The sequence below is a fragment of the Mchenga conophoros genome, linkage group LG11 (assembly GCF_057382185.1).
Source record: "Mchenga conophoros isolate Kocher_MC1m ecotype Shallow Benthic linkage group LG11, M_conophoros_male_GT1.1, whole genome shotgun sequence".
In the NCBI taxonomy this organism is placed as follows: Eukaryota; Metazoa; Chordata; class Actinopteri; order Cichliformes; family Cichlidae; genus Mchenga; species Mchenga conophoros.
Window position 1 is genome coordinate 15,837,719 of NC_140536.1, and position 143,962 is coordinate 15,981,680.

At 37.6% G+C, this 143,962-nt stretch overlaps 5 protein-coding genes across 9 annotated transcripts in view; 3 read left to right on the plus strand and 2 right to left on the minus strand.

Moving 5' to 3' along the window:
* The window catches only part of LOC146563805 (uncharacterized), a 6,701-nt gene extending 6,322 nt beyond the window's left edge, over positions 1-379 (minus strand). The window contains exon 1 of the mRNA XM_085291114.1: positions 80-379. Coding sequence (XP_085147240.1) covers positions 80-181 — 102 coding nt within the window. The 5' untranslated portion in view covers positions 182-379. The remainder of the gene's footprint in view (positions 1-79) is intronic.
* A 22,450-nt stretch (positions 380-22,829) lies between these two features.
* On the plus strand, positions 22,830-42,766 carry LOC146563806 (lysophosphatidylcholine acyltransferase 1). Its single transcript, XM_085291117.1, has 14 exons — positions 22,830-23,282; positions 27,868-28,007; positions 29,103-29,317; positions 34,372-34,484; positions 34,612-34,672; positions 34,829-34,887; positions 36,242-36,276; positions 36,686-36,740; positions 36,857-36,939; positions 37,473-37,598; positions 37,936-38,089; positions 38,501-38,599; positions 38,958-39,099; positions 39,304-42,766. Exons 1-14 carry the CDS (start codon positions 23,160-23,162, stop codon positions 39,528-39,530), a joined length of 1,632 nt encoding a protein of 543 aa, XP_085147243.1. The 5' UTR covers positions 22,830-23,159; the 3' UTR covers positions 39,531-42,766.
* A 3,593-nt stretch (positions 42,767-46,359) lies between these two features.
* Positions 46,360-60,133, plus strand: slc6a3 (solute carrier family 6 member 3). Of its 4 annotated transcripts, none has more exons than XM_085291119.1 (16): positions 46,360-46,626; positions 47,270-47,377; positions 47,687-47,897; positions 48,781-48,912; positions 50,361-50,577; positions 51,966-52,104; positions 52,314-52,448; positions 53,759-53,862; positions 54,494-54,618; positions 54,869-54,981; positions 55,188-55,316; positions 55,514-55,613; positions 57,163-57,263; positions 57,920-58,087; positions 58,235-58,306; positions 58,404-60,133. In XM_085291119.1, the coding sequence occupies exons 2-16, from the start codon at positions 47,321-47,323 to the stop codon at positions 58,425-58,427; spliced, it is 1,827 nt and encodes a 608-aa protein (XP_085147245.1). In that variant the 5' UTR covers positions 46,360-46,626; positions 47,270-47,320; the 3' UTR covers positions 58,428-60,133. The 4 variants fall into 4 exon arrangements, with proteins under 4 accessions (XP_085147245.1, XP_085147246.1, XP_085147247.1 ...); XM_085291120.1 differs by having other exon boundaries at positions 51,969-52,104; XM_085291121.1 differs by lacking the exon at positions 57,920-58,087.
* A 6,202-nt stretch (positions 60,134-66,335) lies between these two features.
* Positions 66,336-88,807, plus strand: LOC146563808 (doublecortin domain-containing protein 2-like). 2 transcript variants are annotated; one of them, XM_085291123.1, is made up of 9 exons: positions 66,336-67,291; positions 68,156-68,210; positions 71,974-72,050; positions 72,298-72,432; positions 73,063-73,212; positions 74,205-74,259; positions 74,682-74,859; positions 84,634-84,704; positions 86,053-88,807. In XM_085291123.1, exons 1-9 carry the CDS (start codon positions 67,005-67,007, stop codon positions 86,755-86,757), a joined length of 1,713 nt encoding a protein of 570 aa, XP_085147249.1. In that variant the 5' UTR covers positions 66,336-67,004; the 3' UTR covers positions 86,758-88,807. The 2 variants fall into 2 exon arrangements, with proteins under 2 accessions (XP_085147249.1, XP_085147250.1); XM_085291124.1 differs by having other exon boundaries at positions 66,336-66,950.
* Positions 88,808-89,991: 1,184 nt separating this feature from the next.
* Positions 89,992-97,511, minus strand: nrsn1 (neurensin 1). Its single transcript, XM_085291125.1, has 6 exons — positions 97,359-97,511; positions 93,662-93,777; positions 93,406-93,498; positions 93,150-93,268; positions 92,693-92,880; positions 89,992-92,554 (listed from the first exon to the last, which is right to left on the minus strand). The coding sequence occupies exons 2-6, from the start codon at positions 93,758-93,760 to the stop codon at positions 92,451-92,453; spliced, it is 603 nt and encodes a 200-aa protein (XP_085147251.1). The 5' UTR covers positions 93,761-93,777; positions 97,359-97,511; the 3' UTR covers positions 89,992-92,450.
* Positions 97,512-143,962: the final 46,451 nt, after the last annotated feature.

Here is a 143,962-nt window from a genome sequence, read left to right on the forward strand (position 1 = left end):
GACTAGCTAAGTAATTTAGCTTTGCTAGTTTTGCTAACACTGCTATCAACCCGTCCAAAATGCTATACAATAAACTTACCAAGTGCTGCGGCGTTTGTGAGGTCGAGGGTGCATTACCGCTGAATCGTTGGATGGCCGACAAAACGGCTCTTCCAATGTTTTCAGCTAAATCGCTGGACATGCTGGTAGGGAATAGTCGAAGCAGCTCATGGCAGTCAAAAGTGACCGTAAGAGGAGCGCAAACACAGAACCTGACCGCGACCGGCACACTTTAGCGCGGGAGGTTTTCTTGAAGCTTTTATTTTGGTATTTCCGTTGACCCGTACAATAAATTTGCATATTAGCTAAATATTTAGTTTCCCGTAACATTTAGATTTAACATTTAACATTTAGATTTATATATAATATTTAGATTTAACATTTAACATTTAGATTTATATATAACATTTAGATTTAACATTTAACATTTAGATTTATATATAATATTTAGATTTAACATTTAACATTTAGATTTATATATAACATTTAGATTTAACATTTAACATTTAGATTTATATATAACATTTAGATTTAACATTTAACATTTAGATTTATATATAATATTTACATTTAACATTTAACATTTACATTTAAATATAATATTTACATTTAACATTTAACATTTACATTTAAATATAATATTTACATTTAACATTTAGCATTTAGATTTAACATTTAAAATCCTGTTTTAAATATGAAAAGTTACAAATATTATACTAAATGTTGTAAAAAATGACTCGAAAAAACATGTTTTTGTAAGATTTAGAGCTAAATGTGGAAAAATGTTGCTGTTAATTTCGGCATGTTTCAGTTTACAAACGGCGCCCCATAGTTGCGCTGGGGAGAAAAAAGTTGTTGTAGATGAAAAGCAAAAACATTTGTGTCAAGCTCACATGTGTAGTAAAAAGGAAAAAAAACCTTAGTTGCCTTGATTTTTAAATGTCATAGATAAGATATCCTGTCAGTTAGAAAATATGTTTTAAAATACATGTATTCCACAGAAAATTGAATTTTCTTTTAATAATTTCAAAGGCAAGGCAAAAATCCACTCTGAGGAGCACTGAGGTGATGCCTATTAATCCCCGTCTATTCGACAGCAGCGTTGGAAAAGGTAGAATTGTGAAATGACAAGCCTTAAAAAACGCGAATGAGCACACTTGAACGATTTCAACTACAGCTCCCCTCAACCATGCCTGTGGTTTTGAAAAGGAGGCGAGTATGGTGAATTCTGTCTGCAGAGTGATGCAAAGTCAAGTGGACAGGCAGGTAATAGGAGGGAGAGGTGGGGAAAAGGAGACAGGCATGGAGCAATCATGAAAATGAATGCAAATGGAGGCAAAGGCAGCCATGGGAGGTCCAGGAGCATGGAGAAGGATGTAGTTTAAAAAGATCTGTTCAAAGAGCAAAGAGGCCTAACCTTTACTTGAATCGAATGAATAATTGGAATAAGCATACCAACTTACTCTGTCATTTTCATGAACATCAAATTTCTAAATACAAGGCGTGGTCACATCTTAATATGTTCTCCTTTATTTAAGCAGATAATACACATCAAATTTCCAGCAGAAGCTGAGTGCTACAATTAATTTACCCTGGAATTTATCACACAGATCAGATGATGCAGTGGAATCACTTCTGCAGTGAGTGGGCACATACATTTTCAATGCTCTATTAACAGTAGAGGCCTTTGAGAGATGAATCCAAAGTAATATCATATTATTATCATTATTATTAGCCATTATGTTTTTACCAAGCATGCAGTCTTTTTAAAACTTTTTCTTCACTTCCGTGGAAAAACGTGCTCCACCCTTCACTCCATCTTTGCTCCCTTCACATTGCTTTCTGTAGCCCACTTCTCCTCCTGCTCTCAATCCATGCCCACAGTTTCTTCCAATTTCTTTCCTCTCTATCATCCCACTGACGTTTCCCCTTGGCTTTCTCACTTGTATGCCTGCCCATTCCCCTCCCTACACTCCCTCTTCCACACAGTGTGGATGTAGGGTAGCAGCTTTTCTGCTCAGTCGTCCCAGACTGACAAGTACCTTAAAAAACACTGTCAGTTTAAAAACATGACGTCCCGTGACCTTCCCGGCATCCCACACCCCTGCCCGATAAATTAATGGAAATATACATCAAAGCTGTGAGTGTGTCTATATACGTGCATGGATGGGTTGTTTTCATTCCTCAACGTGTGGGTGTGAAAAATGACGCTGATGAATATATATTACTCTTGGGCCATTCAATTGTGAAGAGTCTAAAACAGCACAAGGTGTGTCATTTGCATTAGATGTGCGTGTTATGCATGTACCTAAAGTATGTGTTACCTTTTATAGATCTTTCATTTACTACATTTTTAAATTTAAAAAATATGATTATTATTATATCTGATGCACAACTTTAAGTATTTTACTGTTTATGAACATTTCCAGTCCAGGTTGTATGTATTGTATACACTTCTTTAGAGTTTGATGACTTTCCTAATAACTTTGAAGACTACGATGGTAGGAGCCAATGTGCTGGCAAACATCATTTCTCTCCCTCTCTCTTATTTGCCCTCTTCCTCTGAACCACAGGTCCTGGATTTCCTGCAGCTTTGAACATCTCAGCTTGTGGTTTCAGATTAATAAAACAGGGAATTAATTAATTTTGGATGAAACCTTCACAGTTGGGGACAGGTTGTGCCTCATCAAGGCCTGTATTATTGACAAGACTAAAAAGCTGCAGTTCCCCAGGAACCAAACTGTTATAGCCAGACACCCTGAACATTTCTTCCATAAAGAATGATAACTGTACAAAGTCAAGAATTGATAGTTAACTGAACATACTTTCAGTGGCTTAACATGAAAGGAAATATCTTTAATATCAGTAGGGCCTGTCATACACTGTTAGCCTTGTACTGTGGACGAGGTCAAGAAAGTTGTGATGAAATACTTATAAGATATGAAGATTCACCTGGGAGGAAGTATACACTCACTAACTATTTTCAGAATATATTCTTTTAAAAATAAAATTAAGGTTTTTTTCATGAACTACTTGAATTCTTATCTACAGAATTTTCCACAATATGGCTTCCATAAGTAGCAGTCAGCAGTAATGGAAAAAAGATGACAGCAGCAGTTTTTCATAAAAGTTCCCAAGGAGAGAAATCTTAAATTTACTCTCCCCAAAGCTACTATATATTTCCTGTTTTAGTCTAATACAGAACATGAATGAATAGAAATTGTGCCAAAGCACTGAATTCTTTCACGTTACTACCAGTACAGTTGTCCTCCTCGATGTGTGACATCTGTATGTAGAAGCATCATGTGGTTCCATTTAGTTGTTTTCTCTTTGGTGACTATATTTTGTCCTTCCAAGCAGCTTGCCATGAAACATTAAATGGATGCTAAGTGACTAATGGACTTTTTCAGTTGTGTGTTGAGACAATAAAAAATTAACAACAGAAATAATTAATTTTGATTGGTGCCAACAGTACTGAGAAACTTATGTTGTGCCCTGATAAGTAATTTATACCTCATGCAAATTCTCCTCTTCACTTACATCCAAAGTAATGTCACTTCTATGTTATATAAATTCTGAAAGACTTTTAACTTATGTTCCACCATGTTGTGATTACAATATGCCCCTGTGCACCTCAGCGTGGCTTTGAAATTTTATTTGCTTTTATTTTAAAGTTCTACCCAGTCATCTAATATGCATTTAACCAGAGGTAAACATGCATCCTAAGCAGGATTTCATTTTGTTGCTATTAATTCTTACCTTTCTCCCCGGCATGGCTCATTGTCACACCACTGTAAACATCTCTCCTTTTGTTTTGCTGTCTGCTCCGTAGCATATCGCTACCAGCACTGCATGCCTTAAATTTAACTGTCATTTAGCCTAATGCGGCATCCAGTTCCTCTTGTTTACATGATGTTTGCCTACAACTACCACTGTTTGTCTGTTTCCTAAAGTGATTCAACAAATAGAGCCAATGTTACAACAGTACCTACAGTACTTCTGTGTCTTTACAAGAAGAACAACACTGTATCCCATCTAACTGTGGCTTTTGTTTTTAAAGGTTAATATGATCATGATTTCAGGCTATACACAAACTTTTTGCTGTGTTTCCCACAAGTTGCTTCACTTGTGTGCTGCAGTCTACAAAGCTTTCACATAAGATTACAATAAATAAATGAAATGCTAAAGACACATCAAAATGATATCCAGTTTGGATTTTAGGTATTAACTTTCATACTTTCCAGCAGCATGGTGGCACGGTGGTTACCACTGCAAGAAGGTCCAAAGACATGCACTTAGGTTAATTGGAAACTCTAAATCGCCCATAGGTGTGAATTTAAGTTCAATTGGTTCTCTTTGTCTATGTGTAAGCCCTGCGACAGACTGGCAACCTGTCCAGGATGTACCCTGCCTCTCGCCCTAAGATAGCTGGGATAGGCTCCAGCGCCCCCCGCAATCTTGAAAAGGGTCCTGCAAATGGATGGACGTTCATGCTTTCCACTGCTTTTCACTACTGGGCAAAAAGATACAAAGTAAATACAAAGTAAATAGAATGAAAAAAAGAAGCAAACAATGTTATTGCAACACAGTAACTTATATTTCAGTTTAGTCTCCAACAAACACATTCACTCACACATTCAAATATAAAAACTAAGTCAACCCATTTGAATTACTGAGTGTACTCATGCACACACAAACAGCCACAGATTCTTCTCTGCCCCTCGTGATCCTCTTGTTATCCCCGTATGGCATCTCGCTCAGTGAGTGAATCCATCCTGACAATAAATGGGATATGAGACAAAGAATATGTTTCCCTTCACTACACCCATATTACTAATAGATAGACTGTTGGGTTGCATAGCATAAATACTTTAACCACGTCGCCTCCATTTGTAACACTGTGGCCCAAACAGATTCAAACAGGAACATATTAAATATAAATTGGCATTTTATAATGGCCTTTTGTGTGTGTGTGTGTGTGTGTGTGTGTGTGTGTGTGTGTGTGTTGTTTGGACTCTGGTTATGTTCTGCAGGGACACTCCAGTCCTTGCAGACTAACTAAATTGAGAAGGTAGACAGACAATGTTTTTCTGTGGGGGTTTAAGTTGTGATGACAATAAGCTGAATCGGGTCAGTACAAGAGAGATGTCTGTTATCCAGACACATTTCTCCCTAGTAAAACACTACTCATCCACATAAAGGCATCCATCCACCCACATATGCACAAATGTGGTAATTTTATGGGGAAGTAGACATCAAAAAGTGCCACATCAGTTTAAATTAAAGGTCAATTAAAAGGCTTCATAATGAGAAGATTTCAAATCTTTATGAGATTATATTAGCACTGCACCAAGTCAGCGAAGACAGATTGTGATAGAAGCAAAAACAAATAGTTGCATGTCTTTTAAAATAAAACAAATCAATGAAGAGTAAGCACCAAAGAAAAACTTAGGAAGCATGCTAGGGAAATAAACAAAACCTGCATAATGGTAGGAAGTAATGCTTACCACGAGAGAAGCACTAGTTAGCTTTGCAAATGCACAGAGCATGTAGACCAGAAGCAACGTGGTTTGTTGGAGCTTGTACTACACTCCTGTTGGACATCATGTCAACCCAGAGCTGATCCATCACGCTCAGACATGCACACACTCTAGCTGTGAAGCTCTGACCACAGATCTGTCATTGTAAAGGCTGTAGAACATCTTGTCTGTCTAACACACACACTACAGCTAAACTGCTGTACGACATCTTAAATCACAGGTCCATCATTGTACTGGGGGAAGAACATCTAGTCTGTCTTGTTACAAACCTAAGACAGCAAATTGAGGCAATTATGGCTTTGTGGATTACAACACGCAAGTATAGAGGCTTAGGAATTTTTTCTTTGGCTTGATTATATTGGCTTAATTTGTGTCACACACCGATGCTTAGTGACCTAATTACACAGATAAAAGTATGAAAGATGAAAGTATGTATATTGTAACACGGCTCCCCACTCTTATTTTCAGAAAACAGGTTTTTATACAGTACAGAAATACACATTCACTGATAGCACAATAATAGATGCATAAAAACTAACAAAGAAGCTGCTAGTGGGTTTTTTTTTTTAAATCGATGTGTACTCTTAGACATTTACTATTAATGCAGTTACTGTTCGATTGTTAAGATATAAAAAAAAAAAAAGAGGAAAAGAACACTGATTGATTTTCTAAAGACACAAACCTTTGCTTACAGTGTCAACATCAAACAAATTTTGCTCACACCTTCCTGTGTTGGCACTGAATCATATACTGTTGAAAACTTGTAAATCTTGATAAGTTCTGTTTAACCCTATTGTTTAACCTAGGTTGCCTTTTTTAGTTATTTTTGAGTAGATACGTTTATCATCAGAAAAACATCATACCACACAGTCATAAAGTCCTAATCTCAACATTTCACTAAGTCCCACATTGAGCAAGCATTAACTTGATCCATTAAAACAAAGTTTCAGCTCATCATGAAGAATTCATATTTCTGAACATGATTATTATTTTAAAAACATCAAAACACTCGGAGGGAAAGAGACAAAAGTCAGGATGAGTGAAGAGACCAACAACAGACCTTAGGAGCATTAAAAATAAAAAGACTGACAGAAGGAAAAGCTGCCAGTCCATCTCACTTCACCAGTTCAGATACTGTCAGCCTTTGATTTTCAGATAATCTTCTTATCCTCTTCTTTGTGATAAGTGGACATTGACTTGCTGTTGCTCTCTATTTGTGAGGTGCCTTGTGTGACACACACACACACACTCACTCACTCACACTTGCACACACACTCATTTAGTGGGGTACACAAAGTTTGACCAAAAGCATATGTACATATGCGCATACATAGCTGTCAAGATCTCAAATTCATCTTTGGGTTTTCACCATCGATGGACAATGTTCTACTTTCTCTTGCTTACAGACACAAACATTCTAACATGCATGTACACACATATATTCTGGAGGATAGCTGAGCACCCAGGGGATGGATAGCATCACATGTGAACAATTTACACACCAACTGACTGTTGTAATGTATCTCAGATGCTTTCTCTCCATCCTAGAGCAGCTGTGAGAGATAGAAAGATATTCAAGACGGTTCTGCTAATGGATCAAGAGACAAATGGGGCTTTAAGGGGGATAGTGCGCAGGAGTGTGCACAGAGGAGATAATTATATGACATATTCTTTGTCTAGCGATATTTATCCATTGCCTTTTTTATTAGCTCCTTTGAAAATTTATTCTGAAACTGTAGGAGTGCAATGTATCACAGTGTATAGCACATGTTTTATGACATTTTCTTTACCGAGTGATTTTGTCATAGTTGGCTGTCATCGTAAACAGCCATAAAAAGAGTGCATCCACTCTGTAACTTATGTTAGCAATGCACATTCATTATTATACTTTAGTGACTTGCTAAATTTGAAAACTCTTCTTTCTCTCGGTAGGAAAACCATAAACCTGAAACTACAGTGACTCTCTCCCACATCACAGTCACAGAGTCTGAAAACATTATTTTATAAACATTAAAGTTTGGAATTGTCAGAGTCCAAAAATCTTGGATTCTGAAAATTGGTTCAAATTCAGTCCATTACCATTTATATAGGTTGTGTGTCACACATCACATGAACAAAAAACAAAAAACAAATGAAAAAAACTCTTACATCTACATAATATACATGTCAGAAAAAGGCTATTTTGTCTATTTGTATAGCAATTGAATGTATATTCATTCAATATAATACAGACATTGTGAGCTTATTTGTCTTTAAGATGTGTCTATGAGAGAGTGAAAAAGAATGGGCGAGAGAATTAAACCATTAATCAAATGTTATTAATGACTCACCCATATGCATGTGCTGGACAATTAACCATTCACAGGTGAATGCAGCTGATAGGCGCTTTGCTTTCTGTGGGACAAATTGAAAGAACTTTGATAACATCAGTGGCATCCCTCTTTTTTCTATACTCATTCATTCTCATCGGTTTTTGTTTTTTTGTTTTTGTTTTTTTCCCTGTTGTCCACTGGGTGCTCTTGTTGCTTTGGTTATCAAACTATCACCAAAATTTGCTTCCCCATCTACCAAAGCAGAAAACGGGAAAGCGGGCAGACCAGAAAGAGAGAGGGAAGAGCCTAATTACTTTAGACTCTTCCAGTGTCAGGTCATTAATAAATCCTAGTTATCTTCCCATGATGTCCAGCCAGGAGCCTCCCCAAGCCATATCTTCTTCTTATCTAGCATAAAATATTTGGGAATTTTTCCTCTAAAAATAATTCAAGATTTTTGTCTTGGCTGGATAATAAGAAAAGGGAAAAAAATCCCAAATTCCATGTGCATGTCTACATGCACGTGTGTGTTCCAGGTGGATAAATGTGCTAGAATTACACTTGCCTTAGCTTCATAAACATTGATGGATCTGGGCAACCTGCAAATGCAGATAAGGACTGTGGAAAAATCACTGGGGCAGTATTTTTCGTTCTTGGCCAATGTATATTTAAAAAAGTGTATATATGTGTGGGTTACATATGCATTACTTACTCTTTTGCCAACATACATCAATGACAACCAAAGAAAAATGAATAGTCAATAATAGCATGGTGGGGTTGTCCCACGGAGTCCAGCCATGCATATTTTACACCTGCCTCTATCAAATAGAAATAGTAACGTGATATGCAGTTCATTTCCTGTAGTGTAACCTCTCTGGCCTGTTTGCTTGGGAGTCTGGTAGATGGAAAACAGAGCGGAGAATTTGTAAATCAGGTTGGGTACATGGAGCAACAATGTTTTTTACCAGCTATCATCTGTCTAGCTACAAGGCTGAAACTACGTTTACATTTTTATCCATGGCCAACTATATCAGTGCCGACAACTGCTCTCTGTTCTTGCAAGGGTAAGAGAGGGCAGTTGCTTCATAGTGGTTATTCATGGCTGTCATGCAGAGTTAACATGATTATTGTATTTTTTGGTTTGTCTTAATGAAGTAATATTATACCAGTTCAGCCATCTGGCTCGTTTCCAAGCCATGGTCTTCAAGTATCACGGTTAAGCACACAGAATGTGCATGTGTTGAGCGTGTATGATGTCCCTAAGCTTTCAGATACATCCCATAATACCCAGTTATTATCTTCATCTCTCCCTTCTGATGACAGATCATTTCCAGCTGCTTTGAAACAGTAGCACCCTCTGCTGTGTACAGACCTCTGATCACACAAGAGCTGTATTCAGTGGGAAAAAAACTGAAATACTGGATCACGAAAGACACAGTTCACTCAAAATGTCTCATGTCTGATCAAATACATACCATTAATGCACTTAGCAGAGGAAGTATTTTTTCAGGTTTTTACAAGTAACCTGTTTTATTGTGAAGAGCTGATTGTAAGAGGAAGTGAATGTGGTTGTGTTCAATAGCAGGATTAAAAAGGTTGTGGAAGTCTGTATCTTCTGGGCTATCTACTCGGCAGTCTTTGTTGGTGCGCACATTTTGCAAGCTACCTGTGAGAAACTGGGGACATTTCTGCTCGAAATCCACCGTGCAGCTGCTCATTTTTGTTTTAGCGTCAAGAGCCTGCGCCATCTTGGAGATGTCCACTGATCACCCTGCATTCCTTCATGTTTTCTGTACATAAAACATGCCCTCCACCCTCTGGAGACATGGGACTACAGAGCCTATTGAAGCAGTATAAAAATGATGTCTAAAATTAGTCGTTTGTTTGACGTTGAAAAGCCACCCACAACGACCATTTGGATCTGCATTTGGACTATAAAGACCCTGTACACGGAGGTCCTACAGACGACAACATGTCAGCAGAAAAAAAGACCAAGACCTATTAATTTATCACTATTGATCATGTTTGACTAGGTCAGTAGTGTCTCTTTGACATCATAAAAGGGATTTGTTTGACAGTACTTGCTGGATTATACATTACTCCAAAGAATTTGGAGAGTCCAAGAAATTCAGTGAAGATCTAAGAAGGAGATTTAGATTTACACAATTTGGGTCTCTTGGATGTGTCATCAATTTCCCAAAGTCAGGAAGAAGACCCAAACTATCACCCTCAAATGAGAGGAAAATGATTAGAAAGTTTAGGAACAGTGTCACTGTCCTGCGAAGCAAGTTTTACATGGCCATGGACTGAGAGGGTGCCAGACAAGAAAGAAGCCCCTGCCCCAAAATCCAAAACATTAAAAACTCTACTGAAATTTGTAGTTCCCCATATGAACAAGCCAAATCCTATACATAGTTAGATGAGACACAGAATGAAGAATTTAGCCATAATTACAAGAGGTATGTTTGGAATAAAGGTTAGGATTTCAAACCTAACAACATTGTTTCAGCTGTCAATTATGGTGGCGGTAGCATCATGCTCTAGGACTGTTTTGCTGCCACTTGTATTGGTACATTGCACAAAGTTGATGGAATAACGTAAAAAGATGGCTAGCTCCGAATTCTTAAACTTTATCATAATAGCTGGAGACTTGAAACACAGTTGGGTGTTCCAACAGGACAGTGATCCCAAACACACATCAAAATTGGTTTTGGAATGGATAAAGCAGGATAGCATTAAACTTCGGGAAAGCCCCAACTCCAACAATATCGAAAATTTGTGAACCACACTTAAAAGCTGGTTCAGAAACCAATCATTTTAAATGAACTCTACCAATTCTGCCAAGAAGAGTTTGCTTACCATGACAATCCACCCTCACCTCCTCCTCCTCCTTATGGGTACTTTGTGGCTCTGTAACTTCACTTTACTGCCTCATTTGTTCAAGGAAAGCTATAATCATTAGACAATAATGATAATGGTCTCGAATGACATTAAACATAATAAACTCAATAAACAAGTGGTAATAATTTAGTCTCCATCTTTTGCAGGTTGTTAAATAAAATTTGCAATTTGCTAAACAAAGGTTTACTGAATTTTACTGAATTTTAGCACAAATGTTTGAATTCTCACTGTGTAAAGAGCAATTTGCAGTTTATCCTAAACAAAGCCAGAGACAAAACTCCATCCTCACCCATCCCTACTCCATATGTGTTCGTACAAGAGGAAAGAAACATTTTTATTAATAACAATTGGGTATCCTTTTTGTTTCTTTTAAATGGCTATGTAGATGAAGTCAATATCGCATCTAAAATGCTACATCCAGATGAAGAGAATCAACTTTTGGCGAATATCACAGCTACTCACTAAGTTTGTTTCAACAAGACTGCTTTTATCTAATATCCCCTACTACACACAAGGAATTGTAACCCAACCCATGGCTTAGGGTCTGCCATGGCCATCTAATTTGCTCTGCATTTAGGACTCATGAATAAGTAATGACATCTCTCAGTACTGACAGTAAGGCCAAGAGCTTTCACCTGCTCCAGCCCATGTTCAGCGTTGATGTTTTCCTTCCTTCTTGATCATGTGACAGACAAGCAGCTGACCTGAAACCATCATAAACAGTGGCATCCTGTAAGTGCAAGACAGTGAGGAAATAGGAAGCTAGAATATTTGATTTGGATCCAAAATCATTATCTAGGTAGAGTCAGTGCACAAGTTATCAAACTTAAGTGTAAAATCTAATAATATCATCATCAGTATAAAAAGTATGATAGGTTTTCCGACTTTTACCAGGAGAAAAGGACCCAACTACTTTGCAAGAAGAAGTGTGTTTCCTTTTTATTCATACAGTAGAGGTGAACACCGGCACCACAACCTGGCGATAATATGCCGCTCCCCTCCTCTTATAGTTTTAGTCACTTTTTAAATTATGTTCCAGTGGTCATTTTTATCAGTACGCTAGATTTATTGATATGTTTAACAATACATTGTGCTTTTGGCTCTAGTACCTCTCCCTTGCTGATGGATTTGCTATGAAGATGAAAATATGGGTTCTAAAGGTGATAATAATACCAGAAAATTTCAATCCTTTATCCCCTTGCTCTCTTTCGCTCCCTTTCTCTCTGTCTCTCCTCTTCTTTTGTTATTGTTGAAAAGGTTGCCTAATGTCCCCACATCCTTACTTGGGCATATTCATTTCATGTTAAATTGATGAATTAAGTTATCCCTGGCTCAAAATCAATTGCAGCTTGCTTTTTTACACTGGCGAGAGAGAGAGAGAATGCATAGAGACACTGATAAGGCTCAGTCCCGTTATATGTCATTTTAAACAAAGAAGCAAAGCAGCCTGTGGAGACTCCCTATCAGCTATTAAACAGAGACGTAGCACGCAGCCTGAGATTGATGATTAGCATTTTCTACTGGTAGAATAAAGATGCTGGCCTGGACCAGCGATAACAAGAGTGACTACAAAGAAAGGCATCCCTTTTCTCGCCTTTTTTTTCCTCCTTTTTTTTTTAAGTATTTTTTTTTTATTGTATATTTGACTTTATTAACACCCATAATCATAAATAATCATTTCTTCCTGTTTGTGTTCCACTCTTTTCCATTTTCTGTCTCTTTTTCTCTCTCCGTCCCATCACTCTTTGAATTTCTGTCCTTCTTTCCGTCTCACTTTACAGAGGCAAATAAATGTGCAGGCCACTTTGCTGTCCTTTTGTCTTGCATCTTTGTGTAATCGGTTAGGACTGGACGACGCAGAATCCCTTATGTCACAGTCAGAGACTTGTAAGTCTAGGCCAGCTACAAGGCAGAATGACACAGAATGAAAGCGGGTTAAAAGAGGGGATTTAAGTAAGAATTTGATAGGACCATGTAGGGGCATTGTTTTCTTTGCTGCAAGGCCAATATCAACCACTGTGCTGAGACCGTTTCAACAGCATGTAAGAGCTACAAGACAGCTGAGCTTTAGATGTACAAAGAGACATATTTCTCTTGCAAAATACTAACTGAGAGATTTGGTAGTGATAATCTGTTTTTGTAATCTTAAATACACGCTGACTGTCAGATGTACCCTTTCCTTCATTTAAACACTAATACCATTTTTTAAATGTATTTCATGTAATACTTTATAAAACTTAGCTTTCATTACATTTATGCCTGGCACACTTTTTTTCACCCAAAAAATTAATTAAGTAAAACAAAATTAAAAATGTAAAAAAAAATGCATAAAAGTAAGTGTCAGTTCAGTCATGGTTTTATTCAGTCTCCTGGATTAAATTGCCTCACAGGCTGTTGTATTCTACTGTATGTTGTTTGTTTTGGAGGTCAATTCTGATGTAAAAAAAAATGTTAGTGGCAGGTCATTGAGGTTCCTGCAGCATTCAGTTTTTGGCATATGCTTTTGATTGTGCAGCATCTTCAATTTATAGCTTTGTATTTTGTGTACATTATTAGTTTTTAGAACATGTTATTTTTTGTTCTTGTTATCAAGAAAGACACTTTCTTTTCTTTTTCCGTTTCTGATTCTGTTTTTTTTTTCTGTTTCAAAGATAATTTACATGAAATTTATGTTTAATGTGAATCACTTTTTTGTCTTTTTACTCTGGTTTAAGTTCTGTAACACAACTGATATTATCCAGGTTTAATATGTGTTTACTTCAAATTTGATATCTGAGAATTTTATAGGACCTTTTTTTTTAATTATCATATTTATTTACTTAGAATAGACTTGTTAGATGTCAGGTCAGGGTCACTGTGACCTCACATCATTTCTATTATCACATCTATCATTTCTAGAATACAATACATGACACACAAAGGAAATTGAATTCAATATGGCATAAAAGTTCACTTAACTGAAGTATGAGCTGATGAACCGATGCTCAAAGGTTACGATCATATGACCTCACAAAAAACAAACTTTTTCCATAACTTAAGAATTTTTTTTATCACATTTACAACAACATTTAATAAGTGTAGCTATGCAAATTGGTTAAAGTGGTTAAACTAGACGAGTTAAGAAAATAGTCAATAAAGCAAATGGAGTCAAAGTTCACTTATAATCAAAGCACAAATAAGTGTTGTTTATTTTCATTGCTGTACTTGAATTTACACACGTTTGTTACCCATATGACACACATGGCTCTGTGTATACAAAAAATATGTATAAGGCTGTGCACATTGAACACATGCACTAACATAACTTTAATCCACAAATGCATGCATTGTCAGCACAGCAGCAGAAGTAACAAACATACAAAAATAGGTACACAGTCAAGGTTTGCATGCACATGTATACAGATGCAGATTTGGTCCTTCCAGTGGTCTTTCCGAGTGATCAAAACAATATCACTAGAGCTCCTCCAATTGCTCACAGTTAGTACTGCAGCAAAAGAAAAAAAGTCCACATTGTACATACTGTCTATGCACGATAAGTGCATAGACATATGGATATAAATAACCTTGAAACAAGTTGCTTATTTTATCCAAATAAATTAAGTATTTCAACCTCTAGCATAGTTTAGATTTGCAAGTCTTAGGATAAAATACTAAACTTTAAGCAGAAACTCTAACCTTTATATCTTTGCCACCTACATAAAGATCTTAACTGGATGGTTTGAAAAAGATGAGGAACTGACAAAATGAAAAAGCAGGCATGTCTCAAAAGGAAAAATCAAAATCACTTTGCTTTGATACCTTTGTCATCACCATAGTTGGTCAATTAGACTAAACACTATCCCTCTTGCAGAAGAGAACATAGAAAGTAATCAGAGAGAGGACGAGAGAGAGAAAATGGGGTACATTTGTTGAAGTGTTGGCAGATTTGGAGACAGGGAAGAACCAAGAAAAAAAAAGAAGGAAAAAAAAACCTAACAAGGACATTTGACACATGAAATGTGACATCTGCCTTTCATCAGCAAGCCACCCACACTTCCATTCCCACTTTGCCTGGACACTTGTACCAATCCAAGTAGAGTAATTTTGTTTCTGTCTAATCTTTCCAACCTGCTTGTCAAGAGAAGAATTAACCCTCTGTTTCTTCCACTCTCCTCTCCCAAGCATTATCTTTTTGAATCTGTCTCAACTGTTTTAATTTTGTTTGTGGTGCCCTCTAATGTAATACATTTTAAGAGTCTGGGTTTGTGTTGTTGCTTTTGAATGAGTGGTGATGAACTTTAAATTACTGAAGATTTAATGTTAAACTGTCAGCCACAGCATTAAAATGATCTGGCTAACATTTTCTTGTTCAACCTCATCAACCCTTTGGAAGAAAGTAATATTAGCATATTTAATTCAAACAAACATAATGCTCAAGCTTATTCTACCTGATAATGTAAGTGATTTACAGTAAACTGTCCTTGAAACCACAAACCTGTCTTCCACAGATAAAACGACATGTTAGGCTATAGAACAAAACCATCATCTGTCCCCACTCAACATGTAGACTGAATATTAATTTAATATTCAGGAATTTTTTGGAATTTAATTCCACGAGTTTCGACTTCCCTTTGTTATCAGTGGTCAGTGTGAAACAAAATCATATTTGGCACACACACACCAAATGCAGGGTAAATTGGGTTGATACAAAGCAAGGACTGTCTTATGGGCTTCATCTGAAAGTAACGTGTATGTATCAAGAAATGTGCACCACTGCACAGATAGACGTGTCTTTTAGCAAGTGTCACTTCAACCATATCATATACATAATCAATTATGCCATAATTTAGCAGGTATCCAAAACCATAAAGCTGTATAGTTCAGAAAGCAGAGATACACTTGTTGATCTTGTTCTTGAAAATAATTGTAACAATCTGAAGACCCTGCTTTGGCTAATAAAGTAAAGACTAATTTTAGAAGTACATTTCTTTCTCATTCCTATTCAGAGACACAAATGCACACACACACACACTCGTGGTTTTACCACTGAGGTTGATCCGTGTTTTCTGTCACCTGACACTTCCCCTCTGATGATAGCACCACAAGATATGTGTATTGTGTGTGTATGTGTCTGTGCGAAAGAGCAGCATTCAGGTTTTATCTGTTTCCCCTTCCTGCTTAGTATGATGCAGTCACATTCCAAATCACTGACACCCATTTGATTTCCATACTGGCTTGTGTCTCTATTTTTTCTTCTTTCTTTGATTATTCAAGTGTATGGGGGTTTTTTTTCTTATTTTAGTGGGTTTTTTTTTTATCTCTTTGTTCCTTTGACTTCATTCTACACGGCTTGAGAAAATTATTTAATATGAAGATTACAACAAAAAGATCAAAGCATAACCAAAGTCCAAAAAATGATCAGTGATTCAGTCACGCCATGGTCACACTCGTTGTGCCTTTCAAGGTCAAATACTGTCTCTGAAATATCCCAGCAACATTTTTTTGAGTGTTAAAAATATACTCTCACTTCCTGAGAGATCCTTTTGAGACAAAGGGAGGTTGTTTCCCCATCAAACAGGAGTGGGCACTCAGCACCATTTAGTGATATATTACAAAGTAAACACACGCACAAGCACTGTCTGTATAATCTCCCCTTATAACTCCCCACTCTCCCTTTTGTTTTTGCATGTGTAATATTACAGTTGTACAGGTGTCCAGTCGGCAAAGCAACGCTGACAGACAGGCATGCCAGAGGACAGCCAAGCACTTGTGTTCACCACAAAGATCTTTCTTGTCCTACAACTGGCTGTCTTGCCCAACATGTGGCTTTGGTTACAAAACCCGCTCTTCTCTCAGGAACTCCCTTCATCTCAGCGAGGAACACAGAGGACGATGGAAGGTGCTTTCCAAGATGAGCGGCAAAGTGGCTTCCTTTTTCAAAGGGCCGTCGATGTACACGGCTCATGGATTCCTGTGTTAGCTCTGAGATAGCACAGCACCTGGAGAGGCCAGACAGGAAGAAAGGACACGAGATGAGAGGAAAGAGATGAGGAAAAAAAAAAAGAAAACAGCGAGAAGCCGCTTAGATGCAATGCCAGAGAAGGCACCGGCAGCTTTCTCAGATTTCAAACATTCGTTGTGTGAAATTGCGGTTTCAAACTGTAGCGATCAGACCGCCTTCCCCTCCCTACCCGCTTCATCCTGCACTCATCATCAGCATATCATGCAATGTGTAGATTAGTGGTTTCACAAAAGCCTGCTGCACAGAAATGGACGGTTGTGAATTCCTCTCTTACCTGTAGGTTCTGATAAAATCCTCTCTCTGGGATAAACCTACAGCATTACACTTTTGTTTGAGGTTCTTTTCTTTACCACTTTTTGTCTTGGAACCAAATGTAAAACAAACCAACAACAAACAAAGAAAAGTCATATGAATGCGTATTACTCATGCAAAGACGAATGAAAGTAAAAAGACAGGTCTTTGTCATAGAAGCAATAGAAGAGGGATAAAACAAAGGGCCTTTGGTGATTGACACTTGCAGAGTCCCCTGCCAATCTCGGGCACAATCCATTTCCTCAAGCCAAAGTGTTCTCTTTGTGTGTTGAGTATGTTTTGGAACATGCCGGCCATTGATTGACATGGGCGCAAGGGCTGGTAAAACATTTCTGTGGTGTGAAGCAAACAACGGTCCATCTGTCACTCTGCCTCAGATGTTTGGCCTGGGGGGTGGGGGGGATACTATATAACAGTGCTATAGAAATCTGGATTTTCTTCTTTTGTTCTTATTCTTATTCCCTCTATTTAATTTCCACCTCATTCATTCATCATAGCTGTTCATTTGTATTTTTGTTCTCTAAATTTTCTGCTAACTGGTATTCGAACTTATCCACCGTTGGACTTCATCAGCACAGACTCAACCTTCTTTCATTTCACATTTGACAGAGTTTGCCTTCAGAAACTGATAGTCAGCTTTACTGCACTTTAATTCACAAATGCATGAAGCTGCCTCCGTTTTGAATCTGGGTTGAAATGTGATGGTGGTGATGACAACTAAAGCCACTGAAACGCCTGTTTAGAAATGGAAGAATTTAAGATCCCATCAGAATCCTGTTGGAGACAAAAAAAAATAGTAAACTTAACTGGTTCCAAATTATGTTGATTGTTCACAAAACAGCAGAAACAGAGTGATAATTGTCCTGTTACAGGTTTCACTGTGCATACCTTACACGTGGCTTTTGAGTAAACACCATATGCAATTATAGTGACATATTTATACTTGTTTAAGATGTTGAAACTTCATTTTTTCTCTCCCCTTCAAACAGTTGCAAGGCAGAGTTCTGACACCCAGTGCAAGTCACCACCTTGCACCTTTCTGTTTCCAAATGAAAACAATAGAAAAAATGCTGTATATATAAAATGTCCTGATAGCTGTGTATTTTTAAAATGTCATATGGATTGATTCAACACCGGCATTACAATTTTAATCAGTGGTGTAGAACCAGTTGTTAAAACGCATGCGGCAGCCCTCCAGGCCATAAGAAATTGGACAAGGCACCGGGAAATTGTCTCTCTTCTAGAAACAAGTGTTTTGTGATTGTTTACCCCATGTCTTTAAATTGGATTTCTTCCTTTTTAATTTAAGCACCTCAGCTATGGGATTGAAGGATGGAAAGAGAGGGAATGAGCTGTCGCAGAAATGGGGGAAACCTTTTCCCCTATTTCTTTCCCCCTTCTTCTATCTCTCCATCCTATCCAGTATTAACCCTGTCTTATATGATTCCTGTCAAATGCAAATGTCACGACCTGATACGGTCAGCCCACAGGGCACTTTGGCTACATGCTAGTCCATACCCAAATTACAATATGAAGTTTAATGGTGTGTGCTAGTCTGTCTGTGCCTGCAAAATGAGCGTTGTGTGTATGTGTTTGTGTATACGTGTTTGACTGGTTGTCCTTGACATATCTGCAATTGGAAAAGCCATAAGCAAAAAAAAAGGAAAAAAAAGAAAACAGAGAAACATGACTGCTATGAGAATGAGGAGAAATCAAGTGTCACAATAAAAGTAAAGCCTCCAACATGCATCATCATTTTTCACACTATGCTTGAGTACCTATACAAGCATGTACTTGAATCAATAGGCTTGCAAAAGGGAAACTTTAAAAACTGCTGTGCACACACAATGCAATGCAGTTCAACACTCTGGCAAATATAAATGCGATTACTTTGAGTTTTCTGCACAGCGTAGTCTATTTGTGTCGCGTCTTTTATTATGAAAAATAAATAACTAAATAAAAGGTATTTCTAAATAAAAGTTATTTCCAAATAAATGTGTCTTAAACGTGTCAACTGCCCTGTTCACACCTTTTATCTGAAATGAATGTGTTGAAATGAAATGAACATATTTTCATGTAGGTACTTAAGACATACATATACACACCCTCTCACATTCTGCTCTCACTAGCGGCCTTTTACATCATTTGACATGGGATGGAAAGGAGTTAGTGAAGCAACTGGTGTTATAACTCAAACTTTTATTCATTTTTAACCAATAAAGCAAGCAATAAAAACTGAATTAAATAACATGTATTTATATTTTTTCTTCTTTTTTTCTGCTGACTGATTTCAGTTTAATGGTTTAATGTCATTTGTCAAATCTTTGTCTAAAATATCTTTGGCAATTAATCAGGAGAGCATGATGACTGTTGAGAATCAAAGGAAATATAATCTTCCACTAAAATTAGCTCTTTATGTTGAAAGTGACGTGTATTATGAACTACATGGGCATCAACAGCTGTGTGTATACGTAAGCATCTTTACACATATCATTGAGTGTAAGTCAGAATTACTGTACTTCTGATGGCACTGTGAGGTTTTCACCACTAGAGGGAAGCATATAATCGGTTATAAACTGGCATTAAGGCAAGCCATTAAATAGGGTAAACAGTGTAAATATATATCACCATAAAAGTACTCCAGATGATACAAACATTAGGACCAATAATTCCTATATTATAACGTTTCTCAAACTTGATATTTACATATGCACATGAAAGAATATGCATCTAAACATGTCTGATTTAGATACTTTCTGGAACAGAACTCTTTAAAGCCATAACAAAAAGCAGCTCAGTAGATAACGTTTTCTGCACATCTCTTTTTATTCTGACAAAAATGAGAAGGGAAATAATAAATAAATAGGAATTAATTCATTAATGACAATTCTGTGAAACTTCCCCTGTGGGATTCTTAAATTAGCCATTTAAACACAAAATACAAAAAGAAACATAAATAGCAAAACACCTCAATGCAGATTTTGGACAAGTTATGGAAACAAACAAATGAATCTCCAAATGAACTAAAGCCTAAAAAAATGGATGGAAAATACTTATTTTGTTTGTTTATTTGAGAATAGTCACAATGCAAACCATTAGTCCTAGATTTCGTTGTTTCATACTTGGTTAGTTGACTAACAAAGAGCCACTGTGTGATGAACTACGTTTGGGACAAATGAAATGTGTGTTTGTTTGGGGTTTTTTTTGTTGGGTTGTTTTTTTTGTTTTTGTTTTTTGCCTGTTATTGATTACTGATTGCTTATTGAACTGATAGGATATGTTGTCTGTATGTTCAGGCCTATGTCACCTTATTCATTTAAATTCAAATCTGTTTAAGCTACATATTTACAGTTCTGCAATTGGTTTCTTTGCAAAGCAGAAAAGACTGCTATCTCATACTTTAGAGTTTATCGTTTAGTTAAGTTAAGTTAAGTTAAGCTCTGTTCAAATTCACTCTCTTATTCTTCTTCTGGCTCCTCCTTTTAGGGTTTGCCACAACGCACCATCTGCCACAATCTCACCCTATCCCTAGCATCTTCCTCTGTCACGCAAACCCTTTGCATGTCCTATTTTACTACTGTAATGTTGGCCCCAAGAAACATAAGCCGGAGCGAATATTACGACAGCAGAACTTTTATTTAATACTGTGGTTTTGTACTGGGACACAGACACTCCCGCTCTCTCTCACTGCTGTCACGTCCGCTCTCCTCCTCCGACTGTCACTGCCAACATATAAAGAGAGACAATTACTGACAGATCCCCAGCACACCTGTTCACCCCGCCCCTGCGCCGCCCCGGGAGCTCACTGAGTCACCCCTCCTCTGCAGCTGGCCAGAGACCACACCCACGCCACAACTACATCCATGAATCTTCATTGTATACTGTCCTCGCCATTGTCTGACTCTCTTTATACATACCCTGCACCACCCCTTACGTACTTTTGACTTCCTTATGCAGTACCACAGTTCTTCTCTTGGTACTTTGTCATATGCTTTCTCTAGATCCACAAAGACACAGTGCAACTCCTCCTGACCTTTACAACAATTCTTCTCGGTCCTCAGGCATTTTTAGACAGGTCCACACCGACACAGGTCTGTCATTCACCCTTCATATTCACCCTACATAATTTCCCCTAGGGATCAATAAAGTATTCTGATTCTGATATTCTTCATAGCTGGCCTCCCTCACTCTTAGTAATCTTCTGCATTTAATGATTCAATAGCTGTCCTTCATCCATCCTCCCTCTTCATTCATCAGCTCCTGAAAGTACTCCTTCCAAATTCTCAACACGCTCTTCAGTACTCTGTCCTTAATCACCCTGACCTGTTGCACATCCTTTCCAGATCGATCTTTCTGCCTAGCCAATTGATACAAGACCCTTTATCCTTCCTTAGAGTCAAGCCCTTTTCCCTTGCCACATCCCTCTTTGCTGTACACCTACATTCCCAGTATTCGTGTCTATTTCCTTCATCTCCCCACTTTTTCTTTGTTGACCTCTTGCTTTGAATACTTTCCTGTACTTCCTCGTTCCGCCACCAAGTGTCCCTTTTCCTCTGCCCAGAGGATACATCGAATTCCTTCTTGGTAGTTTCCCTTTCCACTTCTGCTGTACTTTTGCAGTCACGGGAAACTCTACATGCACGCTACTCTACCATTCTACAGAACACTGAGGACGTTTCGAAAACATTCACATCATGAACAGTGTTGGGATTATATATATATATATATATATATATATATATATATTCTGAAGCTGGCAGCCTGGTGTTCAGAAAACAACCTGGCACTGAACACTAAGAAAACCAAAGAGCTCATTGTTGACTTCAGGAGACACAGCACTGACTTGGCCCCCCTTTACATCAACGGGGAGTGTGTGGAGAGGGTCCACACCTTCCGGTTCCTTGGTGTCCTCATCTCTGCTGACATCTCCTGGACAGACAACATCTCAGCAGTCGTCAAGAAGGCCCAACAGTGGCTGCACTTCCTGAGAGTCCTCAAGAAGTATAAGCTGAACTCCAACCTGCTGCTGACCTTCTACCGCTCATCCATTGAGAGCCTGCTAACCTACTGCATCACGGTATGGTACGGCAGCTGCACCATGGCGGATAGAGTGAGGCTTCAGAGTGTGGTCAAGACAGCACAAAAGATCATCGGCTGCCCTCTCCCCTCCCTGATGGACATTTATTCCTCCCGCTGCCTCAGCAGAGCAGCAAACATTATCAAGGACAGCTCCCACCCTGGGGTTTCAACATGTTCAGCCTGCTACAGGTGCATCAACACAAAAACCCACAGACTCAAAAACAGTTTCTTCCCCAAAGCCATAACCACCCTGAACTCACACATGCACCGATAACACAGCCGCCCCCCACAGCCGCTGCAGAACTGTGCCCCCCCCAGCATGTTTGCACTGAGTAGGAGATGCTCTGTATCTCATAGTACAACTGTATAGTGACAATAAAGGTATTCTATTCTATTCTATTCTATAAATTTTAACCCACAAGCACACCGTATTTATGTGTGCTTGTGTTATAAATATTCATTTTTTAAAAAGTGAAACTAAATTAATAAATATCCTCCCAAATACAAATATACAAACAAAACGTAGAGCAAATTGATCAAATTATTAAAATTACGACATTTTTGTTAAATGTGAACGCAGCATCACACCATGCTGGGCACAGGGGATCGACATGGGTAAGAAAGATTGTCTTGCGCATGCGTGATGCATGACGAGTGGAACAGCGGCTCCGTTAGCATCCAAAGCTAGCGGACTGGTTTGATTGGGGAGCACGGTGTGGAGGAAGGACTCCTGCGATATCGGCGACTTCAGACATCCCCAGCTAATCCTCGAGCCAGTCATCATCCCTCCATGCTGTCCAAGAAAGGGAGATAGCGTTAATAGCCCTGCACTGCCAGCTCAATTAGCCACTGTCCAAGACAGATAAGGGACGCTACGTTTTGCGTGAAGAGCCTTCCTTTCAAGCAGAATCAGTTTTCTGACTGAAGTATTAAGAAATACAGCTGCAGCCACGACTAATATTACCTCTATAAAAAATGAGGTTGCCGAGTAACAGACAATGTGTGATGGAAGGAGATGGAAAGAAAATGGATCAAGCTCCACCGGTCAGAAACCCTTTTGTGCACGTCTTGAAATTCACCCCACTGGAAAAAGCAAAGGTAATTTTGTGTATGTGTTTGCACGCATTTTTTAACCTATTCATGCAGTTTTAGCTGCCCGTGGAACACTATCACTTTAGTGCGACACAGAGTCATACTGGCAGTTATTTAACTGATTCCCTTGATTGCATGCATTCAGTTGAGCTAGTATTAGCTAGTCAGCTAACATTAGCTACATACATGTTGCTTTTTCTCCGCTATCTTGTCGGTTCTACTGCCTTACTTGAATCCCCATTGAAAGCGCGGGGGGTCTTTAAAACAATCGCCTTAACTGTAGAAAGAATGTCCCATTTTACACACGACTACCTGATGTAAAGCTTGTAAATCACCCTGTCTCTATAATAGGAGAACGAAAGTCAGTTATTTGAGCATGGCTGCCTGTCCAAGAGGGGCCTAGCTTGTTGCTGTTTAATTGTTACTCCGGCTATTAGAAAGGTTTTTTGGTGGGTTTCACTATATTGGATGACAACATTTGTGTACGTCGTTTATTTAAACATGCTTCTCTTCTTTTTTGCTCTGGCTTCGTTGGTTATCGCGGTTCAATTAACACGTGAGGATTTGGAGAAGGGGGGTTGTAAACCGGCAGACACGTTTTTTCCAACCCTCCTCCTGTCTACAAATAAAATGGATTTCCCCACAGCTCTTAATGTTCAAACAATTTGCCTTTCTCGTTGAAGATGGAGCAAAACTTTATAGCAGCTATTCGTCACTGCTGCTGCACGTAATCAGATTTTGGGGCTTTCGGGCTTCTCTGCAAAAGGAGTTAATTGGAGAGCAAGTCAGGTTTGCAGCCACTAGGCTTACACTGATCAGTTTCACTTTAAAGTCATGACACTGTTTAAGTGAGAAGTACAGACATCGTTCAGCGGAAATTTGAACCCTGCACAGATTTACCTCCTTCAGTATTGTCTTGTCCACTTTTGCTACGTGTTGCATTAGGCACAGATAATGAGAACCTGCAGTCATCATCTGTAAGCTTGAGTATTAGACTGTCATGTTCTTGAAAACTGGGACTGCATGCGAATTAAAGGCACACATGGCCCATGTGTAGTTAACCTCATATGATCTCTCGAAATAGCTGACACAGAGATGTGTGTGCACCTGTGCGTTCATTCTAAACAATTACTTGCAATTGACTGCTTATTCTTAACATAGATAATGTAATATGTGCTGTGTTAGTAAACGATGTGGAATTGCAGCACAGCTATGTGTTAGGTATTTTCAGTAACACAGCACAGTAGAATGGGAAGGCCAGAGTTTATGAATGAGGCAGCTCTGCCATTCTGTAATAGAGTATGGTGTTACAGATACACATAGTGACTAGGTGAAGGTCAAGCACATCTCTTTATTTGTTGCTTTTTTCCCCATAGAGACTGGAGGGAGAATTGAGAATGTGTGGTAGATAGGTGGATCAAAGCCAAGAGAATAGGCTTACATTTATTAGCCGTTCCTCAAGACTAAAACAAAAGTGTGGTTTCTCCAGCAAGTTTAATATATAAACAAAAGGGGAAGAAATAAAAACTTGTTCATGAGACTTTGAGTCTAACAACTGGACAACTGATAAGTGACACTCAAAGAGGCTACAGAGAGCATCGTGCTCAGGTCTTGCTTTCACATCCAAATGATCAACCCACAGAGTCTGTTTTCACTTCAGAGAGAAAGAGAACTGCAGTATGTTCTGTTTATTGTAAAACCGGACATTGTCACAGTCTTTCTAGTGAAACGCACAAACTGAAGAAGTTTGTGTTGCATTGGTGTTTCACAAATGCGAAAGACTGCCTCAGTTGTGTGGTGATAATTTAATTAAGTAATGGACAATAATAGCAGGATCAGAGGAGTTGCTGTCAAACCATAAAGCTTTAACTTTATATAGTTTTGCAGGCTAACGGCTTGGGAACTGATAGGCTGTTAATGAATTGAGAATTATTCTGCTTTTGCATATTTTTAAAAGGAATAAATTCTTTTCACTGCTTTGCTGATGCTCAAAGTGGATTTCTATAAAAAGAGGCAATCGTAATAAGGTAGATAATTCTTACTAATGGGGCAAATGACTAATGTGGCTAAATCTTGGATCAACTTTAGAGGCTTTGTAATTCAATACTTACCCATTCAATCCACATAAAGTTGCTCATGCAATGTCTGTAAACTTTAGTCAAGTTAATTGACTGAGAGCTGATCAGTAGGGTGACTTTATGGCAATATTTTGTGATGTTCTTGATTAGATTGTGGTCAGCCAATATTCTATTTCAAAGAACTGTTCCTGAGAAGCTTCAAAAGCTGGTGAGGTGTCACAATGCATTCTGCTAATCTTAGGAGTCTGATTTTGACAAGCCTAACCTAAAGGCCCAAATCTGTCTTTGTGTAGTGAAAGTGGAAACATTTACAACTTCTCATAATTGCACAAAACCGTACCATTAAATAATATTTCCTACATGAATGCCAGAACACAGGGTTCGCTAGCAAAATGCTGTCCTGTATATGATAATCGCTGTGATTCACTACTCGATGAGCGATGATATTGTGGTAACTTTTTAGTATAATTAGAAGTTTTATGTGGTCTGACATCAAGAGTGGGCACATCAGTTGTGTATAGTGCTTTGGAAAACAATACCTCCTGCCCCTTCATAACTAAATGGCCTTCAGCATTTGCTCTATAGTATCCAGCATCTACATCCACACTGAATAATAGTATGAGGGGTATGATCCTGCTCATGTAAAAGTTGTAGTTTATAAATGTTGAACATGAAATGACACAGAAAAGATTGCAGACTGCAGGTCTGATAGAGCATAGATTGATTGGCAGACCACTGCGTACTGTATTACTGTTGGCATTAGCATTGCGAAGAACCATCACTGTTCTCTAAACTAAATCTGAGCTTCATTTTTTTTTTTTTTTTTTTTTTTTTCGTTTGAAAGTCCACTCCCAGAAGCACTGTCTTTTTCTTATACTTTTGCACGTTAATATTTCCAAATCAAGTGAACATTAAGGGTTTTCTTTCTTTTCTAACTCATCAGCGCTAAAACGAGAGGGAGTGGTTAAACAAAAACCCTCTGGGCATATGCAATTCGCTTGGATTTTTATTTGTCAATGCTGCTAATTCAGAGAAGTGTTTTACTATTAATTTGTTGGCATCTCCTTAAACACAGGCTAAAATCACTCTATTGTTTTTGTATTTTTGCTGATATTTAAAAATGGAAGGAAAAAAAACCCCCAAATGCACAAAAAAATCATCTTTGAGGTTAGTGTGGAACTGCGTGTATAGCTGATGTTTAACACAGAGCTCACTTTCTAACTTAGCCTTCTGTTACATATGTATGATTATGTGGTTTAACAGTGCACATTGTTTTCAGCCTCTTGGGACTTTAATTAGGACAGAAAAAAGATTTATACAGTCTGTTAGATAACATTTTTATATTTGATTACATTATAAGCCCTAAAATAAAGTTTTTTTTAGCATATTGCTATACCTCTTAAATTCCAAAGAGTCCCTTTACTAGCATTGCCTGTTGACATTCATGTATTCCTGTGCTTTGAATTGATCTTTCAACATTGCACAGGTTAAGACAGCGGTCCCCAACCCTGGGCCTCGGACCGGTACCGGTGAGTCGTTTGGTACCGGGCCGCGAGAGTTGAGGCTCAGGTGTGAAATGTATAGTTTTCAGGGTTTTTATCGGTTTTCAGCGTTCTTTTGTTATTGTTTTTATCGTTAACTCTGTTTTCCTGGGTCTTTTCACGTTTGTTATGAATAAATCTTCTTTTTTTCGGTACCGGTACTAGTTTTATTTTGTTGTATTTATCCGCGACACCTTAAAGGCCGGTACGTGAAAATATTGTCGGGCATAAACCAGTCCGTGGCGCAAAACAGGTTGGGGACCGCTGGGTTAAGACATTCTTAACAACAGGAACCCCCAGCCCCCTTTTTTGAGAATGTGTTTGGCATTTTAAAATGCAGTTTAAACTGAATTTGCTGTTAGATAAGAACTCTCTCCTGATAAGGTAGGCCACTTAGACTTGATGTTTAACAGCAGTGCTTGCTATCAGGACAAATATTGACAAAAGATAAGGTGTGCTATCAGGGTCATGAATAGCTTTTAAATAAACAGTCATAACTGAATCTTTAGAGTGAGGTGCAAGGATTATCAGAGCCTCTAAGAATGCACAACTTGGTATATAACATGTCAGCTTTAAAGGATATTGCTTGTGAGTATAGGAAGTAAACCCATAAGACAAATTTGTATTGCGTAGTCTTAAATTATAGGAGCTATGTTTAGAGGCCATGCTGCAAACTCGCTGCCATTTATACTGTGTAGGACACACATATTAGGCACTTGTTTGTGTGTGTTGCTTATTTTACAAACACACAGTCATTTTACTTGTTTGAACTGCAGCCTGAGACCATTGTTGTTCGACCATTAAAGCTCCAGTTTGGCAACCTGAACAGCTATGAAGTTGCTGACATACCCATCCTGTAAGAGATCACTTCAGTCATGGATTCATTCTGTAGGCTGAAGTCATCCTTTTACAAATAAGAACTGTAGCAGTATAGAAAATAACTGATCTTTTTGCTTTTTCTCTATTTCACAGATTGCGTTAATGACAGTCACGCTATTCCCCATCCGTCTACTCATAGCTGCATTCATGATGTTGCTGGCCTGGCCTTTTGCCTTCATTGCCTCAGTGGGGCGCTCCGAGACCACCGTTGAACCCCAGTGCCTCTGGAGAAGGTGGGTGTTTTTTTAATGTATAGCTTTCGATAATTAAAAAAAAAAAAAACAACTGGTAGAACTGGCTCAAAGTTCAGTAATTAAGCTCGAGTGGCTCCATAGTGTAATGATTTGCACATCGGCCTAAGAAATGAAAGATCCCTGGTTTCCCTTTGGAGTTGTGGGCATTCAAACATGGAGCTATGGCGACCCCTCTTGAATGAGGGAGTTTAGAATGCAGAGTCTAGTACTGTTAAACTAATGTGCATTGTTATGGTAGATTTGTGATGTGCTTCCCTTGCATTACTCATTTTATGTTTTCGAAGGAACTGCACAATGAAATTTGTCAAAGTATGTGACTTCCTATGTTTGTTGAGTTTGTACGATAGCATCCATGTTCAAACATGTTTTTGCCAATCCAGCACAGTCTTTCTATAATTTAGTTGTGGAGGTGGTGCCTACTTCCTCCTGACAGTAGCCAGTATAAATTGAGGAATTTATTGATTTTTAAGACAAGAAACAATTGCATAATCATGAGCATCGTTAATATCAAGTTTAGTTTGGCTGTTGACAGCAGGCCCTGTAGGGTTAAAGCACACAGTTCTCCAGCTAGTCTTTGCTGTCTTACTCACTTTATGATGATACCAACCAAGCACTTTTTGTTGAATTTAAAGCTCTGATGTACTTAAAGTGCTGTGTGTCAAATAGAAATTTTGTGATACTTCTGGTAAAAGGTGTTTTTTAGTGAAACTTAAATTATAGCTAGTTTCTTGATTGGCCTTGACTGGAAAGATGACGGATATAATTCTGTCTTAAGTTGTGAGATCTCACCGGTAATGTTAGTGAAGAAACAGCGTGAGAAGTAATACATTTGAAGAACTAGACCCCACACTGTGCATTACAGGTGGTTATGGTGTCAGTTCGCTTCTGGTCACCAATTATTGACGCAGTTTATTTTCCATAGCAACTTACAACACTAATCCTGTGTCCCTTATGACTCTATTGTGAATATTGGTACTGCTGTTTTAATAAATTATGCTATATCATTTAAAGTGTTTTCTTTTATTTGCAAGAAGTGAAAAGTGCTTCTCACACATGGATGATCTTGTTTTCCAGACTGGTGGACATCATTCTGAGAATAATCATGCGAGTCATGTGGTTTGCGGGAGGGTTCCATTGGATGACTGTGAAAGGGCGAAGGGCATTGCCTACAGAAGCACCTATCCTTACCCTGGCACCCCACTCTTCTTACTTTGATGCCATCCCAGTCACCATGACAATGTCCTCAATTGTCATGAAGGCTGAGAGCAAGGATATACCTCTCTGGGGAAGTAAGTAACCCCACCACCACACACACGAACACACAGGCACACACAAAAACAAAATCTCATTGCTCATGACAGTGAGTTACTAGATGCATTTCAGCAGCACGTGAGGGAAAGATGATATTTGTGGTATGTGGCTTGTACAAAGGGGAAGATTATCAGTACAGCATCAGTAAGACAGTTTCCATGACTTTGCTGCCGTTACAGTCAACAGGGGATTGCCCACTCTGATTTGCATTTAATTTTGATAAGTTAAAAGCAAGTGTAGCTTGGTTTTTGTTCAGCCTTGTGTAGCTTGGTATAGCAGTGCTATACCTCAAAAAAAAAAAAGACAAAGAAAATACAGATGCTATGCTGTAATGAAAGCAGATATTATACTCCAGAACAACACGTTTGAGTTTTCAACTGTGACTAAACAAGGTAATTTTGTTAAAAAGAAAAAAAAGTCAAACTTGAATGCTCAGTGTTACACTGTACTCACAACATTCTTTAACCCACAAACATGTCAAAAGGAGCCAAGTCAAAATACAAAATATAAGTGTCTGGATAAAAGACACTCAGACTAATGATTTTTTTTAAATTTTATTCATAGCCAGACATAGATCCCACAAAGCCAAATGCTTATTTAGCTAGCTGTGTGGCCTTGTCTTTGCACAACTCAGAGTAACATCCAGAGGACCGGCAGGACTTGCTTAGACGCACTCAGTACAATAATATAAGTCAAATCCTATCAACTAGGCTGCAAGTTCAACAGTCTTCTCAATTGCCAGTTCAGTCACCGGTTCTTATGTCCCCGTAAGCAGAACATGCTGTGAAGGTGTTTATGTGTTATTTTTGCCTTCCTTTCTCCTCCTGCTCTGCCTGCTGAGTCAGTAATTAGCCACATTGTTAGTTCCAGGCTGAGTGAAGCTCGGCCAAGTTAAAGCAGCTTTACTTGTGTTGCAGGATTACGACCATATTTCAGCATATTTGTTTATTGGCAAATTGTCTGTTTAAACAATATGCAGTCAGCTATTATGATTTGGATTAGCTGGGCTAAAGTGTAAAAAATGCAAATGAATGCATTTGAAATTGTAAAAATATATTGAATTTTATGCTGCTGTTCTATTGTTTCTACTATCTCAATATTGGCTTTCCCTAAAATGTTAAAGGGCCTCTAATGTTCTTTAGGGTGACAAGTCCTTTTGGACTTGCAGTAGGAACCAAGCACAAGGGCATGGCCACGTGGAATCCAGAATAAGCATTAAGACCTGATCAGCCAGAATGACGTGTGCAGAGCGACTTGTAGGGTTCTTGCGAGAGATGTAATCCCTTCCTGTCAGCAGACAGCTCACAGTTGAAATCATTTCTTCTTCTTCTTGTCATGGTCTCACCTTCTTTTTTCTTCATTTTGTTCCCTTACTACTCTCAAACTTCTCTCTTTCTGTTGACTTTCTGTATGAGCAAAGAGAGGCTTTTTTTTTTTTTTTTGGTCTCGGTAAAACGAAAGATGCTTCTGCTCTACAAAGTCTTTAACCCTAGTCTTTGCCTACTCAGTTTCCTGTTTGTCATTGCACATGTCCCTTTGCACGTCTACTAGTGCACAGATTGCACATATATTGGACTGTTCAAAGTCAGAGAGAGTCAGTATGACTTAAGGGGAACAGATTTCTTTAAAAAAAAAACAAGATGAGGACAAATATAAAGCAGAGATGTGTTTCTGTTAGAGGAGTTAACCTGTGGAATAGTTATGACAGTGATTTAAAAAGGTGTAGTTCATTTTCCTTGTTTAAAAATAGAGTATTAGAAAAATATATAAATCAAGAATGAAAAGAGCAAAAAAAAAAAAAAAAACCCCAAAAAAAACAAAACCTCTTGATTCTTTTGCTTTGATGTAGTTACTTATCTAAGGTGGAAAGTTTTTTTTGGTTTTTTTTCTTGTTTGTTTGTTTGGTTTTTGCTTTGTTTTATTATTTGCTTCGAGCTGCATGCAAAAAGATATTTTGTGAAAAGGGTTGGCGTAATAAGCAAATGCTTCAGCCAATACCTTTTGATTAGCCTTGTCTCATGCTTTCTTGCTTTGTGGTAGATCTTTGTTCTGTTTTCACTGAGATATTTGAATGCTAATCAGTAAAAATCAAATCAAAATCAAAATATTTGAATTTGTTCTTTCAGTTATTATGCACCAACAATAATTTCACTGCATTACTCAAGAGTACTTTTTTGGCTGTGAAATGAGCAGTTTTGTTGTTACGGCACAAAGAGCGCTGTAGATGCAGTAGAGAAGGTCAGAAGGAGCTGCATTGTGTCTTTGTGGAACTGGAGAAAGCATATAAGGTGCCAAGAGAGGAACTGTAGTAGTATATGAGGATGGTGCAGAAAGTGTATGAGGACAGCAAAACAGTGGTGAAGTGTGTAGTAGACGTGGCAGACGGGTTCAAAGTGGGGGGGTGGGATTACATCGGGGATCGGCTCTGAGCCCCTTTTTGTTTGCAGTTATGATGGACAGGTTGACAGATGTCATCAGATAGGAGTCTCCATGGACTATGGTGTTCACAGGTGACATTGTGATCTATAGTGAGTTGAGGAGAGCAGGTGGTAAAGAGCCTGGAGAGAAGAGGAATGAAATTCAGTGAATGAGAGGGAGATGGGTGTAACAGTGAAGCTATGAGGGTAGATAAATTTACACTCCAGGGGTTAACCAGCCAAAGCAATAGACAGTGCTCTATAGATGTGAAGAAGAGAGTGCAGGCAAGGTGGAGTGGGTGGCAACAAGTGTTAATGTTCTCATTACACCTTACATTTTAGTGATAGGGCTTAGAAAAACAAACAAATAAATAAATAAATGGTCTAGCATTACATTGGGCAGTTGCTCTGTACCTGATAATATGCACACAGTTAACTGGTTCAGCACTGTTGTTGTAGATTGTGTCAGTATGTAAAGGTTAAAGTTTGTTTCAAATGCAGGTGATTATCATCAACCAAGCCAGCAGCAGTGGACTGACAAAAGCTCCAGCGTGTAACTACTGCCAGCACAAAAACTGTATCACTGTCAACAAAATAAAAAGAATCATATCATATAGACGGACATAACAAATAGTCATACAGCCACCATTACCCCTGTTGTCCCTGGTTGTTTTTCACAGATCGATAGTTGCACTGACCATTACTGTTGTTTTGTTGTGCTCTGAATTGAAATCGCAGCCGGAGGTGTTTCAAATCAGTTATCCCATCATCTGACGATGGTCTCATGGTCATGAAAACAATGATGATTAGAGGGCTGTATGTTATGTCCTGTGTGTTTTAGGCTACGTTCACACTGCAGGCGAAAGCGCATCAAATCCGATTTTTTTGACCCTATGCGACTCATATCCGATCATGCTATGACAGTGTGAACGGCGCAAATCCGATATTTTCAAATCCGATCTGGGTCACTTTCGTATGTGGTACTGAATCCGATACATATCCGATGTTTTAGAAAGCGACTGCTGTTTGAACGGTCAGGTCGCATTAAATCCGTCTTTTACGTCACTGACACAAGACAGACGCCAATTATCAGTGCCAGAGAAGCGCCAGAGAAGACATCGCGAACGCTTCTCTGGCCATCCCGTGTAGATATCAGTGAAACTGTTGGGAAGACAACGTTGGAGAAACGTGAACATTTTATTTGTACTGTGTAATCTGCAGATTCTGACAGAAATCTGCAGCTATCCTTTGAAGCACCGCTCCTCTCTAAAACAGCAATAAGGATCATTATTAGGTTATTTACATTATTATGTAAACAACAAAATAACTTAAAGCAAAAATTGGGAAACATAAAGTCCGAAGTCTTTATATTAAGGGCCATCTATCAAACAATACTGTTTGCTCTGGGTCTAAACAGAGCGCGTTGTGTGTGAAGTCTTCTTTTGCGCATGCGGGCCGCTTTGAGCGTTCACACTAGAGCGCGTTTGCTGTCGCATTTTATTTGTAGTGTGAACGAGCAGACAAAAAAATCGGATTTGATCAAAAAATCGGAATTGAGCATTAAGACCTGCAGTGTGAACGTAGCCTTAGTGCCACCTTCTGCCTGCTCAGAGTTCCTACAATGGAAACATGGCTTATATTTAAACATTAGATGAATCAGAATCAGAATACTTTATTAATCCCAGGGGAAACAGTTGCTCAAGGCAGTAAGAAAATTAACTAGTTAAAAAACAATATACTACAAAATGGTTCTTATAAATACAAATAGCTCTAATATATAGATATCCCAATATATCAAACAAAATTGAATATGGATAAAGTTTTAATTGAGGTCCCTCTCTTATCATACTTATTTTGTTATTGTCTCTGTACAGTATGTGCAGATCTTAAAGGTGTGCAACTACTGCATTGTGTATGTGTGCTTTAGATGGAGGAACTGTACATAAAGATGACCACAGGCAGCAATGATTTCTTGTGTCATTCAGTGGTGGATTTGGGTAATCTCAGTCTGTCACCGACTGTGCTCCCGTGACTGGCCAGCATGTCACTGAGTGGGTGGGGGTTATTGTACAGAATTGGTTTCCTAATCTGTCATCAAAAGAGGAAGTTGACATCAAATGTGTGACAGTTTTTGTTCCTTAATAGCTGTGTTCCTTGTATTTGTGTATCTCCTTCTGTATATTTATGAGTTATACTCACTGAATAAAGTACACCATTAATTTTTTTTTTTTTTTACAGCAAAAGGAAATGCAAGTACAATGTAAGATATATTTAACAATGATTTAATCCTGCAAACTTTTTGTGGATCTTACAGATTTTCATAAAATTATGCGTTTTTGCTTGAAATGTATCTAATCCCAGTCATTATTGGATACGGTTTTTCCTTTGTGTTAAAAACTTTAGACTTTTGATTGAGTTTTGTGCCTGCAAAAGATTAGATCTCTGCCCAATTAAATTATTCTGTGTAGTGAAGCGTTTGTGCTTTTGATGTTTGACAGTTCTACATTTACGATTGGGATATTTATTGCAGAAATAGAAGTATTTGTTGTTTGCAGCAATGGCTTCTCAAGTAATTTCTATCTGAATTTCCTCCACTGTCTTCCTTCTGCTTCAAGCTTTGATTAAGTACATCAGGCCGGTGTTCGTTTCCCGGTCAGACCAGGACTCCAGGAAGAAGACTGTGGAGGAGATCAAACGCAGAGCCCGCTCTGGAGGAGAATGGCCTCAGGTAAGTTGGTGAAGTTATGCAAGAGTCACCATGTTGCACCAATTAAATGCATGAATGCCATGATCTGTTTTTACCAGACATTGCAGTAAACATCAACCACTAACTAGTTTCCCTCTCATACATACAGATCATGATTTTTCCAGAGGGAACGTGCACCAATAGATCCTGCCTAATCACCTTTAAGCCAGGTAAGTACCCATGTTTTTTTTTGTTTTCTTTTTTCTTTTTTAACTGTGTAATTGCTATTCTAATTTTTTCTTAGACCAGCATGTTTCCTTTACAAATATAACAGATGAAAACTAGTCTCCTGTCTTGTTTTTGTTGTTGTTTTTAAATCCTCGTAGGGGCCTTCATCCCAGCTGTACCAGTGCAGCCTGTGGTCATTCGTTACCCTAATAAACTGGTAAGTAAATTGGCAAAAAGTTTGTTTTTTTTTTCCCCCTTAGCCTTTTTGTCATTAGGTGATAGATTAGAAATAGGAGCTGTGAAATGTAGAAAAAAACAAAACAAATCTAGAATCGTGTCCTGTGGCATTAATTCATTTTATTTGGAAAAGCACTCATCGCCCTTTTTGTTCCTCAAACCAATTGACTGGTTAACCATGATGCTTTTGTTATGGAATTTTCAAATACCCAAAATGTTTTGTTGATTGATGCCAATTTGTTTTGCCATTTTTTTTCCTCATGATGGCACTATTGGCTTTACTTTTATGATGCCGAAATTCATGCACAATGATAATAACTGTGCAATGATGCACAGCAAGGCTGTTATCTGCTGATATCACAGCAAATTATCTTACTATGACTGGAGAATTTAGTCATTCAAAAGCATAACAGCTTTCTGAGACATAATTTTACATATGAAAATTATGTCTGATGAAAATGAAGTCGGTGTCCACAGCTAGAGGAAAGAAAGGGGGTGGGTTCCACAGCTTTAAAGAGTTAAAAGCGATTCCAGAAGAACTTAGTTTTTCACCCATATGAAATCACTCTAGCTGAGAAAAAACGCTAGTGATGCCCATTTTGCCCATCTGTATTCAGCCGCAAAGCATTAGAACGAAGTACAGAAACCAATTTTTAATAACTTCTAGCTAGTCTGTGTGAATATTAATTCCTGGGCTGCCTCATTTGCATTTAATAGGTGTCATTGCGTGAGAACAGTAGACTTTTTAATATAATGGTAATAAAAAAAAAAATTCAGTCTGCCATGAAGCATAATGGATTTTGAATTTTATTGACACACATTATCTTACTGTGTTTACATTTAAGGGATTAAACATAGCATTTCCATTTTTTTGGAGCAACCTTATTTTGGAAATGTCCATAAAAGGATAGAAGCCTTCCAAAATTTAAAAGAATAAATAATCATTAGCACAATGAATCTCTTAGCTTTGGAAACCTAAGCACGTATCCAGGTGAAGTCTAAAGCTAATACATGTTTTCGCTCTGAGTAAACGCATCAAAACTGTAACATATTGAAACCTGTATGAAATGCTTGTTGGGGGTGTCTGAAAAATGTTTGTCCAAACTGAATTTTAATGTGCTAGAGTTGAGTATTTAATTGCACACTTAACTTACCATAAACTAATTACACTGTAATCATTTTTAAACTGATTGAAAATAAGCTGCCTGTGAGAAAGAAAGCTGGAGCAAAGTTATCACTTGAACCAAGAAATAAAAAGTAAAAGTGTGTTTGAGAGACTAATAATTTGTCTCTTCTTCATGTGGTTTGTTTGTTTATTTATTTATTTTTAACAGGACTCAATCACATGGACATGGCAAGGCCCAGGAGCGTAAGTACAGAATTTCACACTTTCTTAATTTAACACTTTGTGCATTCTTTACATACTGTAACTAACATTGTTTTAAGTCAAAATCAGACATAAATAAAGAACTAAACTCAAAATGACAAATATGGAAATTGCATAGTATTTACACACAATCTCACATGACTTGATAATTTGACAGTGTTTTAATTAATTTATTCTCGCATGTTACCTTAAGCTTTCCCAGCTGGAACTTAAATATTAAAGGGTTTGAAAATTTGTGCATTAAGAAAATTAAATAAACAACAAGAAAAATGTAAGAGGTTTTCAGTTGACGTGTTGTCTGTGCAGGGCTCTCCTTTTTTTTTTTTCTTTTTTTTTGTTTGTTTGTTTGTTTGTAATTTGTTGTTGTTGTTGATGTCCTGTTATTATCCAGATTCCAAATTTTATGGCTGACACTCTGCCAGTTACACAATGAGTTTGTGATAGAGGTAAGTGTGCATTACTGTCAATATAGATAATTGCATATCTACCCGTATGAAAAATATGACTCTGAGAGAGATGCTAATGATTTTAAAAAAGATATTTTTGGGGGGGCTTTCTACAGTTTCTTCCCATCTATACACCCTCAGAGGAGGAGAAGAAGAATCCTGCACTCTTTGCCATCAATGTGAGACGTATCATGGCTAAGTATGTTGAAATAATTGATCATATTAAATACATTTCAACAATTTATGTACACAACACAAAGTTGACTGAGGTTATTATTCCAATTCCAATTTTGCCTCTTCATTTAAAAACGGTGAATGCAGTGAATGTCTCTAGCTGTAAAGTTGTATTAATCCACATCTTTTAGATTTCCATTGTCATCTAATTATTAAATAAAGTATACACTGTTTAGAAACTTTGCATTTTTCTTTAGAAGTATAATAATTATATATAAAATACAATCCTAAATGAATGTGAACCACCTAGTTATCATTGTCTTATGCTGTGTAAGGGCTATACTTGCCTATTAGATTACTACATTTTGTGCATTATTGCTTTGAGCTACACATGGGGAAACTTCAGCTCTGCAGATTCATGGAGAAAACTTGGAACATTGTTCCCAACTTCAAAGTAGATGTATCAGATACTTTCTCTGCGTTATTGGCCTTAAGCAAAGTTCATATTGATTTGCACAAACTGATGTCCCATCATTATCTCTCCTGTGTGGTGCACAGAGCCCTGGGGGTACCCATCACAGATTATTCATTTGAAGACTGCCAGCTGGCCATGGCAGAAGGCCAGCTGAGGCTGCCAGTCGACACCTGTCTGCTGGAGTTTGCCAAGCTTGTCAGGAGACTGGGGTGAGTCATTCAAACTTTCCAAGGCAATAAACCTATCAAAGATGACTAAGTAAGGGGCACAAGGGTGAGGAAGGCAAAATATTCTCCCAACACTGCAGGGATTTAGCGTTTTGCCTAGCAGAGAATGAAAGAGTCGAAACAATGAAAAACATGTAGCTTGTTGGGGGGGAAAATGCAAATGAGTAGAACGGAGCACATAAATATTATACAGTATAACTGTAAAGTCTATAGAGTTGTCATAGCTTGCTCATTCTCAGGAGCACAAGTCTTCTCATTTTTTCCCCTCTCTCTTTGCTTACACTGTTATTCTTATGTTATTATGTCATCGCTGTCCCAGATTGAAACCACAGAACTCCGAGAAGGTTTTGCAGGAGTATGGGAACAGAGCCAGGAAGCTTGAGGGGCAGAAGCTGGGACTGGAAGGCTTTGCACACTTCCTTGATGTGCCAGTTTCAGATATGCTGCGAGACATGTTTGGTCTTTTTGACGAGGTAAAAACTGCAGCGACCTTTTACTGATAACCATGATTGCTCTGCAGTCTTTCACAGTGGTTACTGCTGCTACTTGAGTGCATTTTGTTTTATTATTTTCACGTTTAGTTTTTATTATGCAGATACAGAACAGCAGTTTTAGAAAAATGCACAACTGAAGCAATATTCGTTCTAGTTTGGGGTGTGATTGAAGTAGTCTGATGAGAAAGTGCTTCTAGAAAACTGGATTGTATGCGCTTTCTTTAAACTAAACTCAGTGTGCATATTTGCATAATGGAACCTAAACAAGAAAAGATTTGTTGCTGCAATGTGTTTTTGACCTAAATGGCTATCGGCCAGATGCTTCTGTGAAACATAGCAGTCTTGCTCACAGTCTGATTTTATTTTTATTGTGGTCTCTTGTCTTTTCAGCATGAAGATAACAGAATGGATATTAGAGAATATGTGATAGCCTTATCTGTTGTATGCAGGCCTGCCAAAACTCTGGAAACAATGAAATTGGCCTTTAAGGTAAGATTTATGCTTATCTGACCAACTGGCAGAATAGTTTTGTGCTTCATAAGCACCAGCATAACATTTGCTCCATTAACGCATCTTCTGGGTAGTACATTTATATTTGTCCCATATTTCAAAACCTTTCAAAATGCTTGATGAAGTGTGCATTTAGGGTTTCACTGAAGCCGATCAGTTACTCTGGGTATCTATAAATCAGCTTGATGAAGTAAGGTGAGAAGAGCATGATAATCTTCTCTTCTTACTTGCTTGATATTTGAGTTGAGCAAGGGCTGTCACCTTATATGCTGTTCAAGTGGCCCTAAAGCAAAGCCAAGGAGAATGTTTTAATCTTATCATATTTCCTCTTCCCCAGATGTTTGAGGCAGAGGAGGATGGTGCCATCACAGAAAGCGAGTTAGCAGTTATACTTAAGACAGCTTTAGGCGTGAGTCACATCAGCGTGTCACATCTGTTTACCGCCATTGACGTGGACAACACAGGGAAGATCTCATTTGGTAAGAGATCGAATAAAACGGCCATAAAAATATTTCACTGAATTCTTTTGAGCTATAATTAGTTATCAAAGTGAGTTTTTTTCCCCTCATGCATTGGATTAGATTTGACAACCAGGACACTTTATTTTAAGATGCCCTCAGTCTCTTGGCAGTTTTTCCTAATGCTGCCTTTGTGTCTGGCACCCCCATGTGGTCTTTTCGCAGACAAGTTCAGAAACTTTGTGGAGCACCACCAAGACTTTGCTGACGACTACCTGTACACAGAAAACACAGACCTCCACAGTGCTCCCTACAATGATCACCAAACCCAACCCAGCCTGTCGACACTGAAAGTGAAAGGAGCCGCCGCCACCAGCAAAACGGCTAATGGTATCTGTCCCGAATTCAGCGACCACGATGGCACAATAGATGGACTCAAGAAACACAACTAAAAGAGTTTAGAGAAATTGGATGGGGAAAGCAAACCCCTCTCCTGGTGAGAGGAGTGTTGTGTAAGGAGAGCTGTAAATTGCTGAATAAGAAGGGACTATCTTTCATTAATCACAAATACAAAAATCAAGTTTACCATAACCTTTTATTACCATTGTATCCATGAAATTTATGAGATTTTCAGCCTCTAAAAGGTTTATTTTGTTACTTTTTTTTCCTCTTCCATAGTAAGATTTGTCAGAATGCCAAACAATGGCTGTTAGGGTTACAATACTTGAATACTTGAAGCGCAGGCACATATTAAAATTTCTAGGGCAAATTCTTTTCCCTCTAACAGAGTATGGACTGTCCTTTTGTTTGATATTTTTTTTTATTATTTTTTAAATATATAAATGAGGGGAAACTGAACAAAATGAGCCCCCAGTCATCTGTATTTGGTTATCATTGATTTGTAACTTTTATCCATTTCCTCTCTTTATGATAGCTGCCTTTTGAGTAGAAAGTGCAGAAAGGATGGGCTCAAGTTAATTTAAGCAGGATTGAGGATTAAGTGCTGAAAAAGGAAGGCCTGAGGGTACCAGTGACAACTGTTGGACTACTTGAAGCATTTAGCTTCAATAGCCACATTTGAGGTTAACTAGGGTTTCTGCAAGTTTGTGGTCGTACTTGCTATGAGCCTGGTGTGTGTGGATGTATTTGTACATAAATATAATATTTGATTTCGCTCAGGGTTCAGAGACAAAATTGAAAAACTTGTATGATGTCACAATTTTTGGCGTTCAATGGATCACATGCATGTACATTCCACAGTTTGGTCATTTCTCACCCGCATAAGTTTTTTTTTTTTTTTATGTTTTAAAAGAAATTACACTTGGACCAAAAATGCATTTGATGATTTCACGTCACCTTCTAGGTTTGTTACTGTCCTTTTGAGCTAGTTGTGTAATGTTGAAAAGAGTGGAAAAACATCACTGTACGTGACCACTGAAAGCACATTCAGTTAAGTAGCTTAGTTGGATATTTTAAAGGCAAAAGTGTATTTTCTGCATTACACTGTTATCCTTGTAGGACCATATTATTGTCAATTAATCTTCCCTAATGACTTCCAGGATGGAGTTTGCTCCTTAGTCATCTGTAACATTGTGCTTCATACACCCCATTTGAGGGACCAGTCTGTTGTTTGAAATGTCCGCCTGTAATTTTACTTTTGGATTCCCCCCCCCCCCCCCTTTCCCTCCAGGGGGTCTGATTTAGTCACTCAGTAAGGGGGTGAGGTTGTGATTTCAATTTTAATGACAGTGAAGGGATTTAATAAAAAATTAAGGTTAAGTAGTTCCTCATTTAGTTCTTTGGTCAGATTTTTATTTTATTTTTATTTTATTTATTTTTTTTATTTTGGAAACAAATAAAATGAGGGATTTTGGGAGATTATTTTAAATCACATTTCCATCTCATCTGTGATCATTCATAGTGTATATGTGTATCCCATTATGGCTTTCAGTGAAGCAATATTTCACATCTCTTAAGCCTTCTCAAGATGTATGCTTTTGAAGAGTTCTTATATGCATTTTGAATATTCCAAATGCAGGACATTTTGTGAATTTTTGATATACGTATATGACTGATTTTTATTTTCACTGCCATGACAAAGATCTGTGATCTTCTCTGCAGATTTTATTGTTGATAAATGAGCCACATTTTATTTTTCTTTGTGTAATAATGCAGTTGTTTTTGTGCTGTATTCCTCTTACACTATGAAAGGTTTATTGCTATATTATTACTACTCGTGATGATAGCCTTGAATCTGTAGAATTTTTATGCGAAAATCAAGAATGTATAGACAATCTTGTCACAATTGGAAGCCACTCGGCACTGATCTCCAGTGGACATTTTCCTAAGGAATTAAGGTTTCAAAAGTTTTGTTTTCTGTCTTTTTCACACCCCCCCCCCCCCCCCCCCCTTCCTCCTTGTTTTACTAATGTGTGATGTGTGCAGGTTGAACTAAGTAAAGTGTGAGTGTGTACATATGTCGAGCCCTGAGGTGAAGAACCGCCACATGACGGGCCACATCATACAGACACTCCAGACTGCACACATGTCATGACAATCTTTTGGTATTGTCTCCATACTTTGTCATTGAAGTTTTATCGATTTGTGCTTGCACTTTAGTAGCTTTTCCTTCTTAAATATTTCACATTGCTCTAAAGCATGTTGCATTTGTAGACAACAGTATTGTAGGTCATTTTAATGTGATTCTTTTTTTCTCATGTATTTGTTACAGTAAAGGGAGCACAGAGAAAAGTATAGATCACAAAGAAAGCTGCCCCCCCCCCCCCCCCCCCCCCTTTCCCTTTTTAGCCCTACTTTTCTGCAACATCTCAGGATTGTGGAAATTTTGTAGCCTGAAATTGAATTTGTGAACTTCTGGGACTTGGCATCAGTGTAAAGATTTGAATGACTTAAACCTGTTTGCACCGTGAAATGGATAAGTATTAAATGTACTTCTTAGTGATGTGATTTTTCTAATGCATAGTTAACAGTTCACTCTGTATGTTTGAAACCATACTGTTTTTGTATATAAATGGGGAATCTTATTTTGAATTACGGCTGAAGCAGGAAGTCAATATTTCAGCACCTGACAGAATGCGATTTATTGAGCCACAGTAACCCCTCCTGCAGTTTTATTTTAAATGGAAAGCTCCACTGGACGGTCAGAGGATGATGATGTACTATGATATGTATTCAAGTCAAAGATCTGCTTTTTATATAGTCAGTATTTATATTCAGAACAATTCTGCATTGGGGCTATATGAAAATACTATTTAAATTTCCTTTCATGACTTTTTTGTCTCCCTCCACTCACATATTTTCATTTCAGGTACCTCAGTAGAGGCAGTGTTTTTCCTGACTTTGTATCAGTCTGAGAAAATGTAAACCTATGAGAGAACTTGTATGCTATTACTGCCTGCTTAAACAGTTTATCTAACAGTGAGCCTAAGACGAAAGACTTGTGTACTCTGAAAGAGCGATATTAACTTTCTGATGGCTCACTGTATATGGACCATGAAACTGAACTACTTTTCTCCTGTAGCTTTACTTCAAACTTTTTTCTGAATAAGTTTTTGTTTTTATTTTGTTAATGCATTTTGATGATTGAGAGTTTTGAATTTGTTCAGGACTGCTATGATATAACTTGTTAATGTGACTCGCCGATGGAATTAAAGAAGCATCAACACTCCTCCTGTCTGTCACAGTGTTATTGGGTCATTCTGTAACAGAGGTTTTATTATGTGAGGTTGGGGTGCAATGACTTCTACATCAGTACAAGAAAGCCTTTGCAGTGAAAAAAATTCTATTTGTAATTATGAATTTAGCTTTACTGTATAACGCATGTTAAAGATATTGAGGAAAGTGTAATTGCAGTATCAATTCTTAAATTGTTTTAATCTTCCATATATGCCTTACATCTATAACCATGAATTATAAGGTTGATAGAAACGTAGTCAGGCCACATGTTCATAGTCATCTATTTTCTTGACCTGTTATTGCAGAAATGCCTCCCTCTTGAGGAAACACAGAGAAAATGCAGTGTTTTTTTTTTTTTGTTTGTTTGTTTTTTTTTCTTTTAAGTCCAGTATGTTGAGCTGCAGTAGGCTGCATGACGGAGACTGGGGTAGGAGAAATCCATAATGGTACAATTTAAGTTAAATATCTAGCAAATTATGTGACTCACAATACGTTGAGGTCATGTTTATGAAATGATTTGCACAAGTATATTCAGCCATTTAATTTCCTTCCAGCTCTGTTTTTTGTCAGATATACTTTGGTCACCTCTCTATAGACGTTAATCTCTGTTCTGTTCACCCAGTTCCACCACTTTGAGCCACAGTGAAATGTTTTGACATAAATTATGTGCATGTGACACACTATCCATGTACATAATGGGTTACTCACAGACATTCAGAGTTCACAGGGGATGGATGCTAACAATACTGGTCGTCCCTTGACTTTTCCTTTAGTTCCAGAAGTGTGTAATTCAATGAATTTATTTTCCATGCACTCTTGTTACTTAGGGGCCTCTATAGTGTGACCTCTAGTGTGTAGCAAAACTAGGCAATTCTCTCTGCCATTCTGTAAAACATCCAGCAACAATATGCTACCATGCTTGCATAAACATTTAGTACAAAACCTCAGTGTGTATGTACTCCCTGAGCAATTACCATGGCTGAAGACTCTTCAGTCAGTTGAAACCAATTGCTCAATAACTGTATGTAAGAGTTATTATTGTTCCTTTGTGGTTACCAGAGGCTTTGTATGTAACTGAAAAGTGTTAATGGCATTTTCCCAATTAGAGAACACAAGTAAGTAAAAAAAAAAAACTGTTTCAAAAATAATTTATTATTGAATTAGACTTTCAGGAACCCCCCCTGTGATGCTCAGGAGGTTAAATAGGTTAGTCTGTGGAGGGGAGGAATGTTCTTATTGTCTGAAATGAGTGCTTATGCTCATGACTCAATGGGTTAAGAATTTGTCCTCATTCCTTCTCCTGTGTTTCTTTTTCCCTCCTTTCATGATCAAGCAGACGGCGCTCACAAGGAGAAAACGGGCTTGTGCATCTACTAACCCTCTCAAATCATCATCTAGATGTAACTGCTTATTCAAAGGAGAAAACTCATTAGAACGAAAAGGAAAGTTTCAGGTTGTAGTAGTTACCAGCCAATAATACTGTATTACTGGCTGGTACTGTACTGTACTTCTTCCCATTTTAACATTTTTCTCATTTTCTTTTCCTTTTGCATTGCCTTTCACTTCCTCCTCTGCCATTCTTTCCTCACCCTTGCCTATCTTCTGCTCCTGCTTGCTCCCCTCCTCCTCCTCGTGACCCTTCTCCTCTGGGTCTCAGCTGTTGCATTTATGAAAACAAGACACTCGATTATGTTCAACTCATCGTTGTCCAAGCTCTGTCGGAAACCTCATAATTCCAGCACGGCTTACATCGACCCAACAACTTCTGATACGAGGCTTGAAGGATGATTGCACTTTAAAGGTGTGTGCGTTGTGTATTGTGTCAGTTGAGCTGGGGTTGGTGGACAATTGATCACCACGATTGGCTTGCAAACAACAAGTTGCCATTCTAAACATGAGTTATACGTCCGTCCAAGGGGAGCAGGCTGATTGGGTTATTCAATGCCCTGGTCCTGCTGTGGTTAAATCTGAAATGGAAGGGGTCTAAGTGTCAGTGCTGATTCTGTTTTGCCTGCTGAACATTACAGGTAATGACATTTTTGCTTGGACACGGTGTGTCACTTGGTCACTGAGATCGTTTTAAAGGTAGAAGGGGGGGGGTATCAACTAAGAAAGACCTTTGATGTTAACCTTGGGTTTTACACATAAGAGGCAAAATTATTAAAACCTCCCAGAACACCTTACTTCTACTTCTTACTATTAAACCCCAAAGCAAAGTTTCATTTAGTTCAATTAGTATTTTGTTTGTGTGTGTGTTGTTCTTTGTGCGACTGACACTGATTTCAAGTGGGATAGGGTTCGATGCATATTATTATTAGATACGGTTGTCTTTTCTTGCTGCTGCTCACAATGTTTCATTTCTTTTGAGGGTTTTCGCTAATGCTAGCTGCTCCAGGAGACAGGTATTGTTATAAGCTAGTTTGAATCTCAGGTGAAACCAAGTTAGAGATTTGATTTTGAGAGACTGAATCATTGCAGTTTGTTGCATAATGGTATTCTGTGTTCATGCTGATTCGGCCAAGCCAACCCTTTTGCGTATTTATTTTGGTTTTTTAGACATTTTTTAAGACAAATTAAAATACATTTTTTCTAATTATATATTAAAATTGTTCTTGTTATGGCAGCTTATGCAAATCATATATTGGTGATAATGCCTCAGACCCACTGCAAATTAATTTACTGAATAGTTTTATTTTGGAGGTTGAAGGAGCTGTATGGTTTTCTCTTTTTTCTACCACCGTCTTTCTTCTATCACCTTATTACTTTGGGTATTGAGATTGCAATGAATTGCTGCCAACTGTATTGCTGTTAAAGGTGAGTTCCCTGAACATAAAACCAAGAAAGTCTATGAACAGCTTTAACCACAACCACTCTACCTTATATAAAGGGTGGCTGTAGCTCAGGAGATAGAGCAGGTCATCTACTGATTGGAAGGTTGGTGGTTTGATCCCTGTTTCCTTCAGTCTGCATGCCAAATATCCTTGGGCAAGATACTAACTATGCATCCATTGGAGTATGAAGGTGTGAATAGTGGATAGAAAGAATAAAAGAAAGTGTGAAATGGTGAATGTGGCATGTCGTATAAAGTGCTTTGAGTTCTCTGGGAGAGTAGGAAAGCGCTATATAAGAATCAGTCCATTTACCAATACAGCTGTAGGTTAGATGCAAAATTAAGGCTTTTCAATGTAATTAATAAAATTATTATTTAAATTTATTTATGTTTTTTAAAAATTTTATTGCACTTTATTTTAGAAATCTTTAAGCTTTAAGCTCTCACTGCTGTCTTATCCGTGGGCCAGAAAAGATTAGGTGCTTATGTTATACAGCTATAATGTATCTGAATCAAGAGGATGATAACGATGCTGAAACTGCATGCATCTGGGAATAAGTGTTGCAATATTGTATTTGCTTTTTATCCCCTCACACTTACATGGATATATGATGGGTGAGAGAGGAGGAGGAAGACATGAAGCTTGATCGAGGAGGGAGGGAGGAGAGTGACGGTGATGGGGGGGTGTTGTTGATTGTTTCTCATATTTCAAGAGTGGTCCCGCAGACAGATCTCCATACAAACCCACAGGGTGCTCGGGGCTCTGTGTGTCTGTCAGTGGAGCCAAGGAGGGTGGGAGGGCTTTCTATAACTCATAGATTGCCAGTTCCTCATCTTTTTCTCTCTTAATTATCATCTTTTTTTCCCCCTTCTGTTTGTGCTTAACATCTCTTGCTTTGAGTCTAACTTATCAAGGAAGGTCTGCGTAAATATGATCAGCATCAGTTTACAGCACACTAGAGAACATCAGCACTGGAATTGAATCCAAACTGACATCGGAGTTCAGCTATTATTTCTAAAAGGTAAGAATATCATTTTGTAGTTTAAAATGTTTTGTGCTTTGTAACTCTGTATTTCCCTGTATTAATAGCATTATATATCCATTATATCCTGTGTTGTTAGTAAAAAAGAAAAATTAATTAATTGCAATTTAATTACAATAATTTGATGTGATCCTTTTGAAAAGATTTAGAGAAAAACAAAAACAAAAAAACACATACACTTTCACATAAAAAGTATTTTTGTGACATAATTTTAAACCAAAATTAAATCTGGAGTACAACATGTTGGTAGATAGTGTGCATCATCAACATACTAGGCCATTCTGCAAGTAAAATGGTTATCAGCACTTGTGAAATAAAACGAGCATGCTGTGATGACCTTGTAGACATGCTCCCCCATCCCTTCTTGTTACCCTCAGTCTGAATCAAATGACTCTGTTGTGTTTTCTCTTTCTCTCTCTTATGCCACATTTAATTTTTTTAAAAATATGTATATCTTTGCTACAGTTTCAGTGTTTAAAAGCATCTCATATTGTTCTTAATCCTTAATTTTCATCCCAGTGATCCTTTTGATGATTTTTATACTTGAATCAAAAACCTTATTCTTCACAAACGGAATAAAAAAAAACAAACTCATTTTTTTCTGTCTCATTATGTGCTCAAGACTTGTCAGCTTTACCTACCGAGATTTCAACTATTACCATTTTGCACCGTGATGTCCTCAGTTGTAGCCCCAGAAAAACCCACCTCCAACACGATGGGTCCAAAAGAGGTCGGTACAGATCTAAGACACACAAGGCTGTTACTGTGCAAAGGTCTCAATTTATGAAATGACTGCATTTGCTCTCTCATCTGTGTGACTCATTATATTGTACTAAACTATAAAGTGCTAAAGATCAGCATTATACAAATATGATGCTTTTTTTAAAGAATGGCAAAAATGGTAAAAATAGTACAAATAATAGTATTTTACAGTACATTTTTAATACATCACCATGAATAACATTTCTTAAGGTGAATGTGTTTGTAATATTCCATTCTGCATTATGCATGATTGATTTTAAACTTGGTGACCCTTCAGGTGGAGCTGATACTTGTAAAGGAACAGAATGGGGTTCAGTTCACATCGACCACCTTAGTGACTCCAACTCCGACTCAGACTAACCCCAGTGGGGAGGAAGAGAGGGAGACCTGGGGAAAGAAAATCGACTTCCTCCTGTCCGTGATTGGATTTGCTGTGGACCTGGCAAATGTCTGGAGGTTCCCTTATCTCTGCTACAAAAATGGAGGAGGTGAGATTGATGAAGAGACTGATGTGAGGAAACTGTGTTTTTCTTTCTTTCTTTCTTTCTTTCTTTCTTTCTTTCTTTCTTTCTTTCTTTCTTTTTTTTGCCCCAGTTCAGGGGATTAGTCTGCCACATTGAGAGGGGTAGGAGGGCATAAACATGGTGACTGTGCTGAGCAAAGGCAAATAAGAAAAATAATGAAACAGAGAGAGAAGAAGGCAGAGAAAAGGAGGAATTAGTTACAGGCTAGAGTACTTTATGCATGCATGTACTACATGCACATGTTTGTGTGTGCTTCAGATCTGTGTGTATGATGGCCGTTGTTTTCGTCTTATTTCAACCCTTTACAGAGATCAAAATAGGGGGAAAACCACCACAGCTGTTCTGAATAGATTAGCTCTAACAATCAGTGTCACTAATTATGGCTGTTTAACATAGAGCTCTCATTATGTTTAAGAGCTGTAAATGATGCTGCAGCTATGGTCAAGGCTAACACACAGCCTTTCACGTCGCTAAGTCTAATATGTATGTAAGGAAATATGACAAAAGTTCTGTCAGAGGCATAAACTTTATCTTCAAAGACAAACTACACTTTTATATATGAGCCCCCTCTTTTGAAAATTGTGTTTTCATTTTATTAGAATAGTCAATTATTGGAGTAAAGAGGGCTGTCTATCGTACAGTGGCAGTTTGACATAGAAAGAAAAATGTAAAAATACTAAATACTACATTTTCATAATCTGCGTTGACACTGCATATGATCCTGTAAACTGGCACTAAACTGATGCTGTTCTTTGAATTTACATGTGTGAACATGTCTGCAAGACATAAGTAAATAAATGTATTTATTTTTAAAATTGTGTGTGTGTGTGTGTGTGTGTGTGTGTAGGTGCATTTCTGGTGCCGTACCTGTTTTTCATGGTGATAGCAGGCATGCCACTCTTCTACATGGAGCTGGCTCTGGGTCAGTATAACAGAGAGGGGGCAGCAGGAGTCTGGAAGATATGTCCCATATTTAAAGGTAGGAAAGTAAAATGTATGAAGGTAAAATCAAATGTGACAGACCCTTGCTCACATATGCAAACACTCGAGGATATACGCACACCCTCTTAGGAATATAATAAATGTATCATGGGACGAGTTACATTTTTCTGTATGTCCATCTGCCTACATGGCTGTCTGTCTGCTAACATTCTCCCTTTAATCCCTACGTGTCTTTCTGTCTGCTTGCCTGCCCACATGCCTGCCTGTCCACATGCCAGTCTCTTTTGTCTGCTTGTCTCTGAGCTGAGCAGCGACAGGCATTGTTTATCCCTCCCGGAACATCAGGTTCTGCTGGCACTCACATGGAAAGCAAATGAAAATTGGGCTTTTAGACTTTTATTCTGATTGTCCGCATCCTTTTGTGTCACCCAGTGGCAGGTAACACTGGCTGATGCTTGTTCTGGGTACTTTTCAACACACCGTTAAGCAAAGCGCAGTTCAGGAGAAATGCCATCCAAACATACACTAATGGAGAAACAAACATGAAGTCCGACTCACGTTTCTAAGCAAAGTCATGAGTTGAAAATATAATGATACACTTTACTTGGCTCTGTTTTTTACGCTTTTTAAACAAGCTTTAATTTGTGTGCATTCATCCGTCGCTTTCTCTGAATTCCCTTTGATTTTTTAGAAGAAGTTACCTCTGATAACAGCAGACCATCTGTTGCTCCACAGTGAGAAGCCATAAGGCTGTCTTGTGTGGCATCGTGCCCTTGTTGGTCTGAAGGTGGCCCGCAGTGTGTACGTGTTGCTTCGTGTTTTTCGTCTATGTGTGTTCCTTGGAGCATGTGCCGTCTGTCAGGGACCACACAGAGTACGTTGACGTTCTAATCACACGCTTCACTCTCTCTCTGTCTCTCAGCAGGGGGATAACAGTAATTATTCAAATACACGTACACATGCCCGTATTGACAGTAATTATTCTGATCAAAAAGCTGGTTTCCTCCCAGGATCAATCCATTTGAAGAAAAAAGGACTTGGAAAGGGTTGGTGAAGGGAGATTGAGAGATAGCACGGCCGCATGTGGCGCTAATAAGAGACATGGCTCCCTGGACAAATATCACATCCACATTACAAAGAAATCAATAAGGCACAGTTGCAGTTATGCTTCCTAGCAAAGGTTAACATTTAAATACAGCCTTAGAAGAGTGGACATTGTTTCTGATTTACAGAAAGGGTAGATGGATTGATAATTAAGGCATAAAGAGGCAGCGTTTGAAGGTTGTTTCTTTTTTTGTGAGACTGCAGGCATGTAGCACTGGCTACTCTGGCTACTGTATACTCACAGTGTGCTTTATGGTGTGCACTAACAATATGTTATGTCTGGTCACGAGAAAGACAGTAATATTATTAGTATTAGTAGTAATATTCTTCAGTATTGTATCCTTAGTGTCTATGATACATAACTTATGTTTCCCTCAACAGGCGTAGGCTTTACAGTGATCCTCATCTCCCTCTATGTTGGTTTCTACTATAACGTCATCATCTCATGGGCAATGTTCTACCTCTTCTCCTCTTTCACCGGCGAGCTACCGTGGGTTCATTGCAACAACACGTGGAACAGTCCAAACTGCTCCGACTGGGCTGACAACAGCTCAGTCAGTGACATTTACAAAGCCACCCCGGCTCAGGAGTATTTTGAGTAAGTTGGCCTGATCTTCAGCTTTAGCACACTATTTGTAAGGAGTAAAAAGGGTTGCTTAGATAGTCCTGCACATGTCTACTGCATGAGGTATGATGTGTTTGGTTGGAGTGCAGTAATGGAATGCCTTTGCAGCCTAAATAGCTGAGATATATTATAACAGAGAATCAGAAATGCACAGTTTGGCTGCATTTAGCCAATATTGCCTTCCTTTATGAAGCTGACCAGGTGTCTCCTATTTCAGCAAGTGAAAGGGGTTGTTCTGCTGTGACAGATGCAGGATTTCATCCACGTTAGATAAAATGGCAGTGGGCTATTTATGCACAACCACCTGCAGACAATTTGACTATATCAGCTGAAAATTGGCTGATCTTATTTAGTCTCATCTGTTAGGCTGCCTCTAAATTTATGGATCAAGGCAAAAACAATGTCCACTGAATTTAGTCTTTAACGTGACACATGCTTGGTAACTATCTAGAATAAAGTAGACTTTGAACGTTGTCACCTTTAGGCAGTTTTCCCATCTTAGCTGCCATTTGTGATAATGTAATTCATTATAATGCATTATTTTCAGCACTTGCAACAGATGTAGCGACACTTGGTGCAGCATCTGGTCAGACAGCCTGAGGTCTCAAATCTCCCTTTAGGTGAAGCTCAAGTATCATCTTTCAGAAACAGGGACTGGGTGTAAAGCCAATCTTATGAAGGGTATCTGGAGCCTAGTTTATACTTCAGTTTCTGATATGAATAATAATATTATAATGAACTTTAGTCATTTTTATCTTGATTGCAGCAGTTATTATGATTACATCTGGAATCAGTGAACCCTGAATATCCTACTCAGTACATACAGTACTGTATGTACTTTAGATGTGTGTGTTTTAGTAATGGTATTTTACGTCCTGTAGTTCATATGGAACATATTTAAACATATATTTAATTGGTGTTGATACATTTTCATGACAGAAATAATAAAATAGGTTATTTTTTTTCTTTTTAAATGTCTGGAGAGAAGTCAACAGAGGTGTTGCTTTACCTTCTGTTGCATATGTTCTTTTTATTCTTTTTTTTTAAGACGCTAAGCTCTCGTCAGAAAAAAAGGGAACCCTTTGGATTTAGTGCAGTAACTATGGTAACTAAAAAACTCAGAAATTAGCTACAATGTTAAGCCCAGTGCAGACGATGGATTGGTGTCAACAATGTGTGACATGAAATTCTGGTGACAGCTTTTTAGGCCAGTATTCTTGAGCTCATCCTGTCTCTTCACACCTCTGTTAAGCGAAGTCTTTCTAAATTTGAATGTGCTCATACATACAAGACAGTCAGTGTACACTAAATGGTGATTTAGGAGTCACCATGCCTCTTGCTTGAATGTTCTCCTTTCTCAGAAGGGCAGTACTCCATATCCAGGACAGTAACGGCATTGATAACCTGGGTCGTCCACGTTGGCAGCTGACTTCCTGTCTAGCTGTGGTTATTGTTCTGCTCTACTTCAGTCTCTGGAAGGGAGTCAAGACTTCTGGCAAGGTAACATATAAGATAGCAGACATTAATTACTGTTATATTTGCAAAACTAAAAATCTAAGTGAGTCATGGTGCACAGTGACTTTAACAGCATAGCAGTCAAATGCAGCACCATCTTTAAATGCATGATTGTTCTGCATGCATGTATCTTTTTCTTGTGTGTATCATGTGAGTGTGTGTGTGTGTGTGTGTACCTTGTGTGACTCTTTCAGGTTGTGTGGATCACAGCCACAATGCCCTATGTGGTCTTAACTGTGCTGCTGCTCCGCGGAGTCACCCTGCCTGGAGCCATTGATGGCATTAAGGCCTACCTCTCCGTGGACTTCCTAAGACTCTGTGACGCCAAGGTGAGCGCCAAAAGAAGAAAGAGGAGACACAAGTGAAGTGAGAGTGACAGTGTTCCACAAGAAGAAGATATAGTATGAGGGGAAATACTGTGGCTTTATTTACATTTTCACTTGTATTTCCTGTATTTAATTTTTACACTTGCATGTAAAGAGACTCCAATACTAAAAAATGAAGAATGCACAACTACAAAAATTTTTTTAACATATCATACTACTGTGCTTAACAGGAGTTCTCATGGCAGGGAATTGTAACTTGTACCTGTTGCTTGACATCCAATGCAAAGCCAGTGTATAGGTCAAAACCAACACATACTGCAACAACTAACGCTGATAAATTTAGCATTTAAAGTCCTAGATCTTGATGAATGATATTCTTATCAACCCAAAATGTGATATAACATAATCCAAGAAAGTATTTTATAGCTGTAGATTTGTTGGCATAGTTATGGATTTTCTGAGATAAATAACCAAAACAGAAAAAAACAAAACAACAACTCAGAAAAAAGGGTAGAAAATACAGGCTGTATATAAAAGATGGAAGTGGCCATCAATAAAAGAAAGTCTAAATCTGTGTTTTATCTTAGTTTATTTTATTTTAGTCTAGTTTAGTTTAATTATGGTTCCACAAAGAGTGATTTAGACAACAGACCTGCTCACACACAAAAAATGTTGACACATAAAATTCTGAGCTCAAGTCCACAGATTAAGAGAACCTGAAACAGCGATAACAGAAAAAAAGCATAATGAAGTTTTATTTGCTTAACAAACAAGAAGCATAACAAGAGCATTGGGCTCTACTATTGCTATCCTCTATGTCTACTGTTAAATTAACCCTTTAATTTTATTGTGCCAAAAGTCTGAATGTGGAATTATTTTAGTGCAAGTAAACACAGCATTGTTTTAATTGCTACCTTCCCTGGAGGCAATAAAGAAATTTGAGAAAACTACTTGTGTCACTCATTTCAAATATTTTTCTTATCCATGAAACCTCCTATCACAATATAAATATCTAATTTAACTTAACACTAGGTGTTGAGGGTCCCAATAAATCCACATGCGTGACTAAAGGATTCATTTATGATAGCGAAAGCAAGGACAGAGATTGAGAGATGCACGGGAGCAATTGGAGAATTAGATTAGATAGATGCATGGAGCAGTAATTTGCAAAATTACCCCCCATATTCACAAGCGTCTTTCATCTGCTGCTGTTGAATGAGTTTCCTGCAATTATCTCTAATAATGGCTTTTTTCCTCTCCTGTGCCTTTTGTTTGCCGCTTCACACAAGTGCGCTTGTTCTTTCTCTCCCCAGGTCTGGATTGAGGCAGCAACGCAGATCTGTTTCTCGCTGGGAGTGGGGTTTGGTGTGCTAATTGCCTTTTCCAGCTACAACAAATTCAGCAACAACTGTTACAGGTACGGATACACGGGGAGAGGCAGGTGGGAATTCACGGAGGCACACGGAGGTGGGGAAGCTGATTCTGCAAGCACACATGCAACATAAGCAGGTGAATTACAATAACCTTTGAAGCTCCTTGAAACCCTCTATGTCTTTGACACCAAGCTGCGCAGCAGACTACTTTAGATGTTACACCAATCAAAACTGTTGCACTCTTTGAAAATCATCTGCGACCCACAGGTGGCTTTTATCTCCCCCGTTTTGCCCTTTAAAAAAATGCTTCTGATAACTAACACTTCGAGGATTCCATAAAAGCATAAACTCGCTTTTAACGTACCATTTAACCTTAAAAAGGTTATTGCTGTTTTGTTCTTTTTTTTTTTAATGAAAAGAACAACTCACTAGTTTGTCACATGATGCAAGATACTGAAAATCTGACAGAGCAATCTATCTAGATCTAGATCAGTCAAAGGTTTCCTAAGCTGATGTCAAGCCTGTACATAATTTTTTTTTAAGTGCATCCCTGATTCACAGCTGGTCTGGTCAGTTATGTGGATATTGACTGTTTGCTGGCTGATGATATATTGACAAAGTGTTTTACATTCTTATTATGGACTATCGTGTTTCTGCCTTCTTTTATTGATCCAGGGACGCCATCATTACCAGCTCCATCAACTCTTTAACAAGTTTCTTCTCTGGCTTTGTGGTTTTCTCCTTCCTTGGGTACATGTCCCAAAAGCACAACGTGGCTCTAGACAAAGTTGCAAGAGACGGTATGATTGTTTATTGTTGATTATGCAAAGCTTTTTAAACTGTTTAATTTTGAGTTTAAAATGTCATAAAACTGACGGGAAGGCTATAAGGCTGTTGATTTTGGCTAATCTACAACATCCATTTTTGTTCTACCTCCTCTTTTACTTTTATTTTATATTTGCTAGAAGGGGAAATAGTTTGAGCACTACATTTTGTTTTGCGCTGCTGTTCACCTTTGCTCTTTTTTTCATGGTTTTTGTGCTCTTTTAGGCGCTGGATTAGTGTTTGTCATTTACCCCGAAGCCATTGCAACACTACCCGGGTCATCAATTTGGGCAGTTATCTTCTTCATCATGCTGTTGACTCTGGGCATTGACAGTGCAGTGAGTATCCACACAGACACTCACAGTTACATCCCTTTGGTCAGCCAAATAGCATACCTTTTCTGTGCCAAATTACTGTTTTTCATTACTCTCAAATATATAGTCTAGGAGCAGTAACTATCCAAGCATCGACGGGCCTCTTCAGTGACTTAACAGCTCAGGACTGACTTTTTCTTTCTTTCTAACTGCTGTGTTTTTTGTTGTAGATGGGTGGCATGGAATCAGTGATCACGGGACTAATTGATGAATTCAAATTCCTCCACAAGCACAGAGAGCTGTTCACCCTCTTTATTGTTGTTTCCACTTTTCTCATCTCCCTCTTCTGTGTTACAAATGTAAGTCTCTTATTGAGGAGTCTGTGTTTAATGGCATGCACATCACGTTAGTGTGCTAGTTAGAATTTATCCTTGCGCTGTGGTTAAACTCTAGTGTTTGCATACGTACAGACATAATATCTGCAAAACTGTCTAAAAACAAGGTAACAGTAGAAAACTTACAGGCATTATTTTCTTTCTCTCCTCTTCCTCTCCAGGGAGGGATGTATGTGTTTACTCTGCTGGACCACTTTGCAGCAGGAACATCGATTCTGTTTGGAGTGCTTATTGAAGCCATCGGTATAGCGTGGTTCTATGGTGAGAAAGATGGACTAAAGAAAAGAGGCAGGGGGATGATTTTTTTTCATGGCCAACAAAGCTGATGCTTTATTAAGGGTTTGATGAGAAATCTTTTCGCATAAGTCATCTGTGCCTCAATGCAACATATTTCTATTAGATGTAAGAATATTGCTGCCAGACAATCCATTCCTACTGGCCACTTCACTCTCTGACCAAATCTCTACCCAAGTCACAAGCATATACAGTACCTGTGGTGCTTGCAAGATGAAGACGAATTCTAATCATTGCCCGTGTGAATCTTTGTGCTCAATCAGCAGTGATGAAGAACTATGTAAAGAAAATTGTATCTTGGGAACCAGCAGGAATCAGCTGCCTCATATCTAGATCGCAGGCTCTTGTGTGCAAGTCAAACTCTCTCCATGTGGCCAAGATTCTTATGATACTCCATTTAACATAATTTTTGTCAATAACAAATTAAATTATTTGTGAATGACATCAGACAGAGGAAGAAAATTTAAAAAAAATTATTATATTTACAGGGTAAGAGGCACTGTATAGAAAGACACCTCTAGTTTTGGTAGGAGCTCATGAAGACAAATATTAGACCCCTGTGTGCTCTTTAGTGACCTCTTGTGGTTCTGTAGATAATTGCAGTAATGATAGCCATCTGGGTCCCCCCCCCCCCCCCCCCCCCCCCCCCCCCAGAGGGAAGGGGTAAGTCTATGTGTGTTTGATTTTTTTTTCATGGATTTTCACCGACAGCAATAACAGCTTAAAAGAAAAACAAGCAAATTAAAAAAAACAAAAAACAATAATTGAGTGGAAATTCTAGACCCTATCCGGAAACACCAGCAGACAGAAAAACAATTTAAAGGTCAGAGACTGAGTTTCTTGTCTAATGTCTAATAAGTATGACTATGAAGAGGTGCATAAAGGACTAAATACTAAGCAGGCCCCAGGCAATGAGGTCAACATATTGCCCCACTTTGGTGGGTCCTGACCTTGGCAAGTCAGATAAATCAAGCCTAAGGCTTTAGGGGGCCTTTTTCTGGCCACTGTGGTCTTTTGATCTGCACTCCACTGCATAAGTACATCTAGCAGTGCGGAATACCTGGCAGTCGTTCCGGATCTATTCCTCTGCGGTGAGAGATGCCTTCAGGACAGGAAGGCAAAAAGGCAAAATACAGCCAAGGAATAAGAGAAGCAAAATCATGACAAAGGTGAAAAATGGTGCAGCAGCTCATAATGGTTAGCTTTGCAGAATGACGTTGGTTAATGCAAATAGTTTAATGGTATGCTGTATTTTTGCTATTTTTACTGATACCTGATAACCTCTGGTATTACAGTTTTTTTTGTATTAGACTTAACTTTCAATTTAAATGTATACACATGGAGCATGAACACACACCCTGCGTTGATAATGCTCATACCAAAATTTCTCTTGGAATTGTGCAGAGAGAAAGACAGAGAGATTGTTCTTCTTATGCTCCAAGCTAATATACAGTACTGTAACTCTGCTTTTCTTTAACCATGTCATGGTAATATTGAGTATTTCTGTGTGTTTTAGGAGTGGACCGTTTCAGCGATGACATTGAGGAGATGATTGGCCACCGACCAGGCAGGTACTGGAGGCTATGCTGGAAGTTTGTCAGTCCCTGCTTCCTCCTGGTGAGTTATACAAACCCCAGCAAGTGAAAGTTAAAAAATGTGAAATCAAAAGATGCATAAAACTTAGACTGTAGTTTGATCTGATTCTCCTCTCATCAGTGTTTTTTTTTATCATGATAACCAAACAAAGTTTGACTTTTAAACAGAGAATTTAGTTTTCCACAGACAACATGTGACCTCAATACCAGAAATAAAAAAGCATGTTTAATTTTGCATCTAAAAAAATCAACAGACCTGCTGAATGAATAAAGTAGCTTTTCAACCCCCATACATTAACCCTATCATTATCTCACTGCTTAGCTTTTGATTCACATTCACACTGAGTATAAATCAGATTGTTCATATCCTCTGCTTATGTCTTGCAGTACACTCACACAACTATATGTCAGCAGCAAAACACTGTTACTACAGCATCTTCTTCCAAATACGTACACAAAGGAAACAACTTTACTGGATATTATTATTCCCTAGTCTCTCATCTTTCCTGGGGTGGCTAAGGCATGTGATTCACTCATCATGAGAATGAATGATTGAGTTCATTTCTTACTATGCTTTCCATTTTAACATCAGCCACAAGTGTTGTCTTGCAATAATCTTACCTCCTTTTAATCAGTGGTTTTTCAGGTCATGTGTGTTCATAAATCTCTTTCCCATAGTTCATGGTTGTGGTGAGCTTTGCCACATTTAACCCCCCAAACTATGGCTCCTACATGTTTCCTGCATGGGCTAACATGCTTGGGTGGTGTCTGGCCATGTCATCAATGACCATGGTGCCTCTCTATGCCATCTACAAACTGTGCACACTGCCTGGAAAGTTTTGCGACGTAAGTCTATAAGCTCCAAAATCTTTTCAGATGATTCTTATCCATACTAATCTTCCATCTTTAGCTGCCTTTGTCATGATGGAGCTCTTTCTTGATTAATTAAGTGGAGTGTATGACAAGAGTTAATTACTCTTTTCCCTTGAACAGAGATTGGCTTATGCCATCACCCCAGAGACAGAGCATCATCTGGTAGACAACGGGGAGGTCCGGCAGTTCACTGTAAGAGTTAATTCAATCATACTTTATGGTAATTTGTACGGGAGCACAGTACTGTAATTTATTTCTTTGACGCATTGCACTTTTCCCCCCCCCACAGTTGCATCACTGGTTGGTGGTCTGAGGGCTACAGAGAGAGTGGGAAAGAAAGAAAGAGAGAGAGTGCGAGAGAGAAAAAGAGAGAGGATGACTGCATGGACACTGAGTGAATGCATGCACAGTAAATGTCCAAGGAACAAAGAAGAGGAGAGCAGTTTATTTAAAAACAATGATAATGGTGGTGGGAAGTTTAAAAGTGCCAAGAAAAAAAACCACACACACACACACACAATGAAATCGTAGTGTTCTTTAATTTTGTGTGAAGCTGTGCATTGGACATCTCCACCATTTAATTACTGCTAGTGAATGGGATTCAGTTAAACAGTTCATGTGGTGTTCAGCCTGTTCTTTTCCATAAATGCAAAGGTCCCTGAATGCAGCTTGCGAAGTAGCAGTGTGAGAAATGTTCTTGGATATTTTTGCATTAGCCATTCCCAATAACGACCAATGAAAGCTCCAAGAAAATGAATGCTGTATGTTTAGATGCCCATGGACATTTGTCAACATGACAACTGTGGAAGATGTTGAGGTGCTACACACAAACAATGTCACGTTTTATTTATGTTGGTTTGTTTCATTTTCAGTTAGCTGATAAAGTTCAAACAGCATGTGGCCTTTATTTTCATTACCTTTATGTTTTTATTGTTGTTATTGTTCTGGGTGAAAAATCTTCAAATATTCAGCGCTCAGAAATAATTGAAATGCTGAGCGCTCAAAGTTTTACTGAATCCCAGTCCATATTATGTTAATGTCGCTATATATCTGTTTGCTGTTTCTGTTAAAAGACTGTTATGAAGTTAGGATTCCTGCAGAGCATATTTCACCAGGTTTTTACTTTATTTCCAATTCCAATATTGCATTAAACTAAAATGACATGAGAGTAAAAAGGAGCTTTTACTCTGAGCTCATTCACTTCGCATCACAACGTAATTCTTTAGGTTAAAAATCACAAAATACGCTGAAGATAAAACTGTCATTTATTACAGCTGCCCTGGAGTCACATGAGCTCAATGCCAATTCTAAAGTTTAAAAGAACGTACCGATAGACAAAAAAAAAAAAAAGCATTAGCCACGCTGCTGATTTAATCGACCAAAGAGCACAGTGAGTTAAAAAAAAATTCAGATATCTCGTCATCTAATGAGAATATTTTGCCAAGGGATGTACTTTCTTTTAAACTGTACACAGCTCATCTTAGAAGATCATTAACTCTTTACACATTGTAACAAATCGTGTCCCCACCCCTTCCTCAAAAGTTTCAGGTTGTGATTTGGCGACAATGACTGTCACATTTCCTCCAGAAAGCATAAAGCTTTAATTTCACAGTTTACACAGTCTTAACCAGTATTTCAAGACTGTTTGAAAGCTGCTTTTTATTGAACTGCAAATAAATAGTGTGTAATGTAACAAACTGGTATATCTGTGTAAGTAAATGTAATGTAGAGAGCCTTGTATTGTACTGTATGATATTAAATAACTGCAAACACACAAACGCACATATATTCATATAAGATTTACATACATTTTCTTCCTCTTGCAAACTCTTTCTGTTTAATCAGAAAACAAGTAATCCTTCCCAAACAGGTCAATAATGACTTGTTATCACTCCTTATGGTACATGTAACACTATGTCCCAAATTGTATGCCTGTGCTGCTGTACTGTGCCTTGTGGTGTTTACAACTGTATAATTTTGTTTTGTACTGTCAAATAAAGTATAATTAATTCAATTTAAATATACCTCATTGTTTTCTCTTTTAACCAACAGCAACAACAATAACGATAATACTTTCTTTTCCTTTCTTTATGGCACTGTGATGGCTTTATAGAAGTTAGCACCTAAATAATTTTTTTAAGTAACTGCTGATCAGTGAAGCTATTACTTTAATATTAAATAAAAATGATGTAATCTGGTATGATCATTAGGAGCACAAATGTCAGGGTTCCACTCGAACAATTTTGTGTACAAAAACCAGAAGGTTTATTGATCCCTCATAACGTTGTCTTCGGTATTCCAAAAGAGACATTTTAGCCATCTACCCTCCAGGCATGTCTGTATTCAAGTGATTTATTCTAACTAAACAAATAACCACTAAACTGAAAAACATAAACACAGCCCGCATGTTGTGAAAAGCACCGATAATTGAGCTCTTTCAAGATTGGTCAGCGTGACCCAGACTCTGTGGTGTTCATTACTGTAACAAGTGCGTTAGACAAATGGTTTCAGAGGCAGTCCACAGAAACATAATATTCCTTATCCACCAAGACAAACATTTGGGTACAATTGATGATTAAAAAGCACGATCTCTCAAAAGAAATCAAAAGTTTAACTTCCTGGTTATTAAATGACACTGTAAGGGTTGATTTGTCATTCAGAATGAAAAGATGATTAATTCACTGCAATTTCATTGTTTATTAGACTTTACTTAGTTACTTACAGTTTGCTAATTGATGTGTACTAATGATGGGAAGCACTAATGTAACATTCTACATTTGTTAAAGATTCCCAAATGTTGTTGTTTTAAAATAAATGTTTCATTAGTGTTCAGTGCATCTGTCCTCATTTCTAAGGCATCATATATCATAGTTTTATCAAAGCTTAGCATGTTTTAAAATTATTCAATTCATTTAAATGAGGAAATAGATCACGAGAGTACATGACATTTTACAATGTGTCATTATTTATTTAAAAAATCTAAGTCAAAATGCAAAAACAGCATGTGAAAGCTAAGCACCTCAGTTTTTCATGCAATAATTTTGCATTTTAGCTTAGTTTTTGTTAAATAAATGATGCCGTTGTTATGTATTGTTATTATGCAATTTTAGACCCTGCTAAAGGACAGATGATCTTTTTATGATTCCAGATATGTAAAATCTTAGAATCGACAATGGGTACACTTTATTCTTACCCTGAGTGTATATATAAATATGTATGGGACACTGAGCATAATGAAGAAGTTCTGGGAATCAGAATATGTATCTTTAAATGTTTAAATTTGGCTAGTTTGCCTTCAAGGTTATTTTCTCAGGCATGTAGAGAAGTCCTGTTCATTAAGCAATTTCACCACAGACCTGAAACTTGCACCAAACAGCTTTTGCTCATGAAGAAACTAGATCATCATCCATTGCTGTCCATAAGAAAGTAGTGATCAATAGCACTATCACTGGTATTAATTAACTTCTACACATTATAGCTGGATAAACTGAAAACTACTACTACTAATAATGATAATAATAAAATATAAAATACTAGCAGGTACTATATATTCATGACATTGCCATCTATCCATGGGAACACAAGGCGGTAAATGACAACTAGCAGGTATGACAGCAAAATTGAGGTAAGAACTGGTCCTCAAATCCACAGTGGTAATTTGAAGATGGGAAACAGGTGTAGTAACTGAACCCAGGTGGCAAATGATTCAGCCACACCTCCAGCCAGAGCAGATATTTAGGTTCTTGAGAGCCCTAGTGCACCATCTGTATGGGCAGGGCAATATGGACCTGTAGAGCAAAAGGAGGTCTGCACAGACCCTCATGCTAACCATCTCATAAAAGGAGGATGTTTACATTGTTCTTGATTCTTCCTCAGTTTCAAGAGTATTTAAGACATGCTGAAGTGCTGTCAGTGGCTGAGTAGTAGACAGAAGTGGCAAAAGTACAGATGTTCTTTATTTGAGTAGAACTAAGTAAAGAATATCTCTACTTTTGATACCAGTGTCAAAAAACACTACAATAAAAGCTGAAGTGCTGATTCAAGTAATTGGTAATTTGGGTAATTTGGTAATTTATTCCGACATGTGAACAATATACAAGTACATTTAGAAAAGAAAATAAGAAAGAAAAAAATACTATACAAATTACATACAAAAAAACATTCTGATTAATTTACATGTTGAAAGGGAGTGGGAAGAAGTATACACTTATTTAATCCCACCCCTTTGCCATAAATTATCAGTGAATATTTAGTCAGCTTCCTTACTGATATAATTTGTAATAAAAATAGTGAACAGATTTCTGATATACTATATACTATAATATCACATCATGAGTTTTTTTTGTCTGTTTGTTTGTTTGTTTTTTAAATAGCAACATTCACTTAATTTAAATATTTTCCTTTTCTTTATAGTTCGAGAAGATCATATTTTTATAACTCTTTTTGAACAGTTTTATGTTTGGACATTGCTTTAATTCCATATTCAGACTGTTCCATAGTTTCACTCCATGAACAGAAACACAAAAACCTTTTCTTGTAGTACGTACCTTCATCGTTTTGAAGTTACAAAAACCCCTTAAATTACAACTTCCTTCTTTCAAAAAAAACATACTCTGAATATTACCTGGCAGGTCTTTATTTTTTGCTTTGAATAGAATTTGTGCTGTTTGGAATTTCACTAGATCATCAATTTTCAATATTTCAGACTGCAAAAATAGTGAGTTTGTATGTTCCCTATAACCTGCATTGTGGATGATTCGAATTGCTTTTTATTTGAAGAGTAAAAAGTGAATGTAATGTGGTTTTATAGTTATTGCCCCAGACCTCTGCACAATAGCTTAAGTATGGTGAAACCAGTAAACAGTAGAGAATATGAAGTGATGTTCTGTCGAATACCTGTTTTGCCTTGTTTAGTATTGCAATGCTTCGTGATACTTTGGAATGAATGTATCTTACGTGAGCTCTGCAGTTAAGTTTTTCATCTATTATTACCCCCAGAAATTTATTTTCACTGACTCTTTCAATATCAACACCATTTATTTGAATCTTTGCATTTGTATTTAAACTACTATTTCCAAATAACATAAGTTTAGATTTATTCAAATTTAATGATAATTTATTTTTATCAAGCCAGGACTTCACTTTACTTATTTCATTAGTCATATCCTCCAATAAATTCTGCAGATCATCACCAGAGCAAAAAATGTTTGTCGTCAGCAAAGACAACCATTTTTAATACTTTGGACACTTTACAGATGTCGTTAATGTACAAGTTGGAGAATTTTGGACCCAAAACTGACCCTTGGGGTACACCACAAGCAATGTCCATACATAAGGAACAACCATTTATTTTCACAAACTGCTTTCTGTCACTTAAATAACTCCGGACCCAATCTGAAACTACCCCTCTGACACCATAACGTTCCAGTTTTCTTATTAATATATCATGATCTATAGTGTCAAATGCCTTTGTCAAGTCTATGAATAACTCAGCCACATATTGCTTTTTGTCTATGGAATTTGTGATGTATTCTATTGAATCTAATAGTGCCAATGATGTTGATCTGCTTGATCTGAATCCGTACTGACTCTCAGTGAGTAGTTTTTGTTTATCTATAAATTTTTACTGTCGGTTTTTAAACAGTTTTTCAAGAACTTTTGAGAATTGAGGTAGTAAAGAGACAGGCCTGTAGTTGGTGAAATGGTGTTTGTTTCCAGATTTGTATAGAAGTATAACTTTTGCTATTTTCATTCTGTCTGGAAATCGACCAGTTTGAAATGATAAATTACAGATGTATGGTTTTATAATAGCCTCAATGACTCTTTTAACCACTATCATATCAATATCATTACAATCCAAAGATTTCAGATTTTTACAGCAAGTGAAGTGAAAAAGTACAGGCTCTGAAACATACTTAAAATAAGAAAGTAGAAATAGCTCCTTGAAGAATATTTCTACCACCTATTTTTATGCAAAGTTAGCTGAACCTTTTGCTACATTAATGTAATAGTAATGTAATATTATTAGATAGAGTAAAATAAAGTTTGTATTCCTATCTGTAGTACACAGTTTTGCCTCTTTCGTCTCTTTCTATGTGACATACCCTGGTGATTAATACAAGAACAGGACTGTCTTTCATACGTTACTGGATCTTATCCCAGCTGTTAAAACTCCCATTAACTTAAAAAAAATTTAATGTTATCCTCAGAAATTGTTCAGATTTTCAAAAATAAAAGCCTTCACTTATTTATCATTTTATTATGATTCCTTAATGTGCCAGGTTTACAAAATAAAAGCACACATTTTTCTTAGTTACAGCACTTAACTGTTTTTGTATCAACTGCTATCTCTACTGATCCTTTTTAGCCAAACAAGCACTTTTGTACATTTACATTTTATTTGATATGGACGTAGATCCTTAATATACCTGAATTTCTACGTTTTCATGATGCCACCCGACTTCAGTTTCTCGCTAGTGTTATCAGACAATGACAGATATTTGCCATCAAGTTTTTTCCAAATGTTGTCAAGCAAGGGCAATTGCAAAGCAATTTTGGCTGTGCAGGGATAGGGTTTAAAAGGTGCCATTATCACATCCGATAAACAACAGCAATTATGTATAATTTCATGTCTTGCCACTGATGTTGAGATTGAAAAAAGACATACATATACACAAGGAAAGGTGGAAGAAAATGGAATTTTGTTGTTTTGATGTGCACTGTGCTTATATTATTTGGGCTTATTCTTGATATTGTGTCTAATGGGATATACACATTCTGCAACTTTCCAGTCACTTTAACTGAAACTGTGTAAACCTTGTGCACTGAAAGTATTAAATAAACATGTCTTTTGAAAAAAAAAAATGCTAGGAACATAATCATTTTTCCAAATTAAAAAAGAGGTACTTTTAGCTGCTCCCTTATTTCCAAAGGTTTGTCATTTCCTGATGCAGCCCTCTCATTTGGAACCAGCATTAGGAGTATACTAGCTTGTGACCACCTGAGGCTGGGTTTGCATCTCCTCCCAGTCTCAAACTGGAGGTCTTTTATGTTCAAAGAATAAACGAATCAATTTAATTTCATAGCATACAGAAAACAAATAAACAAAGCGGTCACTGCCTGTAGTTAATTGTACATTTGAGACAATACTCTATAACTTCTTATGTCATGAGAGTATTGCTAAATGCATCACGTTTTCATGCACCATACTATTGTACTACTATGACATCACGGAACCAACAGAGGCAACCCTCTGTGAATGGATACGTACACAAATTACTTTTTATTGCATAAAAATACTTTCTTTTGGCTTCTTATCTTGCAGGTGTGTGTTTATGATCCGTTATTTGGTGTCCACTGCCCTCTACTGGTTGGAAAAGGGCACTATATGCCACTATAAGCAGCCCATCAATGCAAGGTTACTTGTATATACAGTTCGGTTGCCAAAAAAAAAAAAAAAAAAAAAGAGAGCACAGAGCTTGCTTACTCATGAAGAGTTCAAATAAAGAACCTAACCCATTTTAATATAACTGACCTCATATCCTGTCTACTATGGTGTGTTTAAAAATATGATGCAAAACTTGGTGGTTTTTTGTTCCACTTCAAATTTCAGTATTCGGATAATAATCATACTAGTGTAAGCTATTATTGGCCCAGGCGTGAATTCTCTTTGTAAATGAATTACACTTTATGCATCATCTTCTAAGGTAATTCACGCACTTACAGACGCTCATAATGTCACCGAAATGGCTCCAAAAAAGTACACCACAGTGGCTATATTTATTACATTTAGTTATATTTATTATAATTACTTGTGTAGAACTTTTGCTCTGAATTATCTGACGGACCTCTAACAAGCGGATTGCTCAGCAAAATTATAAAAATAAGGTGGAAAGCTTAGAACTTCACAGAAATCAACCACAGACAGTGCATTAGTAGTAATAGTTGTTGTTCGTCGTCGTCTTCTTCTTCTTGTTATTAGTAGTATCAGTATTGGTTCTAATGGAAACATTGCATTCATTAATTAAAATGAATCAGGGTCTTTTGACTTGTATGAATACATTTTCACTTTTGAGCAAAAGTACATAAGGTACACATATCTAGAAGCTGCGTTTCCAGAATAATTACAGTTCACAAGACAAACATGTTTTTCGCCCCGCTTTCAGGATGTCACCAGCAACCCGGCTTCGACCTGGTCTCATGGTGCCTCATTAACGTTCTCACCTGCCCACCAGGAGTATTTGGTTACAATTTTTTTTTTTATTATTATTATTTTTCTCTGATCACGGACTTCTTTGGGCCTATGCTGTTATCTTACCCCACACACTGACGGGGCGCATTTGAACACTTAGGTCTCCATCTCATCAGCTAATGATTGACTACCTGGTGATTATGGCTGTGCAAGGTCCCTTCTAATCGGCCAGGGGACGACGGCTTGTTCCCATAGATACATCCCAACAGTTGAGCTCCCATGATACCCAGTCTACATAGAGTAGGGAACTACTTAGACTCGCTGGGCTTTTTACCATCACCTGCGGTTTATAGCGGTGCACACGCTGTAGCGGTTACTCCACACACTCCTGTGCAGAGGAGCGGGAATTCTGCAGACAGCTGACATTTGTAACGCAGGGAAACGTCAGCACTTTTATACGCTCCATCATACTTTTAATCAGCAACTTTCTTAAGTGCAGAAAGCAGTTTTTTCCTCCTCTGGATTTTTCTCTGTCCAGTCTGCTGGTTGAAGATTTGCCTCCATTACCCATTTTTACTCAACCCAGAACATTTGACGAGAATGGAACAGCTCTAATGACGTTATAATGGCCAGTACCTCTGAACCGTGAGTTTGTTGTAACGTGTTTTTTTTCCTCTCCGCCCGCTTTTACGCACAAAGATGAGTTCGGAGAGGCCAAACTTTCTCTCTCAACCCGTGGTGAAGAACGTTTTCATGTTTCGAAACGGCGATCCATACTACGATGCTCGGCGGATAGTGATAAACCAAAAGAGGATGTGCAACTTTGAAACCTTGCTAAGAGAGGTGACGGGCGGCATACAAGCCCCGTTTGGAGCCGTGAGAAACATTTACACACCGAGAGGAGGTCATAAAGTTGACTGCTTGGAGAGCCTGAGGAGCGGGGAGCAGTACGTCGCTGCTGGGAGGGAAAAATTCAAAAAGCTAGAGTAAGCATAAATTGTGGTTTAGGCAAATAAGCTAGCCTACTTTTATAAGGCTTTCACGCTGTGTCATTATACAGACGTCAATAAGCATTAGATGCATACAGCTGTAGATGACCAGGAATAAACCATCTACCAGTTGCGGATGCATTCAAGAGGGAAAGCTGGCCCTTAGCAATCATTGTTAATCGAGACTCATGCAAATTTCTTTTGAAATATCCCTACTGTTTCATAATCATTGTAGCTGACATTAGCAAATATATATGTACGCAAATTGAGCCAATTGTCAGACACGGAGCTGAGTCGTGGCTTTAAAGTTTTGCACCAGTGCTGACTCACGGCAGTGATAAATGAGATCAGCACTGTAGAGAAGTGTACTCTGCCCTAGCCTAAAAATAAGTGGCCTCATGCAGCAGATAATGAGATTTGAGCAGCCACTTATTCATAGAATGCAATGGAGAAGCAGCAGAGGGGAAGTTAATGTATCCCAGATGCAAAAAGATTGCATACTGTCTCCATCCTCCTTTATTTTTACAGTAAAAACCAGAGAAAGTGCATGCAGATTTATTTTCTTTAAATATTCAGATAAAAATGTTTGGAATATCAGCTGTGATGATGCAGGAACAATTGAAATTAACACTCTCTGTATAACAACTTATTAAATTTTGTGCAGTAAAAATCTGCACATTTGGTAATTGACTTTATGCGACAAGTGGCTAAATTCTAGTTGTTTAACTCTTGGTACAGCTTTCAGCAGTTAGGGATGAGAATTTGCTAACTGCTGAAAACGTTATTCTGCATGTGTGGGGTGCAGAATACCTTACAGAACAGGAAACCTAACCTTTACGTCACGTTATCTCTTGTTTTTAGTTATCTACAGATTGGCTCCAGGAAGAAGAAAATGATGCAGACCGTTCCAATGCAGGTATGGCAAAGCGGCTTCAAAAGTCAGTAAGATCCACGCTGTTATAGGGTAACAGTGTTAACAGCCTGGAATTCCCAGGATTTTTTTTTATAGCTGGCTTTAAACTAGCAATTAGAAGAGATGGTTTATATAATTTACAGTTCCAATAATCCAGCTAGACTCCTCAAATGCTCTCTTACTACATCAAGTCCACAGGTTGCATTAGATTTAGTTTCAGACACTTTAGTGTGTTGAAGTGGCTACATTTCAACTACAAAGTTGTTATGTCCAGTTTTTAACATCCAAAACTGCTTCAAAATGAAAAATATATTTGGGAACACTCACAGCATAAAGATTTTATGAAGATCCTTGAAGAAAGGTGTTATGTTTAGCATTCCCCCTAATTGTTCTCTGTGAGGAATCACTGTGTTGTCGTCTCAGTTTCCATGCATTATTGATTTATGGATCATAATCATCCCTCCTTTTAATACATCTTTAATGCATCAATGAAGTCAGAGCCAAAGGAGCTTAAAGTCAGGTAGCCCACAGGTTCATGACCTCCTTATTTTTTTTTTAAACTAATATAAAATGTATCCTGGCGAAAGCACAGAATGGTCTAGTAGAACCCAAAATAACAAATTTTGCTGACTTCATTTGCATTATGGACAAGATGTCAGAAAATAAAGAGGTGCAGAATTTGACATGCTAATTGCTGTCAGAGCAAATAATGGGGCACTCCAAATTTTGTCAGGGTATTCTAAAAAGTGTGCAGCCCATTTTTAAAATTATTGTAATTTATTTTTTTTAACTTATGACCACAACTTTAAAGACACTAGCTGTCATCATCTGCTCCTCTTGACTGTAACGTGTTTATCGTTCAAAGAGAACGTGCTCTTGATTATGTCTCATCACCCGCTGCAAGAACTTTCATTATAGATGACCTTGTTAATTGTTGTTTACTTCACTGGTATCTAGCGAGTGCACACTCAAGATATAACTGAGTAGGTGTGTGATGTGGCAGAGGTTCCATTTAAATGATGCACTGAAAGAACAAGGAGTTTCCTTTGTTTTGTTTTTTTTTCTGCCAAGTGGACTATGTACAAGGACGCTAAAACGAGCCGTGGGGACTTTTTGCCCACTATAGAATGAAAGATCAGATACTGATAAACAAATCGATAGATAATAAAAACTTGTGCGATGTCCCTAGAGACTGATGCATGCCTTGCCTTGCTTGGTTTCTTCCTGATTTGGATTGGTTAGCTAGGTCTAACAAAAAACATAAAATAAATAAAAATAATTCTATTCTCTAGCAAACAGCAGATTTCAGGATTTTTGATTGTGGTGTTTTATCATCTTCTGTGGTTTCCAAAGCCTCTCTCTGTAGTATGTTGTAGCATTTTCTCCCGGTGTGCAGTGTGCAGTTGGCTTGTTGTTGAAAACTGGTGTACCACTGAACATGCACCGCCCTTTATTTATCTAAGATTTTTTAATTTTACTTCTGACCTTCACACCTCAGTTGCCAGGTTGCACTCACACACACCAGAAGACTTTTAATATAACTCCTCCCTCACCCCATTCTCCCCTAGGATGCAAGTCTCACAGTAGGTTATAGGTGTTGTGGGACAAAACCTGCAGAGCTTACTCTCTGCAGCCTCACATCACAGGGGAGCTCATTCTTTTGCTGTCATGGACATCACGGATGATTTTAGTGTGGACAATAGCGGATTTTCTTTATAAGTAAAAGCTTTGATGTTGCTCTTTCTTTATTTTGTACTTTCGTGTACTAAAAATACAGGGAGTGCATAATTATTAGGCAAGTTGTATTTTTGAGGAATAATTTTATTATTGAACAACAACCATGTTCTCAATGAACCCAAAAAACTCATTAATATCAAAGCTGAATGTTTTTGGAAGTAGTTTTTAGTTTGTTTTTAGTTTTAGCTATTTTAGGGGGATATCTGTGTGTGCAGGTGACTATTACTGTGCATAATTATTAGGCAACTTAACAAAAAAACAAATGTATACCCATTTCAATTATTTATTTTTACCAGTGACACCAATATAACATCTCCACATTCACAAATATACATTTCTGACATTCAAAAACAAAACAAAAACAAATCAGCGACCAATATAGCCACCTTTCTTTGCAAGGACACTCAAAAGCCTGCCATCCATGGATTCTGTCAGTGTTTTGATCTGTTCACCATCAACATTGCGTGCAGCAGCAACCACAGCCTCCCAGACACTGTTCAGAGAGGTGTACTGTTTTCCCTCCTTGTAAATCTCACATTTGATGATGAACCACAGGTTCTCAATGGGGTTCAGATCAGGTGAACAAGGTGGCCATGTCATTAGTTTTTCTTCTTTTATACCCTTTCTTGCCAGCCACGCTGTGGAGTACTTGGACGCGTGTGATGGAGCATTGTCCTGCATGAAAATCATGTTTTTCTTGAAGGATGCAGACTTCTTCCTGTACCACTGCTTGAAGAAGGTGTCTTCCAGAAACTGGCAGTAGGACTGGGAGTTGAGCTTGACTCCATCCTCAACCCGAAAAGGCCCCACAAGCTCATCTTTGATGATACCAGCCCAAACCAGTACTCCACCTCCACCTTGCTGGCCTCTGAGTCGGACTGGAGCTCTCTGCCCTTTACCAATCCAGCCACGGGCCCATCCATCTGGCCCATCAAGACTCACTCTCATTTCATCAGTCCATAAAACCTTAGAAAAACCAGTCTTGAGATATTTCTTGGCCCAGTCTTGACGTTTCAGCTTGTGCGTCTTGTTCAGTGGTGGTCGTCTTTCAGCCTTTCTTACCTTGGCCATGTCCCTGAGTATTGCACACCTTGTGCTTTTGGACACTCCAGTGATGTTGCAGCTCTGAAATATGGCCAAACTGGTGGCAAGTGGCATCTTGGCAGCTGCACGCTTGACTTTTCTCAGTTCATGGGCAGTTATTTTGCGCCTTGGTTTTTCCACACGCTTCTTGCGACCCTGTTGACTATTTTGAATGAAACGCTTGATTGTTCGATGATCACGCTTCAGAAGCTTTGCAATTTTGAGACTGCTGCATCCCTCTGCAAGATATCTCACTATTTTTGACTTTTCTGAGCCTGTCAAGTCCTTCTTTTGACCCATTTTGCCAAAGGAAAGGACGTTGCCTAATAATTATGCACACCTGATATACGGTGTTGATGTCATTAGACCACACCCCTTCTCATTATAGAGATGCACATCACCTAATATGCTTAATTGGTAGTAGGCTTTCGAGCCTATACAGCTTGGAGTAAGACAACATGCATAAAGAGGATGATGTGGACAAAATACTCATTTGCCTAATAATTCTGCACTCCCTGTATGGTTAAAATGATTTTACAAAGCCATTTAATTACTGTCAAACTGTTGTTGCTAGTTTTGACTCTAGAGCTTGCATGCTATTATTAACCCTGATGAGTCTTTTGTATCCAGTATTTAGGATGAAGGGTTAGTAAAGTGCCCATTCTGTTTGGACTACAGTATGAGCATTGGTCTGCAAAGTCCCTAAAGTTTATACAGGTCTGTTGTTTTGAGCCTCCAGATCCCATGTGGACAAGGTGATTCACCAACAAGCTTTTAACTTAGTCCTGTTATCACAAAACATCAACATTACTCATTCAGCTTAATGCATTATTAAAAACTGCACTAATAGGTTTTTTCTTCCAGATAAATTTAATTAACAGCTGTATGTTTGATATAGACTTATTGACACTTTTTGACTGTTTCTTTTTTTCTCTTTTTTTTTTAGATTAAACCATTTCCACCAAATAGATTCATTGTGTCAGCTCGATTCCTGAAACCCATCAAGGAGCCATGCACCATATTGTAAGCTGAATTTTCATTTTTCAAGTTTTTAACTTCACTTTGGGAAAAAATCTTCTTAAATTGTCCCATTATTTTGGATTAAATACACAATATTTGAATGTTTGAATATGACCAATTTGGACATAGAAAAGAAGTAGATGTAGTAGATAGGTAGTGTAAGAAAAACTGGACTTGACAATGGAAACTGAAGCAGTTTGCACCAAAGTTCTGCCTTTTTTTTTTTTAACTGTGCATTTCCCTCCCATAGTGTGGTGGCAAATGGTGATATATTGAACTCCGCAGTGAGGCTGTTGGTCCACCAGAGGATACTGGGCCAGTTTGACAAGATACTAGAAATGATTACAGAGAAGATGGGTTTAAGAGTCCTGGGGGGGGTTAGAAGGTAGGTGGACAATTTCAAAAAACAAAAAACTGCATAAATGTACTGCATTTCTTTGCAAACTTTATTATATAAACTAATTTGCATCAGACTTTCAACACATGCACTTCCGTTACAGCACATTATTCCCAATTTCATATATTTGCATTATTGAATTTTGATTTGATTTTTGATCTCAAAATGTATTTACTACCGATGCTAAAATGGATTTTCTTTTGTTAAGTAAAAATATACACTACCAGTCAAAAATTTGGACACACCTTCTCATTCAGTTATATTGTAGGCATATGCTAAAGACACCAAATATAAGAATTTAAAATATAAAACATGTTTTGAGTTATTTAACTTTTTTGTTTACTATACAATTCCATATGTGTTCATTCATAGTGTTGATGCCTTCAGTGTGAATCTATAATGTAAATAGTCAGAAAAATAAAGAAAAACCATTAAATGTGAAGCTGTGTCTAAACTTTTAACTGGTAGTCTATCTGCTCTGACACTATATGAAACATACATTCTACTGGCACAACAAAAGTCGGTATGCTTCATTTTTCAACCAGCTCAATAAACGATCACATGGAGCCAGCACATGATGTAAACAATAAGGCTTTTGATTCTCTTTGTGTGTTCTAGTCTCTTTACCTATGAAGGCCAACAGGTGACTGAGGGGAATCAGCTAGAGAGTGGTCAGCTTTATGTGGCTGTGGGAAGAGAAAAGTTTAAGAAGCTTCCTTACAGTGATCTGCTCTTCACCAAACCCAGAGGGACGAGGCGAGTCAGAGGGTAAAGAAAGTAACACTTTATCTTAACACTGAGTGCTTGATTTAAAAACAAAAATGAAGACTTGACATTTACCAAACTGTCACACATCTAAGATCTGCAAAATGATGTCATTAGGTTTGAAATTTTGCATTTGATTTAGCCTGCATTAAAAATAAACACAAGCATTTCTACAATAGAATTGCACACGAATAGCAGTGAGTCATGAACACCGTTAATATCCATCACTATGTGTAGTCTTGAGTCATTCATGAAGAGCTGTGGAACTTTAAAAATAGAATACTATGGTGACCAGGGATGCTTTTTGGAAACCGTACAGTTTGTGTTTAGATCTTTTCCACTGGGGCAACTAATTACTCATTTAGGGCTACAAAGCTGCTTTTAATTCCCTTGAAAACTACAGTCCTCACGCATGTTCCATCTGTATGAAGGTGTTCTGTTTGAAATGATTATGATTACAGATAGATATTATAGGCACGTACACACAACTATGAAGAGCTTAATTATAGACAGACTAAAAAACAAACATAGATATTAGGAAGTTTGTGAACAGATGTTATTTAAGATAAGATAAGACAAGACTTTATTGATTCCACGATGGGGAGATTTTTGCGTTACCTCAGCTCAAGTACAGATATCAGAAGGAAAATACAAAAAATACAAATAAAATACAAACAAATAAAAAAGAAGTAAGATAATGCACTATATACAATGGTAGCATACACAGTATGTGATTATGGATATGGTTGTGGAAATATGCAAGACATAAACTATATAGCTTAAAATAACTTTTCTACCACTACTATTCCTATGCATAGACATGTACATGCACACACACGTACACACTAAATATACCTGCACATGTCATGTTCCAATGTATTACACTTCAATCCTTTATGTATGGGTTTCATGTATGTAAGTCAATATTTGTTAATCATTTTTGCAGTATCAAATATATATGTCAACACTTTTTGTCTGTTTTCTTTTTTTCACAGAATGAAATCTTATTCTTTGCCGCCCATCTACAGGTTCTCAAAACAGAGTGAAAATGTCAGTAGTCCAATATTTTGTGAGCTGTTATTTATTTATATTTTATAATCCAAAACTTTTCCAGGATTCTTTAACATGCAAAGCACAGAGAAAAGATTTTCTCTGAAAAATTCTGCTGGTTTAATTATTTAGGGATGGCTAGCAAATAATGATGTAAAAACATGGTGGTCTAGACTCCCCAGTCCTAAATTTTAAGCCTGAATTAAATTTAGGATCAAGTGGACTTGCAGAATTGTATTTCATTGTGAATATAAAATATTTAGTCATGTTTCTAAAAAAAACAAAACGTTATGGTTCATTTCAAAATCCCACCTTTGGATAAACTGATGCAGCAAACCCAAGATGTAAGTCTTTTTTTACTCTCCATCATCATGATTATGAGAAGTTTCTTACTAACTAAATCTGACTGCTACTTTCTGCAGGGTAAGTCGATGGTCCAGAGCAGTGACAGTGGAGATGGAGAGTCTCCTAAGGCCTCGCCTCCAAGCCACAACAAGGAACACCTGTCCTCCATTGTAAGAGAGATTTCTCAGGCCAGACTGCTCTCCTTAAAGAAGATTAAGAGCAGACAGAGCTTGACTCCTGGTGCATCTGACAATGGTAATGCAAAAACACGAAAAAGATCACCGTGAATAGAAGTGAAATTTTAATATCTACACCTGTTTGTTTTCATGGTGGCTATTAAGCTCAGCGGGGCTGTATTCATCCCGAAGTCAAAGAAAGGAAAGCATTGCTACTGTATATAGTATAGGTTTATATTTAAGGGTTACTTTGACTACACTGGATAAACAATATAGCAGTGACATGCTCTTGCTCATATTATTCTGGGGCTTGCATTTGTAATTATATCCTTAAGTAGTTTGTTTGTAATATATATTTAAACATAGAGTTATAATCAGTAGTATTTACTTGTTTCAACACCGTCAAAAAAGTCACATTTTAATAAAAATGAGCTAGTGAAGGAAAATCATACAAAAGGAATCTAATCAAAGTTTGTTTGACATATTATTACCCAAGAACTAAAATAGTTTAGTTCATGGATAATAATATACCCAATAACCAATAGTTAGCAACACTCATGCTCCTGTGATTCTGTCATCATCATCACCACTTTCTGTATTCATTTTTCATCTATAGAGTATGGTAGATGTGTGCAAGTGGAAGGTATCAGAATAATCTACTTCTTTAAGAATTTGCCATCCCATGTTTCACAAGTGGTGTTTATGTGCTGCTGAGAGTTTAACATACACAAAAATATGATGTAATGCTTTGTCACTGGAATCTTATGTAACCTGCTGCATTCATAAATGTCCACACAGTGGCACTGTTGCTCTGCAAAATATTTGCCATGAAATATTAAAAGTAGGTCTAACATGATGACATTAACCTTTATTACAACAAACACATTACGTCATCTTCTTGTGATACGTATATAATAATGTCCTACAGAAAGTTTGGCACCTGCCATCCTTTTTTTTTTTTTTTTTTTTTGGAAATTAGGAGGTTTTGCTGCTCTGGGACTCTTAATCTCATTATTATTATTATTCCATCCATTGTCTTTATGATTATCAGTTTTAAAGTCAAAGGGAAGCAAATCTTCTGCAGACTGCTGCTGACCTTGTTATAACTGATTCTGTGGTATGAACCACATTACGTCATGTTGTGGCTCTTAATAGATTTTGGCTCTCTGGCAGGGGATTTGACAGCAGAACCCCCAAAAGAGCATGGAGAATTTGTGACTGTGGTTCAGAGGAGGTGGCTTTTTGCATCAAACGAGAGAACTGAGGAACGTGTGTGTGTGTGTGTGTGTGTGTGTGTTCTCTGTGTTGGTATGTTCATGTCTGCATTTGCAGCCTGTAATGTCACCCTCAAAATTGCCTGTATCAGATTGTGTGGCACGTCATATTATAGGCACAGAAAAGCATACTGCATTGTTGGTCCCCTTGGATGACATTGAGCAAAAATTACATTAACAGACAGACATCTCAGAAAACAAAATCTGACATAAGACATCTTTAAATGGCTTTGAGGACATTTCACTTTCTCATGCAGTCCTCACCGTTTGACCTGTACAATGCTTTCTTAGTCCTTTCATGTTAGTGAGACACAATATTTTCCTTATTTGTTTGGTTTCATAGAAAGACGGAGTGTTTGTCTCTGTCCATGGTCCTGATTTCACTCTAAGCAGTATATTTAATTCCCAAAGACATCTTTATTCTTTTTATTTATTGCTTTTTTTTTGTTTTGTTTTGTTTTTTTGGTTCTCAAATGAAACATGAACAAATACTGGCTTACACAACAACGACAACAACAATAAAAATGTCCCTTTAGCCTACCATCTTAGGTAGGTTAAATTCAGTGTTGTGTTAGTATTTGGCTTTGCAACAGGAACACAGTGTTCATATCACCTTTTATGGTGATTGTAAGCAGCACAGAGGTGTTTGGTGTTATTTTCCCTTTGGGAAATCCTGCCCTGGCCGGGCATGAGGTAAATACACCCCGCTCTGGTGCCAAAAGGAACACAGCCAAAAGGTTGCCAGACTGGCAGAGGCTGTGGAAAGTACAAAGCATGAAACCCACACTTCAGATCTCTGATGTGTTGGAACATTGGAACCAAGACAAAAGATATTATATGATTATAAAAGCATCAATTCATTATAAATGTATTTGTCAAAGATGGCTTTGGAATGAGGGATGAGACTGTAAGGACAAGCAAGCCGATGACAGCGGGGAAAAAAAGACAAACGAGACCGAGTGACCCTGTAACCGGAGATTCTCCCTCTGCAGTGCACTCACTGTGTTTACAACATGGAGTTTAGTTTTTGAGTGCGTGTGTCTATGTGTGTGTGTGTTCACCAGTCCCCGTTACTCACCGTCTATTGTAAAGCCTTTACCTTTGCTGTTTCATTAGGGAACACAATGCTGAGTGAGAGCAGAGAGAAGGGAGAGGAGGTGTGACATCTCATGCAGCAAACTTGGAATGAATGACATGAATTTGACCTTAATATAACAAAGAGACCCAGCTTAACCCTTGCATCCTGTTCAGGTCAAATGTAGCCTTTTTTGACATTTGACAGCAGAAAACGTACCCTAAATGTCATGCTTTTGACCTGGATTTTAAGACTTTTTATAAAGTGACCCAAAATACACAAGATGTATTTAAAAATTGTATTGTATAATATAAATTGTTGTACCCTGAGGCTGTTCAGGGTCAAATTTGACCCATACAATTGCAATTGATTTTGGATATATATCAATATTCACCAAAGTATTCCCAGCCAGCCAAGAGACTTAAGGTCAAATTTGCTAATGTCTTATGCCAGTGCCATCTGGGTTTTGGCATTAAAAAAGTACTCTTGGCATTGAGAGTGCAGTGATAAGATTGTTTGGAAGAGGTGGGAGCTCAAAGATTTTTGCACCAGAACCTGTTGTGTCGTATTTCTGGGATTTCCTTTCTCAAGTCATAAAATATAAAGAGGAGGATATTTAAATCAAGCATCATGCAGTTATGTAGTATGTGGGAAGCATATGTGAAAATGCCACATACGTAAGGTTTTAGTGGTTAGGCATAACAACTCCCAACAGTTCCAGAATGTTCTCGTGATTTCCGCTTTTGATAAAATATGTTTAAATTCATTATATTTGTTATGTTTTCATGTGTTGAGTAAAACAGGGCATGCTACTGTGTGATGGTAGATACCATCCAGTAGCCTAAACGATACATTCTTCCTGCTCTCTGAAACATTAATTAAGGATTATTAACATTATTGTTAATTTCAGAGATGCTATTTAGACATTCTAAATTGACCTGTAGTTCAAAACACACTTAATATGAGGGGAATTAACCCAGACTATACTGTGAAGGCATGAAACATAACCAGTATCTGTGGGTTAAAAGACTTAACCAGAAAGACACATGGCTTGTTGGTTTGGTCTTTATTATTCTTTTAAACTTATTGGTCCAATTTAGTCAGTGTTAGCCTTTTCTTTCAAAAACAGCTTGAATGGAAGCAATTAGCAGTTGTTGCTAGCCTCAAAATAGAAATGGGATGTTTATCAGTGTTCTCTTTCTTAAATGGCCTCTGTGGCCAATTCAGTTAATGGCTCTCCTGGGAAAAGAAGGGGAATGCAGCAGAACCAAAAGGGGAGACAAAGAAAAGCGTAACTGAAAAAGGAGAAAAGGATGTGTTTAGACAGGTGATTGGGGATAAAGAAGGAGAGAAGAGGGAATAAAAAGCTGAGATGATGAAGTGAGTAGAACATTATGGAGGTGGAGAAGGGAGGAAAAGGGAAAACAGGTGGAATCAAACAGTGAATTTGATGAATAACCAAGGGATGATGAAGCATGAGTACTGGATGGAATAAAAAAAAAACGCTCAGAGATATTAACGGGTAGAGGGATGGGTGGGGTTTGGATAATTGCCTTTCATTTGGATAATCTCTCCATTTAGAGTCATCAAAGCAGATTTTTAGTTGCCTGGGCCCCTCGCTGGCGCCAAATTGCTGCTCTGAAAATCAACAAAAGAGCCTTGTACTTCAAGAAGAAATTACTGATAAAAAGGTATGGACAAGAGGAGAGAGAGGAAAGGTAAAGGCAGAGCAGGGTTCTACTGATTATCTGAACTTTTACAGGCTGTGTACATGCCTACTTATTACATTAACACTGTTGGTGGGGGGTGGATGAGACACTAATTAAAGGGTCAGGTTTATTTTGTTCCCTAAAGAACTTTTTGTGTGATTAAATTTGTGGAATACTTTTAATCCAGGATGCTTTTTCTTGTAGGAAGAAATAATAGCACACAATGCAATAAATAGTGGATGTAATGCAAGCTACAGTACAAATAATGATTAGAAGTGGAAGCCAAACATTGTTTTCCACTTTGTAGTTAGTTACTATAGGAAGTTACTACAGGAAAATTTGTGGAAAATCTGGATTCTTTGCAGCTTGAAACCCTCAGAAATAGGGTAAAAAAAAAATGCATCAGCTTAGCTAAAAATGGGCTTTCTATTTCTACTTCTATTTACTTACAGAGCAGCCAATATTCCAACATGGTTCATCATGCCTTTTATTTAAAAATATAAATCTAGAGATGTTGAATTTCACACACATGATTTCTGCACTTGCATTAATACTTCAAGGGCATTCACTTTACACAGAACCTTCATGTCTGAATAGCATGGCTCCCTTCTTTTCTTGTACTTTCTTTTTGAAGGTAGCAGAAGCCAGTTGAATTTCTGTTGTATTTAAGTATGTTTTATGAAGGATGTACAGCATACATTTTCTCAAAAGGGCTTTGATTTGAAGTCAGTTTTAAATAAGAAAGGGAACAAAAACCATTCTTTGTATTATTTGAAAGTTGAATGTGAGAGAAATAAAAATTGCTGGACATGAGTGAGTGAGCATGTGTGTTTGTGTGATTATGCTTGTCTCTGCATGCCTTTGCGTATGCACAAGCCAACCAACCAGATCAAACCTCAGCCTCTGGTGTCCTAAAATGTGATTCTGCTGGGGGGAATTAGCCCTGTTAGCATATGTATCTATAATGCTTGTCAGAGTGAAATAGGGTTCAACCCAGTGTTAGGAGGCAGGAGACATGTACACAAAGAGAGTGTGCATCTCAAATCGTGTGCCTGTGTCAAAAAAGAGGCTAAGCAGTGAGGGATGAATGATGGCACCACTTTTTTTTTTTTTTCATTTGCTAAGTTCTGACAACGTGTGCTGTGTGTGTGTGTGCGCACACATGTCTGTTTTTATGTGCATTTGTGCACACGCTCATATGTCAAATTTCCGACATCACCGCCATGCTTGTCTGTTCTTCGTGGATTCTTCTATTCCTTTCATCTCCTTCCTTTTCACTACAGCAGAAAAGGGTTCTTCATGACCCATTGATGCAGGATTACTGGATTAAAGAGCAGGGAAGCTGTACTAATCTGCCACATTCATCTGTTAACAAGTGTTTTGGCTGTGACATACAACAGCACCGGCTGTGATGGTGATGTGTTAAGGTGATGTGTGACACTCTTATTGACACAAATATTCCTCATGTCTATCAGGTTCAATCTCTACTTTTCAGGCTTGTCTTTTTTTTAGCATTTCTCTTCATTTGGCCATCTAAAGTTTATATTATTTGTTAAAGAGAGGTTTAGGAATGCAAGCAAATGGCATCAACGATGCATTTTAAAATGTGTTTTTCTTTCTTTTCTTCTAGTTTTAGTCCATATAATGTAGTTTAGAGGATAAAGAGAACATGAACAACTATCAGAAAAGATATAAATCAATTAGTAATTAAATAAATATACAGAAGACTATCAGTGCTTGAATTATTAGAGAAAGGAATTGCGTTCAGTGTTTTCTTAGATTTGATGATTACAACTCAACAGCATAAGTACTTGAACTTGGAATAAAATGGTCATGCTCTCATGTTTTTTTCAGTTATGTAGAAAGGAAAAGAAATCAGATTTTAATATGTGTTCATATTGCACTTAGACATTCATTCAGATTAAAACCTTTGTTTAATGAAAACGGTCAATGGCAAGATTTCAGGCAACTTTGAGAACAGTGCAGGGGAAAAAGCTCCATGAATTATTTAAACATTTAACAGAAGCTGTGACCTTTATAAATATTACTTTGGCTGTCTGGTTGCAACATTGTTAAGCAAAGGTTTTCTTTGATTTAATGTCAAAGCTATCTAAGCACAGAGCATATGAGGAATTTTCTACACAAAAGTGCATGGCATTTTTTTTTTCCAGATGTATCTTGGAAACAAATCTCAAAGATAAAGGCTATACATAAGAAATACTTAATGCCACAGTGTCGACAGCTTGTGTCTATTCTTAATGCTAGACATTTCAATATACCATATCTTTTAAAAGGACATGGCAAGGTTTTGCACTTCCATTATATAACAATAATATTTAGCGATGGCAACAAATGCCAAGATAGTGATCCATTGTACTGAGTTAAGCTCCGAAACTGGTGGATCTTACCATTCTAATAATACCAACAAAGGGAGATTCCAGCTGTCTTTATGAGTAAAGTCCTTAGGGTTGATTTGGAGTAAGTGACATGTGAGTCACCAAATCTTCATTTACAAATCATTAGCATTATAAGTATCAAGTCATGTTATTGTGGTATCACAGAATGAAAGAGTTAGACCAGTCAACCATTTTTATTCTCAGCTGTTCAGCTTTTCTGTGTTTCAGATTTATGTAAAGCCAGCAGCAGCTGGGTCTCCCATGTAGCCATACAGTCATTGCATGTTTTAACAGGACCCTGGTCAGTGACCGGAGCGCACATGCAGAGTGGCAGCATTCCAAATCACTGTGCATGTTGTTTTACACCCAACTATAACTCAGGTACAGGCTGAGTGGATTAAATCATCTGGGTGTAAATATGCAATTTGCTGTACTGTCCAGTGAAATACAAGGAGTGATGTGTGAAGTGATTCAGGTCCATTAAGTAGTATTTCAAGACTTGAGAATTTATTAGCTGCAGTACAGTTAATGCTAAAGTAGACCAGGCTTGTGGAGGCCAAGCAAATAAATAAATAAAAGCACACATGTGTGTGATGTAGTGTGGTGCATCCACAGTGTAGTAGTTTACACACTCGCTTAACAAAAGCGCTCCAGCTTGATCCTGAGAGGAGACACGAGTCCCTCGAGGGTTGTGTCAGGAAGGGCATCTTGCTAAATCAAACATGCAGAGTGACCCCCTTGTGAATAAGGGATCAGCAGAAACTGGCTTTACTGTGTAAAGCAGTGATTTGTTTTGCTCTGAGTTACAACCTACTGCAAGTGTCACCCTGTCAGAGGTTACTATGCCTGGTGATCATCAGCACTGAAAATGTTGCAATAACAAATGTCTATCCTACCTAGTATCCACAGATACTAGACAGAGCACAGTAGTTATTTTTTCTGTAAGGAAGATTTGGTTAAAAAAAACAAGGTAAAGAAGAGTTTTACCTGGGTTAATGGTTTTCTAAAAAGTCCCAACACAAATTAGAGAATAATTTGCAAATTTGCAGAACAACAAAAAGAACAGTGTAGATTATACCACTCACTCACAGATTCCTTTGCAATAGTGGTTAAAAATGTCCTGTGGAGAAGTTTATTGGACTTTAAAGTGCTTCCTGAAGGAGTGGAAAATCTTTGAAACATTCTTGTAGAATGCATCTCTTTGCTCATGTTTGATTATTAAGTTCTGTATTAACCTCTTCACTACACCTTCTAAGAACATCACATGATTTCAGCAATCCTTTACATCTGGTAGGCAAAATGATAAAATACCTGCTTTGCTACTGTGCTAAGACTTGAATTTGGTGAAATGTCCTTTGGCAACTTTTTAACAATGCATTTCAGGATTTAGATCAGCAAAAAAACCCTGCATCGCTAAAAGCAGACTGTATTTGTGTGTGCACATGTGCAATCTATCCAGCCTATCACTTCATCTTGAGTTGTGTTTTATTGCATTTCTCTGGAGCGACAATCATCTGTAACTTTACCTTCCAAGATAATGCCAGCAAGAGTCGTTTATATGAGTAATTATATCTGCTTGCAGTTGCATACAATTTTACTTCTTACTAATGGATGCAGCACATCATCTGAAATGTGGGTGTGCTCTGTCTGCTTATGCCTTGTGGAGGAGGGAGTGTGTGTGTGTGTGTTTGCCTGATTATGAAAGGAAAAGTCAGACACATTTTACACTCAGTTGCACACACATACATAAAGCAGTCCAACCATTTGCAAAGCCAGACTCTCCGGATATACTGGAATGAGAAAGAAGGGGGAGATTCTAAATATCATATTTAATTTGATTTAGCATTTTCATGAGCCTGTTCCTCATCCTTAAATCATGTTAAGATGTTTAGAGTCATAGCAGCTCCTCCTCTGCTTACTGCTTACACTGAATCGCTTGGCCCTCACTCCTAATGAATGCGGGGTGATTTCCATAAAATATTCTTAAAGAGGTCTGTTATTATTACCATAACGTTTCATCTCCCACCATGGCTAAACTTCAATCAGTTTTGCATTTGAAATGCATTAAATGTCTCCATAAACTCTTCTAATCTCTACCGGAGTCATTTTTCTTCCTTAACCGGTATGTGTAGAAAGGAAAACTAATATTAAAGATATTAATTGCACTGTTCTTTTTTTCATTCCTGATTAGAAATTTCAGTCTCATCCAATGTTTCAAAACAAGTGTGTAATTATGTTGTTTATCAGAGCGTATACTTGTCTTCCTCTTATGTTTAGGGTTAATTACTCCAAGGTCTTTGATGCACATGCTCACATGAAAATAGAAAAGCCCCGTATCCATTTTCACACTCCAACAGAACTGCCTTGCTGAGCTGAGCTTGTTTGGAGTTGTAGTACGATGTCTTCATTTAAATTCCTGGACTCCCAGTCTCACTTTACAGTTGTTTGTGTTTCCTCGGGGGGAACTGGAGGATTTCTTCTACAGGCCTCTAGTCTGTTGGATGATTATCATGGGTCATCATATTTGTTTTGTGATATCATACAAAAGCAATGGTTAAAGGAGAAAACCATCTACTTTGCATGCCTGTGGTGATGATTAGGATGATTACTGCAGTGGTGATAATAAAGATGAAGACAATGTTAAACATTCAGTGTAAAATTTAGATCACTAAATGAGCTTATAAAATGTTTACTGGCTCTCTCCTGCACACTTCCATTGTCTAGGGAAAGTTGTTTACTTGCAACAAATTATCTTGGGTGCTTTTCCTTTAGACCAGCAGGTGTCACTCTTGTGCTGCATGTATTCAAATTTGGCAACATCTGCTGAATAAAAGCTGAATAATTTCAACAAGACTTCGACTGAAGGACGAATAAAAGCACCCATATTTATGGGACAGATTTTTTGGGTTTGTAAAATGAATTAATTTGCAGTGAGTGCGAAAATTTTGGTTTCAGGGTCTTGAAAAGATGAGCAGTGGGCACATAAAGGAACACTTTGGCTCTTTAATGCCCAAAGATTGACAAGATTTGAGGGCAAGTTTTTACAGGTGTGACACTATATTCATCTGCTTTTTTTTTTTTTTTTTTTTTTTTTTACATGTATTCATTAACATTGTCAATTATTATTATTTTACTGTATTTTACATGTTTTTTTCTGAATGAGTCCAGTTAAGTCTACTGCATCTATACCAGGATAGTAGGACACTCTTTATTTACCTTTCCTTTATGTTGTACTGGCCACAACAAGCCTTTTCAGTATTCAATATTGCACATTAGGATGGAACACAACTGGAAAACATGCTTTAACTTGTTTTTTTCGGTACTTTAAGGAATCAAATACCTCTCTGTAAAATGAGCTTCTGATTTTGCATGCAGAGCTAATATTGTCTGTTTTTCTAGATGAACTGGAACAGAAGTTTGATGAAGGAAATGCTGATTGCCAAAAACTAGAAGACAATGGACCTGAAGCGGTATAAACATACACTACTCACTCGCTCTTTTTATTTTACATATATATTTACAGTCATTTTTATACATAATCCCTCACTTTCAGACTCACAAGTTATTAAACAAAGCATTTTTAAATAGGATTGTTCTTAATACTAATAATGAAAGTCAGTGGTGGTAGTCTAGTCTACCTGACTGACAGCCTGAAGTCTAGAACCCATGGACATCACCAAATGCTGTTCTTCCTCCTTCTTGAGGTGGCAGGTTTATACTCCAGCCACATTCAGTAGTTGCTTGTTTGTGGGTCTCTCTGCTTTTTCTTCAGTTAACTGAAAAACATGCTTTATTTGATTGGGGTCAGGTGACTCACTTGGCCATTGAAAAATATCAGATTTTTTTTTGTCTTGACATATTCTTGGGTTGCTTTTGCAGTTTGCACTGTGAAGCACTGTCTGATCAGTTTTGCAGCATTTGGCTGAATCGGAGCAGAGAGTACAACCCTGTACACTTCACAGTTTATCCTGCTACTTTGTCATTCACATCATAAATAAACACTAGTGACCTGGTTTCAGTAGCCATACATTCCCATATGTCCATCATGTCTGACAGATGATGTGGTATGCTTCGGAACATGGGCTATTCCTTTTCTTCTCCATGCTCCTTTCCATGATTCTTGATTTCATCTGACCAAAGAACAGATGAAAACGTTGTTCCAGAACTGTGTAGGCTCTTTTAGATATTTGCTATGTTCTTCCCATTCTTCAGTGGAACCACTGATTTGCACCTTCTCTTTCCATTTATGAAAGCATCTCTTCATTTTAGACTAAGCTCCTTGATAGTTTTCTTGACTGGTCTAGAAGTCGTGAAGGCTTTTTTCGTAACCAACAAACGATGGTGTTCCAGTCCTTTTGGTTTTGCTGAGCTGGCCAGTGCATAGGTCTCATAGGTTTTTGTTTTTTTCATGTCTTTGGGACATCACATTGAGAATTCGGGGGAAAAGATACCAAATACTTGGATTCATCTCCAGATCTTTTTCTGCTTAATTTTTTGATAAGATTATGAGGGGACGGACTGGTTTCACCTGGGCATGAAACCGCTTGTCAGTTAACTGTTCAATTACTTCAGGCGTCTAAAAACTATGTATAAAAATGACTGTAATTCCTAAACAGTTACAGTATGGCAATAATTGATTGCTGTTTATCGTTTCTTGATGTTTGATTTAAAATCTACTGTGCGGGTGTACAGAGGCAGATAGCACCAACGAACCATAGCATCAACAGAACAGTGTAAATCACAGAAAGAATTCAACATACTGCATCTGTTAAAATATTTAGAGATATTAATTGCTTCTGTGGTTATACTGCATTACAGAAACTTGATGCTACTGATACAAATGAAACAGAGGAGAATGTTGAAAAGCCAGAAGAAAAAGAGGAGGTTGCCACTGAAAATGGCAGAGAAGAAGGTGATTTACCTAGCAGTGAAAACAAGATGAATAACCAGGAGACAAACGGTGAAAAAGAGGGGGGAGGTGGAGGAAAAACAGAAATCGATGGACAAAAAGATGGAAAAGGAGAAGACATAGCAGAAAATGAGAAGAAAGTGGAGGAAAAGAAGGAGGATCCAGAAAAGAATAAGAAGGTGTTTAATGGTGAAGAGTATGGATCTAGCAGTGATAAGGCTCTAGACAGTAAGGAGACTGAGGATGGAAACAATATGTCTTCTCAAGGTGAAAGGAGGAAAATTGTGGAAGATGAGAAGGAAGATAAAGACCACACTGAGGTGGAAAAAAGCACTACGGATCACACTAATGATGTAGACACAGTGGAGGAACAGAAAAAGACGGGAAACGGCAACGATCCAGAGACGACTCAGTCAGATAACGAGACTAAAGAGAACGATAGCAGTAGAAGTAGCAGAGGCAACAGTAATCAAGAAGAGGATGAAAACGAAACAAAAGAGGGCACTACCAAAGAGTCAGGTGAAGAAGAAGAGAGCAAGGTGAATGCTGAGGTCAGTGGAGAAGATAATGAGGTAGAAGGTGAAGCAGAGCTCAACACAGATGAGAAAAAATGAACCAGCAAAGATGCCGAGTGCACACACAGGGGAAGATGGTGATCAAGAGAGGCAAGACGAAAGTGAAAAATTTAAAGGATAGGAAAAAACACCAAGTCCTTTATACTGAAAATATGAAATTACAAAATCTATTTATATAATGAAAGTGACAGATGAAAATTTATAGAAATTTATAGAAAACAAAGCAATATAAAAGCAGTTTTGCAATGCTGAGCATGTAACCTAAATCTTTAAATGGTTGTCTGCTAAACTACAGAAACACCATATGGATCAAAACTTTATAACTTTCATGTTTGAAACAGAATACACATATAAAATCCATATATATTCTTATTTTTGCATTAAAAATGTTCTTAACTAATAGGTTGCTTTATTGTTTCTTTACACACTGTCTGTGAGCACTGTTGTGAGTGATGCAGAGAAATGATAATATAATAATATCCTTTGAAATTTTTCGAAAGAATGGTTATGCCTCTCATAGAAACTCATACAAATGTATTTAACGAGACATATATTATTGTTTGTTTTTGAATGGTAAGCTAATTTATAAAAAATTCAGATCTTCTTCCTAAATGAGTGCTTCCATCTGTAGGGCTAAAGTTGTCACTGAATGATTCAGTTAGCATCAAAGTGATGTGCATCATATAAATTTAACATACCCAGAACACTCGTGCAAGATTTTTGTCCATTATATTTTTAGTCCCCTCTAACGGCAGGATCAACACATCACACTAGTCAACATCTTTTATAACAATGATGTTTCATCCCTGTAATGCAGTTCCAGAGACTTACAGAATTATTCCCAGTCTACAAGTGCAAGTGGAGGCCCAGAACCTTACTGTTACGCCTAATGTTGATTTCTGTCACTGAACCATATTTTCAGTGTCTAATTTTTAAAGGCAGTTTCATGTCATATTATTTTGTAATGTTGCTGCTATGCCAATGTCCATCTGCTTCCAGAAAAATTAAACTGAGGGAAAAAAAGACAGTTTTTTTGGTCTTCTGTAACTGATACTTCAGTGATGAAATGCATTAGTCAATGGAATAGTAAAAATAAAATCATTTAAAAAAGTGATGATGATGTATGATATTGGAAATTAATTTCACAGCAGGCGTAAAGCTTTTTTTAAAAGTTCACTGAGATGGAACTACACTCTCCATTCCACAAGAGTTGAGATGTACGTGTAAAATGTAAATACAAGAGATTTAAACGTTTTAATGTCCCATAAGCCCATTTTTCATTCACTTTAGAACATAGAATGATATCAAATATTTAAACTGAGAAAACTATTTTGCAAAAGAAGAAGAAAAAAAAAGGTCAGGATTCCAACTGCTCAGTAGTTTTTAGTCCTACTTTCCTCACTTTTCTTTTCATGATGGGCCAAATGTTTAGCACCTGGACTTTTCTATTAGAAGGCCTTGTTGTAGTAGATGCAGTATGCAGTTTAGTGTCTTATACAATCTGAAAAAGATTCCATCTGCATAGAAGCATGGGCACTAATGCACCTCCACACCATCAGTGATATAGGCTTTGTAACTAAGTATCAGTAACAACCTGGATGGTCCCTCTCCTCTATACTCTGGAGGATGTGATGTCCATGCTTTTCAAAAAGAATCTGAAATTTCAATTCTTTTCATGGTGGAACAGCTTTCCACTTTGACTCAGTGTATTTGGATCATGTTCACAGATGTAGATTTTTCTGTGGATCACCAACACGTTCTGGAAGTTTTCCTGAGCCCATGCAGAATCCATCCTGTTTTTAATGCAGTGCTGCCTGAGGTCTCAAATATCACATTCCTGTCCCTTCCGCACAGAGATTTCACCAGACTCTGTGTAGTAGATGTGATATTTAAAGTCTTTGCAATTTTACATTCAGGGACATTATTCAGATGTTTTTTTTTTTACAAATTGGACAATTTGTCACTGCCTCTGTAAAATGCTCAGTCATTTTACTGACCTGTTGCCAGTTAACCTACTTAGTTGCAAAATGTTCCTCCTGCTGTTTCTTTTTCAGTAGCATTTATATTTCCAACCCCATCACAACTTTTTGAGATGTGTTGCTGCCAAACTCAAAATACAATTTTTCCTGAAATAGTAAAACAACTATGTTTTCTTTTCTCTTTGGTGAATAAAATATCGGTTTATGAGATTTTCAAGTCATCAGATTCTGTTTTTATTTACAGCGTCCCAACTTTTTGTGGGACGCTCTTGGTTGAATTTTCCAAACAGAACATTCTTAAAACCCTTAAAACTCTAGGCATAGGTCATTATGTTGTTGTTATGAAGACTTAGATGGACTAATATGGACTTAGAGACCTACTATAACTAATGTCTCATGATGCATTAGATCTAGATCTTCAGTCTGTCTTAGTGAAACTGCACTTTGGTCTTTAGCTGCTTTCATCCTGACAGGAAGAAAAGTGATATTTTTGGAGAGCCACTCTTCTCACTCTCATTCAGTGATTTTAATTTGTCATTTTTTTCCTGAAACAAAGTTCCATAAATCCACTATAAACCACCAGCTGCAGGCAGGAAATATGAACTCTGATCTAATTCAGTATGTATGATGGCCCCACTGCCCGCTCATCCCCGCAGCTGTTCAAATTGGGATTCATGCAGTCGATGTGTTTGTGAGTCACCATCCCAAGAGAGATAAGGAACCTGGCTGAGAGGGAGGAGGAAGAACGAGAGAGCAAAGAGCAGGAGACGCAGAAAGCAAAGGAGGTGGGGGCAGAAGTGTGTGAGTCATAAGTCCTGCCTGGTTGAGGTGATGATCCTCAAGATGCTATTTCTGGCGTCACCATTAATTCTGTGTTATCTCCTCCACCAGCTACTCTGTTTTCTGAGTGTGTATGCATGTGGGTGTGTTCAGTAAGGCCCTAAATAACACACCCTCCAGACTGATTACAAGGGGGGCTTCTACAATGTAAAAATGAACATTATTAACATATTGTTTGAATTAATTTAAATCTATAATTATTTAAACATTGGTTTGAATCAATAATCAAAAATTATAATTTTTTCTTGATTAAGAAAAAAGGGGAAGGCACCAGATTTTAAAGAACACAAAGTCCTGCTTAGCTAGTATTGTACAGTATATTTAAATAACCCTGCAGGGAATTTAGGAAGTAAAAGTGTCAGTTGTTTGGCACACATAGATGGCAACTGTGAGATATTAAAGGAAAACAGCAGGGAAGATTAAAGATTAAAATAAGATCAAAAACATTTGACCCTTGTGACAACAGTGAAGTATTTTTTATTTCTGTAGGGAGACATAAACTAAGCCACTTTATACTCCCACTTTATACCACTTTATACCTCTCACTTCTGTTGGGAGGTATAAAGTTTTATCAACAGTTAAGCCACCAGGCTGTCAGTTTACTGCACAGTGTGCTGCAATACAGTTTTCACACATTTCCGATCCACCGATATGTCAGTTTTATTGTGCTGTTCGAAAAATAGACATACTGCATGTAGACACTGATTTATATGTGTTCTTTATCCGATCTGTTCGCAAATAAGGGTAGCATCGTTTTTTATTTAGTGGGATGATCCACTGTTACATCAGGAAAGACTTCAAGTTTGATATATAGCAGAAAAAAAATATCCATTATGGATTAGAGTTTGTAATGCAGCAGGAAACAGCATAACATTACAAACCAGCACTGCCTGTTAAAGTCCTGGCCGCACTAGAAGGTTTGTCCGTAATGGCTTGTTTAACAGCTTGGCTTTTCTTCATGTACTGAAGGCCCGCAGCTCAGTGGCTGTGTATCTTGAAAATGAAATGCCTTGCTTATTACTAGGTTGGTTTTTTTTTGTAGTTACAGCTATGCTTCTGTGTTGCATCTGAGAGTAAATGTGTTAAAATGACACCAGGACTTAGTAGAAAGAAGATTGGAGGTAATTAGAATAATATTGAAAAGGTCAACTTACATTGACAATAGTAGTCAGCATAGCAAATCAACATCTTATAGAGTAAATATACAAGCTGTGCTGCAAGAATTTGATGATGAGATATGGTTTAAAAAAAACTGAAGCTTGTATCTTGGACAGTAGAATTGTTCTAACCAAGTACAGATTTTTTTTACAGTACAGGTTTGTTTATAATGATGAAACAAAAGATACATGTTAAGAAAAACAAACAAAAACAAGCTTTTAAAGTGGTAGGGTAGGATTACAGTAATTGTAATAAATATATGTACAACACATGAGGACACAGTGTGTTAAAAAGCAGAAAAACATGGCCGTTACCAGCTTATTGTGCTTCTAAGTTACAGTTACAGTGTGAATTCTTGTATAGCATAAAGGAATGAATAAAACAGGAACCGTCTTAATAATCACTCCTTCAGTTTCACATCCAGTACATAAGCAAATTCTCTATAGTGTAAAAAATGTGGTCCTGGAATTTAACAGCTCTCCGGTGTTAAACATTGCTGACTGTGATATAAATTATTGAGTTTCAAATTTTGTGTGTGATAGTAGGAAGGCATTTATTGAATCTCTTTAATTCATCCATTAGTGCTGTCAGATACAATGTTGCTGCGATCCCATTGGAGAGCTGAACGTGCTCTCATCTTCCCTCCGTTATGTAACCTGTGTGTCACATTGTCTCTCTCGATGCACCCATCTTCATTTTCATGAGTAGCACTGACTCATGTCTGGTAGCTATTAGCATTTTGATTCAAAACAGCGTCTGCTCTGATGGATCTGTGTGTGTCTATGAGCCTTTTGTCACAGGGTGAAAAGGAAACAATGGAAAGGAAAAGGTGGGTAAGCCAGTGTTTAGGTATTAAAAACTTAAAAATAAAGATAGAAGACATGATGAATGTCTTATTTGCTGTATGTTGGAAGTAATCTGACATATCATTGCTGTTCTGCATGCTCTGTCTGGTTCAATGTAACTTTCATCAGCCTGTCTGCTCTTGTGTATTGATTCTGTCTGAAGATTTACTGAAGGAAACAAGGTCACTGGCCTAATAAGACAGAAGATAGACACAGAATCTCCCCATACTGTCTCTTCTAATCTGCATTTATGTCTAATCTGTTAGGACACTGTGAACCTTTAGAAAGGTTAAGACCTTTGAGTTACTACTTTATCAGAAAGGGGGAAAAAAAGGTATTATAAAACGATGTCGTGCTTTGTCAGCCTGGATGAACGTTTCAGGTAAATATAGTACATTTACACTTTTAACAGCTAATAATTCCAAACATGCACTCATCCTGATGGTCACTAGTCAGAGGTAATGAGTGTTAAGTGGTACATTTGATCATTTCTGGGAATGGGGGACAAAAATTTCAAATATGCCACTTGCTGCCCATCGCCCTCCAGCAGTAACATCATTGCCTTTTACAAAAGTAAGAATTCTCTCAACAGTAAACAAACAGAAAACACGCTCTGTGGAAATTACTGCACTGTGTCACTATTCTGCAGATGTCTTTTCCAGTGAAATTTAAAAAAAAATGTTTTCTTAATATTAAAGTTTCATAACATCTGATAAATAAATCCCCTATATTTTGTTCATCCTTTCTAAGTTTTTAAAATCTCATTTTAATGTCAAACAAAATAAGATGAGGAAGCAATACTATTTGTTATGTAAGCTGACCTTTTAAAAAGATAAACTGCACACATGGATCGACATACACACACCGGTCCTCTTACAACTTTCACTTTATGCCTTGATCTTAGCCTTGATCAGGGCTCTGACTTTGTGGTCACTGGCTGGATGTTCTGAACTTTGGTAAGTGTGACTGGCACCTTTCCTTCTCCGGGAGTTGGTGCTCTCATTATTGGAGTACCTGTGGCATAAGCAGTTACTGTGATTTAGATATTCATATTCATATACAAACGCAGAGCCATTTCAACAACCTTTACATTTATTCTGCTTACATTAATTTGAACGTGTTATACTGGGAAAGAAGAGAATGAAAACTTACCAACTGTTGCTTGCAGATCTGCCAACCTCTCCTTAAACTTCTGTTGCAGAAACAATTCTTCTTTGGAGTAGCTTTTGGCAAAGGCAGACAGCAGGAGACCCACAGCCATGGAGGTGCCTCCCACACAGAACAGCACTGCACCAGTCAGCTTACAAACATCCAGTGCACGGTTGAAACTGACGGCATGGCTGTTACAAGAACAGTTCAAAGCAATCATTTATTTGCCACCAAGTCTTTTTGTTCAATATTTATACAACTATTTAGAGTTATTTCTAAATTTAAACATATGCATGTCCTACTAGAACACTGTTCTTGGACATTATTGTCAAGACTAAGAAGTAACACTTCAAATAAAGTTCATGATCTGTTAATTGTAAGTCTATGTAACCTTTACTATTTCAGAATAGCAAAGGTTACCTAAATTCTTTCCCACTCGTACGTTGTACTGTTTCTATACCTGTCAACAAAGAGTAGATCATCTTCACCAAATGCTTCAATCTTGGCTGGAGTGGCATAACCTACCAAAACAACAATGAGGCCCGCAAACAAGATCAAGGTACCGAACGCGAGACAGACCTGTGAAAAGAAAAAGTCAAAAAACAACGAAAGTCAAAAACATATATTGTTATAGTTGTAAATAATTTGGTTAATTTGGTTTATTTTCAGTTCCATTATATTGGTGTCGTTTTGAACAAGCTAAGGGTTAATCTGACCTTCCAGAGTAAAGAGCTCCACCTGCTAGGCAATCTCTGAATCTGAAAATCTTCATCACGTTCCCAGATAGAAGCTGTGCAGTCCTCATAAAACTGGATAAGGAATCAAAGAAAGGTACAGGCATTCTTAAAATTCACATCTTGAACCTAAACCTACAAGAAATGAAGGTTTGGTGATTTTGTGCTTTTATCCGTTTGTGAGTTTCATAGGAGACGTCTTACTTTGTGTGGGTGCTGAGTCTGGTTACACTGTTACCTGGTGTAGGTAGGAGCGGACGCCATACTGCTGGTAGTTCCCACCGGTTTGAACTTGCTCACTATATTCTGACCCACAGATCTCTGAGCAAGAAGTCATCCTTCACATCTGTCTACCTGAGAACACACATAAAAAACACACATCTCCAATAACCTTTAAGCCTGATTTAATTCAAGAGATCTGGGAGGAAACTAAACTCTTGCACCTCTTCTTAATTATATAATGTACATATCTCCCAATATTGGAAACCTCATTTCAATGGGGGAAAATCTAGCTCAAAAACTTCTCGATTCAGCAAGGCAAGAAAAAAAAATGACAGTCAAAAGGAAAGTGTGGGTTTAAATATAATGGGATGTATCTTCATATTCAAAGATTTAGACTTGCCGTGAAAGCAGCCTGATATCAGTGGCATTACTAAAGCCTAATAGTACAGCCTTCTGCTCACCACAGCCAAAGCCGCATGGGTGAGGCTATTTCTGTTTTTATACATCATACTTGCAGTAGGAGTTAAAAAAGGCAGTTTGTTTATTTTATTTTTTGTTGTTGTTTGCATACACAGTTTCTGGACAAACTGTTTAAACGCATAATTGCATACACATGTGCAGTACATTTATGCTTTTGTACACATAAGCATGTAGTCACTGTTGTTATGTAACAATGTACTGAAGGAATGGGTGCCATAGGGCATTGAGTTTAATGATGCATTCTGCTTGTCTGCTGTTATAAAATAAAGCGTGACATATTACTCTTTGGATCCAATAATGTTTCAGCTAAATGCAGAGGGTGCTGACATACATAGAAAAATCTTTTTTGTAATGTTTAAAGAAAAACTATTAACAAACATAACTGCATATTGGACTTTGCCTCAACAGTGAAATATGTGAAATATGTAACTATTAGGTGTTAGTTAAAAACTAATAATATCTGTGACCATATGTGAATAGATTTTATGAACATTAATCCCCTACTGACTGAGAGCTAACTGCATTGCACAGTTCTGCTCTGTACAAACCAATTATGCTTCATGTTTTTGTTAGCTAATACTAAATCGACTATTTCTGCTGGACTGAATTACAATAAGAAAAGGGTTTAATTGTGGGAAGGAAATATTGAGTCCATATATGTTAAAATGTGATCATGCTCTTTCCAGTAAGACACTGGTATACAATGCATTGTGGTTGGAATAATGAAAAAAAAAACTAAGTGTCTAACCTCATAAGAAAACCACTGGCCTGATATTGTAAAACTCATCAGTTAGATGTCAGACATAATAGTACATGAAATTACATACCTCTTGTAGCTGGAACCACATTATACCAAACTAGCGAGTAAATTATTTACAATATTATTATTAAAAAAAAAACATTATTTTTTTTAATTAAATTCAATTTCTTTATTGTCCCACAAGGGGAAATTAGTTTAGTTTAGCAGCAGGATATAAATAAACAGAACAATACTATAAAATAATAATGACAATAATAATAGTATATAATAATATATAATAATCATCTATATAAATTCATAGTTAATTACACATTACTAAATAACTAAATTACTAAATAACTTCACTTTTAACTAATTAGTAATCTTATATAATATGTTTTTTTCCATCAGTTTCTATGATATCAAATTTAAAAAATCATTAATAATATAGTATTGTGCATTACATCATAGTCAATGTCAGACGATAACACCTCACACACATCAGCACACATTGCATTTTATAAAACATATTGGTTGTTTGTTTGTTAGTTTGGTTTTAATCATTCCTAGACACTATCATTCTTAGGTAATAATGGTTTATTTGCTGATCAGTGATCCAAACCTCTTGTGAAGGACCTCTTGCTCACATTTGCATGCACTGGACATTTATAATATGCAGGGTTAATGGTGTAAACCACAACATTAAGCTGCCCAAACCTAACCATCTAGCGAAGAAAACGTTAACAGTAATTGAAACAGATTGTGATCTTAATGTTCAAACTCCTGTTACACTTCACATATATTATAAACCTGATGTTCACCTTTGTAATAGTCATTCAAATAATGTTAATAGAGGCAGTAAACAATATTATCAGTCATAATCTGAAGCTTTACAGTTAATATCTAAACAACATTTTTAAATGAAAGTTCTACAGCCAAATTATATGTGGATGAGTTGTAGAGTAAATCATATTAAATCAATTTACTAATGCAAAGTGTACAGTGATAGTGCAATATGAAAGAGTCCTACAGGAGGAAATTTGAGTGGACATGTCAAGTATTTTTTAACCTCCAACCCACAGTGCTATTAATATGGTTACACAACTCTAGTTTAAACTGTCGGTTTGCTTATTTTTACTTAGCTTTTATAGTTACCATTACATAATCAGTGGACCTGATGATGTTTATACTTTTGTCTGTTTTATTTATGTACTCCATAGTCACAAAATAGTTCAAAAAGTTTTTAATTGGCGTAAACTAACCATATGACAAATACCAACAAAGGGTTAGTTCACTTTGTCTTCATTGTTGTAATTATAAGTAAGTAGATAAAGGACACATTCTCTCTCTGTGCAAACAACAGCTCTCATGTTGCTACTCTACCCAGCCAGTGCCTCTTATCTGAAATGCTGCATACAGATGAGGCACACTCTTCCCTAGTACGTTTACCTTTGTCACACACAGCTTAATTGTACAAAGTACAGAAGAATATTTATATTGTACTCATATATCATGTACCTGAAAAATGAACAATGAAAGCTTGAGTTTGCTGACTGACTGTTAGTTTTAATTTTCTGTTTTTTTAGTTGTTGAGTCAACAACAAGGTGTAATTCAAATTTAATTCAGTCTGTTAACTTTAATGGGAACTTGTTATAATAGCTTTTAAGAAAACAAACATTTTTAATTAGAATGGCTTGAATAACTTTAAACAACATCCAATCTTTAACTAATCTTCAATCAGCTGTTGTGTGTTTCCTTTCTACAACAGATAAAACAAGACATAAAAATAAAAGTAAATCAAACACAAACATTTTAACCCATCTCGGTTAAAAATCAGAGCTGTTAGGACAAATCAAACCGGAATGTCTTGATATAACGGTCCAAACATATCAGCACCACTGACCGTGGTGCTGAAAATCATTCAGCCTTAACCCAGCAGGAAAACACACAGACGTAATATGTGACGCCAGTCTGAAAATAGACTTCATCCACTCGCCCTCCCAACCCCCTATGAGATTGAGACCCACTGCACCGTTGAAGCTTAACCTTGCAAATGTGGACTTCACGTAAAAAAACAACACAAAAAACGTCCAAATCAAGTTGGCTGATATTGTAACCACTTGAGAAAAAGTAGCTAATCCTTTAGCATGAAATGACATACGCCGAAGAAACGTATTGGAGAAACGTTGTTCCATGTCATTAAGACAGCAACGCCCGAAACGAGTTTAAAGTAAGACAGAAATACTCGACATAGAAAAAATGAGATACAAATGAATGCACGGTGATTAAAACAAACATTACTTTGACATTGTCAACACGGAAGCTTCTTCCAGATGTGCAGCGGTGCATGGAGGACACGACTGAAGGAGTCTTCTTAGAAAATGTGAGTTCTCGGTGTGCTACTAACAAAAACAACAACCCGCACCGATGCTACAGCACTATCCCCATATTTCCAAATAATAATAATAATGATGATGATAAATCGCCATTTACCTGTCATTACCAGCTCGGAGAGTGATCATTCGCTGCTCTTCCCTTAGCCGGGTCCCATCACTCTACAGTCACCCCTCTCTCTCTGTCGATGATTCACATTTTCACGCTGTCTACTGCGCAGGCGTTCCATCCATGACAGTATATGATTCAGTAACGATTATAAATAACCAGGCAGGAGGGATGGAAGGATTAGAAAAAAAGAATTTCATTCATAATTTTACAGATAGATAGATAGATAGATAGATAGATAGATAGATAGATAGATAGATAGATAGATTTCAAGGGGAACAAGTCAGAACAAAGTCAGAGAACATGCAATGGTACAGAGTGACGTAAAACATATATTTTTTTCTGGTCACATTCCAGAGCTCTCTATTTTTAGCTCACTTGGTGACATAAATGGCTGAAGGAAGTGTTAGTCACCATATCAGCAATCATCATGAAGGAGGTGGAATCTAAAAGAGCAAACTATATTGCGCCTCAGAAATAAAGTCCATGCGGAATAAAGAAAGAATAAGAATGGCAGACTTAGTTCCCCATTTGCCTTGCTCATGCCTTGCTTTAATAATGTAATTGACATTTTTATTTCAGCTTTTAGAAAAATGTTAGCTTTTTTTGATACAGGCTTTGGAATTTAAGTTGTATAAAGAAAACCTGTCACTGTTTGTTTTGTTGACTTGGTTGTGGAGAAAGACAGAACAGGTTTAATAAAATTTGTCTTTTATTGGTCAAAAGGCGTAATTGTAAGTGACTGGAGCAGAAAAACAACAGGAGAACAAACAAGGGCTGGACCATTCAAATTTTAAAGAGTGATTTGGCAGAAAGGTAACTGAGAAAGTTCATCTCTTTATTTTGAATGACTGATAATGCACGCTGAAAAGTCTCTGTGCCGCAGTCAAATCACAGTAAAGGAATTCTTAAGTTTTTCTAGTGGAAAGGTAGTGAAATATCCACTATGAAAGTCATTGGATATATATGAAGTGATGCTGTAATGTCTTGAAAAAGAGGTCAAGTTACCTTATGCTTCAAATCAACATGTTTTCTTTTACCTGTATTAGGAAAGTAAAGTTGCCTTCATGCTTTTGTTGCACTGGAAATGTAATAATGTAAGATCAAAGTATTACATGTACAACCAGCATCGCAAAAATGTTGCTGTGCACAGCATTATTAAAATAGAATCCAGTGACTTGGAACCGCATCAGTTTTTTAAACTGAAAAAAAACCCTAGAATTTGCTGGCAGCAATACATCAAAAAAGTTTGGATAGAGACAGCAAAAACTGGAAAAGTAGATGGTAGCAAAAAGAAACACCTGGAGGAACATTTTGAAACTAATAAGGTTAACTGGCAAAAGGTCAGTTAAATGACTGTGTATAAAAAGAGCATCTTAGAGAAGCTGAGTTCCTCTGAAGTAAAGATAGGCAGATGTTCACAAATCTCAAAGAAATGCATGGAAATTGTGGAATAGTTTCAGCATAATGTTCCTCAACATAAAGTTCCAAAGACTCTGGGTCAGTCATGCAAATGAATGCACAGGCTCTGTTCATTGTGCAATCCACATGTGGAGGTAAAAGCTCTATTATGAACAAAAAGAAGCCATGATATGTGAACATGAACCAGAAACACTTCTGGATTATTTGGGTTAAAGCTCATTTATCATTGACTGAGGCAAAGTGGAAAACTGTTCTGTGGTCAGATTAATTGAAATTTGAAATTCTTTTTGGGAAAACATGGAGGCCACATCCTCCAGACTAAAAAAAAGGAAAGGGACCATCTGTCTTTTTTCTGCGCTCTGTTCAAAAGCCTGCATCTCTGATGGAATGGGGTTGCATTAGTGCCTATGAAACTGGCAGCTTGCACATTTGAAAAAGATATCATCAGTGCTCAAAAGTATATTAACAGCAACCTGTATTTAAAGCAACACACAGCTCCTTTGCACATGTGATCTTTTTCAGGGAAGGCCTTTCACATTTTAGCAAGACAATGTTAAACCATCTTTTGCATCAGGTTCATAGTCCAAGGGTCTGGGTGCTGAACTGGCCTGTGTGCAGTTCAAACCCTTCATCAAATCAAAGCTTTTGGCACATCATGAAACAAATAATATGACAAAGAAGACAAGCTTAAGTTATATATCAGTCAAGAATGGCAACAACATCTCCCCAGACTCCAGCAGCTGTTTTGTTTTTCAGTTCTATGGTGCAGCTCATTGATAAACATGGTGTATAGGTGTACACGTCACCCCCAAAAACACAAAAAGGAAAAAAAAACACCTTCTAACCTGATGACAAATAATGAACCTTCACAGTAACATTTTTAAGGTAATGAATGCAATAAATAAAGTAAATGGAAGGCTGTTGAATAATGATAGGGGATTTTTTTTTTTATCTGTTTACCACTGGTTAACAAGACAACTCTACTGCCAGATGATGTGCCTGTGCAATGACACCACAGCATACTAATGCTTTTTTATTTGGACAAAATGTTCTGTTATTGTTCTCTGTATTGCTCTGTCTCTGTCCCTCGCTCTCTTTGCCTCTCTCTCACTCTCTCTCTCTATCTCACTGAGAGAGAGGTTTCTATGGCAACCTGAGAAGGTCACCTTCAGGAAGTTCTCTGTGAGCTGTGCAGAATGCCAGTTGGATAATCAGGCTTCCTGTAATGACTGATGGCAAACCATAGCTCATTAGAGAGAGACAGCACTGAGCTGTAGAGAGCAGGGCCGAGTATTGGTCACAGTAGAATAAAATAATAAAATGTTTATATTAAAGGTATGCTACTTAAATACTGTGTGTCTGGTGTTTGTTTGGCTAACAGGTTGTTCACCTACAACACACTTAGTGTGAAATACAGCACAATAATTACTAAATGGATGCAGGTTGTGTAGCTATAGAAGGCACATAGCTTTTAACACTACAGTAAATAGGATAAGAAATATATATAAGAAAGAAAGCATCTCATATTGCTCATGTTTGCTTCTTGGCATATCACTTAAGTTAACTGATATATAGGGTGATGGTACCTGGCAACCCGCAGGACATTGTGACCTACATTAGCAGTGATGCTGCAGCCGGAGTACATTATGACTCAAGATGCCTTTTGTGTATAAGTGTATGACAGCTGATTATGAAGGAAACTCCAATTTTACCACAAGCTATCCTGCAGCCCTGAAATGGTTTGACAGTAATGATAACAGGTTTGCTAAATCAACCTCTTTACTTTTGGGGACTTCCAGAGTTTGCCTTCACCTCAAGGTTAACTGCCTCATCCCCTGTAATTATACAGTATTTTAAAAAGTACAACTTTGTGTTTATTTAAATAAAAAGGGGTTTGCATGCAGATTTAAGTACTACTGAGGTGGACATTTCTCATGCAGAGTAAAACTGAGGTTATGTTTTGTAAAGTTTGTATTGTGCATTTTATTAGATGCTCAAATTTATCCGTAAAAATTTCATGACACAGATATAAGATACAATGAAATGTTGTATTAAAAAACTAAGCTGCATGGAAGCATAATGGCATATACATTAGCATTAAATTTCAAAAGCAGACAGTGCTTTTTTCTTGTGCTTTCTGCTGGTTATAGAAGAATGCTTTCTAAGATATGCATTACCACTTACTGTGTGTTGCCTGAAAAGCTGCAAACTGGTTACACCCTTGTCTACTTCACACTGTGCATCCAAGCATCACACCCATTTCTTGAAAGAATCAAAGGATGTATGGACTTTTTCCTGTGTATTATGTTAATAGCAACACGGTACACTTAATTATTTTTTTTCTTTTATCTGAGATAGTAGCAGGATAGGAAGGAACACAAGCTGTGGAGATGGAGCGTGATACTCTGTGTATTATTCTGTTTGGAAGTCTTACAGTATGTCCAGGCATTCATGATGATATTACTCTGAGAAAACCCACCATCCATGTAAATTTTGCTGCACATCACAAACCCATGGCAATAATATTATCTGTTGGCAGCTTTATAAACTGAATTGAACTAAACTGAACGGAACACCATGATAGGCATGGTGAGGGACCAGTACAATATTGGGCAAGTAGTTTTAATGTTGTGGCTGACGGGTGTAATTTTTCAATGAAATGTAAAAAAATAAATAAATAAATAATAAAGTTTGGAAAGTTCTCATTATCTAGTTACAGAGTAAAACAGCAACATAGCTATAATATTGTGCTGTTAGCAGGGTGTCATTGTTACCATGTTAAAAATCAAATGTTTCAAGATAAACTTTCACTTGTTAATAAGCTGGTGTATTGTTTCTCATGGGAAAGTGGAACAATAACATTTTAACAAGATTTTACTGAAGTGTCCCTTCACTTGGCAAGCTACAGTTCCTCTGTTTTAAATGTTTACAGGCATTTGTTTATGCACCTCTCTTAAGGTTTTATTCTAGGCATTTTAATAAGGTTGAGGTCTGGACTTTGGGCCTCTGCATCACCTTGATTCTTTTCCTTTTTGGCCATTCTGTTGTAGATTTTCTGCTGTGCTTGGCATCATTGTCCTGTTGCATGACTCAGTTTTTACCAAGCTTCAGCTGTTGGACAGATGGCCTCACATTTGATTCTAGAGTACTTTGGTATACAGAGATGTTCATGGCTGATTCAGTGTTGTGGCTGCAACAGAAGCCATTTTATTCTCCTTTGCTCTATGATTTCTCGTCTGTGGTCTTGTGTTCTTCCGCTGCAAATTTATTTCATTATACTCTGATTTATATGGTGAACCTTCTCTGGAAGTTACTGGTCATGTATAAGAAAATGTTGTCCAATTAGCCTTTTTTTCTACCAACCATTCATTTCATGATGCAGTGTTCAAGTGGCACTAATCTTAAATAAATATTTTTCACATATTTAAAATAAATATCTATATTGAATTGGTAGAAAAGTACACCTTATTAAGCTATTTTGCCTCGAGAGTTGTGTATTTGATTATGTCACCATAATTTATATACACTTTATCTTAAAAGCTATATTAAGCACCCATATAACTGAGTCTTATTTAGAGGTAGGGAGGGGGGGGGGGGGGGGGGGACACTTTAAGCTATTCTGTTAGTGTGCTCTAAATTATACTACACAGTAAGGCTCATTATGATTGGATAATTCTGGATAATTTGATCTAATAGACATAATATAAGCAAATCAAGTCAGTTATATTTCTATAACCCAGTCTCAAAAATCACAATTTCAATCAATTGGCTTTGCTATCTGTACAACATACAAATCTATCTTCCATTAGCCACTAAATCTTAACAAGAAAAAAATCCCATGGTGACAGAGATGTTATAAATGAAAATATCAGATAAATAATTTAAGCATCTCATGGCAATACATTATTTGCCATCAATCTACCGACGTCAACACCCACACTGCAGTCAATATTAACTTTCTGCTAACAAGCCTGACATCTACTGGACTTCGTGGGAACTGCAATAACAGTAAACAAATTCAGCCTAGCCTCAGCACCATTACATACTATCTAGACACTGACCTACATTCGTCAAACATTTACTGATATTATTATGTGTACTGTTTGACAGTCATTTTAAGGTAGACTATGACTTTAATGCTTAAATTAAGTTTTAAAAAAGTTTTACAGCATTTGATGTCGGTGCAGCCAATGAAAACTTGAAACATTCTGCTCATGAAATAAAATAATCTGCAACTGGAGCTTTTCCTCGATGCCAAGGCTTGTGCAATAGCTCTTTGATATAATGTGATTTATTTATTTCCTGTTATATTATATTATGATGAGAATTGGAGGCACAGAGGAAATGAAAGCTGATTCTTTGCAAAAGCTATTACAATTGTGAAATGTGCATCCATAATTCAACATTTCTGAACTGAAGTTTCAAGATTTCTTACACAGAAACTAATTAATGTTTTCTTGTTTTTTTTTTTTTTCAAGTGAGACAAAAGATAAGAAAGATTTTGTAGTAGTGATCGTAGCTGCATTGCATTTGCTCTCCCTACCTCTCTTATATTGTATGATAGATGGAGAGAAGGAAGACCAGATTTATCCATCTTGAATCCTTAGCCTTGGTGTTGTGGCCTATTTGTCATCTTATTGATTCCTCAGTCAATCTGCCATTCCAGGGCTGGAAGCTTGGACTTCCCACTTGGACTTGGACCATGCTGTATTTCATAAACCACTGACTGGAGGGGGCAAAAGTGCCATTGTGATGGAGGTGATCTTTCTCTTTGGAGAGAAAGCTGTCAAAGTTATAGCTGTACAGACATTAAACCAAGGCAGCATTTATTCAGTTGGAAAGAATTGTGGTGAGAAAAAAAAAGTAAGATAGAGCAGTAATCTTTGGTTAAATTAATTGGTTTATCTTTAGCTTCATTCTTATATGGGCCATGAGCCCTGTAAGCCAGTAATATGGGAAGAAGTAATTGAGAGAAATCCCATATCTATAAATGCTAATGTAATTCTGACACAGGCCCTTCAGTAATGGCATCCATGTAATGTATTGTGACCAAAAAAGGATCAGTTTCACATCATTTTCAGTAAACTAATAATGATGTTTATCCTTAATTATAATTATCCTTATGCTCCCATCATGCTTTAATAAACAGAGAAGACTGGGATTTTCAAAGTTATGGATTTGAAGGCAAATAGAGAGGAAATATGATCTGAAAGGAGCTGTCAGGTATAAATCCTATACATCGTCCAACACAAAATTATTAATAGCCAGTAACACTTAATGCACATGCCCTGCCACGCACACATTATGAACACAGATTGCTGGGTCAATAGCCTGATGTCCCTGTAGTTACCTACCCCCACATTTTTAGCTGTTTTAATTGTACCATTTGTGCACATGTGCGCTGATGGTGGTCGTCTTTCACTGGTCTATCAGGCTTGATGTATGGGTCTCAGCTGTAATAGTCTCTTTCCTCTGCAGGCACAACATCTCTTATAAGAAGCGCACTTAACAACAATTAATCACGCTGAATCACACCCCACAGGGTCACACTCTCTCTCACACACTTGTTTCAAGCCATTTAACTGAGAACTGCCAAAAAAGTATAATAAATATAAGATTTTTTTTTTAAAAGGATAGAGCAGTTCCCCAGAAAGGTTTGGTTTATTAAGTTTCTTAATTTAGGAAGAACACGTAGCATGTAGCAAAACGAGCACTGCAAGCAAACATGAAAAGATCAACCCATAGCTGAAATACAGCGGAGGGAAAAACATGATTTCAAATCTGCAGCTATTTATTCAGGGGTAAAGGAGGACCTGTTATTAATTAATAAGTGTGTGGTTGTGTGTTATTACCTTAAGCACTTTGAGTTTATCTTCCATTCCCAATTAAATGAAGATCAAAATGCAAAAAAAAACAGGAAAAATCACACGAGCCACGCTATGCTGAAGACTTTATTTCATGAGCTACCGTAAATGTGAAGATCCAAACTTCTTTTGCTTTTATGATAAGCAAATGTATGAAAAAAAGCTACTACTTTACTTTTTGTTTGAATGTTCAGACGAAATTCAAGTGCCTCACACACACACACACACACACCTACACACACACGCACACACACTTATTTGCTAAACACAAATGCAAGAGTTTTTTTGGAGTGCAACTTGAGTGTAGAATGTAACCTTGCACCTGCCTCACAGCTGGCAGGGTAAGGTTGGGTTCCTCTGGGTTTTAATATGACACACCAACACACAACCCACCCATCCACCCACCCACACACACATGCACACACAGACACACACAACCACACTACAGTATGCTTGCCTATCTTCAGCTCTTTTTGTACTTTTCCATCTGCCCTTCAGTTTACTCCCCTCCTCAAACCCCCTCTACTTTGTTGCGCTTCCCCCTTTACTCTGCATCTCTGTAATTGGTCATTTAAATGAAAAAAGCCTCAAATTGGAGGATTAAAGGTGATAGAGAGAGAGAGAAGAGAGAGCGAGGGAGAGGGTGAGTGAGAGAGAGAGAGGGCTAGAGTCCCATGGTAATATGGCAGACAGTCTCCAAGGGTTGTCCTTAAGAACAAAAGCATCTGGAAGAGGCCTCCTTTGCTCTCTCTGTTACCCTGGTTACAAGCTGGCAGCTTGTGCATGTTTGCAAAGTCTGTGAGTCTGCAATGTAAGTATTTGCTAGGTTGGCCAGGTTCCTGATTGCATGATTGTTGGATTTACAATTAATAATAAAAAGATTGTTTTTCATTTTAGAGATGATGCAGAAATGATCTGATTCTCATGATGAACATAACAATTTTTGTGGGGAAAATCTAAACAGATTAGAGCAACTGTTAGTCAGTGGAAGGCATTCAAAAGTTTAAACGTCCAAGTGTGCATTTGTCTCTCTGTGTGTATGAAAGTGTGCTTGTATATGTGTATAGACAGGATGGCTGGCAAGCAACTGTCACCACGTGGCAACAGCCAACCACGCTTCACTTCTGGCCACGCCAGGATCTCCAATTACAGGAGCCAGCTTTGCCAAAAGCCCCTTCTTTTCCTCTCAATAGATAGGATGACTGGGCTGCATCCTCTGACACACAAACGCACATGCATACACGCACTTCTTTCCCGTTCCCTCTTCTCATGGTGCACCTGCCTCCCCGGCTCTCCAGGCCAGCTCAACTCCTATGAAAGGAGCTGAGCTCTTTTCTTCCAGAAAGCTAATCCAACACCTGTCTTCAGGCTTTATACTGTGAGAAGAGGACTGTGTGCTGCGCGAGTGTAAATGCAAGAGTACAGTGTGTGTATAGGCCAGTCAAAGAGAGAGTGTTTGTTTTTGAAAGAAAGAGAGGGAGGGAGAGAGACAGTTTGTGTTTCTGAGAGATCAAGAACAAAAATGGCGTGTATGTGGCTCTTTTGTGGAAGGATTTGAGAACTGACATATGGAGACTACAAGGCAGACTGTATTCTTTTCAGTGGTGATGGCGTATCAAAGGACATTCGGGCAATAGTTTGGGTCTTATTTTGCATGGGGTCGGATCAGCTATGAAATAAGGCCAGGAGAGCTTTAATTTGTCTTTTAATGCCACCTACTGTAACTGTTGAATGTATCACTGTGGCACTGACTGCAAGTACATAGCATTTTCCCAACACGATATTTAATATAGTGGCATGAAAGTCATTTATGTAGCTGAAATGCTTCTTGTTACGTTAACTGTCCTGTTGAAGGGATTTACTATTTACATGAAAAGTTCTGATTACAGTTCAACTTATGTTTCTCTATTATTATTATTCACTTTTGGCACATTTCTGTCTCATGTTCACTTTAAGTCATGTTCCTTGCCAGGGATTGTATCCCTAGAAACTATTCAGGGAGGTAATACATGCTGTTCTGTGTACAGAGTGTAGATGATGTTCTGGTTCTTGTTGCTCTATTTAGGAACATGGGGGGGTTGAAATATTTTTGCCATTTTTTACAGACTTTAATTTAACAGTACGACTCACATCAGGCCCTTTGAAGATTCGCCTCGAGCAGCAGGGGTCTCTCAAATTGGAAATTGGAGGTAAAATAAATCTAAGATTGCTTCCCTCCCTGTAGGGTCCCAAAAATGGCTGCAGGGGAGATATTAGAGAGAGGGCTCAGAAGGAGAGTTAGATGGATAGAAGGGAGTGGTAAGAAAGAAAAGAGGGTTAAGGGACAAAGAAAGAACTAAGAAATAAACAGAAGAGATGGGAGAAAATCTGAGAGAACTGTAGAGGGAAGAAAAAGGTAAAGTTAATGGAGGTTTATTCACTTTAGCCATCAGGGCCTGCAAAAAGTCATTTTGCCAGCAAAGGGTGAGTGTGGCCATAATCACATGTGCAAGCCAGTGAGTAAGAATGGGTCTTTTTCCATGTCTGAACTTGCAAGTGTGCCATCAACAGCATGTTGAAATGGTCCTGTGTTTATACTGAACTTTGTTATATATTCATCCAATTGTTATGGCAATGCAATAATGGGATACACATAATCATTGTAAGTCCCCACTAATACACAAGTCACAGAAAACAAATGATCTCTCACACTACACATGTGAATAAAGGGCAAGGTTGCTGGGCTTCATGGTACCGTATCATTCTCAAGGCTCCAAGGACCTGTGCTAGCCAAATATTTGTGATCCTCTGTCACATTTACTATTAACTCAAACAGGAGAAAATACTAGTGTTAAAAAAGTTAACACTGTCAGCCTCACTTAATGATTATCAACCAACTTGGAGAGATTAGTCTTGGCCCCACATAGCTGTCTCAGGTAAAAAAAAAAAATCTCTTGATCCTCTGAAGTTTGCATATAGACCAAACATGAGAGTGGATGACCCAATAATCTATGTGCTGCAGAGATTGTTCTCCAATCAAGATAGTAACAGCTGTATGATGAAGATCACCATTGATTTCTCATTCAACATCATCCAGCCCCTGCTACTGAGAGAGAAGCTACAGAAAATATCAGTGTAGATGTCAACCTTCTTATGGATTACTGACTTCCTGACAGGCCAGTGTCAGATTGATCAATCTTCTTCTGATTTGGTGATGTGCACAAGCAGTGCTTCATAAGGGGCTATGCCATCTCCATCCATGTCAACCTTGTACGCCTCAGGTTCAGCACAACCTAGGGTCATCCAATTTAGAGAAATACTCTATGAAGGAGTACAGAGCACTGGTGGATGAAAAGAGGATGAGAAGGCTCTGTTTCTTAAGGAAGCTGGGATGCTTCATTGTGTCCACAAAATGTTGGTGATTTTTCATCACTTATTTGTGGCGAGTGCAGCATACTTTGCTGTAGTCTACGGGAGACCAGCGATGGCGCTGGTGACAAAAATAGACAGAATGAAACTACTAGGAATGGGTCTGTGATTGGCTTCAAACAAGACATTTTTGAAGCTGTGGTCGAGAGAAAGTTACTGACCAAACTGTTGCCCATCATCGATAATACTGACCAATCTTCTCCACCATTTACCAGACTGGCAGCAGAACACCATCTCGAACAGACTGATACGTACCAGGTACTCCTTTTAATAGAAACCAGTGAGACTCGAGGGGGTGCTGGGGAAGGAGAGGAGACAGTTAGCTGAATTTTCTGAGAGACAGGTTTGCCTTGTGAGTTTAGACACTCTTACTTTTCTGTGAGGGGGATCCAAAGTTGGGAGGGGTTCGGTACATCTACTCAACAGGCTAGGTGAGCAGCTGTGGCGGAGAGTGGGCAGGCGGACAGCAGTTAGTGAAAGCAGCTTACAGAATCCTAGTGAGACAGCGGGGAGCACACTGGAGGCACTGAGGATGAACCACGGACAAAAATGGGCTGGAATCGAGGAGCCAAGCTTGGAAAAGGCAAGCTGGAACGGAAAGAGAATTTTTATTACTGAGCTATGGATCACAGAGTAGTCACTACCACCACAAGGGTGAAGATGCTCTTGGGACAATTATCAATCCTAAATACAGCAAACTCAGTGAGTCTGCTGCATTTAAGACCAGGGGAAATGAATGGTATCTGCATCCAAACTCATCCACAGGCGAACCCACTGTAACCAACTCCAGAGAAGGAAACCAAAGCACAGAGGAGGAAAAAACAAACACGATATCCTGACAATGACAGTAACACATTATTTGTGAGACATGGAGGAGGCGGTAGTGTTGTGACTATGATGATACTTCAAACTCTGAGTCATTCATCTGATCTTAATCCAGTAGAGATAGCTCTTATTAAATACAAAATTAAATGCAAAGAGACAAACAAATGAGCAGAAGCTGAAGGTGGCTGCAGTAAAGGCCTAGCAGAGCATCTCAAAGGGAAAAAAATCAGCAATTGGTGATGTCCATGGGCTCTAGACTTCAGGCAATTCCTAAATAGTTAAATCTGTGCATGGAAATAAAACAGGATTGGTTGTGAAATCCCTCAATACATTATAGCTGCAAGCGTAGGTTTTTCATTCACACTTAACATACTTTTTATCTGACCTGGGACAGGAAAAATCAAGTTGGCAATTAAAAACAGAAAATCAAACATCATTACACATGTGTTTATTAACTTTGATGCTTTTATTGACTTTTGTTCCAAGGAGGATTCTCATGGATGCCCTATGATATAAAAAATGAATTTGATTCACAGAAACAAAATTAGGTTCAAAAGAAATATAACCAAAGTCTGGTTATATATTGGATGTAAATTGAATATGTTTTGAAAAGAACAAACAAACAAACAAAAAAAGTACCATTTTAAAATTAAGCATCCTCCATTTATTTTTCAGATTTTTTAACCACTCATTGACAGTATACCATTCCTGGAAATGCCCATATATTTCCAGGAACAAGACAAGAATGCAATGTGTTCACCGCAGTGTATTTATATGTATTATCAAGTACAAGTTACATAAAATCACTACCATCAACAACTAAATGTGTGTGATACAATTTAGGTTGAGTGTGTTTACTTGGCAGACAAATAAAGTCTGCAGTATCAAAAAGTCTTTCCTCAGCTAAGAATTTATATTACTATCAGCCTAATGCTAGAAAAAAAGTTACCATGGTGACTGAGCAAGCTGAAAAAAGCCAGTCAGCTCTTTAGACCTCTGTGTCTGAAGACTCAACAAACCTAGATAAAACATGCATGTGGCTTCTGGGACCAATGGCCTAATTTTGGTTCAAATGGCTGATATTTCCATGCATCATTTTACAAATGCTGCAGAGACTCATCATGTGACCAGTGAGTAGAATTTTTACTATCTGCTCAGACTTGACTGTTCAATAGTAGTGGCACTGCAACCACACATCAGAAAGCACATCAGGAATAAAAAGTCATGTCTCTTGCCTACGGATCCTGCAAATTTATATGCAGATATCTGTTTACTGAGATTACTTTAACACACATATGCACAGCTGTGTTTTTTCTGAATGCCTTAGAAGTAGTTTATACTCACTTTTCCATCACAATGAGATTATAACTGTTTCATTCAACATTGGCTAAACTGAGCTGGTGTAACTGGGAGCAAGATGAAAAAGCACGACTGGGCCTTTTCTCACTCATATTCTCAATCTCACACATATGCGCACGCACACACACACACGCACACACACACACGCACACACACACACGCACACACACACACACACACACACACACACACACACACACACACACACACACACACACACACACACACACAAGCCAGGCTGTTAAACAAATATCAGAGGCTCACTGGATTACCATATCTGGGTGAGATAAAGAAGCAGACGATGGTTACTTAACTTTGACTTAATGTCCCCCATCTGCCTCTTTCTATCACTTCCTCCTTCTGTCTGACTGTTGTAGTTTTTTTCTTTCTGCATAAATAAATTGATTTTTAGTCTTGCTCATGTTCACTTTGCCTTATTTTATGACTGATTGTCTCAGTGTGCTTTTCTATGTGTTTCTTTGTGCTGTTCTGTTTCTCTCAATATCACCTCCCTGCTTTTGGCAGATGATTATATCAATGAAAACACATTAAAATGACAATAAATTTCTTATCATGGAGCATCCACCATGAGGCTGGGGATTATCCATTTTTACATTAGACTAGGCTGCCTGTCAATGTGTACAACTGACACTGCAAATCACGTACATCTTCCAGAAAATCGATTTAACAAGTCCACATGGGCACGGCGACACTCGTGCACATACACAGAGTCAAGCCCAGTGCACGCAGACAGAGGTATATACTGTATAAAGTTTCCAGCACATCCTCACGAAATGTCAGGAGTATGTACATGAGATAGGGGACCCTGACATTTTATTGACAGTTTTAGGAATTTTCGGATTATCCAGATAAGTAAAAGATAGGGAAAAAAAGGAATGCATCTTTTTCTTTTTGTGTACAAACTACTTTTTTGAGATTATATAACTGCATTTTTCTTACATAAGCAACTGGAAAATATATTTTTTGTGTGTGTATTTCTGTTATTTTAAAATTGATTTGTATTGAAAAATTCTTAAAATCTGTGATGCAATAATCTTTATTGCCCATCATGCATTTAAGCCTCAAGAATACACAGACGATCTACTACATTTAGTAAAAATTCACATTAGGCAGTAATTCTGTAATGCATTTGACTCACACATATCTATAATGTAGAGTTAAAAAGAGTAGCAGTATTTGTGAAACAGTGCACCCATTATTTTATCAGTTTGATTTTAGCTCAAACAGCCAATCATAGCTTAATAAAATATTGGTATTTGAAAGTCTAAGTACAGTGTAGAGTTAACCTTCCCTGATTGCCTGATTATGTTAAGTATTCCAACTGGACATTTCCAAGCGCCAATGATAATGAAATCAGTCCACATTAGATTCTACAATTTCATCTGTCGTACAATTTGAATAACAGTGATCCATGGGCATGAATGTTCCATTTGAATCAATTGGAGTTCAAATGTCACAGCCATAGATAATTGTAAGATCGACCCAGGAGTGATGGTTAAGAAACCAAAGGCACTGAAACGTATGAATCTCCATTTTAGAGTAAGTTTGTTTTTTCATTTGTCAGAGCCTAATGGCGCTATTAGGCAGCTCATTGGCATTTGCTGCCCCACAGAATGAATTCATGCATATGGCTGTTCATCCCAAATAGGGGACCATGTGAACAGGCGCATACAGAAACAAACACACTTACAGTTAGTAATACATTTGGCTGTAATTCTGCAAGCACGGTATTTTATGCATTTCACTTTCACCTGCCAGTTTAATTGAGATTTGCTTGCTAGTAGTGAACATGGACCCTGGTGTTTGTAATAATTCACACAGATAGTGGTGCCTGTCCTTTTCATGCATACAATAATGTGTTCTTAGGCGTAGATTAATGGCTTTATATCTGCAGTGATACCAAAATATAAACAAATGGATGCAGGATAGACAATATTTCCTGTTCTTTAAGGAAACAGATTTCTGAATAGGAAAAATGATGAGAGAGAGAGAGAGAGAGAGAGAGAGAGAGAGAGAGAGAGAGAAATCCTTTTCCACATAGAGCACATACATGGCAAGAAGGGGGCGTTATTACCAGCAATTTGAAAGGATCGTCAGTAACTTTACTAATAATCTAATTATTGGAATAGTAAATAAGTGAATTCCACATGGAAAGCATTACATCAAGGGAAGTTCTTTAATTTGACTTCCAATTATCTGTAATAACAGATGAATTTGCTTCAAAGCAAGTTTAGCTACACTTATCTTGCCTACTGTCACTATGCAACTGACCAGCAGAGCAAACCTGTGTTTTACCTTCTCTTGTTTTAACATCTCTTACTTTGTTTCTTGGCTCCTCTCCTTTTCCTTCTCTCCAATTTCAAGATACCTATCTTTCCAGCCTCTTTCTCCCCCATGTCTTTCTTTTCCCGCTCATTCTGGCTCCCTTTTCTAATTTTCCTCAATGACGGATCCCCCACCTGCCTCAGATAATAAGATACTCCCACAGGCCTGCGAGACTCATTCCTCCTGCATCCATCACTCCCAGAGTCACATTACTGCCCTTTACAAGCACCAGGTTGTTTTTCTCCTTAATTGTAGCCGTATACATACCTCATCCCGCCAGTAATAATAAATGGTCTTGTCCTCCATTATAGCCATTAGGGAGCTCACACTGTGAGCAGCATGCCGCCCACAGTGAGGAAGGCTTGTTTGGTATTGGATGTTGTAGCCAAGCAATGGAAGAATGCCCCTGCAGTCTGGAAACACATGTTAGGACATTCAGTATGTTGACTAGGTGTGCGTAGCAGAGATGGTGTCTGTCTGAGTTCTTCTTATTCCACACAAGTAAATAAAAGCACCAGGTTGAACAGAATATTGAGGTAAAAATAAGACCAGGTCTCAGGAGATTAACATCACATTATGTCCCTGCAACCAGATGTCGCAGACATGAACCAGTGTAATCAAGAAAATAGCAGTAACAAGTCTGGGCAGAAGATGGCACTATGTTCCCATCACATTGCTCACGCCATGCTCTTTACTGTATTCACAGAAGAGCAGATCGTTCAAACACACACACAAAACATTAAAAGCAGGATACACAGTGGGGCTTGAATGAAATTGTGAAGGGTGAATGGCTAAGTGTGTAAAAGACTATACATTTTACAGCTGTGGCATTTAGATATTGTTGGGACTCTGATAATACAAATATTTTGAATGTGTTATTTCACACATTGCAGTTTATGAATGAAGTCACTACAAGTAGAGTAGCGACATTAGATGTGCGCAGTGTCAGCACCGTCCCACTGAGAGCGAAATCTGAAGTCTCTCCCGCAGAGAACAGGTACTGGCTGTGATGTTGACACTCTGAACACAATGTTAAACCTACTGTTTGTGCAATAATTAACCCTAATTTAGCTAATGTGTACATAAACCTGAGGAAGTCACATTTTTCAAGCAAACCTCAACTTTAAAAAGCTCAATTTTGTGAATTTGACTAAATTAATACCCCCCTCCTGCTTGTCTTTTTGATAAGCTGTTGTTGTTTGAGTCCACTGGTACAGGATGCTTAATACAAAACCATTCAAGTTAACCTATTAGAGTGTAATGTTTATTATTGAATACTCAACTTATATCATTAGAAAGAAAAAAAGAAATGAAAACATTAATGTGTCAGTAGATATGACCTGTATTGTTTTACTTTGCCTTTTCCAAATATGTTAAACTCTGTTTGTCCAGCACACACTGCTCAGTGTTGTGTTATGCCTTCTTCTCTTTAACACCATTACATCGTGTTTCCCTGAGACATTTCATCACTTTTTCAGCAGTTTGCTGTCAAGTCTGTCGCTGTATGTGCCTAATACCAACAAGCCAATTTACAGATGGTGACACAAGAAACGGACCAGGAAATCATTGCAGACAGATTCATAAATATTGGCTTCTCTGTTCTTTTAATGGTCAAGACTTAGAAGTTTAAGGTATGGGAGTCCTGGAGCTAAAAGACTCAAGGATAGATCAATGTCAGTCGTCAGGGGGAATGAAAGCCAGTCTGGTGGAAAAGGGGGGAAGAAGGAAGGAGCTTCAGGCACTGAAAAGTCATATCATAGAGTCGTCAGCGTGGGCTGTGGTGGTTTCAAATCATGAATTCTTTAATGTACTAAGTCAAAATGGTCCCATGTGCCCCTGCACTGCCTTGCCTGGCAGTCTGAAAATAATTGAGGACTTGAGCCAAGCAAAATGGGATGGGGTGAGTAAAAAGAGGGAGTGAGGATGCAAGGCAGAAAGAAGAGGAAAGATGAAGAAGGAAAATTTAGAGAATGAGTAAATGACACGAAAAGAGAGATGGAGATAGCTCTTTGCAAAAATTACCTTACCTTATACTTACACAGCTCTCTTGCGACTCAGGGGCCATCATTTTTTCAGTCCTCCTGCCCCTGCATCACTCACACTCATGATGAAGCTCTGGTGGAAGGTGGGAGGTAATCTAGTGGCATTTCAAGGAATGGACCTCAGAGGAATACTTCTTTCATCTAAGGTCATTAATCGCAACGTCCAATCTTCAGGCTCATAGATCAATAGCAAAGTCCTGTGCTTGAAATGAAGGCATGAAAAGTAATGCTGAAGTATAAAACATGGTATATGTTCCCCCTCAGCAAGTTTTTAGCTGGGTCAGTAAACTAGGGTTTCGTGACCTTTCAGCTTATGAATTAGCTGATCTCGAGGTTTAGTTGTTTATGCTATGATTACAGGCTAAAACCTACCGATAAGCCCAAACTGGAGTTCTAATCATCATCATCATCATCATTATAATTATTATACTGCAGTAGTTATTTTTCTGTGGCTGTATATTTTTTTAAATTTCAATTTAGTGCTGTTAGTATGTCCTCAAAAAGAGTATAATTAAATTTTATATGATTAATAATAAAAATTGCTGCATAGCAGCTGCAGTAAATCTAGGGTTCTAAAATCAAGGTTAAAAACATTGCTCTGGGCAGCAATCCTCGATCAGTGCTGTTTGGGAGCACTGATAATTGCCTTTCCTGGTTTTTCAGTTCACTGAGTACTGGCCACTAACTCTCTTAGCTGGTTGGGTGTTCATTAGAAGTCCTCATTCAGTAGTTAGAAAGGATATGAGTTTTCAGCCAGCCCATTAAAGGCCAAATGTCACCAATTTAACTGTGTGCAAGGCTCATAAAAGAAGTCATGCATGCTATTGATGTTCAGTACCTTTCCATTCTTTATAACGAGCTGTTTCCAGGGAACTGCAGCATGTACAATGGATATCTTTGGACTTTAAATGGACGAGTAATGAGCATGCCTATTTCATTACAATTTTGTGTCTGCTTGCTGCAGATAAAGATTTTTTTTAACCCTTATTTGTCTATTTTTTACTCTCCTGGTTTGGCAAGATAAGATAAAAGGCAGGTAACGTCATGATTGGGAGTCATACTTAATAATCAAAATTTTCAGTGTACTACATTTTAACATTAGTATTGAAATGCATGCTGATCAGCCGGTAAAATGATAACCTCGTCATCTTAGTTTACAGGCTAAAGCCTTACTTTAGCATGTTAGTGCAGGAGTTTGAATGGCAGTAGGACTTGATATTTATTTAAGAAGGACAAAGTCGGGTGGAAATTTTTGTATTTGGTTAAAAAATACTAAATTCTCAATTTCTTTTCTTTTTGTTTCGACATGTAAGTTAAGTTAAGGAACCACTTAACTCATTCACTGCCAGCCATTGGCAGTGAATGAGTTAAACCCATTGACTCATTCACTGCCATTGACGGCTATAGACGTCAATGGCAGTGAATGAGTTAATATATGCATGTTATCTTCAGGGAAACATGAGTGTGTATAACAAGTTTCAAGGCAGTGCATTTATTAGATATTAGTTATTTCATCAAAAACAAAAATATCAATCTTAGAAGTAACAAAACTGCAAAAGTTATGAGGAAACATAGTAAGGGGAATGGTCAAAGTGTTCTGTCATTTTATGAGGATATTTCACTGAAAACTAGGTGAAAACTAGGTCTGTCATTGGTCACAGCCACAAAAGTCACTGATTCATTCGCTGGGGGGTTTGAATATAACATTTTATGGCAATCCACACAATAAGTTTTGATAAAGAAAAATTCAGATGATTATTCATGTCTGCTGAATATTACTGTACAGAACCTTCTAGTGATAAAGTTTCTGGTATTTCTCAGTCTTGTCAAAGCAATCACTTGCTGACTGATGCAGTGATATCTCTAACTAACTCTACAAAGTAAACAAATAAATAAATAAACAGGCTAGAAAAACATTCATTTTCTTTTTTGTTTTAAGTCTCCCAATAACCATCTCATGCAGTAGTGTAGAATATATTGCAACAAAATCAACCCAAATACACTCACTCCTTGTGTTCAGTATGAGGGGGACAAATAACACACATCAGCAGGCTTCTCAACATATCCACAAGGGGAGAAAGGAAGAAAGGGGATTGGCTTATTCCAAAGATGAATGTGCCTTGCAGCTTTTGGGCAAACAACACAAAACCACTGAAAGGGAACATCGGCATCATTTGATGAGGCATTCCAAATGTCTCTGGAGGCTGAATTGCCAAGGGCTAAATGATAAATATATGTTGTTGGTGGTAGAGTGATTCCACTGGCTGCCCTGAGGTGCTCTGTGGCTGCCAGCAGTATTCCATTTGTCCTTGAAGGTGTTGGCTGCAAATGTTGTCATCTGCTTGGGTTGTCTTTTGTGGCTAGTTTGTTTGTGTTCATTACCTAGGCTAGTCTTGTCTTGGTTTGGACTTGGGAGTCCCACTTCTATGCTGCTTTTTTTCACTCTTTCTGTATTTCTTGCTATCTTGTTATATATCCTTAGGGGAAATCTGTATTACTATCATGTTGCCCTGTGCAATATATGGACACGCTATGGTAGACAGGCAAACATGCACTTCTACTCCATGTAAGAGCAGAGCAATGTCTGATCTTAAATGCAATGGCTTTACAGTTGCCCAAACCCCAAATCTTGAGATTTGTTGTTTGAATTTTTGCAGGTTTTAAATAGAATCTTTAAAAGTAAATAATTTAACATAATATATGCATATCAGGTCAATAAAATAGTACACATTACAAATGAAATAACATACACTTGGTGGAAAAAAGTTTGACTCAAAAAGTCTTCTAGAGAAATTGAATAAAATTCTTATGAAGCAGTTTCAGCAAAATGTAATACGGTTGCCTACACAAAACTGTACATTTTCCTACACTGCAACTAGACTATGGAAGACATTGTTCCCTCTTTTTTAGTTGCATAATTCAGCAAACCTCACACAAAATTAATGCAAATGAATAATTCTTGTACGGAGGCTTTCATATTCCTATCTTTTTTTTTGTTTCCTTTTTTTTTTACCTATATGCTTGAATTATTGATGTAGGTTTAAGAGAATTTCTTCTCAGTGCACAATGTGTATTATCTATGCAAATGCCTAAAGACAAAATAACATTGTAAAAACCTCCATCAGACAGTGGGAATGGAAGAGATGGAGTTTGAATATTTACAGTCAGTTAATGACATTTCCATTCTGTGGGCTTGTCAGAAATAACAAAGCCCTGCATTTACCCTCTGCATCTGCTTAAGTCGCTTTTCCTCCTCCCTGTGCCCCAAGTGGCTCAGAAATCCTACTTTATAGCAGAGAGGTGTCAGAATTTTAAACAGGCCCTGTCTTTATCCCCAGCTTCCCCGAGCTCTTTCCCTTTAATTCCTGAAAGACTAGGCCATGGTCGCCTTTTAACCCTCACCTGCTCCTCTGCTAGAATAATGTTGGCTTCTCTCTGTTCTGTGGGGGAGGATGCTGAGTGCTGACGATGGAGGAGAGGGGAAAGGGTTGGTACAAGGGAAAGGAGAGTGTTCCAGACGGGGGGGACTGATAGAGTTAAGATGGGAGTGAAGGGTGGGAGGTGTATGTGTGTATGTGGGATGAGGTGGGGAGTGTCTGCCAGTGACTACATGTTCAGAAAAAAAAAGGTGGAGGGAAAAGGAAAATACTGGTGGAGGTAGACATGGAAGACATGGACAGAAAGCAACAGCTGGAGTTATATTATTCTCTGGTGGGATGCTGACTAGCCATTTATTATGTCTCACTGTGAAAAGAAAATAAGAGACAGGGAGAGTGGAGAGGTTTTTTTCGTTGGTTTTTTTCTCCATCTTTTGTCAGACAAACCTGATGACGAAGCAATATCCTCACATCAGGTAACATCCACATTGTAAAAAGGGAACAACTTCATCCTGAAGTCAAAATAAGGAGGGGTAATTAGCCCACATTGTACGGAAAACAGATTTGTACTTTTGTCTTCACAACAGAAGATTCTCGGTCGTTCTAACATTGTTACATCATTTTATAAATTGCAATACATCCATGCTTAACATTTTCCAGTATCATAGCAGTAAAATTAATAAACTGGGAGAAGTTTCCAGATGAACTGTCTATAAATGATATTCTGCTGTATGAGTAATTGCCTGCAATTCACTCCCCTTTGAGTCAATCTCATGTGTGAAGCCAGCGCTGTTAATTAGACCTGTTTTTATGTTCAAGGAACCAGCTGAGCCTTCCTCTTTCTCGTCCTCTCCCTCCCTCGCTCTCTTTCTCTCTCTAGCATTTGTACTTAATTACCGAGGGACTGCTGTCTGCACCAGCAAGGCATAACAAAGAGATGTAATGCCATTAGCAAGCACAGGAAAAGGAAAGAAATTTAATCATTTCTCTTATTCTTATGTCTTCCAAGAGTTAAGCAAAGATACACCTCATAACTATTAGAGATATAGCACCTCTTGATGATTAATATTAGAATTGGTCATTATGGTTTTTTAGAGTGACAGATACATAGCACTATGTTAATATAACATTCTTACTATGTTAAGGTCAATAATCAACCAAAAAACCCTTTGCTGTGAGAGGTTTTAATGTTAAAAGTCAGAGAAGACATTACTGTTAAGGTTTTGTGCAATTTCTAGCAGTATTTTAATAAAAGAGTCTTTGCAATTACGATGTGCGCTTTTTGCAAATAGCTGTAAGCGTGTTTGAAATGCTCATTAATGCACCTGCAGCATGTAATGTTATCTTAAAGGTAGCATGCTCTGTTAAAGTTATGTTCTGGTAAAGCCATAGCACAATAGCACAGGTGGAACACTCTGCCTTCTGAGAAGTAAAATTATTTTAGTATCAATATAAATACTTATAATGATGCAAATGAAACGGCTTTATTGACATAAAGTACAGAATGACGCCTACTGGGTGTTGAAAATTGGATTCACAACACAGTGGTTGGTACCATTTGTTGTTGAGAGAGCAGTGCACGACAGTGTGGTTATTGAGTGGCAAGGCAACATGTGCACACCCTCTGAGCACACCCGCTCTCCTATATACACACAAGGTGAGAGGAAGTTTTACAGGTTCTGACACTTTTGATTGCATCTGACACCACAGAACTCCACAGGACATGTAACGTGGAAATTATCCATTGATTACGGGCACCCTGTCCCAGGTTTTATTTGTAGTGAATTGAATCAGCCATGGTTTTGCTGTGCTACGCAATACCTGAGGTTATGAGGGAGAGTTCATAATTGAATGCAGCCATAACAGCAAAAGCAATCACATAGTTTAGAACTTCTATATTTGGCCCACTGAATTCCCAGAGGTCCATGGCGATGGCTATGTTGTGTTCATTACAATAATTATATTGATTATTATCAAAAGATGCAACCTTTAACACTCCCAAGGAATCAAAAGTGGCCAATTTTTCAATTTACCTTAAATATCTCTCACTGTTAGGATCAGGTTTTTACATTAAAAAATGCCTATTTAGTTTAGGAAAAAACAATAGATCAGTCTTGCTTGCATGAAGCTTAACACACCATTAAAACTGGACAGGAAAAATTGAGATGTAACACTAAATGGAGCTTGTAGTGTATTCAAATGTGATGCAAAGAGATACCAGCTATGCTTCTTTATGTGTCACATTGCAAGTCACACCAGGCTGAATAGCTTTACTAGCCATGATTCATGGCCATGATGTGTTATAATTATGTTTGAGAGCAAGGGTTTGGTTAGTCTTGTGTCATTTTTATATACTATATGCTATTTATATACTATTCTGTCTTTTTGTAAATCAAAAAAGGAGTAGAAACACTTATTTATTTTCGATATCTGATGAAAATTGAAACTGTGTTGCAATGGTGAATTCAATGGATTTAAAGTGTCATCTCAAACTATTAAATTGAAATCCTCTGCATCTTTTTGGTGCATTTTTCTATATCCATAATCCCCATTCTTCTTCTTTTTTTCATCTGTACTACCTGTCTTTCCTTTGTAATTGTATAGCCAAAGATTTGTGATTAATTGATACTCTTCAAACTGACATTTAAAGGTGTTCGGTAGGCATTTCATAATCTGTGATGCCAACTAAATGTACAGTAGTTAAGCTAAAATAGGATATCCAATCTGCTGAGGTCATCTCAATGCTATTGTATGTTCTAAGGATTCTACAAAACATGTTTGGACTCCAAGATATTTTTATAGCTTGCCTTCAGTGCTTCATTAATAAAAAGAAAGCAGGAAAAGTTTGAAGGTGAAAGAACATTTGTATGCTTTGTTCCTGAAGCCCTATTATTTTTAATACATAGTCTATTGTAGTGTCACCATCAAAGAGCAAAATTCAATTAACTGATCTGTTTGATCAGATTGGCACTGAATAGATAGTTTAAAATAAACGAGGCTTGAAATTTGCGTGGATATGTGTGGCAAGAGTTAAATAGTGATCCCCGGGCCATAGAACAGTTGAAAGTGACACAGAAAGCTCTTTTGAGGTGAAGGACTTTTCCTTTCCTGTGATGGATTGGCAACCAGTCCAGGGTGTACCCCACCTCCCGGCAAATTTCAGCCAAGATAGGCTACAGCTCTCCCAAGACTCTAGTTGGATAAACGGTTAAGAAAATAGATTGATGGATGGACTTTTCTTCTCTAGCATCCTCTGAAGCAGCCATTAGTTTGGTGGAGGACCATGGTGGTCCCGAGCCATATCAATTCGAGCTCTTGGCTCCAGCCATTGTAATGCACAAAGCTCTCTCCTTGTCTCTCTCACTCGCTTTCTCCCTCTCAGCGTCCTGCCAGATATGAGTCAGAAGGGAAATGCAGTCTGACAAAGAAGCAATCAAAAACACAATTTGAATTTTCAAATTTTATGAAATAGATTAACTCTGAGTCAACATTTACTTTGTAAGGTTCAGGATGATTTAATACAGGGACAGTAGCAGTGCAAATTTTATGTTGACCCACTTTCAACTCATGAAATGTCCAATGTTTTTCATTACAGTGCAGTACTTTTATGTATTTTTAATTATTTACCTTTTTATACAACTCATTAACATATCAACATGTTGACTACCACTATATTCACCCAACTGAGAGGAGGTTTGACTCACAGATTGACACCTTACCGTAAGTATGGTGGAGAAAATAGATTAAGATTATTTAGTATTATTCATTAATATGATTGTTTTTGTTTAATAATTGTGCCATTATATAGGCATTTTTGAGCTTTGGGTTCACTGCAGGTCAGGGTTTTTTGTAGGTGAAAATCCATTGAATAGAAATCAGCAATTCCTAAAAAAGGTGAGCCTCCCAATTAATTCTCAGTGAGCAGAAATAATCCAAACTAATACCGTATTAAGAGTGCAGTCTAACTGATGTTATTCTGACTAAGCAAAGATTCTGATCCATCAGACCTAAAAGGGTCACACTGACTTGGAAAAAAAAATCTTTTCCTCTGGCCACTCTGTTTTCCCAATAACAAATGAGGATGCCCAGTAAGTTTCTACAGCTGTATATAAAAACATTTTTTTGTACAAACTGTTAAGGCATTTGAACAATTTCAACACTTAATAGCAAATTATGAAAAAAAGCATTTGTTTCAAATATTTTACAATATTTTGCATTTTTACTCCAAGTTAACTCAAACTCTCTGACCATCATGCATCTGTATGAAATGTGGGTCCAGTCAGAGTAAATAAAGGAGATGATAAAGCTTTATGAAAGGAGTCTAATATGGCTTAGACTCCTTTTGGACTGATGACAGTGATTGAGGTGAGCTGTTGAAGATCCTGAAGATCATGAAATTTTCTGTAAGTGCTGCTATTTTTGCCGGTGTTAGCCACTGTTCGATGGTGTTACTGAAACTACTTCAAAAGTAAATAGAAAATGGATCTAATGTCAGACTTTTACAATTAACAAATGAACTCCCATACAATATAAGAATGTAATCAATCAGTTTATCAGATAGAAAGTGTGATTTTTGGGGCACTAGCCTAATGTTATTTTAGCTTATAAACAGCTGTTACTAGCAGATTTATCAGCTGTCAGTAGATGGGAGAGTCACATATTAATTCTAATGATAATAAGCAATTGTGGCAATATCTGAAATAAAAAAAAGCATGTTTATGAATGTTTTAACATGTTAAAGTCCTGAGTTCTGAGGCTTCAGATGAGGAGAAACAGGATGAGGTGGAGTTGGTTACATTAAGTATAAATTATATCCCACAGAGTCGCACACAGACACGAGTCAAAAGCTCAGAAAAAATCATTGGAAAAAACACTGTACATCATGTGCACACATCTCAACTGCATGTGGACAGATAGCAGTAATAGTCATTCTAGCAAAATATTAACATTGTTCTTGACACCAAGGGAATCAAAACTGAAAAACCAACAACAAAAATGTTTATTTTACATTTAGCTAACAGTACATACCAGTTCAAAATGTTTACCATTACAAACATCATTATTTTAATAAGAACTTAAATGATCAGGAAAGGGAATATGATGTTGTTATTCTGAAATAGCAGCAAGTAACAAAGTAGTCGTTCAGTGCAGCAGATGGCAATTGAGGAAGTTCCTTTCCCATTTTGATAGAGGTAATCCTTTACGCTTTAAGTCAATTTGGAATAAACGGAAATTAAAAAAACAACATAAAAGCTTAGTGTATTTCCTCTGTAATAGCCCAATTTATCCATGGCCATTACACCATGCTTTCAAAGTTAAGTGCAAAATGTTATATTGAGGTAAACCATATGGGTTTTCAGAGCGTTTGTTCATTATGTTAACTTGTTCCCTGTCTGTCTCTTTTTATTATTTGTAAAAATGCTGCCTGATGCCCTCCTTGTCTTTCATTTGCTGCAACTTTATCTGTGAAAATAAAATGTTAACTTTGACACAGACTGGTGCTATTTGTGACATTGCCATTTTAACAACTATGTTTTCATTTAGTAGTAAGAGTAGTAAGTAAGTAAGTAGTAAGAATGACTTTTAGACTAAAAACAAGTCTTTTGATTATCTAGACTGGGTGATAATTACTTTACAGTATGAAATATGTCCATTGTACTATATTTATTATTTTAATAACACAGTTAGGAGTCTGCGTGTCAGTGTTCTTAGTGCTGATCTATGGAATGCAATAACAATAAGTAAATAATCAGTGAGTCAATCAATCAGTAAATCAAGTGATTTAGTAAGCTAGTAAGCAGATCCAGAGATACTAAATGTAGAATGGTTGCATGCAGTCTACATAATCAAACAGTCGTAAAGACTTACTCTTACTCTGTTACTGAAGCACTATGACCAGCTGCCTTATGAAAAGAAACCAATTGCATTTAACGAAGTCCATTTGTTTTTAAGGCACAATGTACTCATCCAGCTACATTTCACTTATTTAATTTAAGGATATACTTTGTTAAATTAATCTAACAAAGGAAATCCTGCACAGTACAATATAGTACACTGTATTTTAGAATGGCTTTGAAATCTATGCTTCCCTTGTTTCTGTCCTTTTAGTTGAGTTGCAGCAGTGAACAACAGCTCTTTGTATCAAGCTGCCATATACATGAGTGATGGAGTTTGGGGAGCACACACTTGAGTACACACAGCATGCTTTGCGTATATATCCAAGTCTCAATCATACCCTCTCTATTCCATCTTCATTCAGTCTTATAAGACAGCACATAAAGAGTGGTATCTGTGCCAAACTGTTAGTTTCCATTAATACTCAAAGTTTTTACTTTAAACAACATTCTGGACAACATTGGATCTATCAATAAAATTGTATTAATATTATCCATAATAATCCATAAAGTATAAAATAAGTAAAATTTATTTTGATACAGAATAAATATAAAATCAGCAATTTAAAAGCGATTGAAAAGTAGAAGTCTGGAGTCTGGCCCTTTAGTGCTCTGTATGTGAGGGCACTGGTGGGCCGATGGTGATTTTTCGTTTTTATGGGCCAATGTTTTTTGTTTTCTTTGAAGATTAAACCAGGAGATGTCCTTACTGAATCATCAGAGCTGAACAGGTGATGGAGAAACAGGTTTACCTTTTAGGTGACATGAATGAGTTGAAGGGAAGTTATGAACTGTTTCTGAGAGACAAATAACACCAGGATCCTTTTTCTAAGTAGCTGACAGCTGGTAACTGTGCAGGGGCGGATCTAGCAAAGTTTTGCCAGGGGGCCAGGTAGGGCATTAACAGGGAAAGGGGGGCACAAAGAAATCCTTTTCTTTCTTATTCTCATGTAAAATGTCTAGCTTTAAATTAAAAATGATCTGAATCTTACAACAAACGTTTTCATCTGATGTAAAATGTATAGAAATCATGCATATACCAACGAGACAGTGTACATCAGTCACAACAGCATTTGTTTTCATTCAAAGGCTTTATGGCTTTTCCTATAATACCTGGCGGGCCGGTCTCTAGTCAAAATGCCCGGGCCGATTTTTTTGTCCCAGTCCAGCCCTGGTGTAGGGTGTCAGCTTACTTCTGAAGAAGGATGCAAAACTTTTTGAAAGAAGTCCAAAACAAGTCGGTGAGTCAGTGAACCTCACTTCTGACCAATGGCAGTGATACTTGTGAATTGTTGATCATATAATGAACTTTTCTGTTCTTGCGTTTTTGCTGCTGTTAGCCACTGTTTGCTGGTTTATTAACTACTTTTTAATGGACTTAATGCTCTCATATCTTACTTAGCAAAAAAGGTTCCATATGATGTGAGAATGCAGTCATAATGTTAACTTCTAACCAGCTGTTGCTGTTTAGCCAGCTCCTTGACAGCTATCCGGGGACAGGAGGGTCAAATGTCTAATCTGCTGACCATAAATAATTGCAAAAATATCAGCATAAATAAGCACATTTATGCACATTTTTGGCTAACTTCTGTTCAGGAGATGAGGTTTTAGATGAGGAAAAACTTGTTTTATTAAAATATTGATTGCACTCTTTTCCCTTTGTGTTTTTGCTTCTTTGGTGAAGGAGACCCCTTATGTGAAGATATGACCGTTTATATCTTTAGTCTCAAAATGCAGCAACAAATTAACATTTGCCTCTGGCGCTTATACTCCATATATAGATCTCTAACCACATACATAAAATATGGTTAGGTGGAATGGCCATCTCTGCCACTGGCAGCTTTCACAAACTGGCACTCCCTACCATGTATTTAATTCTAAGTTCATGAGACTGAATTTATTTGTTAGAAGACATAATTACAGAGAAATCAATGTATATTTATGAGTATAATATTTGTTTTTCTATTAAATAAACCAAAACAACTGACTGTACCTTTAAATAACAACATAGTAAGAATAAAGCTGTAAATGTGTATTCACTATTTAATTAAGCCACAGACGTATGTCGTAGTTGTACCATAGTGCAGCACATACAGATTTATTAAATATGAAATTACAGAAAACAATCTACCCATTCAGGCTAGTAGCCTATGGCTCTCTAACAAACCTCTGCATGTAGCTTGGACTGACGGTAAAAGGAGGGTATCTTAAGGTCATCACCATCCCTTGCAGCTCACTGGAGCCATAAGTTGATAAATTCAGAGGGGCGTTTGCCCTTCAAGCTGCACAATTTGCTAGCAGCCCTGTCTCTGTTAGGCCTGTGCTAATCTAATGCCAACTGTCTGCCTGTGAAGAAAAATGGAAAAATTGTTTGTGAAAAATGAGTGTCAAACCCCTTCCTTCACCCAAAGCCCCTAATCAGAAATATGGTCAGTGGCAGCATTTATTAGACCTAAGAGAATTTCTTTTTTTCCCCGATAAGGAGAAGTAAATGCAGGCATTTATAGAATTGATTTAACATGCCAGCGTTCCTTTTCTATATAAGTGGCTCATTGTTAAGAGCAGCCTACCAGGGCAGTGCATGGTAAGCACCAAGTAGCACTACTGCTGTTTAGCAATAATATTTTACCATGTTTTTTTTTTTAAGAATTCTGACAAAGAAATTCCTTGTTCTTTAACATACAGTAATTCCTGAAAATGTTTAGTTGACTGGACACCTTAAGAAAATCCTTTGCAAGTGGTTATTTGCCAACAGAGTCCATCTGTCCATGTCTGTTTGCACTGAAGAATCTAATTAATCTACCATTTAGTCAAAAAAGAATGAAAAGAATTCATACCATGTTAAAGGTAATCCCTTTATTTTTTTTTTGTTGCCAGTCCTTTCATTTATAATAAAAGTCATTTAAATGAGTTTTATGTTGGAACACTTTTAATTAATATGTATGAGCGAATAATAACTGTTGTGTGCTGTGTTATTCATTTATTTAATTATTTTCTCAGATAACAAATTTTCCTAGCACGGCTGTTTTGGACATGCTTCACACAAACACGCGTGCAAACACATGTAGAAACACAGGGCAGGAAATATACACCAGTCGCACCACTACAGACAGACATACATGTACATGCACGCAGACACACACACACACACACACACACACACACACACACACACACACATGCATGCACGCACATACCCGTACCCCTACCCAATAACCTAACACCCCCATAAGCGCCTTTTCTGCATGCCTCTGCCATAACTAACTGGATTAGTCAGCCACAATCGATTTGGCACATGCTATCAAAACCAAACAGCCAATCTCCTCTCCCTCGTCCATCTCAGCCCTTGCTCTTTCTTCCCATCTCTCCCCACCTCTCATTTGCTACATGCCTGCTTTCCTTTCCCTTTCCTCACTCCATCTGTCCTCCCTTCTACTCCTCCATCTCTCATTTCTTCTTTCACTTGCACATTTGCCCCACTCCCCCTTCCCCTCCTCATTCCTCATTTCCCTTCATGCCTTGCTTGGCCCTTCCTTTTGTCCCATTACAAACTATACTATCAATCTATGCAGCCTTACTCTTTTTTATTTCCGCTCTTTTGTTTTGTTTTTTTCTGCTTTAGCCACTCCTCAGCTTAGTGTTTCTTTTGCTCCTTCCTGGACTATTCACCACATTACCAAATTTGAGCATTTTATACATTCATGAATTGAATTCTATTTACTTCCCTGCTTTGCACATTGTCCTTTTCCACCTGTCCTCTTACCTTTCTCCTAGCTTTATAAAAAAAAACTTTTCCTCCCTCCATCATTTTCCTCTCCTGTCCTTCACCATGACTTCTTTTGCTGTTCTCATCCCTCCATGCGGGTGAGCCACTGCTGTTCTCCTCCTCACTGCACATTCATCCATCCTTTCTTTCACTTCACCAGCCAAATCACTCTCTAACAGATGCCGCACTCATTCAGTTGGTCCCCCAAGTGTATGGGTGTGTGTCTGAACGAGTGTCTGTTGTGTCGGCGTAATTAAGCATGTGTGTGTGAGGGAGCACGTGTGGGCATGTGTGCATGCGTATGTCTCAGTGGAACAGGCCTGGCCAAGGCTAATTGCTGCCTCCTACCTGGTGGTGACAGGCCTAATCAAGGATGATGAGCTCACTGTTGGTCTCTCTCTCTGTCTCTCTCTCTCCCTTACTCTCTTTCTCTTTCGCTTCTTTTGGCAGTAAAAAAAAATAGATAGACAGCCTCCAGTCCCCCATTATGGGTTGTTTTTGGAGAGGAGAGGAGGATGGGAGGATGATGGCAGGGGGGAAGGAGAGCAGGAGGGAGAAAGAAGGACGAGGCTTTTCATTTCAGCTCTTTCCTCTTAAGGGGACAGCATGGGAGCAAAAATTGGCCAGAGTGCTTGAGGCGTTGAGGTACACAGGTTGCAGCACAATGGGCCTATTCACCTCCTCTCAAATAGTGAAGGGGCCAAAATGATTGGATGAATGAATAAATGAATGAATAAATTTTGTTTTCGGGTGTTTTGGGGGTAAGGTGGGGAGATGGCATGATGGGGGGTTGAGTGGGGTGTCTAGCCATGTGTGCACATATGTGTATGTGTGAGGCAGATTGTGTGTCACTGGATTTGAAGGGTATGGCTATCCAACAACTGCCTCTTGTGGTCCAAAACTGCTTGAGTCTTGAATTAGAATAATGGTATTTGGCCTGAACAGGAACGTAGCAGATGTGTTTGTGCTTGTGTCTCTGTGTGTATGTCCATGTGTGCATAGTATTCATGAGTGGGAGTGTCTTTATAAAGCTCATTGAGAAATACCTAATGTCTAATATCACAAAATGCCCCACATAAATAAATTAATTTTCAGGCCTGCATGAAGTCATACTACCCCTTCTTCTTTCTCTCCGTTACCTCACACATTCACTTCTGCAGACACATAATACACTCATGTACAGTGTTGGGGAGTAACGGAATACATGTACCGCCGCTATGTATTTAAAATACAAATTATGAGTAACTGTATTCCATTACAGTTACCATTTAAAAGGGTGGTATTCAGAATACAGTTACTTTGTTGAAATAAATGGATTACACGGCGGTACTTTCCTGTTTCATATTTTGGCAATTCCAATTTCTGGTGGAAACCCAAACAAAACACACATTAAGAGGCTCTAATCCCTGGGTCTCAATCCCGCGGCCCATGTCACCCCTACTTGCATAATGATGTGAAGAAAAATGGTTTTTTTTTTTCATTTTCAAAAAATTATTTAATATGAAGGCAATAGGCAGAGTGTTACAGGCATTGCCCTAAAGAATGTAGCCTCATGGGCAGTTTAGTCCGTGCTGCAGGGAGGATGGACTGCCATACCAGTTCTGTGTCTGTGAGCGCAAGGAGGGAGAAAAAGGAGAGCCTAAAAATACGAGTTTTCACCGACTAGAAACAGGAGATGGAAGCATGTAAATATAATAATAACCACTACAACCAAAAAGAGTGCCTGACGAGCCCAGTTGTAAGTAAGCTATTAAGACTCGACTGTACACTGTGTTCGTGTTTTCCTCCGAAACAATAAGTTCTGTTGGAGCAGCCTTTCAACGCCTCTCTCTGTCTCTTGCTAGCAAAGTTGACCCAGACAACAAAGTAAAGCTAGTTTTCGGCTACGAGCCCGACACGGAACCCGACATATTAGCCAGAGGTCCCTTTACGGTTTTATGCTTTTATGGTTCGGAGCCGCGGACCTGTTTTATATATGTGCAGAATAGTTATCTATACGAGATCGCTGCAAAAAGTGCAGCCTTACCTAATGTCCACCCTACTGTTACTCATCTTGTTACTCATATTAAGAATTTAAAATCTAGTTGGTATTGGTATGGCAAATAACCTTCAGTAATAGTAATAAATCACACAGCAATAGTACATCATAATATATTAAGTAATCCAAAGTATTCAGAATACAGGATATGTTTCAAAATACATTTTGGGGCATGTATTCTGTAATCTGTAGTGGAGTACATTTGAAAAGTAACCTTCCCAACACTGCTCATGTATATTAAATTCCTTTAATATAGTTGTAATCGTTTATCTTTTTTCACTTACCCTTCCTTATTTATACGGATCAAGCATCAGGTTGTGAAGAAAATCTTGGAATGTCACCAGCTCATTGATACTCTTGAATCTGAGTTTGTTAGATAAGCCGTGTCAGATACAAAATCCCCAGGAAAAACCTGTGAAGAAATAAATAATTGTAAAGTGGAACACAAAGCCCAACCCATTTCTAAAAATCAACTTAACAGTTTACACACCATGCATTAGAAAATGTTCAATAAATTGCATTTTTCACACATGGCATTGAGAAATACTGCACACAGTAAAGTTAAGACAAAACATATTGGGAAGTCTAGCTGTTCTTGATTGTGTCATCGTTTAGTTGATTTTTTGTTTGCAACTAGGATGCTTGTTCTACATCTTTGATTAGCTTTACTGATGTTCTGCATCACAGTCTTAAAGGTAAAGTAAATAACAAAATAGTTTTTTTAAATGTTTGTAGCCTTTTTTTGTACTTTGGAAACAAACAAAAGTAATGCTTCACAATGTGTTTTTAATCAAGCGTGGTCCTTCAAAGATTTCAGCATTGCCTTTAACTCAGCTCATTCAGCAGTATACTTCATCCTTAGTCATCAAATCCTAGAAAAATCATATTTCCTTTATTATTCAGAGTTCAGATGTTTGACATGTTACATGGCATGCCTTAAAATCTATGAAAAAAAATCATTCACATATTTAAAATCATTCATACTGTTTGGGGTAACATGAGAGCTGTCCTTGGCAAAAAATCCCCAAAATCTTTCAAAGATTTATATATTGTATATCAGTTATATACTTCATGTCATCTATTTTGCTCCCTTTCTGCATCTATTTTTATTTTTTATTTTTGCTTCATCTCTTCACCACCATCATTTACTCTGCCACACACTGTCTCTCTTGGATCTTCCATTTTCTTACTTCTTACTTATTCCTTGCTGTCCGCGGTTTTTCAAGCAAAGTCAAATTTCACACAAATGACTTTCTTAAAATATCAACCACTCCTGCATATTTAAGACTTATCTGGCCTCTTTGAGTGAAAGCCAATGGGAGAGTGACTAAATTCCTCTTAAGTGACTTAATGGAAATCTTTTATCTCTACAGTGAGAAGTTTATAACGTATTCAGCACTTTCAGACTGTACAGAAAGAGTTAATATGGTACAGTACACTGGGAAACATATGCAGTGTCATTTACATGGACTGCCTTTGATTTGTCATACTACTGGTACTGCTATATCTCTAGATTCAGCTTACCTGCATATTCATCCTTTTGTATCACTGCTTATTTTTTATTGATAGATTCATTCAGTCATTTTGCTCAATTTCATGAAAATATTAAGGTTTATTTCCTGTCAAAAAAAAGTCAATTTGGACTTTCATTCTGTGTGACAGTACTGTTGGTGTTATGTGTGCTCTGACTAATACAGTACAATTACATGCAGAGATTTAGCTTTAGAATATCATTTAAAAAACAAAAGACACATAATCCGTCATATACCACATTATACGTCGTTAGCTTCTGTTTCTTTATTGTTGTTCTGCAATATTTATTACTGTTTTTAATGGTGTGATTAATGCTCCCCAATGGAAGTTAATCATTTCTGGACCTAGAAGCACATAGAAATAATGTTTATAACCTAATCAAATATATGTGGTTATAATAAAAGGAAACATAATTTCCCATTGCACGTTATTAGTGAGACATACACTCTGAATAATAATTCTTGGTTTGTTTATGATTTATATGACTATGACTTTCAGGCTGGCCTGAAAAACATCTAATAATTTACACGACACCAAGCAGGAATAGTGAAAAGCTTCATCTGATATGAAAATATGCAAATAACATGACACTATAAAGTCATTAGGTAAAACAACTTACGATGTCTTTTCTCATGCTAAATTAATATTGTGCACAATTATAATCTATCTCAAATTAGAAAGGACACTTTCTTTTTACCCATTCATGATATAGTGGTGAACTAGTTGAGGTCAATACATAAATACAGTAAAAATATAAAACCTCCAATGAAAGAGAACTCTTCATGTTGTTCTTACCCATTACAGCTTCCTATAGAAGAATGCACAGAAAAATCAGGAAAAATGACAATTATATGATCTCATTCACGTCACAAACAAACACAACTATTTCATAAACTCTAAATTTAAACAACTTCGATTGGCATTTTTTGCAGACTTGGACACAGAAACTCACAGTCAAAACAGATACTCATTTGTATAGTTTGTATCTTCCAACAAAAAATATATACAAGCATTTGATGTAAAGTTGTGAATATAGTTTCATGGTCAACAGAGTTTTCCATTACAGTAAACCAGCCTACAGAGAAAAAAAAAAGTTAATATTCCACAGAAGCATTCCCGCAGGACACAAATATGTGACTCTGTGGTTGCAAATGCTTTTTCCACAGACAAAAACACAATCATAAGAGCATCAGAGGTGGAGAAGAGGAAAAGCTAAATTGGTCCAAATAGGATTTTAAAGTGCACACAATTCCCATACTTTCACTGAGCCATTTGTGATCTGTGTAAACTTAATGGTTGTGGACATTGACCATAATGAAAAAGGATTTCATAGGAGTTTTTCACAGGACCTTTAAGAAATACTAGAATTTGCACATGAAAGACCATAACGAAATCCATCAAACCTAACTGATTATACTGTCTTCATTTTGAAGGGAAATGTGCTGGGCCTGTGTGAATGATGAGTTGATATATGAAGTGCAAAATACAGATATTTGGGTTTTGCAGGACAAAGCATCAACATTGTTGAGATAAAAGAAAAAAATGGCAAGGTTTGTTCTTAAATAGATTATGGTTATGACATGTGCCTCAGGAGGCACAGTGTGTAGTTTTGTGCGTCAGTATCATTTATTAATGTCTAATCAGTGGCCTGAGGAAAAGTAACCATCTCTGACTGATATAACCCAGTGCCAGTGACTAAATACACTGTCTTACTGTGTCCAGCACAGTGTTGGTGTTTGCATTAAGGGTATAAAATAATGCTGCTAGATATCAGTAGATTTTGGTCAAGTGGATTCTGTTTCTTACCTCAAAAACAGATATGTAATTTAATATTTGTGGTATTTTATGTTTTTATCCCCGAGTTACCTCACAGACTCACAGACTCCGTCATTCATCTGTAGTATATCAGAGAGAAAGTGTGACTTTCTGTTGTTGTTGTTGTGTAGCCAGCTCTTTGTCAGCTGTCCAAAGACGGGAGGGTCGCATGTCTAATCTGACAGTAAGTAACTCTGACAATATCAGGAATAAATAAACATGTTTGTGCACGTTTTCTTGTGAAAGAGCCCTGACATCACTTCAGGAGATGAGGGTTGAGGTGAGGAGGAAGAGGATGATATTTTATTAAGATACTGGCCTTGTTGTCTCTTTCCTTTGCATGTTCACTTTTTTTTAGTAAAAGAGACCATTCAAGCCTGCTCTGAATTTGTAATTACAAGCTAATCAATGCTAATCATTCCTTTTTTCTTAAATAACCTCAACAGAATGACTGACTATGTCTATAATGTCAAAATTGTTTGTTTTACTCGTGGATATGCATGCATGCTTATAATTTGGGTTTTTTGCCTGGTCAAAGGTATTTTTCGACTATTTAAGTGTAGTTGAGTAAAAAATAGACTAATGCTTTGTTTTTTTTTTTGTGTGTGGGGGGGAGGGGATTTAATTGTCTCAGTGCTTGAAAAACTGTATTGTGCACATGAAATTAAAAGCACCTTTAGTTTAAGTAAGATCACGGATGCCAACCAACAACTTCCAAGTTATATTACAGTAAGTATTGAAACCACAACCCTTCCACCTCATACCTCTGATACACGGCCTCTGGCTGCGCTTTGTATGACAGAGACCCATAAAGCCTAAAGTACAGACAGCTAGTCCTTTTCAACTCAGCATTATGCCATAGGAATCATGCACCTGCTTTTAAGACTTCTTCCCCTCTCCTCTCTACTGGTCTCAGCCTGTATGTGTAGTGTCCGGCTGGGGGATGTGATAACTCAGCCTAAGCCCAGTCAAACCAACTTAATTCTCTCTGTGTCAGAGTAAAGCTTCAGAATCAGCCATTTTATGGTTAAAAAAAGCAGAATGTTCATTTGGCTTCCAGCAGCGAGGTGGGACATCATCTAAAGCCAAAAAGTCTCTCATGCTTGCTTTCCTTTGCTTTCATTATAAATATGCCATTGCCATTGGTCTTTGGTTTGGTGTATTTCTTTGGAAAAGTTCTTTCTCACTCTCTGGTTCTAAACTTTTTTCTTTCTTCTTCTCTTTCATTCCTTTGTTCTTGTTTCTCTCTCTTTTTCCAATATCAAATAAAATACATGAAATAGTGGATAAAGCTTTAGCATGCCTTTGCCAGCAGCCACCAGTCTGAATCATGCCTGCCCATCAAATAATAGTAAAATGAATTTTTCAGCATTTGATTTAGTCATGTCAAAAGGCCAATGAAATGAACCCCTGTGACACTAAATCCCTCTGTGCTAGGAAATTGGAACTAAATGTATTTAATATTAACAGGAGCTTTTAGAACACATCCCCAGACCCCAAATCCCTTTTTTTGTTCTCTTTGCAGCACTCTGCTTTGTAGAGTCAGAGGATGAGTTTCTTTTTTGATAGGCCCCGAATCTTTATCCTTTTCAAACCCCGGTATGACCCATTCAGCTTTATTACGAGGCAAATGTGGCAGCTTTAGAGTTTGCCTCAACAATAATCAAGTTACTACATATCTGCATTAAATAAACTCGTTCTCACGGAACAGTGTTGAATAATGCATAGACATTATTGTTGAATGTTAAAAACTGTGTTTCTTAACACACCAAATACCAACAAAGTAAACAACTGAAATCTATAGTTTTTCATTAAGTTATCAAGTCATTCAACCTCAATCTAAAAGCAAAGTATATATTTCAAGAGCTTTTTAGAGTGTAGAGCACTACTTTGACTGTAACTTAACATATTAAAAAGTTGCCTATGTCTTGGTAGTTCGTATATGCATCGATCCTTCTTCTTCCAGCCTAAGAAAAGAAGCCCAGACCTTCCCTTGGCCCCTCCCCTAGCTTGTCCGAGGGAACAGTTCAGAAGACGTGTCAGTGGGATTAAGGAGGTCCTCGAAGTATTCCTTCCACCACCCCAAAATATCCTCAGTTGAAGTCTGAAGCGCTCCACCCGCAAATTACACAGTGCAGGTAGAACACCAAATTTCCCCTCTTGAGCGGCCTGGCGGTTTGCGAGAATGTCTTCAAGGCAGTCTGAAAGTCTTTTTCCATGGCCTCTCTGAAATGGTAAATGGACTGATTCTTAAATAGTGCTATTCTACTCTCCCAGGGCACTTAATGCTCTTTATACAACATGCCACATTCACCCATTCACACAAGCACTTTCTTCTATACTTTTAAGTGTTTTCCAACTAACATTCATACTCCGATGAATGCATCAGAGGCAACTTGGGGTTAGTATCTTGCCCAGGGATATTTGGCATGCAGACTGGGGAAAGTCAGGGATCGAACCACCAACCACTCGAGTTTTTGCTTCAGCCACTGCCCAAGCACATCCTGCTTGGCCTGTTGGTACCTACTGGCTGCTCCCAAAGTCTTGCAGGCTAGCCAAGCCCGATAGGACTCCTTCTTCAGCCTGATGGTTGCCTTCACCTCTGGTGTCCACCATCTGGTTCTGGGATTACCACCACAACAGGCACCAACCACCTTGCGGCCGCAGCTCAATGCAGCAGCTTAAGCAATGGAGATGCTGAACATGGTCCATTAAGCTCTGCCGGAGTTAAGATGTTGTGGACAGGGTCCTCTGTTAGGCGTTCCCAGCACACCCTAACTATACGTTTAATGGCCCCAGGCCCATCCAATATCCTGCCTGCCACCTAATCTAACTCACCACCAGATGGTGATCAATTGACAGCTCACCCCACTGTCCAGAACATACAGCTGCCGATCTGATAATATGATTACAAAAGCAGTCATTGAACTGCAGCCTATGGTGTCCAGGTGCAATGTGCACTTATGGACACCCTTATGTTTGAACATTGTGTGGATTCCAGAAAGGCTGGGTACTTTGAACTGTCTTTTGTAAGGAGCAACCCTCTCGTCCACTGTGAAAAACTCCAACATTCAGGCAGCAACCCGAGAGGATACCAAGATACCCACCCCAGCCCACTACCTCTCCCCAAGGGCAACTCCAGACTGAGACAGAGTCCAGCCCTTCTCCAGGAGACTGGTTCCAGAGCCCAAGCAATGCTTTTGGGTGAGCCTGACTATATCTAGCCGGCACCTTTTAACCTCACACATTAGCTAAGGCTCCTTCCCCACCAAAGAGGTGACGTTTCCATGTCCCAGTTGCTAGTCTTGGTATCTGAGGATTAGTGCGCCTGGGTTTCCTCCCCTGGCTGCTGCAAGCAAGATCATCATAACAAATCGTTTTTGCCTCAGTATTAAAAAACAATGCATAGTAATATATAAATTTAATACACTACATGAATCCAAAGCCAAATTCTGAAATGTTAAAATTTCATTTGACTACAGGGCATGTTTTTTAACCTCACCATAAAATTACATCTACACTCAAATGAGCAGTGAATCTTGTCAAGTACAGAAGCACGTAGAATTAAAAAATCAAGTTCTTATTGGACACCATGTTCATTAGTGGCTAGTGTGATTGAATTATCTGAGACTACATTGTTGTTCAATAATTAGCTTATTAGCATGGAAACCACAGCACTGGAAGGCCAAGCAATCAGACCAACAATTAGCCATCAGCATAAAAACAGTGAGATTGGAACTGTGCCTCAATGGATGCTTATGACAATAGTGGTCAACTCATTTCCGTTACAATTAGTAAATAGCCTAAATTGATCTTACAGAAAAGAAATCATTGTGAATTACAAAAGCGCCTTTTTCTTTGTTGATGCTGCTGTGATCAATGAAACAGGTTAATTCAGATAGTTGAACATCCAGACTTTTTGGTTACAGCTGTCTTAGAAATTTTTAAACAGTCCTTTAGATCAAAAATGTACATCTAACATTCATAGTTATAATTAGTTTTTTTTATATTTAGATTTTAGGCTAATATATATTGAATGTTCAATTCAGCTGAATCCAGTTAAACCGTTCTCATTCACTCTTCACTTTAAAATATTCTGCATTGTGTAAACCACATTATTTGAAGTTGTACTCTTATCTTTTAGTTAAACATGTTATATTTAACACACAGAGATGAAATATATGATACATACATACATTTGATTTGTATTTTTAATTTTATTGTATTTTTCAAATAAAAAGTAAATCCTTTGTAACAGTACATGACACAAATGGCTGCTCAAACTTTGAGTTTTTCATTCCATTAAACTATGAGTCTTCATGCAAATGTATTCTCTAAAAAACAACTAGAAAGTACCCAAGACTTCTGTAAAGATTGTAAAGATTCAATTACTGCTATACTAAGTACTGTTGTAGCCAAGGCATTTACTTTGTCCAAAGATGGAAGAATTAAATGTAGATACTGCTTATGGAGCAGGCAGAGAAAGTCATGAAAAGATAGGACTACCAATCAGTCAAACAATCAACAACAACAACAACAACAACAAAAGTATTCCAATTTGAAGTTTTTGTAGATTCAACTTTTTTTGATATTTTAAAATGAAGCTTATGCGTAGCTTCAACGAGGAAGATCTGTAATCACTCATCTGCCTGCTTTCTTGGGTGTTCAGCTGCTTTCCTGTTTACATGTCTACCACTTTCCCACGCTGTCAGTCTCAAAATTGACATTATTCTAGTCCAGTCATCCCCCCCCCCACACACACACACACACTTGAACCAATTAACCTCCGCTTCACATGGTTTAGAACTGTGCTGTCCATTATTCTCCCTTTCACACTCTCTTGTGCAACCTGCCTTGTCCCTATCTCCACCTCAAACACCTCAGCCAGAGCTGTGTTCAAGTCTTAGTCTTCATCTTCACCACCACCATCAGGTTCTATAATTTGGGGCTTCCTGTCCTACATCCTATCATCAATGGGATTCCTTTCTGCCATGATGGGTCATCAGAGTCTAATCCTCAAATACATTAACTTCTCTAATTCAATAAATCATATTCCATTCTTCCAAGTAAACTCGCTCCTTTTTGAAATGGGGATTGGTATTGCTTTTAGTGGTACATAACAGATGACTACAGCTGTTTTGCATCCTACTTTCTTTCAGATGATTTGGGGATATAAACTCATTCAGATATGATCATGGTTGGAGGATTCATCTGCCAAGGCAAAATACATCCTTTCTGCATAGAGGTATTTTTGTGTGTCTGTGGATGTTCAACTTGATACTTAAATATGCTCCATTAGGCAATAACGGGAAAAGAACAAGTTTTCCAGACAGGCAGGGGTTAAATTGGCCAGCATGATAGCAGTCTGCACCTTCACTTTATAATACTTCTGATCTGGTAGGCAGGTTATGCATATTACTGTCAAATGATTCAATGTTGTTGTTTTTTTTTGTGCTACAGTCTGACGTAACTTATTGTAATGGCATGGAGATACTTGCCCAGTAATAAGAAAATAATGGCATCCCATGGCCTTTTAAAACCTTTAAAACATTATCCTTTTTTGTCTAATCCTTGAGATGCCTTCACGAGGTAGATGTAAAAACAGTTTTTTGTGTTTTTGTTTGTTTGTTTTCTGGCAGGTAATTGTAAATGCAATGAACCCTTAGTTGCAAAACTAACAGAAGACTAATAAATTTTCTGGTGTACAATCTGTTTTGAAGTTTAGCTACAAAATGTTCCCTCTATGCATCATCAGGTACTCACCAGACATTTTTGTTATAAACATGTGTTTAAAGGTTTCAGAGAGTTCAGGATTATGAGAAAAATAGATGGACCATTTGCACTGTATGCACTGGAGAAAACCAGAACTCCAAACACCTTTACACACCAACACGAAAATCCTGCAAAGTTATTAAACATGTATTTGTTGGTTATTCAAAATGCCTGGGGAGTTGCACCACACAAACAAAATTTTGTGAATAAAATAGCATCCAAAGGCAGACCAATACCAGAAATGGCAGAGTGAAATTTACTTTCAGCTCCTTAGTGGAAAAATTGACCTTCACCTAATCTGGTATGTTCCCTGAAGCTCAAAACCCATTTTAAACTGAGTTTTCATTCACAAAAGACTGCAGTTATTGTGGACTGATATGTCAGTGAAATGTCAACTGTCATTAGCATCTTAGAAACCCAAACAGTTTACTCTCTTAGTTCTTGACACTAAATGTGATACTGTGATTACCTTTAAAAAGCAAGAAGACAAATAATTATACATGCAAAAAAGGACATATATATATATATATATGTAAACAAAACAGAACGAAGCATCTATTTATATCTTAAAATGTTCCTTGGGTTGTAAAAAAAAGTTCAGTCTTATATGCAAGTAATGTTTATAATTATTTTGTAGAGTCATCCAACGGGCAGTAGAGGGATTGATTGCCTCTTGGGTAGAGGATTACAGTCTTGTCTGCCTCCTACAGATTATTTGGGTTTGTTCTGCCATGACAAGATTACAGAGTGAAATTCATCACATATCAAATGACAGCAAAAGGTAGTAAACTGGGAAAAGCACACATAAGGCAAATGCTAAACCGCACAAAATATCTATGATGATATATCAAATATATATTTCACTGCATACGTAAAAACATTTCAGGAAAAGCCACACTGATTTTTTTTTGTCAAACCTCAGAAGGCAAGATCACTTCCATACTCCAAGTTTGGTGTGACTAAACGAAACAGGATTAATCCATCAGCCACTAGATTAAAATCTCCCATCTCAAGCTATGTAGGTTTCACCAAAAAAGCCACAACACATCAGGGCACTGATATAAGAGCATTAAGTTTGTCCTGTGATATCTGGCATCAGGATATTGGCTCAAGCCTCTAGGAATCAGGCTTGCCCTGGCACAAAGCAACAGTTTGAAAGCCTCATGCCACAGTTATGTTTGACATGTTGGTCATTGCCTAACATAGCCTAGTAACAATTACTGATGCTTCAACCCTATATCTGTTTCTAAAAGACAGGTCTCACAAACAAAAACAAAACAGTGCTTCGTGTTGAAGTGAGAATAGTAGAACCCCAAACAGGAAACAGTTTTCTGTAATACAGCTTGTCTTTTACAACTTTTGCAGCAACCTCTCTGTATGCGATCTGGAAATCCCTATACTTCTTCATTGATATATAATTAAAAAAGCCTCTAGGGACCTACCCAATCTCACATTCAAGCCTGAAGCTCAGCCGTGCCAGCCGCACCATCCATGCTACGTAAGCTGAAAAGACACCAATGCACACTGGGTGCCAGTACTTGTGATGTCATTTCTGGCAGACCTAACCGATTGCTGGGGCAATAACACTGAGCATAAACTCCCTGCTAGGCATTGTTGCCATGTTCCTTGAAAGTTTCCTGACCTAATTTTGCTGGTAGAGGCAGTTGCTGCTGGAAGTGCCTTTTCCATGGAGGTGTTTACTTGATCTGAAGCAATATTACATGTAGTTACATATCATCTACATGAATGCCAGGATGTAGTTTCTCACATTATCTCACACACTGTAAAAGGTTTAACAAACTTTACTATGAAAATTCCTGCTTTTGCTTCTTCACAGATTTTTCCTAATGTTTCCCTTTTTATTAATAAAATCCCAAATAATGGAAACTGCATTTTTAAAAAGTACTTTAATCTTGAGAGATACCTGTATTTTATGGGAGTCTGCCAAGATCACTTTCATAGGAGAACACATCTTGTGAGGCTTCAGTCCACGGTTCTGTAGATGGTAAAACATCAGCTTATAATCAGCACACTATGTGCAGCTGCTGCTGCACAAATTGTACAAAAATGAAACAAAAAAAAACTTTTGACAGTACAACAACAGCAAACAACACACTTTCCTGCAAAAAATGCATTATTCTTGAATAGAAAAAATATGAAATAATCTTACCAAACATGCCCTGAAATGCATGTTCCAGCAAAATGTTAAAGAGAATAACAAGACTGCCAGCAATTTATGTTCTTAGGAGCTCCAATGCTTAGGATATGGCTAAGGATGTTTCCAAATTAGCAATCCTCCACAGTGTAGGCCACATTTTAAGACAGCAAGACACTCATAAAACATAGCCCTAATTGCTCTGTCACATCAGATGCTATGTCCCCAATGTATTTTATTGTCCCCTATTAACATACCCAGAAGTTTGCAGTAACGTATTTCTCACTGGAACCTAAACAGCCCACAATAACATGAACAAGAGACGCAATTAATTTAAACACACCTCCCCTACAGATTCAAGGTGAAAACTCCTTTTAACAGAGGAGAGAAAAAGATAACCTCAGATTTATATGTATAAAAAATGTCCATTAATGGCTGATAGATTGATTTGCATAAATTAGCATTCCCCTCCCATTAGCAAGCATTATTTTTCCAGTATTTCTTTACACCCATGGGTTTTAGCCAGGACACAGGCAATAAATCTGTGATAAAGGTGCCATCAATTTGTGGACACCTCATGTAAAAGGACAATAACTAAGTTGGAAAAACAGTTTTGTAGTTGTCCACTGTGTCATTTCAATTCTCCAGAATGTAAGCTGTGTCCAATTTATATTGTGTGCTTTACCTTATGAGTTTAGAAGTGTTTTATTATTACAAAAAAAGCAAATGAACAAAAAAATGCAAGTGCTTTAAATAGCAAAAGAAAGAAAAGAGGTAGTCATTTTTTGTTTCTTTCAAATAATAACACATACAGTAAACAAAGTTATATGAATTCTGTTTCCCTGATTTTCAATCCTTGTCAGTTGCTTTTGTGCAGTGCAGTGAATCCCATTCATAGCTTCTGATTCATATCTAAAAGGGTAGTGACTGCCTAAAAATCCATTGAGTAAATACAAAAGGGTGGCGACAAATAGCAGTACCGGTCATCCATAAATATGTTGTCTCATAAATGTAACTGAAGGTTAAATCCTAAAAGTAGAAGCCAATTATATACATGGAAACATGAAAACAATATACATGGAAATTTAAAGACCCATTGTCATTTTAGGACAGAAACATGCATTAGAGGATCAACACAAGAAAAAAACAAGGGGAAAGGGAGTAAAAATTAGATTTAAATATTATCATTGACAATGATAGGTAGGTAGTGACTTTATTTTAATAAAAAAAATCCAATAAAAGCTTGTAAAAAAAAACTAGAGAGATTTTTTTAAATTCTTTTTTCTCATCTCGTGGTCTATTTCTATGATGTAGTGACTTACAACAATAGCCAAGGGAAGGCTTTAAATCAGAACAGACAAATAAATAAAAAGTCTCCAGTCTCCAACTCATTGACCATGACATAATGGTGGTGTTCAAGCCAGACACTGTAGTGACTGCATAACTTTTAAATTTGTTGTTATTTCATTAATAGCCTGATGGGGGCAGGCAAGATCTTTTGAAGCATGCAGACTAGAAAGTAATTATTTCAGTATTTTATGTTAGATGCAGGAAAAAGAGTTCTAATTTATTAATTTATCGCTTATTTATACTATCCTGCTCTAATTTAACAAGTAAACACATAAATAAAATCACCAAAACACACAGCCTCATCAGTGAGTTACAATATTTATTTTTTAACTGTTATGTCATATACAGTAATTTATGTTATATGTAGTTTTTCTTTTTTTAAACACAGAAAGGAAATTGTTCTGGACATGTAAATATGTATGTGTATATACTGCATCAGTAATTGTTATGAACAATCCTTCCTCCCTTTGTTTATACAGTGAAGCAGTCATCAAATTCTATTTATCACCCAACACAGATATAGCCATTGTGATCAAATAAATATTTTGCAATTCATATTTTGAAATTATACAGTTTTGTTCTTTAGGCTGTTCAGCCAGCACATGTTCTTAAATGCTCTCACTAATTCCATGTTAGTGACGTCACTTTTATTCTCCCTCCTCAGAATAATAGTTCTTGCCACCTCTTCAACTATGCTTTTACCAGTTAGACAGTCATCAAAGAAGCAGAGACTTTCTTTTCCTTCTATTATAATTATTGATCTGTCATGTCCATTTCACAAAATGAAAAGACTGTGGAAATGTCATATGATTTGCCCAATAGGCACCTGTGGTGGAATAATTGAGGTGATTACACTTCCTGTTGCATCTGTGTAGATCTGTTAACCTTTTGTCAATGGGTGACTGTGTGTGTGTGTGTGTGTGTGTGTGTGTGTGTGTGTGTGTGTGTGTGTGTGTGTGTGTGTGTGTGTGCGTGTGTGTGTGTGGTCACACTGGTATCTAAAGGGCACCAGCCTAAGTTGCAGAGTACTGTTCTCTTCAGTGTTGTATAAAACAAAGGGGAAAAATCATACAATGATGTAATATCAAATGAGTTTAACATATATTATCATTTTTATTAAGAGATATGACTAAAAAGTGTATTACATCATTCTTTGAACTAAAGTTGATATGATATTAACTTGATTAATTTAGCATTTAATTACACAAACTGTAGTGATAAATTGGTGAAATATAGTTGAGACTGAATGTCATTACTGAAACTTTGTTGGTATTTGATTGTCAACCAAGGAACCAGTTGAAATTGATTTCTGCTCAATGGTGTTGCATGTCGAATGAGAACTTTGGGGAACATCAAAGCGATTACATTTTATTCCTGTGATGGGTTGCTTTTGTACCATCAAGTGTATCTATCTATATTGGTTTAAATGCCTCTGCCTCTAACAAACATGGAGATTCCATCCAATCAACCTAGAAATATTTGACAAAGTAAATGAATAGTTCAACCCACTGAAGTAGTTCATAATATTAATAATCCCTGCCTCATACATTCTGTTCCATACTAATCAATGCCACTGTTCAATCAATGATTGAGTGATTAAGTCTAATCCTCTGGGGGCAATAATTTTCT

Excerpts from the sequence above, each read along its gene's own strand:
- slc6a3 (XM_085291119.1), top strand. The coding sequence starts at position 47,321 with ATGTCCTCAGTTGTAGCCCCAGAAAAACCCACCTCCAACACGATGGGT. Across the intron at positions 54,619-54,868 it reads AGACAAAGTTGCAAGAGACG|GCGCTGGATTAGTGTTTGTC; the intron begins GTATGATTGTTT and ends GTGCTCTTTTAG. Across the intron at positions 58,088-58,234 it reads TGCCTGGAAAGTTTTGCGAC|AGATTGGCTTATGCCATCAC; the intron begins GTAAGTCTATAA and ends TCCCTTGAACAG.
- LOC146563808 (XM_085291123.1), top strand. The coding sequence starts at position 67,005 with ATGAGTTCGGAGAGGCCAAACTTTCTCTCTCAACCCGTGGTGAAGAAC. Across the intron at positions 72,051-72,297 it reads AAGGAGCCATGCACCATATT|TGTGGTGGCAAATGGTGATA; the intron begins GTAAGCTGAATT and ends TCCCTCCCATAG. Across the intron at positions 84,705-86,052 it reads AAGACAATGGACCTGAAGCG|AAACTTGATGCTACTGATAC; the intron begins GTATAAACATAC and ends ACTGCATTACAG.
- LOC146563806 (XM_085291117.1), top strand. The coding sequence starts at position 23,160 with ATGAGGTTGCCGAGTAACAGACAATGTGTGATGGAAGGAGATGGAAAG. Across the intron at positions 34,485-34,611 it reads CTGGAGGAGAATGGCCTCAG|ATCATGATTTTTCCAGAGGG; the intron begins GTAAGTTGGTGA and ends TCATACATACAG. Across the intron at positions 34,673-34,828 it reads CCTAATCACCTTTAAGCCAG|GGGCCTTCATCCCAGCTGTA; the intron begins GTAAGTACCCAT and ends AAATCCTCGTAG.
- nrsn1 (XM_085291125.1), bottom strand. The coding sequence starts at position 93,760 with ATGACTTCTTGCTCAGAGATCTGTGGGTCAGAATATAGTGAGCAAGTT. Across the intron at positions 93,269-93,405 it reads GGAGCTCTTTACTCTGGAAG|GTCTGTCTCGCGTTCGGTAC; the intron begins GTCAGATTAACC and ends TTCTTTTCACAG. Across the intron at positions 92,555-92,692 it reads AGATCTGCAAGCAACAGTTG|GTACTCCAATAATGAGAGCA; the intron begins GTAAGTTTTCAT and ends CTTATGCCACAG.